We start from the raw sequence: 109,292 nt of genomic DNA, 5'->3' as shown, positions 1-109,292 counted from the left end.
CTATGTCCCATTTCTTCCCCAAGATAAGAACGATCATCGGTCAGTTGCCCACAAAGGCAATATTTTTGTGTCGCCTCTCGCAGAGAATTGCGCATGCGCTATTCGTATTATTTTATGTATGTGTGTGTGTGTATGTTGTGAACACAACAACATAACGTGAGACATCACGACATGCCTCCGCCGGCTGCCCTTATTCCACGTGAGTAACAATAGGCAGCGGCCGGCGGCCGTTGCTTTCAGGCGGTCACCGCTGATAAGGAGAGACGTTATTTCAAATTCTTACATTTTTTTTTCGCTTTCAAAAATTATTGTTCATATACATTTTTTCCAATATTTTCGATTGAAAATATTTAATGTAAACCAAAATATCTCATCATAATAACAATATTAAGTACATAGTTTCCTCAATTTTCAAGGGAGGCACGCCTCCCTTGCCTCCCCGGGAAAACCGCCCCTGGTAGAAACTAGAAACTTTTTCTTTATGTCTCATTTTCAAGCAAGGTTTCAGGTCCTAATGTCTGAATATTACACTGAAGATAGATCTAGGGTTGGGCTATAACATATGCAGCTTTCTAATTATATTTGATTAAGGAAAAAACAAAAAAAAAGGGGAAAATTACACTTTGACGGTTACCATAGTACATTTCTAGGTTGCTGCATGAGAGTGAATCTACTGTCAACAGGTATGCGAAAAATAGTTTTATTATGTGGTTATTTACGATATATGTGGAACAACAGCAAACAATTATAATGGACAGACAATCCACCCTGATAATTAAAATACAGTTTTAAGAACATTACTGACAATGATTTTATCACTTTTAGTTAAAAAAAATCCTATAGACCTGTGACCTCTCTTATTCCAACAAGCTCCGTCCCCACTATGCTATCTTGAGCCCATTGTAATGGTTTTTTTTTTGTTTCATTTTTATTATAATAAAAAATAAGTAAATAGTTATTTTTTTTATTATTTGTAGGCAATAATCTGATAATTTTTTTTTTTTTTTAATGTATCAAGTAAAGTTATTGGAAGCAACACAGCAGGAATCCTGTATAGTATACACAATTAATAAATTGTAAGTTTAATGACAATAAACCTCAACTTTTTTTCTATATATTATATGAATACTATATACCTGGAGATACTAAGTTGTACGCTAATAGATTCGAAGTAGTTGTAATAAACATTTTGTTGAATGTCTAAATTTCTAGAGAAAAACATTTAATTTCACGGTTTTTATGAAATTTAATTGTTTAGATAATACAGCAACTACATAAATGATTAACGAATCGTATTTCTGCAATACCAGTATTTGACAATAACTATCGAGTATTAGCACACCAAATAACCAAATCAACTGTCAATTAGTATCTTAAGGAAGTCTTCCACTTTCAACAAATTGTTTATAAACTTAGACTGGGCAAATATTACACGTTTCCAAGTCTATGTCATTGCTAAAATAGTAAAAAATGAAAAATTGACTTCTTCCAACTTCTACATAAATATATTATTATAGCAAATAAAATATTTAGTGCAAACAGACCACTCACTGTAAATTATAGTTTTGAGAGTTAAATTCAAGAGTTAGTGTAATTACACTTAACAAAAACAAAAAAAACTAAGTTAAAAAAATGTATTTATTAAAAGCCTAAGACTTTTTTTTAGTTGTACAGTTTAAATAATCAATACGCAAAAAAAAAAAGTTTTTTTTAAAAAAAACTTCTTTGTCATTTAGACATTTAAAAAAAAATTCATTAACTGTTTAATAATTACGAACAAATAAAAATTTATAGCTACTTATACATAAATGATAAAAACTTAGGCAGTCTTTAAATTTTTTATTAGTGAAACAATATTTTTTAAATACTATGCAAAAGAAATTTCTGGGAACTCCATTAGAGGCAATGAAAGCAACGGCACTTCAATTTCAGGTTTTCCTGAAATAAATAAAATAATATTACTTTTAAGAACTAATAAATACATTACAACACGTCATGCAATTATTAGTTTATAATAATAGTTACCAAAATATTCAAATGTATTTTTAATTTTATCCTTCATGATTTTGTTATAATCTTCTAAAAACCAATCATCTTTATCATCATTAATGGTATTAGTATTGAAATAATCGCTTAACATGGCAATGTTACATGTCATACTTGAAGGCAAAGTATCTAAAAAAAACTCACTATAATAATTATTATAACCAATTGGTTTGTAACAATTTCTTAGTTTACATAAGTTATAACCCACCAAATCTATATTATATATTTTAGTGTACCACCAAGTAAAATAATAGTATCATGTTTAAAAGATAATTTGTAATGAATGCAATTTGATAGTGTTCTAATACTAAAAAGAAGTCTTGTCAGAGGAAGGAAGAAAAATACAACAAAGTGAATACATTGACATTTATCAATTCCATACAACATCAATCCTTTCCTTTCTTTTTTATTATATTAATTTAGTGTGTCTAATTTGGCACTTTGAAGATGGACTCTGCAATGAGTCCTAAACGTCAGCAAAAAACTGAAGATATGGATACAACTGAAAATTATCCACATAATATATCACTCCATGAAATTAGAATTTTAAACATAACTCAATAAAACATAAATTGATAGATATAATTTAATGGCATTATAGTTTTTATTTTCCAGTGTCCAATAAATAAGCAAATATTGAAAAGCACAATCGCTTATTAATTAGGTATACTTTAGCAATAAAATATTATAATATACCTTCACTCTGATGTGACATGCAACCAAAATGTGTTAATTCTTCATTTTGTTCATGTGTGAGAACTTGTAATGTAGAACTACATTGTACTTCCGGCACAAACTTTTGCATAGGTACAGTTTTCTGTATTTTTAATCCTTTGCCATTAGACTTTTTGCTTGATTGTACTGTATTGGTCAAAACTTTAAGAGCAGTATTTTTACGATTTTTAAGCTGATTATCCTCTATATAAACAAAAATTAAGTGTATTACAGCATAATTATGATGTGTATTATTTTTCAGTTTTACTCACTTATGTTTTTAATTGGATTTTCATTATTTATCGCTGTCTGTTTATGTACACGAAATGTGTTCGAAGACATTATTTAAACTTTGCTCTATTTGAAATTTAATTTAATAATTATACAACCATTAGATTAATAGAATAATATAAATCTTACTAGCCAAACACAAGTAAGTATTGCGATAAAAATAGTGTTTTATTTGGGAATCCGGATTCCGGACTATATTGCAGTGTAATATTCTGGCTGTTGGTTATATTATAGTATTGGCAACTGCCAACTGCTGACTATAGTCATTAGTCAGTTAAAGAGTACTTTAAACTTTTGTAGTTAATGCGATGCACTTCTGAGTTCTCACATTTACTTTTATTTTTAACGGTCGTTGAAATTATCAGTAAGAAATATGAATTACCAAATCGAATAGATATAATAGTAATATTATGTTCATGATCTCATTCTAGATTGTTAGTACAGTGTTGACAACTGAAATAACAAAGTAAACGTCTGGTATGTTAGCAACTTGTTTTATCCCGTAAGAAATACATGGCCGCCGGCAGCCATTTTGTAGTTTTTGCATCTTGTCAACATACCTTTTTTTTTGTCAGATTATTGTCAGTTTAGCTTATCATTTTTTATCGTCACAAATCAAAATGATAAGGTGAGTCTCAACAAACAAACTTAACTCAGAATTCAGAAATCAGAATGTAGTAAAATATGGAATATTTTGTATTGAATTTGTAACTAGATATCATGATAATTTATTTAATACATAAATAAACAGAATTATTGAACAGTTAATTAAGGACACTGAATACCTAGAAAATAATACAACTTAAAAAATGGACAACAAAATTAAATTTGAGGTAATTTTTACAAAAACCACTGACAATTTCCTTGTTTAATTTTTCACACTAAGTAATGATTATAAACACATTTAATTTATGTAATATATGATTATTTCTAAGAGAAATATATTTTCTGATGTTATAATAATTATGTAAAATTATTAGTTATTACATTTTCAAATAATAATGTAAATTTAAAATTGTATTATTTCAATATCAACTTGATTTTTTTTAACATGGTATTTCAACAGTATTAAAATTTATTCATTGAATTTGTATTTATTATAGATGATTATGTATTCAGTTTTATAAATATATTGAAAATTGAAATTTTTATTTTGTACAAAATTTTAGTTTAAATGCCTAGTTATTTTATTGTTAAAAATAATGTAACACCATTTATCATAGATTCTTAAATTCATAGATGTTTTCATTTTCATAAAAGGTACCTGGCGGTTTAGACTCAATTATGCCAAATATTAAAATTGATCTACTGAGTTACATCAATTGTATTGAAAATATACCATTATATAAAAGCGAATCGACTCTCCCAACAAGAGATATTAATATAAAATCTTTATACGCAAAGAGTAACGTAGATGTTATACCATTTGAATTAATTGTAAGTTTTCCATACTTATTTTTCGTATTCTTAAGAAAATATGTTTTACAAAAGTTTATTAATTATAGCCTGAAAGAGATCCCAAGACTGGTAAAATCTTGCATTTTGAAGAAATTATTAGTGATCCAAATGATAATGCTGATATAGATGCTATGCCCTGTGAAAAACTAAATAAAAATCAAAGTTCAGATGAATATTGTGGTGAAATAAATTTAGAATATGATTCTGGTATTATAGAAATTATATAATTACAATATTAGTTATTATTCCATATAATTTTTTAATATTTACTTTACCAATTTAATTGTTTAGATAATTTACCAGTTGCTCCTAGTATGTCTAAAAAGTTAGATGTGAAAAAAGGTAAAGAAAATATTACTATTAGTACAAGTGCGAGTGATACAGTATTAGACGACGATTGGATAGAAGATTTTGAAGGTGTTTGGGATGATGAAATACCAGAAGTAACTGTAGAACCAGAAATCGCTGATCCTATTCCAAAAGATGAAATTAATCATATTAAAGTAACGAAAGTTCAAATAATTCTATTATATCCAAAATTATTTATAACAACCATAATGGAATAGATATTAAAGTATGTATTTTAAATTAATTCTAAGAATGAAAATTTTGTATTGAAAATATCTGGAACATCTGAAAGGTCTTTGGTCAAATCTCAGTGGGTGGAGGAATTGGATATTTCTAAGCCTATTGATAATTTTGATGAACTTTTACCCGATCCCGCATATAAGTGGGAATTTGAACTAGATACGTTTCAAAAACAGGTAAATACCTAATGTAGTTCTTATCATTAAGAACAAGATGAACTACAGTTAATTAAACATTAAAAATGATTATATTGCATTTGTATTTAGGCAGTATTAAAACTGGAAGAAAAGAGTAGTGTTTTCGTTGCAGCTCATACGTCTGCTGGTAAAACTGTTATAGCTGAATATGCTATTGCACTTGCAAAAAAACAGCAATTAAGGTAAAAATAAAAAAAGTTAAATTAAAGTAAATTTTTTAATTATATTTTAACAACTTCAGATGTATTTACACATCTCCAATAAAAGCATTGTCCAATCAAAAATTTCGAGATTTTAAAAAAAAGTTCGGAGACGTTGGGCTAATAACTGGTGATTTTCAAGTTAAACCAGAAGCTCAATGTTTGATTGTGACGACAGAAATTTTATGCTCAATGTTGTATAGTGATTCAGATAAAATTAAAGAAACTGAATTTGTAGTTCTCGACGAAGTCCACTATGTTAATGATAGGGATGTAAGTATTCATTTACTTGATCATATTTAATAATTAATAATAAATATTGCTAAAGTATTTTGTCCTTACAGAGAGGACACATATGGGAACAAATTTTAATAATGCTTCCTAAACGTGTGAAGCTGGTAATGTTGAGTGCTACCGTGACAAATGTTATTGATTTTGCCGATTGGATTGGCCGAACTCGAGCTTCTAAAATTTATGTCGTGTTTACTTTATACAGACCAGTTCCTCTAGAACATTATCTCTATGTCGGTTCAAATACTAGTATGGATTTTCAAGAAAACATGCATTTAATACGGAAAGCTGATAGTGGTTTTCTTATGCACGGGTGAGTATAATTAATGATTATGCGATAGATGTATTTCAAATTTAATTTGTTCAATTTTGATGTTGGACAGTTATCGGAGAGCTTCAGAACAGTTTAAAAAAAATCATGAAGTAAAAAAATACCATGATTCAAAAAATTTCAAAGATCAAAAGCCCAAGTGGATAAACTTTTTAAAATTTCTTGATAAAAATAGTATGTTTCCGGCAGTAGTATTTATATTGTCCAGAAAAAAATGTGACCTGATGGCAGAATCGCTTAAAAATTCTGTCAATTTTCTTTTGACCAGTAAAGAATCACAAGCCAATGAATATTTTTTTAATAAAGCTATTCAAAAATTAAAACCTGAAGATCGAGCGTTACCTCAGGTATTTAATTTTAATAATCATTAATTAATGCATTGACAGCCTAAAAAAGCTGCCTAAAAAATAGGTTATCTATCACTAAGCTTTAGTCCGCCGGCTGCAGCAACACATTATTTTTAGAAGGCCGTACAGCCGCTGGTGGCCATATGTCCCATTTTAATATGAAATAATTATGATTGCTCTGTTGTAATATTTTATACAATTGTATCATGACGTTGATGAAAAAACAAGTATTCAAACCGTACATCATTTACATTAGTTTGATGTCGATTGTTAATTTTAGCTATTTAAACTTAAGTAAATATTTTTTTTTAACAACCAAATAAAAATTATGTTTTTATTATTTAAAAAAAATCTCAACAGATAAGTCAACATACTAGCGGCCATTTTTTGCATATTGTGATGACTCATATAATATGACTCCAAGAGGCTGCCAGCAGCTGTATGATTATTATTTTACGTTCTTAATGTCCGGATAATAACAAATATTTAGGTTTGGAACAGTATTTTTAGACCTATTTGTTCAGAAGATAACACTTAGTATGTTTCATGAAAATCAACAATATTTTATCGGCAGTAGTATAATAATAAACAACTGTACGACGGTCAATGTGTTAACAAAGATTTATATTTTATCAATTTATATTTTACTTGGTAGAAAATGGCTTGAAATCCAAAAGATATTTTTTTGGAGTTTTGTCTACTATTAAAGAGTAAAGTGTAGGTAATTTTGTGTTAAAATATAAAACGAAGCTAACATTTTTATAGTTTTATACATATGGTAAAAAAAAAATCCATTTTGATATTTAATAACTACTACAATTTTTAGCTATTTTTTACAATTACATGTCTCTTGAGATGCGTTTTTTAAGCAATTTTAACGTAAAAGTACATCAAAACATGATTATAATTTTTTTTATGATGTTAAAGTTAATTATTATTTTTCCATAGTTATAATAAAATTTTTTTTTTTTTTGTAGGTTGTTCTGATGAAAGAGTTACTGTGTCAAGGAATAGCAGTTCACCACAGCGGTATACTACCCATTCTAAAAGAAATAGTCGAAATGCAATTTCAACAAAGTTTAGTCAAAGTAAATAAATGACAATAGTTTTTATTTCTTGTTTTGCAGTATTTTAGGGTGTTTTACTACGTGTTATGTCATTAGCTGACATTTAGAACACTGCAATATGTTAAAATATAAGCTAATTATAAAATATGTAGACTTGAGTTGAAACATTGTAGAATATTTAATGTTTGTGAAACCTTTGTGAAGTCTAAGATATCTAGTGGTTAAGCTACATATTATTTTGTATGTACAGTGTTTGTTTGCCACCGAAACATTTGCCATTGGCATCAACATGCCAGCAAGAACAGTTGTCTTTGAGTCTATTACTAAATTTGACGGTATAGAAAAACGTAATCTGGCTCCTGCTGAATATACTCAAATGGCTGGACGGGCTGGTCGTCGTGGTCATGATAAAAGTGGCACAGTAATAATAATGGCAACTGAACAAGTAATTAATGACAGAGAACTGACCAACATGATGTTGGGTTAGTAAAAATTTTAAATTATAAAAATATTAGTCAAATACTGAACGCTATATGTGTAACGCTATTATGTTGTAATTTTTAAACAGGAAAATCAGCAAAACTAGAATCTCAATTTAAAGTTAGCTATTCCATTATATTGAATATGTTCAAGAAGAAAAATTGTGAAACACTAGAAGCAATTCTCGGTAGTAGCTTTATTGAAGCTGCTAGAGCAAAAAAAAAAGATGAATACACAGAAGAATTAAATTATTTGAAAATATTAGATGAAAAAGATCAATGGCAACCAACGGGACAACAAGAATTGATTATTAAAGAGTTTTATCTTGCTGCCAAAGAATATTTAGACTGCAGGAAAGAATATTGGGTAGGTCTTAGGTCTAACAGTCAAATGTTAGTATATTCTCATTAATCATTAAAAAAAGACGCTTTATTAGTCTAAAAAATAATAATAATTACTCACAAAGAATCCTCATTACTGCATTAATAAAATATGTAAACTTTTATTTTTAAAGAACATTAAATTAATTTGACTAAAGTAATAGATTTTGTCTGTGTTAATAACATTTGTCCTAGACTGAAAGTAAACATAGTAATGTATTGGGTTTTTATTTTATTGAGTATTGTTCTAGGATAACCTGTATGCTTCAGCTGACAAAAAGTTCAGTGAGGTCGGAAGGTTTGTCATCATAACACATCAACACCACATTGGACAATTAGCTATTATATTATCGAGTAATGTCAAAAAAGTTCCGAGAGAGTTTCGGTAAAAAGAGTAAATTATTTTATTAAAAAACGAGAAGTTAATAGTTTTTTAAAAAATGTTTTTAGTGTATTGGTATTAGAAAATAAAGAAACCAAAAACGAAGAGTCAGATAAACCAGATTCTTGGTACAAATTTATGTACTTGTCTCGAAAAAGAAGATTATGTGAATCACCTGATGTAATACACAACGACCATACTATACTGACTATACCATCAACTTCTATTATGGAAATTACAAAATTTTCGGAAAATTTTGATAGTAGTCTTATCATAAAAAATTGGGAAATGAGGCAGAATGAACGTTTCAAGTAAATTGTTTAGTTTTTTGTCATTAAATCAAATTAAAACATATTGACGACCATTATAAAAAATGATATGTTTTAATCACTTTGCAATAAAATGTATATTAAGTTTGCTACGAAAACAAGCATATTTTAATGCTTATTACGAAAATCGGTATACATACTTAATCTATCGTCACCGTAGGCAATGTTTGTGGGAATTATGAGTGTGCTAAACACATCTAGTTTTGAAATTAGCACCTCGCAACATGTAATGTACTCCATATCATAAGACGTATAAGGGGACGTAAGAGTAATATTTTCTGTGTCTTAACAACCCCACTTGTTTTATCGATTTTGCTTCTCTGAATGCCACAAGACACACGTTTATCAATTAATATTTCCAACGTAACAGACGAAAATATATTATTGTATATGTAATGGATGTCAATATATATTATATTACATAAGTACATCATTTCTTTTTACTTCTTGTTAAAAATTAAAAATTACCAAATAAGACATACATTAACATGTATAAAAAATATTTTGTGTAAATTAATATAAATAGGATTTATGATTTTATGTTCACAAAAAAATTGTAATAAACCATTGTTTAGAGATGCAGCCATTTCAAGTCCCTGTCAACGAGCTGTCAAAATGTTATCAGAAAACATTATATACTTAAATCGGTCCGAGTACAATAGTTCTGTGCTAAGTATAGGAGATTTAGGAATTGATTCATTTGAGTTGCATAATGCAAAACTACGTATGCATGCTTTAGAAAATCAATTATATAATATCGATTTGTCGGACATAATTGGGTTTGAAGAAATTGTAAGTACTTTCATTAATTAATATGATTTATAGTATTATTTTAATTAAAATAAAAATGTTTTAGAAAAATATTTTTTTATAGAAGTATATTTCTATGTAAAGCTCATCTTTATGTACACAAATTTACTTTACAAATTATGCTCCTTACAACTTGACATCATTTACATTTAATAGATATTAATATTCAATTAATTTGTTTTATTACTATTATTATTTAAATAACCTTATTCAATGTATAATAATAATAATAATAATAAAATATTAAGCTATGTAACTTTTTAATCCAAAAAAATAACATCAAAGCTAATATGTTTTATATATCTTTAACGATCATGAAGAACTTATTACAATGTTTCAGTTCCAAAGATTGTATAAATATCAAACACGGAAAGAAAAAATTGCAGAGTTAGAACATCAAACGTCAAATAAAGCATTACAACTCTATAATGAATATATCAACAAAGTAGAAGTACTTAAAAACCTTAAGTATTTGGATCCTCGTAATGAAATTAGTTAGCAATTTATTTTATTTATAATATTTATTTTAACACAGTTTCTTATATAAAGTGTACTTTAATAACGTTGATTATAACTTTAGCTACTCAAAAAGGAAGTGTAGCCAGTACTATGGGATCACATGAACTCTTAATTACCGAACTTCTTTTAAGTAATATGTTTGAAGAAATGAAGCCAGAAGAAATCGCTGCAGTTCTCTCGTGTCTAGTTTGTGAATCAAAATCAGATTTTGATGTTGAATCTATTAAAGAAGAAAACTTAATAAAAGTAAAAACATTTTAAAAAAATAATAATTATACCATTATATTTACTGTTGCTATTATTTTAAATGATTATTTGTGTTTTCATAAATTAAACATAGGGTATGAACATAATAAAAGAAAAACACAATGAAATTCAGTCAGTCGAGTCTATATATTTAAGCAATTTTGAACGTATTGACCTCAACTTTAATCTGGTCAAAGTGTTACATTTATGGGCCCAAGAAAAGGTATGCATATTAATCTACATTATATACCTGCTCATCTCCATTGATAACAATAATTACTTTTTTTTAGATCTTTGAATTGTAGAATAACTAATTTAATCAAATTATGATTTTCTATTGTTACTTGTCAACACTAAAATATGCATATTAAATAAAAAGTATCCAAACTGAATTTTATCGTAAATATTATTTGTTTTTAGCCTTTCTCTGAAATAATGGATATAACGGATATTCAAGAAGGAATTATAGTTCGCTGCATTGTTCAACTAAATGAAATATTAACAGTCATCAAAAATGCCGCAAAAACAATTGGAACGAATAAAATTAGCGAAAAAATGCAACTTGTGCTAGATAAAATTAAAAGAGATATTGTATTCACTCCCTCATTATACATGGAATAATCTTAATTGAATTCACATATTTTATATATATTTGATGACAATACTTTATATGATGTTATTATTTTATATAATATGAAGACTAACATTTTCATTGTTTTAATGAAAATCGCAAATTTATTAAGATATAATACCTAAAATTGTTACTTATTTTGTACGGTATATCAGAACATTGGTATCTATAATACCACAAATTTATCTTGATACATTTAACGTTGTTTTACATTTCCATATAGGGCATAACAAAATATGTTAATGAATCTATGGCTTCCAATTTTTTTTTACGCCTTTGCCCTTTAGATTCAACTTCCAAGCTTTCGCCGGAAACATGATTATTAATTAGTTATCCATACGTTGGTTATAGTCGAACAACCTTGATATTGGCAGTGCAAGCTGTAGTTGGTGACACTGCTTAGTACTACGTACCTGGCAGCTGCAGTTTCGCTTCTTGATAGTCGATAGATAACACAATTTTTCATAGCACTATTCGGTATTCTACTAATTTCTCTTCAGTGTGCCCTATCATTATACATATTATATATCAACGTTGTGCGCATTTAGATTTCAGTGTAGTTGGTTTCGTCTAACTGTGACGTTTTATTTGAGTTGTGACGAGACATCCATAATAACCCAAAGTTAAAGTTATGAGACTCACCGTAAACCATCTTTTGAAATTCTTCATTGATGATAGCAACTATAAAGTAAGTGAATTACATTGAAACGTTTAGCCAAAGTTCTATTTTGGCCTTCTTCCATCATGATAATCAAGGTCAATACAAAATAATAACAATGCTTGTATTTTATTCAAGCTTTGTATCTTAAAAGTTGTTGATTTTAATGTTTTTTTTTTCCAGTCTAACTGTGTCATAGCTAAAGCTTATTCATAACCAGAAACGATTAAGTTCCAAAGAACAATAATTGTTACTATTTAATATATATTGTGTATCTAGTCAGATAATTCTTACTATCATAATGAGTTCTACAGATCGTTCAATTTCATCAGGATTTCCTATTCCACAATGGATGAAATCAAGAACAAATGACAGGTGTGTTATAATTGATATACCTAAATAAAAACCCAATTAATTCAACTAAAAATGTACCATCTGTTGTTTATATGCTTTGGTTTATAGATACGACATGGATCAGTCAACATTTTCACCACAGACTTCAGATGACAGTTTCTTTTTAGTACGTTATTTAAAAACAGACACGGTTAATGAAAAACATGCAGACTCTCTAATCAGCAAAAGCAAATCGGCTAATGAAAATTTATCAGAAAAAAGTGCTAAACATTTCAGTAATATGCCTCCAGCTTTAATAGTAACTGAATCTGCTGAATACAAAGGACATCCTTTAGCTTGCCAACGTTTCATCACAAATGCATGTGCTGGTAAGCTAATTAACATTATTAAGTTAACAAATAATAACTATTATTCTATACAATAATAGAAAATATATTATTTGATATTTCTTAAATTAGCGAGTCAATTAACAATTTAAAAATCATTTACAAATAAACGTATACCTGTTACTTATAAGATTTAAGGGTCAAAATTTGACATAAATTGTTCTATGACAGTGTTTATTGTTATGTTAATTTGTTTAAAATAATCTGGCGCTGACTGGCCAAGAAACAGTTGCATTCTTTAACTTAAATGTATTTACTCCCTGTTTTTAATAAGAAAAAGTACTAACTGTTATTGATTAATTTCCTAGAAATTTAGTGTCTCATTTTAAATTGTATAATTTTACTATACAAATTTGAAGAACATAATCAATTTTTATTTTTCTTGTTTGTGTACGCTTGCTAAACTAAAATATTACCTTTATATCATGTAGCATACCACACTTAAAGATAATTATGGTTATTATGTATAGTTGGGTAATTATGATATTAGTTTGCATTTTGCACGTATCGATTTGTTTTTAATTATTTTTAGTAAATATTTTCTGTATAAGGAAAAAGACCAATAAAACGTTTTCAATCGCTAACATCTCAGTAATTTTTTCACACAAACTGTGTGGTGATAGATGTATATAAGTTTATTATTTTCAATTAATATTTTTAGAAGATTATATGTGAAAGAGCTTTGTAAAATGTGATTTATTTTATACTAACTCGTTTTATTTATTTTCTAATTAAATTAATTAGTTTATCAGAAATCAGACTGTTAGTTTTGTTGCATTTTAATAAGGAATCAACTGCAAAAACCAGAAGTTATATATTTAGTATCATTTTTGTAAAGAAACATGACATCCCCCATGTCCGCTTGATATTTATATTGTAGTACATTAGTTTTTTAATAGTTAAAAATCTAGATGTGAGATCCTATTTTGCACAAGTGTATCAAAATACTCTTGTAACTGCTATTGATCAGAAATTTTTTGCGGAAAGAATTTATTAAAAAATTAGAAGAAATTATAATAGTAAATCGAATAAACATCATAAATGCTGTTTTTATGATTTTCGTAACTTTGTTAATAAACTGTCAATTAGTTACAACAACTAAGTAGGCGTTGAGGGTTTTTTTAACCCTCCGTTAGTTGTGTGAAATTTTGTGACGTCAGTTTTGCGCGGGACACAATATTGTACCCCAGCATTTTTTATTCTAAATCATTAAATTTATTTTTAAAAATTATTTTTTTATTTTAAAATGTATGCCTTAAAACACCAGTCAATTTATATTAAATAAAATCTATTATATTGTACAATGAAATCATAATTTTTAAAAACTGTAGCTACTATGTATATAGTGAAAACATTTTAAAACCGAACAAAATAACTCTTCAGTTATATAATTAATTATAAAAAAAAAAAATTTCATTAAACCTTATCTAATTTAACATGGGAGCAAAAAGTTACACAGATAGTCGCACGGGGTACATGTGTCTGGCGACTGGCACTATTGACAATTGTAACAGAATATAAAAAACACCTAATTCACTGTTTTTTCTAACACAACTTAAAAGATTAGACTTGGGTTAAGTTTTAAATTAGCTTCGAATATTCTACCGACAATACAATACAGTTAAATTGTAATTAGTAGAAGATAAGAATCTTAATTAGTTATTACCTATTAAAATGTTCAATAGCAAGATTATTTATAAATAGGGTGACGTTCTCTCGAAGGTAAAACGCATGCCAGAATTTTAATTAAAAACTGAATATTGTATGATTTCTGGGATTTCCCATACTAAATGCTATTTTTATATTGGTTATTCCCCTACGGCTTACCGAGCTATTACTATAATATAGTTTCACGAATAATATGCATGTCTATGAGCTCGGCTATCGTTCGAGTTCGGTCATTACCAAGGTCAGTTTTATTTATATTAATATATAAACTCGCCCACAAATTGTCTATTTCGTTTCCTTCCTTTTTGATCACGACTTACTCTCGCGAATTGCCCAATTAAAGTGGTTTAAACCCTATTCGCTGATGATGTCTATATAATATAATATATCTTACAATACACTTTTAAAAATTACCTATCACAATGTATTCATTCATTGTCGTCATATTAGAAGTCTCACTGTGTATTATATAATACGGTCTGTGGTCTAGTGTATGAAAACGAATTTCATGTTCGGCTGAGTATTTAAATAGCTCCGTTTTACTACGTCTATATTAATTGAAACAATGACGTATCTCGGGACGTCCTCCCATAGTACTATATTGTTGTAAAAAAAAAAAAAAAATTAAGAAAAGTAGTAATAGGACGACTGATGCGTTTTGCTGAATAACCATAGTATAAAATAATAATAATAATTGTCAAACAAGGCCATACATGTGTTGTTAGTCATAAAATGTATGCCAAAACATATATATCACCTCAGATACTCGTGTGGATACCTATAGTACCTACGTAATATATTTAGGACAGAGTTCTATGACGTAGGTGTACTCGGGTGTTCCATGTCTATGCGCGACTGAATTTAGCTTATTGTACTTTGGGTATATTCTGTATAATATTAAACAATTAACGCTCGATGGTAATATAGTACACTACTACTAGTAATAATATATTTTTTATGTAAAACATTTATGGTATTAATCCACATTGTAAATGTCTATGATTCGTAAAAATTGATTACCAAAATTAATAGATTATTTCTAACAATGCAATATTTTTAAAACGCGTTTAATGTCAGTGGCCAGAAAGCGTTATGAAAAATGTAAGCATAGCTAGTAATATTATGTAGTATGTATCTTCTATAAAAATTTACTTGGGGTATTGGGTATCCGCTGTTGAAGGGGGCAATTAACTATGTATAAAATACAGTTATTGAGTTAGGAATACGTATAAAACAATGTGGAGTATAACAATACAACAATTCATACCGGTTTAGAAATACCGAAAATGTTGACCAATGATTTACGCCACTGAACAAATTATTATTGTATTATAATTTATAATAGAGAAACTAGTTTAGCGTATTAGTTTCAGTATGAGATTAAAAAGTTGGAACTCGAATTGACTATACTTACTAGTTATGCTGATTGAGGTTTTAAGGATATTATTATAGTATAATATCAGAAATGGTATACTTAGTACATATTAATATACTTTATCCAGTAATTCATCTGTCAACTTGTAAACAATTTTTTTTTTCACTTTTAAAATCATCTACACAGTTTTAGTTATTGTTAATAGTCATTGTTTATTTGTTTAACGTATAATTTATTTTCATTACAGATGAGGTCGCTGCCGTAAGTTTGGGCAGCAAGGTAGGTGATCCACCAAAATCATTAGGCGTAGATGATGGTTTTAAAAGCGGTGCAGCTGAATGTGGTAAATCCATTGTAGCTATGGCACACCAAATGGTATCTGGTCGACGGATGTACAAAGGACGTGCCTCAGGCCCTCAAAATATACTTGTCTCGGGACCGCCACCATCTTCTTTAGCAAAACGACGCAACAGCAAATCCCTTCCAGCAAGTCCAATGTGTACCCCTCCAGGATCACCACATTCTCCTCGCAAAAACCCATATTTCACTGCACCATTTCAAGAAGAGTCTGGAGACAAACATGGGTCTTCATGGATACTATCAAATTTATTTTCACACAGGGCCGAATCACAAGAAGAATTGATAGAAAAAGATTACAAACGTCTACCTAAGCCATCGTCTTCAAGTAATTTGTGTGTGAAACCTAAACCAACTGAACTTAGGGAAATGAACTTTTGGTCTCCTACATCGATGTAAAAATTAAGGTTTAATTTAAATTCACTTTTATAATTGTTCTGCGCTCTGAAAATATTTTTTTTTTAATTTTAAATGGATTCCCTATTTTCTTAAAAATCTCCACAATCCTGTACCTGTAATTATATTTTTATTTATATTGTTATTTTTAAGATAATTTTATAAAGTAAATACAGTTAAGTATTTGTAATTGATGGCAAAACTTTTTTTTTATTTATCGTGTACAAATCACATAATTGATTTACTTTAGAGTTTTTGCCTAAAAACAACCATTAATAATACTGTAATGTTACATTCTTATTATAATAATATGCAAGATATTAAAACTGCATCATAATAAGTATACAGTGTTTTTTTGGACTTACTGTATCTATAAATAGAAACTATTTTTTTAAAAATCATGACGCCCTATAATATAGATTAAGTTATTATATTATATAATTGTACATTTTAATAAATAGTGTGTGAAAAATGTACACTATTTAATATAAACAAACAAATGTAAGTGTTTTATGTAACACACATTTGTTTATACTTTATTTTAATATATATACATACTTCATGAAAATGTTGAAGATTTTTCATCTCTATCGACGTAGACTAAATAAATTGATTAAATTATGTTTCATGTGTAAAAATAAACCTATAAGATAACTCACTCTTAAGAGGTTAAAATCACCACAATTATATCGGCAATTAAACCAATTAACAACAAATTTTAAATTATTGTGTAACATTAATAGGAATATTATTCAAGAAGTTGTTTACGCTTACAGTCGTCACCCTGGCCATGACTCTAGAATTAATTATTAATTACCTACATGTACTCTAAAATCTAGATACAAGTTGTCATATATTTTACTTATACCTAATCAGCTCGGCTCTGCGATATAATTTTTATGAGATTATATTATAAATGTTTGTTTTATTCAACAAAACAAACATTTTCTGATTAAAAACATTGATTAGCGATAAATATTAGTATAGTACATGCATGTAGGTACAGTTATTTTTTTTTCTTCTATTTTTACACTTTATAATGGTAAATATAATTTATTATATATAAAGTCGTCCTACAAATTTTTTCTTAAACATTAAACACTGTGTGCTTGTTTTAAGCTAATATGCCAAAAAACGAGACTACAGTATAAACAAAACAAATACAGGTCTTCAGAATTTCACAATTCAATATTATATTGTCTATATAATAAAATAATTATTTTAGTTTTAAAAGTTTCATTTACAACAGCATTATTGTATTATAATATATAAAATAAAATATTTTTGAGGATAACTTGTAAAAATAAAATTAAAGTAAACTATACAATATACACACATAGGTATGCAAATTACATATTACAACAATAATCCCTGGCCGATGGCAAATTTTGAATAAATACTTTTTGATTTATTAGAACTTGAAGCTACAGCTTAATTGGCAAAAAAAAATTGAATATTATTACAATTTTTTTTTTCAATATTAATAAAATGTTTAAACAACATTTTGTAAACGGTATAGGCATTACGATTCAGCCAAAATAATGATTATAAAATATTATGTTTATAATATTAAACAATTTTTGAAAATGGTTTTTGCCAACAGACGAGTAGGGAAGGGCGATTGACTGCAACTGACATTTTTTATTTAGCTGTAATAAAGACTGGTACATTTTTAACAATAAAAGATACGTTTAATTATTAACCATAATTTAATCAACAAACCCGCAATAACCTTACACAATAAAATGTAGCTTGCTTTTTTATTTTTAGTCTACACGATTGTCATTATTCTGATGAGCTTATGTACCGAGTATGTATAGTGCGCCTGTGTTTGCATAATAACCGTATCAGTTGGGTAATAGGGCAATTACCTCTTAAATAAAGACTGAAGTATGAACTGATCGTTACCAATATTTTAACAGAAAACGATTTATGAGAAATCTGCTTCTACCCTTTTCTAATAATAACTGTTATTTGTAATGTATAATAATTTATATAAATATTCAAACTTATTTTGAACATAATGCTAAAACATTTAACGAAATCGATGATTGTCTTTTAAAGAAAACATATATTTACTATTTTATTGCTTGACTGAAGTATGTAGCTGTATGACGCACGACACATACCTACTCGAGTTTTTCATAATTACAACTAATTTATTTGTAAAAGATAATCTCAAGCAAATTTCATAATATTATTGTTATTATTTATAATACCTATGCTTATTTAAAGTATAATTTTGCCTACAAATGATCACTGCTATAAGGTGGTATTCGTGGAAATAAAAATAATATTTATAGAAAGAGGTACACAGTACACTAAATAATTACTGACGCTATACATGATAACATCAACTATTATATCATCATAATATAATTATTTTTATTAATCGTTCATGCATCCAAATTATGATAATTGATCAAACATAAATAGTTGAGTACGCAACTTATGATGATCCATAAAAAATACCACGTGGTCAATAAATGTAATCGATGCTAAATACCCAACATGTAATAATATTTATATCATTCAACTGGTTTTTTTGTTTTTATAGGTAAGGTAACCTTACTATGGGTGTTTAATATGTACTCTAGTTAACGATCACGTGAACTTATATTAATACAGTATCTACTATAATATTATATAAACATTTTTGAATAGTACTGTAAGACACAGTAGGTAACCTCACCAATAAATAATTTTTAACAGCTTAATTTTATCATACCTTTTGAAAGGTTTTATAATAATATTCGTTGAGTGGTGTATATTATAATATATTACATATTATTTACAATTTTAGAATACCTAGTTGTAGTAGTTAAAAAAATATTAACCCTCTTAAAATAACAATCATGTTTTCAAATTATTTACTTAGTGGGTGCTAATTAGGTAATTAGTTAACTGCTAGTTGCTACTGTAACACTTATTTCAAGTGTTTTGTATTGAGTTGTAGAACCAAATAAAAACAGAAAACACACATATATATTATACGCGAGTATATATTATGGAAAACTTTACCTCGTTACAGTCCGACTTTGAAATTGGGTTAGAGAGTTCATACTTCAAATTTGAGATATATAGATAGAAAGAGACAGTTTAATTTTGGTAAATTATCATTAGGTATTATATAATAAATTATAAATATTGTTTTACATACTTTTTTTTGTAAATTTCAACAATAAAAACCGATTTGAGTGAAACTTAAATAAAAAAGTTACAGTCTACTTAAAGCCTAACGGCTAAAATTATAAAACATTGAACATACTTAAGCCTCCTGACTCCTGAATAGTGATTCTTAAATACTAAATTTGAAAAGAATTCAACAACGTACTTAAATATAATGTTAATAAGTTATTAGGTACCTTGGTATCCCTAGTAAATCCCTCACAAATCTGCATTTAAATTTTAAAAAATTAACTAGGTATTGTAAAATCAATACCTTTTCAGTTTCTCTTTCAAGTTTTACCTAATATGTATTAAATTAAAAAAAAAACACAGTGTATAATAATAATACAAATAGTATCTGCTTCCAAGTTCCATTACCTCAATCTACAGCTGTGCGTAAGCAATTGTCTTTAGTAGGTAAGGACTTACTAGATTGTTTGGAGCTATGTTACTTAATGTATTATTTATACAAATAATAAACTATCAAATAAAAATGTGTGAAATAAATTAAATATCGACTTAAATATAATTATTTGTTGTGTTAATGTATTATGAGTACTTACAAATTTAGCTTAAATGTGAAATTTTTATGACAAATTGCCTATACAATGCGCCGTTAAGATAAAAATTGCTAGCGTAAAGGCCCCTAAGGGCATTGAAAGCGATTGGTTTTTTGACGTTTTAGACCTAAAAGCCTGACAAAATTACTTCTACTTAGGATGGTTTATTTCAGTTCTGTAAAAATATTTGAGTTTATTGGCCTTTTTACTAGGTAATACTGAGAGTAGATTTTTGATATTTCAATTAAAATTGTGTTTAAATCCTATTTGAATTTCTCAAATTTGTAGACCTTCTCATTATTGGGTTTTTAAGTAAACGAAACAGTTATTCAAAATTCGAATTCCTCAATATCGTGGGATAAAAGTCGATGAGTTTAAATATTTACAAAACTAAAATGCGATTATTCTAAAAAGGCGTAATTTTGTGAGGCTTTTAGGTCTAAATTGTTTTCTTGTAGGAATAAAGTGTCTCGTAGACTCATAGACCAATTAATACCGATTTACTTTCATCCTATTCGTCAAGGGACAGTTTTTTCTTTGGGATAGCGTTTTAATTTTTTCGATATCTATACTTAATATTTTATATAAACAAAAAAACGTCATATCCTTTCGAGTTTTTAATTATAAATACTCAAACATACTCCTCTACCAATAAGAAATAGCTTACAAGGAAACCGCTTTAAGGGGCCTCTATACTAGCAATTTTGACTGAAATTTAACGTTAAGCGAACATTCGTAAATATATATTTACTAATACAGGAAAGAGATAACTCTTTTAATATTTCATATATTTTTTTAACTTAATAACTATTTTCTGTTTGTGTACAAAAACATGTGTCTACTTCGAACAATACGGTTTTAAAAATATTCCGATTTAAGTTTTGAAAACAAATTTAGATTCTTCATACCATTTACAAGGTATCGATCATAGGAAAATTTTAAAATGATTTCTAGTTAATTAATATCTATGTGCAAAATTGCAAATTTTAAAGATTTTCAATGATTTTTACACTAACATTAAAATTAAAAAAATGTACTTTGATCGACACATTAAGCAAGTGATGAAACATCTATAATATTGTATATAATCTATACAATATTATGTAAATTGTCGGATCACGCGATTTAGAATACGGTTAAAATTAGAATAAGTTGTTTTCGATAAAAAAAAATAAGCAGGTGTAGCCACATCATACATGTATAACGACCCATATGCATTTGATTTGATATGTTTAAATATGTTATAAGTAGATTTTTAAGAGCCCAGTAACTATAGATCATTACTTATATTGTATGATTTAGGTGGTTGTAAAAATATGTCGGCAATCAAGGATGTGGTTAATCGAAAAGAAAAATAAATTAAAGTATATTGTTAGGATACACTTCCAAAAACAACTAACAACAATAGGCTGTAACATATGAATACCTTTAAATTAGCTTCGGTGTTTTTTATTCAAATCAACCGCATGATGTGTGTTCTTTGATCCTTTTTCTAGGTAATAATCTCACCCAATCGTTGCATCATTATTCATAAATATGCTATTGTTAACTAACCGGTTTACAGTTATGTTTGAACGCAAAGTCTATATAATGACGTAGTACACAAGCAGCAAGCTATAATAAATTGAACTTTAATCTTAAACATTAACGTTCACAGGACTGTCGATTTGGATTTCGACACACTGTAAATTGTGCAACGCTTACCTATTTTAAGGGTTTGCACAAAAGAAGAGACTTTTTTTTGGGGTATTACATACTCATCAACTGCGCAAAAATAAATATTATTCGCCCAAATGTATTAAGTAGGAATACTAATTAAAAAAAAAAAAAAATTCTACAGCGCATATTTAGTAAACAAAGTAGTGTATGTTTGCTGTTATTACAGAAGCTGATTGATTATTAATAAGATATTTATTGGGCTAAAAAAAACTGAGATCAGATATTTAAAGCAATAATTACTGAAGCATTAAGTTTTTAAACGTATTCACATAAACTATTATAGATCTCCGGATGTTCTACAGCCAACAATAATATGTTAATTATTTTATAGAATACTATTTTTTATAAATTATTCATGAACTTACATCGCATCGCTTAGGTAAATAATTATTCATCAAACGGTGTTATTATAGTCTATGACATCAGATGTCTACAAAGATATCAAAACAACAATATAATTAACATTATTATTCATTTGCTACATAGAAAGAAGTACCTAAAAAGGAGGTTAAAGATAAACTTAACAGACTTGGGATTGGAATCAAAGTGTCTGGTATACTGATTCAATGATCCGCTTTGCAGACGACATTGTACTATTAGCAGAAACAGAACACGACCTTCAGAATATCAAATGCTATATGCGTATAATAAACTCTAGTAAAACAACATTTTTATTTTGTGCTTGAGAACCCACAAACAATACAAATATTTATTTAGGAAAACAACTTATAGCCCAAGTTTCCAGTTTCAAATACTTGGGTAGTTAATTAAAAGCAGACGGAAGAAGTACTCAGGAAATTAAACAAACAATCGGGCAAGCCAAGAAAGACTTTTGTAGTGTCACTGCTTTATATGGCTGAGAGAGATGGGTTATTAATAAAACCTAAAAAAAAGATCCTTTGAAGCTTTGCAAATGTGGTGTTTGAGAAAAATTTGTTAGTCCCAAGCGATTCCTTCTTGGCTAGGTTGTAATGTATTAGCTATTTAAATAAATGTTAAGAAAGACAGGGATGTTTCTTAAACTTGAAAGTTCAGGGTCAGGTCGTTAGTCCGTTACTGGGGAGCTCACGTCTGAGCGTCAAAACGGCCAAGTGTGCCCACATAACTGCTGCCCTAAGCCACTTGGCAATATAAAATGGATACTTTCAAGACCAGCATATTGTTTAACACCAACTTTAATCAATATAAATATATTTTCCATCAAATACGAAAATGTCAAAAAAAAAATATTGGCAAGTTTTCATAATATTTTTTACTCACATACTAAAATTATAACAAAAAAAAAACAAGTACATCATCTCACATAAAATACATGCCATAAAAATAAACTTAACAGATTACAATTAAAAACTTGTTGCAAAATGAAAATCACATTATATTTTTTACAGAGAGAAATACTTAAATTAAAATACAGTTTTAAAACTAATACCTACATAACATTAAAAATAGATTTAATAAATATTCACTTCAATCATATAAACTGTGACATAATTTAAATATCCATAATTTATGTTATAATACGTAAGAATATAATAATATATTATTGTAAAATCTAAAAAAAATAGTCAGAAAAAACAATTTATTTCGCAGAGTCCGATTTATCACATCCATACTGAACACAAAAATTACACAAACTTTTACATCTACTCGCTTAATAGTTCTTTAAATTGTTATTATGAACTTTATTTTTCTTATTTTAATGAGCATTTTTTTTTTTTAATCTGTAATTTTTAAATCATATACATCAAGTTGAATTGTTTGAATCATATTCGTATTTGAAAAATTGTTTTGTAAAACTAAATAGCAGTTCTAAATAAATAATACATGAACGGTTTACATAATATTTTTGTAATATACATTTTCCAAACTGTTATTATAAAATATATAAACAAACTTTTAAACATTTTTAAGTAGAAATTACACATTATAATAAGTAAAGCGCTCATCACCGAAAAAATTAGAACTGCTCAAAGCACAAAAGAGAAATAGATATTTATTTAGAGATTTATGTTAATTCTAGCACTTATCTTATATTTATCTATTGTAGAATTGTATGATAATGAGCAATTGTGTTTTATCACATTTTTCTGAGTAGGTAACTATATATTTTAAACAGAATCTAGTAACTTCAACCTTCATTAAAAATATGTACTTAAAAATTATGCAAAAATTATTATTCGTAAAATATAAATAATAATAAAAAAATAAACAATTATAACATATTAGCTGAAGATTTAACCGTTTACCAAAAAAACATGGAACAAACACGGTGATTTTTAAAAATAATGATAACATAGGTATAATATAATAAATTGATCATTGCATATTTTATAAATTTAATTTTTATAACAAAACAAAATTCTTTTTTAAAAAGTTTGTCAATTAAGTTTTAACAGAGCATTATAATTATTTAAGGCAATTTATTTTTATAAAAGAGATGAGAAATAATTTTAATCTACTCACGAAATAATTTCAAGATAACAATAATTAAATTATCATGATTATCAATATATTTTTACAATTTAGTTTCTTAATTAACGAGAATCAACACGTATTTTTTATTTTATTTATGTCGATAGTGGTTAAACTTTTTCAAAAATAAATGTAATGCTAATGTTATTTTCGTATATAAATGGCAAATATTAAAAATGGCAAATGGTAATTCCAAATAAATTACATGTAATTAATAAAAATAATTTATTCCTCACTAATGTCAAACACATTTGAAGCATAAAAAAATATATAATTTTCTTTTAATAATTCAAGTAAAAAAATCACAGTTAAAAATAATGAAAGTTTATTATTTTTCTCAATAGTTACTATTAGACTTAAAAATCAATATATTTTTTTAAATACTAAATTAATAAAACAGCCGTGTTAAAATGCAAAATTAAGTATGATATTAAAAATTTAATTAATATACTTAAATGTGTTTTGAGTTTATAGTTTGTCAAGCATAAAATAAGCGTAGTTTTAATATATATATATATAACCAAAAAAATATACTTCATATTGATAACTTAGCAATAATATTATACTCTCAAATGTATATAATTTACGTCATTTTACTTTAATAAAAGCTATTAGTAAAATTATGAGCTTAGCTTTTATGTGTATAAATATATATATTTAGTAAAATTCTATCCAAGATTAATTAGATTTATATATAAACGTAATTATAATTATTATAATAATAAAATGCATTCAATGGTCATTTGAATGATAAAATACTTTTGTAAAATGACTTTCTAAAATAATAATGTACATACACCACAAAGTATATAGCTTAAGTTTCAACCTACTAATAATAAAAAAAAAACATAAAAACCGGAACATAATAACAAGGTATTAGTAACTTAAATAAGAAAATATAAATGAACATATTCGTAACAAAACCAGATTCTATTTCAACTGATAACCGGAGAATCAATTAAACAATAATTATTTGCTTATATTTTTACAAAATATATAATATTAAATAATAATAATTAACATTATAACAATCAAATATTATAAAAAAATATATCGAAACATATGTGGAAACACATAATTGATATTATTGAGTAAGATATAGGGAATTTAGACAAAAGAAATAATAATAATGGCGTATTAATGACTCAACCGATAGTCAGATGCGATATACATTATATATTACTTACAAAAAGACTAGGTTAGGGGTACTTGACCTTTGGCGACTAAATCTCATCCAGGCCACCTCTGCGTGCACCTGATTTAGTTTTTTCGAGGACTTTGTTTACAAACTCAGTTGACTGCCCAGCAACTTTAAGTCCTGAAAAAAGTATTTAAATGTGATTGTGGAAGTCCAGCAAAACACACTATTTTCTTAAATGTAAATTAGCGACTTTTTTACAAGATTCAAAGTTCGGTTTCCTAGTTTAAGCAAAAAGCTTTTCTCGGTATGTTGGAAATAACCCCAAAAACTACAAATTGTATACTTAATTTGTTATTTATTTAGCTAAAAAAATAATTAAAAGCAAATGACGTTCTCAACTTCAGAACTCTATTAGCTATATAATTATGGTCATAAATGTGCTTGAAAAAATATAAATATCTGTTAAAAAGAAATGAAAATTTCTTACCAGCATAATTTCAATACAGTAAGAAAATCATTCATCTTATACTGAGTTAATTCAAAAGGAACCAAAAAAAAAATATAAAAAAATTGGAATACTTTTTATTAAAGTTACTCAGAAGTCTATTTAACGGAATGCGTTCAATGGGTTAAGAAAAATAAAATATTGATTAAATAGGGGTTTTTTTTATTATGTAAATAAGATATTGAGATAAATAATTGTGGGCTTAATTGGTATTTTATTGTATTATTAAATAAAAGAAAAAATTTGTTTCAAACAGTAGATGGTTAGTTGTTTGAGTAGTAAATATACTATTATAATAGTTAATAACTTACTGGTGGCATTTTTTGTAATTTTTTCACTAGCTTTAGTTAATTCTTGGTTTTCCTTTGGATAAGAATCACTTGTTGTTCTCGCTACTATCAACTGTTTGACTTGTGCTATAGCATTTATCAAACGCCCTAAAATATACATATTATTAAGTAATGCACATTTTATTTAGATACCTATAACGTGCCTGGTAATAATAATAATACTTTAACTAAAATAAAATAACTCACTGTGTTCGGTTTCTAAACCATAAAGTTTAATTTTGTTCGCTTCATGTTGGGCTTTTTTCTTTAAGCGGCAAGCTCTAAAAAAAAAAACATTGATTAAATACAATTTTTACTATCTATAAATGAATATTTATGAAATAAGTATTTTTAGCATTTAACTCTTTTACATAAGTGTAGTTGCTCCAATACTAAATATCTTAGTTTTGAAGAGGAAAGTTTAAGGGGATGTCACATGTCTAAAATAGTTATTAACATTAGCAACATTTTATAAAAAAAAATGCAATATTTTTTCTACTTGAACCCAATATACAAACATTTTGATGTTATGAAACAAAAAATATTTTACTCGTATTAATTAATAAATAATAAATAAGTTACCGAATAATTCTTCAAGTTTTAACTACTACGTAATAACTATTAATTTATCAATAAAAATAAATAGCATTTTGTTTTAAAATTTAAAGCCTAAAATCATAAATATTTAAAAAAACTCGCATGAAATAAAAATGTGGAAAACGAAACAAACAGAATTTGCACGCTAAAATCATCTAACTATAATTATATAAACTATACTATAACTATTGTTATAAATAACTATAACTATAATTGACAATTTAAACATATCTAAATAGTTTCTTAGACAAAAAGAAAATTTTAATGTGTTCGTAGTTCATATCGTATGGATTAAAAAATAACTGCACACATACATGCCATGTTCTAAAATAATTGTAGTAATTTGAAAATAATTATACATTTATTATTTGTTTAACATATTATTTTAAACACACATACCTGGATGCTAATTTGTTCTTTTCTTTACGAGTGTTTGGCCGAACGTTAAATGGCAACTCACTAACAGGCGTCATTTCATTTATACTCCTATTCAATTTATCCAATTCTCTACCTATGGACTGTAACTTTTTAGGATTTGGTGTTAAATCATTGCCATCACCTTTTCGGGCTTTTCCACTGAAAATTAAAAATATAAAACAATAAGGGCAATATTACTTTAAAATATTACTTTTAATAGGGCAATATTATTTTTAATAAATAAAAAAAATACCTATGTTTGATGCCTTGTATTGAGCAACTTGGACTAAATACAGGATCTGTCACTTCATTTAAACAATGAGGGTCTTCTAACTTGCTCTTTAAAACTAACCGTTGACCTTTTGGCCCTTTTGACTGGACATTGTACTGCCAAAAATATCTATCTTTGTGGGAAGATGATTTGGCAGATGTTCCACCACAGTCACTTTCACCGCCGGAATCTAATTAATGACATCAATAATCATATAGTAAAAAAATTTGATCATCACAAACTATTTTGTTTTTACCACCATCGGATGAGAAATCTTCTTCCTGTTCAGTGTCATCATCAGAGTCGTCTATGGCTTCATCTAGAAAAGAGTCATAAGCTTCTGGGCTCAAAACGCCTCCTAAAAAAAAAAAAGGAAATTTAGCTATAACGACAATTTTTTTTTATAATAAAGATTAAACCTGTAGAAAGTGAAGACGTCGATCCTGCTTCAACTAATGATCCAGTGGATAATAAATGTTGTCTAGGCTCTCTGCGCTGCCATATTTGCTCAAGACCGAGATGTGTAGGGGCTGAAGAAGATAGACTTGTTCTTGACCGGTTAGGTAAAAGATACCCCGACGATCCTGGAACACTTGTTCCAAAGGTGGGAGGAGACAAACAAGTTTGTGGTTTTGTTTCTTTTTTTAATAACTCTTGTAGTGTTATCGATGTTGTGGGTCCTGGAGAAAGTGATGAACGTGAACTGCAACTATTAGGTGAAAGTTGGAAGCCAGATTTTGAAGAGCTTGGTCGATTGATAGGACTGGTATTCACTACGTGATCGACTATATAAGAGTTCATTAGTGGAACGGTATCTGAGATTTCTGATTTAACCGAATCTGGTGGTAGCAGTAAATCGTCGAAATTGAGATCTTCTAATAACGATTCACCACCGTTGGCATTTAACTCGGCTAATGTCGGTCCTTGTAATAAATCAGATTGGTCTACCTGCATAAGTAAATCAGTAACTGTTAAATTTCCGTATTCAAAAAACATTTTGCATCAACAAAAATGTACACCAAAAAAAAGTAGAAGAAAAATCATATGTTCAATACAATAATATCTCAGGTCAACTAACTAGTGAATAAAAAAAATGTTAAAACAAAACAATTTGATTAAAGTTAATTGTAGAATAATAACTGACAAAGAAGTGTTAGGGTCATTTTAACCAAGTGATAAACCATCCCAATATAAAATGTGTAACCTAGTGATAAAATTAATACTTGTCCCATTTATCAATATATAGATGCCAAATTATATTGTAGAAGAAGTCAACTAGGTTATAAAAACACCTACATATGGGTTTCGTTCTTTCAAAAATTTAAGATATTTTGGTTTTGGTTAACTGAAATATATATATATATATTGGTAAGGTTTTATTAAGAAAGAAGAGTTTAGGTTATAGTGGTATAGGTTTTTGGAGTTTATATGGGTGAAGTTCCATTTGGGTTTAAAGCCCTGATTGTAACAATGATATTTTATTTCAAATGGATTAAGTGTATTTATTTTGTTTTAAAAAATTCTTAGTTAATTAACAAAAGTTAAGCAGTTTAAGTTAATATGCTTACTTGAAAAATATCTTCATCCATTTTTATAAACGACATGTCATCAGATTTTCCAATCCATCCAGTATCATTGGCTGTGAAAAAATGTTGATCCGCATTACCGACTACCATAGGATCTTGAATAAGAGCGTTAGACGTATCAAATAATTCAAATCCATAATCTTGTAATGTACTTAGATCACCATTTTTTCTTATTGGTATTGGTACTCCTAACGATGAGCTTTCAGTTGGATAATCAGCTTTTAATACTCGTTTAGTTTCCATAGTACCAAATAAATTTGTATAATCTTTATTATTCATTTTTACACTGTAATTTCTTTTTTTACACAGACAAGATAACTACTCTTTATAAGTTAATGTGTAATAAGAGTAAATGTGTAATTTCTGAATAAAACTCAATTTTTAACATCAATCTGAAAAATAAATGTTTTTAAAAATGATATTATTAAAATCTAAAATTTGTCATGATAAGAATTTTGTAATTATATATAATATGTTTTCAATTAATTAATTTTTTTTTTAATAACCTTTATTAATAAAAAATATTTGGTTCAACAATTAGACAGTAAAAAAATGTATTAATACAAATAAAAAAATGTTTGAAGTTTTTCTAGTTAAATTTTTTATAATGATATACATTTTGACCAGAACTTAACTTAAAAATGTATACAGAGTGATCAACTTAAAGGAAACCATTCATTTTATAAAAAAAAAGCAATATCACCTTTTTCTTGTTTAAATTTCAATATTATACAATTTTTGTACACTGGCCTAACTGGTTCTATTTTAACTGTAAAAAATAATCCGATAGTTTCAACTAGAATGGTAACCAGTAATAAATTACATATTACTTTTAATAATAAGCTGCGAGGGAATTACGGTTGAGTAGATAATGCACATAGATAAAAAAAAATTCCACACTGTATATTTTCTCTTGCCAAATTGCATAATCTATAATAACTTTTTATCGACCAGCCAACTTTTTCAGTAGATTTGTTTTAAGTTAATAAAACACATACATATTTATTTAGAGAACATTATAAACCTGGTTTTATTCTGTGAAAACATGACTACACAGAATGTTTTACTTGTTCTGTGATGGTTTTAGAGCAAAAACACCAGTTACTAAATTTAAAGAAAATGACATTTTGGAGGTAATGTCATATTTTTAAAAAAACTCTTTATTGCACATTATTATACTGACATATTTTATTAAAAATAAAATATTGTATTATTATCAGGTCAATAAAATTATACGTTATGTGTTATGTGTAACAACATTACAATTACATCAATAAATATAATTATCTATCTATAAAAATTAAAATTTCATAAAAAAGCATAGTATGATATATTATTTTTTATACATTTTAAGTAGTTTTATGATTTAAAATTAGAAGAATTATAAATAAATTATTTCTTATAAATAACTTATTTAATGATATCAATAAGAGTTTTTGCAAATTAGAATGAAGATAAACATAATTAAACGTGATTCGATATGATAATTAATATTTTAAAAATTGTTTATGAAGTCAGAAATGTGCATTTTATTTAAAATATTTGATTAGCAAATGAAATACTTGAAAGTGAGCGTTGATTTATTCAGCAATACAACAACATAGCTCAGTTTTGCATACCTTTATGTGGACAACAAAGAATAATATATTTTCGAACACTTTGTTGTTAAAACTTATCAGCTGTTTATAAATTTAATCAAAATAATAACACAATATTACTATGATATGATATAATAATATACTAATAAAATGTCAACTGAGAATTTATATATATTTCAAATAATAATATTATTATCCAAAATCTAATTAATTATTGAATATTACGATCAAATTTAGCAAACAAAGTATGTACAAGCGCGTACAGATTGATCCAATAAAAATCCCTACCAATATTTTTTCGTTAGACTACGGTAAATGAAAAAAATTTGCATAACTCGCATGGTTCAGTGCAACAAGTTTTGTTTGAATATTTTATCGGATCAACTCGTATCGTGGTCATTATACACATCGATATAACTGTAAACGAGTCGAAAGGCTATCTTAACATAAATAGGCTCATTGAATACAAAGCAATTTTATTTTTATGGCCCAAGGGTTATCAAGGACACATGATAACGATAAGGGGCCACGAGGATGGTAAATGATTATGAACGCTTTTGTTTATTTACCTTTCGCTAATAAGACGATTCCTTCAAACCTAGCGGTATCACGCGAATTGCAAAAAAAAACAATTATGGCACGAGCAGATCTTCTGGCTGTAGGCAAAGTCGAATAACATAACGATGGGTCGATGACAAAGAAACACGCGCGGCCATGACTTTCAATAACGAGCAGGTGGCCCCCGCGGAATCCGTAATCGATTTCGATGTTAATTTTTTTTTTTGTTGTTTAGTCGAAACTTAACGTTAACAACACACTTAAATTACATATTATAAACACAGACAAATAACATCGGGTATACCCACTTGTTGGTCCAATTCGAATGAAAACAATACGACGCGACGACAATTTAAAGTTAACCCGTACTAAAAAGTTTGTGCGAAAACCAACTGGCCAGTGTTTACATCACACTACACTAGCGCGCCACATTGGCCGTGAGTCGAAAGCAAAAATAATAACAAGCACTTAAAAACTATTTATAATAATAAACATATTGGTTTTTTTAGGCAAATGAAATCAAAGGTCACATGACGAAAACACGATCGATGGTACCTTGTTTACATTCAGTGGCCAATCAAAAGCGTTGAAATTCCACTCCGCGGGGTAGCTTTTCAATTTGCATTTGCACGAAGAATAAATTAAAACTAACAACTAAATGATTATAATTTTTTACGTTTAATAAAAAAAAAATTTGTGTTCGTCAGCATTTATTTATAAGCTGAATAAACATTTTTATTTTGTATACGATCCGATTGAATTAGCCAACAGTGCATACCGGTGTACAATAATATGTTTTATATCTCTTTACCATAGACATCTACACATAGTATAGGTTACAGTCTATACACCGTTCGCTGAGAATATAGGTAAGCGCAGAAATCAAAACGCATTACTCCTGTATGCGTGCCCGCACATGACAGTAAAGCGTTTTCGTTTCTGCGCACTTATCCTATGCTCTCGGCGAATTGAGTACATTATTATGCTTATTGCTCTTAACCTAACAAAAGTCCCTCGTTTTATTGAATGTTAGGTATATATTGATACCTGCTACTTCGTTCGAAAAGTACTACGATTATACCTACTTCTTCTAATAATTTTTAATTTTAAATTAAGTTTTTATTTCCAAACGCACCGTTTATATAAAACTTATAATAAATCAATCAATTAGAAAGCTTACAGTAGTAGTAGATTGACTACATTTATCCAAAATTTTTAATTAAAATTTAGTTTAAAAAAATGGAAGGTGATAAAGGTTACGTTAAACAAATAGATCCTATTAAAGTAAGTCTAATAATAAGAAAAATTATTCTGTGATTTTTATTATAAAATCTGCTGATCCTTCTGCAGAATCCATAAAATATTTGCAACTTGAATAAGAAGCAAATGGTATTTATCTTATTTTTACTTGTAACTGACATCAAATATAGTATGATCAGTAGCATCTCATTTATATAATTGTTATTGTTATAACAACGTCCTCAAATAATTTTTTGGTATTGCAGGAAAAACCTAATGAACTCTTTGATTGGGACCCTTGTATTGGACTACCCTATAATTTTATTAGAAACTTGTCAAAATATTCATAGGTAGGTAGGATTCTTTAACGGTGCAAGACATGTAATATACCTATTCTACCTGTGTGTATAAGTATAGGCTATCTTAACTCAAATTTTCATGATTGATATTAGCTAATACTTAAGACTTTGTTTTAGCCACCCTATCAGCATTACTGTTGGTAGACCATATTTTAATGTTTTAAAAATTTGTTAAACTAACATACATTATTTTCTTCAACATTGCTGTTTTGAAGGGTATAGTATGTGAATTTTCTTTAAAAAGTGGTAAAGCATCATAGGGAATAATGAGGAAATGTCTACCCACTTAGAAAACAGAAAAATAATTTGTTTTTATTTAATAAAAATAAATATTTTTGTAAAAACTTCAAGTACAATTTGTTTAAATTGTTTCCCTGACAACTATTTGTTTCATTACTATTGTAAGGGGAGTTACATTACATTTAAAAAGTGTATTTTTCAGGCTTAAACAACTTGTTTTTGGATTTGTTATGAACATAGTTTTTTCATACAATATTTCTTTTCATTAATTTGTATGACATATAAGTTAATTTAAGACATCCTTTTTTTCAGGGTAAATGTTTATTTGCAACTAAACACTTTGAGCCAGATGAATTGATTTTTGAAGAAACTCCATTTGTATCTTGTCAATTTTCTTGGAACCGTCTTTACGGTTATCGAGCATGCGACCATTGTTTAAGGTATTTTCAGTACAATCAGATTATTAATAAAACTAAATATTAATCATTTTATTATTTTATTTAGTCCTCTAGAAACTGTTAAGGAAAATATAGGCAGATTAACAAATTATGAAATTACAGAAGTTCCTTATGAGGAGTTTTGTCCCACAAAGGATAATGTGAAAAGTCATGTTCAGTGTGAATTTTGTAAAGTTAGTATTATCGGCATGATTTTCTTAATGCAGCATTAATTATACGTATAAAATTATTTAACATATATATACAAATTTGGACCCTTTTTACTAAATTTAATTTTTATTTGCTGTCAAAAATTAAGTTTATGAATAAAAAACTGTAAAATATTTTGAAAACTAATAATGTGATACAAATTATAATAAAACAATTTTCTTTAAGGTATATTATTGCAGTCATAAATGTTTAGAAAGTGCCTACAATCAATATCATCAGCTTCTTTGCAGGCCTGATAAAAGTGATCCATTGCATCAGTTGGAAGAATTATGGAGGTAAATCTAGATTTATGCTTTTATACAAGTGTTATTACTATCACACAACGGTATAACAATTTCCTAAAACTGAGCATATTTTATTTAGGACTATGCACTATCCCCCAGAAAGTCACAACATTATGCTGTTATGCCGTTTATTGGCTACAATAGAGTTATCGCCATCGCCTCAGCAAGCCAACGAAATAATTTCTAATGTATGTATTATCTTACAAAACTATTTTAAAAACAATACCTACGATAAAATATTTAGTTTTGTCATCGAACAGAAAATGAAAATGAGAGACTAGTGCATAAAATGTTGGGAGAGAAGTTTGCAGAACAAATTGAACAGCTACGTTATGGTGTTTTGAAATCTTTGTCAGTTAGAGAAACCAGTCATGTAAGACTTGAACATATTTAATTTATTAACCCATGCATACATATTAAATTGAAAAATGTATTGACTTAGTGGTTAACGCCTAATGGTTTTAAATCATTATTGGCTTTGATTGGTACAAACGGCCAAGGAGTTGGAACGAGTGCATTTCAGCGTTGGTCAAATGTTTGCAAGAAATCGCTTTCTCCTGAGCAGTTGGAAAACTTTGAACATTTTGAGGATAATGCATACAATGTGATGGAACAAGGTATTATACAGAATGTATTTTTTACTATGAAGGGTGACAAAGCAAAAGAGATTTAGTGCTTAGTACAAAATGATAATAAAATAAAAATTATTAAAAATGGACTTGTCTTCTTTTTGCAGTTAACGATTCATATTTTGTTGCTTCTCTTATTTTTTAATGATCTGTATATTAACATGCATGTAAAAAGTTGAAAATCATTAAATATTGGTAATAACAAATAATGTTAAAATAAACAAACTGCATAATAATAATGTAACACAAAAATTTGTATTAAAAAATAAGAATTAAAAATGTTAAAAAATTGTCTTGTTACCTTGTAATCAAAATAAGTTAAATAGAAGTCAACGACCCTGGTCGTTAAGCTGTAATTAAAAAACCATAAAAACTCTTTAAACTATGTCACCATCAATGTTAACTTTAATGTTACCTAACCATTAATTACTATATATATTACATATTGTTACAAAATAACGCTTGTGTTTTGTTGCATACAGCGGTGGGTATAGATTTTTTGGATAATGAAGGTTCAGCATTATTTCAAGAGCACAGCTCAATCAACCATAGTTGTTATCCTAATGCCGCAAGTGTTTTTAATGGAAATCATATTTTGCGGTTAGTTGCCGTACGCTCAATTGAACCAGGAGATGAAATTAATACTAGTTATATTGCTCCTTGCGAACTGGATCATAGTAGACACACCAGACAAAAATATTTACAGTAAGTTATTACATTTATATAATATAACTGATATACTTGTAGTAATAAATTTCACTATTTTTCCAAAGAGAAAATTATGTATTTACATGTCGATGTATGAAATGTGAAGAACAAGCAAACGACCCTGATGAAACTAGTGACGAAGATAAAGAAATGGATGAAGGTGAAGACTATGGCGTTTAAATATAAATAGTATATTGTTATTATTTTTGAAAATAAAAAAAAGTAACAAGAACTGAATAATAGTTATTTTCGATGTTTTATATTACTGAAGTAACTGATTTTTCTAAAACAATTAAGTTGTTACTATGCTCTGCCAATTCAGTTAATGATACCCGTCCGCGTTTTTTGATGAACGAAGCTACTGCATCAAGTTCATATTGTGATATAAATATGAATTTTCCACGATCATCGATTACCCCTAAAAAACATTAAAATCAGTGTCATTATTTTAGATCGTACAATAAGTAATTGGTAAATAAATATTTAAAATAAATTCAGTCTTTAACTCTAAAGAAACGTGTACATGTTTTTTTCCCTTGGTTATTTCCTAATGAAAACTATTGATATTTTAGACTAGTATATCAATGAATCAGAGCTGTATAACATCCAACTCTAAACTATTTCATCATTCAATACACTCTTCCTGTTTGCTGCTATTAGCACCACTCAAAACTCTTATTTGGTTAAACTCTATACACTAAATAAAATTTGTCGAATTGTACAATGGCCCCATATGCTAATAAACTTATAAAAAAAGATACCGTGCAACAAGTGCAATCGATTTTTTTTTGTTAAGTAACGCTCAACGTTATTGTGGTCATTGTCAGATTCTAGCAAAGTTGGTTTAAAGTGTATTATTGATTTTCCGAGAAACAATATATTTTATTTAGATTATTCATTAAATGTAATCAATATAAAATTTCATCCATTTTTTTAATTTACCTGTTAACGAACCGTTGTCTAGTAAATTTTGTATTCTATCAATAGCAACTTGTGTTTTTAATTTAAACTCCATAGCTAACTCATCAAGTATAATAACTTTATTTTCCTAAAAACAATTTAAAAAAAAAATACCTTTAGCAATGAATATGACTAAGTACAAAATAAAAATGTATTTTACTTTGATATAGTTAATAAACTGAGATAATGTAGCTCCTTCGTCATCCAAGGTTTCCTCAAATCCTTCTTCTTCTATGCTAAAAGTTTCTTTTAATTTCAAATACTCCTCATGTTCTCGTTTAGCTTTTTCTTCGGCTAATCTTTTTTCAACAGCTAACCGTTCTTGTTCCTGTCGTCGTTCATGATCCTCACGAGCTTTTCTTTCTGCTTCTTCAGCTTCTTGTTGTTTTTTACGATCTTCACGATCTTTTAACTCTGCCTAAACATATGTAAATTGATTATTATCATTTTGGTACATCTAACGCTGTCAGATTAATCAACCACAAAAAAAATAAAATACCAACAATTTTGTTTCAGACTTATTTTAGAAGATAAGATGCATTTTTATACTTAAAATATAACATATTTTTTAATTATATAAATTATTTAAATCCTAATTGATTACTTCTCGCTTAATTTTTTTCTCTGCTTTAGCTTCTAGTTTTGCACGTTTTTTTGTCCCTAATTTTGGATCAATAACTGTGGTATCTACTGGGGTTTCATCGTCATCATCTTCTACTATAGCATTATCATTCCTAGGTTCTATAAAATGAAATTAGAAATAAATAAATTATAATCACATAAACATAAAAATTACAGTCAGGGTTAGACTGGCCAGGACCACAAAAAACCGAAAATGTAGCAGGGGCTTCAGCCATGTTTGGGTCCCGGAAGAACATCTGTTTCCTTATTTCAAAACAATTTACTTTAAGTCTATGAAAGCCAATGTTATAATTGATAACACTTGGAAAACAAGAATGATCATAATGAGCATTAAAAACCACAATAAAATCTATAGAAATACTTTTAACAACAAATTAAATTTGGCTCATTTAAATATAATAAAGTCAAGATTTATTTATATAATAATATTTGAAAAAAGGGCAAAATGCAAAATATTTTTAATTAAAAAAAAAAAAATTCTATATTGATAACAATTCCACAAAAATTCGACATTACCTAAAATATTACGAGCGTTACGCCGAATTGCATTTCGATTTTGTCCACGAATTCCAGTCCTTGGTCTATTCACAGTTTCAACTTCAATATTTTTATCTAGTTCACCTAGTAAAAAACAATTTGGGTAATGTCCGAGTCAAAAAAATATATTTTATTATTTTAGCTATAAAAAACAAAAAAATAAATAAAAAGGTACTAAACAAGTTAACTGATTTTTATGTAAGCAGTAATTAATATTTAATACATACTTTTGAAAAATTTGTATCGAAATACAAAACCAAATAGTCCTACAATGACAGATGCAGAAAAAATAGCTAATAATACAGTAAGGTCCATACTAAAAAAAATTTAATTTAATTTATATAACGTGGATATTTTTAGTATTTTTTATAAGTGTGTATATTTTTAATTTTTACGAGTAATTGCAATTATAAATAAATATGAAACATTTGAAATAAAAATAAGTATATTTAATTAATAATTACCTACAGGTTACATTTTTTTTATTTCTCAAATCATATCAATAATCATTATCATAGCCACGATCATAAAAGATAATAGAAATTTTGGGTTGCAACCTTAGACCTTATACCATAGATTAAATTAAGCATAAAACATTAATAATATAATACTAATATTAAAATAAATAAAATATTAATAGTAAATATAATATTAAATATTAAATGAATATAATTAAATAATACATAATCTCATGACCACGGTTGTCTACTAGACAACCGTGCTCCTGACTAAATAGATAGGTATGATGTCAACTGTCGTGATCGGTGATACGCAGTATCAGCCATCTTGGTGGGAAATTAGAACCTTATCATGCAAGAATAATATATTATGTTTATAACAATCACATATATATATATATATATAATATTGATATAATAATATATACAGATGTATATTATATGCATTAATAACACACATAAATTCCACCAGAATGTCGGACCGTCGGCTTCAATTCTTATCGCCAGTTAGCAATCTAGTTTATTATATATATCTGTGATCACCACAGAACACAGGTATATATAATAAACTAGATTGCTAACTAGCGATAAGAATTGAAGCCGACGGTCCGCCATTCTGGTGGGATTTATGTGTGTTATCAATGCATATAAAATACATCTGTATATATTATTATATCAATATTATATATATATATATATGTGATTGTTATAAACATAATATATTATTCTTGCATGATAAGGTTCTAATTTCCACCGAAATGTCGGAAAGTGGCTGCTTCAATCTTCTCTTTTGGTGGCATGTACAGTTAGCAATCTAGTTTATTATATATATCTATGCCACAGAATCATAGACCTATAAAGATATGGACCGCGCCTCCCACACACCCCGCCTTTACTGCCGCGTTATTAACAACGTTAGAAAGAGATAGATGGTTGTTAGGTTGACCATGGAATAAAAATTGAAAAGACATTACAATTTCATTCAAATTTTATCAATGAACATTCTGTTTTACTTTTTATAAAACGTGTAAGTATGTTTTGAAAAATAGTTTTTCTTTACAAACTCAATAGACAATTTATTGAATCACAGATCTGCATCTAAGTTTAAACAAATTCACTAGGTTTTGTAAAATCACTACTTATTTGTTTCTTTTTCAAGTTACGACCAATATATAATAAATATAAAAAAAAATCACAAAGTTTAATAATAATACAAAAAATAATAATGGATAATAATAGTAATAATAAAATCGCAAAGTTTAATAACTATACAAAAAATAATGATAAATAATAATAGGTAATAATAATAAAAATATATAAAAAAAGGAACAATACATTTTACTGATTTTTGAAGTGAATAGTTTTTGTTAAGTGGGACCTAATTCGATTTTTCGGCTGACTTTCACTTAACGTATAATAATGGACCCGGACTCTAAAATAACTTTGAAATATTAGATGGATGAGTTGTAGTAGATGGTTATTTATTGGGTCTTGATTAAAAATATGTGTATTTAGGGATACGAAAATGTTGTTAAAATTAATTTGGGAGGTGGCTTTTATAATTAAAAAATTTATTTAATTATTTGGTATTGGCCAAAGTTTATTTTTGTACATTTTAAAAAAATTTTCACCAACTTTACATAAATATATAAGGTCCACTGATGGATATATTAATCCACCACGGGTTTTTATACTTATTAGTGATTCTGTTTCACTTTGACCTCTAACTAAAGTTGCAGTGCATTTATTACATATAATCTTTTTGCGTAGCTTTCGAGCAATGTAGCCAGCTATATATTCAACAACATCGTTATTTTTTTTCATGTAAAAATAAAACATCCACGAAGAGTACGAAAATTTCCCTTAAGGAGAAGTCACAATTAATTCTAGCGTTCAACTACAGGGTCCGGCAAAAAAACCTCCCTTATTTAGAAATGACACTGTGTGAGTTGTGGTGGTGGTACAACGGTGGAAGGGGTATCGATCGATAGCTGTATACATGCCAATTTCTTCTGACCTAATCTAAACCAATTGCTAGGAATCATGATGAGGGAGAAGTCTGGTTCCAACAAGACGGTGCCACAGGTTACACTTCGCGGCGCTCCCTAGCAAGGAGACATCACCTAACCGCCAAGGTCACTTGATTTATCCCCTTGTGGTTTTTTTCTTTGGGGACTTAAGAAGGCAATCAAACAGGCAGTGGCTGCCATTACACCGGAAATGACACGAAGAGCTATGGCCATTCTCGAAAGTTAAAAGTAAACGGCGCAAAGTGTAACCTGTGGCACCGTCTTGTTGGAACCAGACTTCTCCCTTATCATGGTTCCTAGCAAACTGGTTTAGGTAAGGTCAGAAGAAAATGGCATGTATACAGCTATCGATCGATACCCCCTCCACCGTTGTACCACCACCACAACTCACACAGTGTCATTTCTAAATAAGGGAGGTTTTTTTACCGGACCCTGTACATATGCTGAGCTCAATTTGAGCACGCATTGTCAACACTGTTATTTAAATTCTCATTCGTGTAATTTTCTGGAGTCATTAAATTCATAAAAACTAACATATCATACGTAAAATTACAATCAAGTTCTCGTTCAGTTCTTAATAGAATCTTTCTTACTTCATACAATACACCAAATTCCGTTATATCTATTTTGGGACTGGCAAAACTTCCTCTGTTGAGCGCTTGAATATAATTAAATTTTCTTCAGGTAAGTCCATTTCATTGTCTGTGGGTAATGCACTCGGTAAGCCAACGATTGGCAATATCATGACCATCCAAATAGAATTATTATAGTACGCCATTTTCAAACATATAAATCGTACTAATATTAGTTTATATTTTTTGGTTCTATTTTATGTAAAAGATATAGATTCGGTACAATAATTTTCAACTGTCGTTTCATTTTGTAAACACAACATTTGTCAGGTTATATTAGCCTATGTCTTACACTAAAACACATGGTTTGATTTTTTTTTTTAACTAATAGTTTTTTCAACTGTCAACTTTTGCTTTGCTATATCTTCGCGAAAAACGGCCGGAGCAAGTCGAAATTTCTATATAATATTGATAAAGCATGCATACATGACTTCTAACCCAAATTTTGACAACCCCGCTTCCTCCCGGGGTTGGGGTTGTAAGTTAAGATGCAATTTTAGGATTTAGACATCAAAAAAGTATAAAGTCGAACAAAGCCAACATCTAGTCGTCGGCGGCCAAAAAAAAATTCCAGTCTAAAAATGTGAATAATACATAATTAAATACGTTTTGAACCACTGAATTTATTTAATTTGGGACAGTTCATGCCTAATTAAGCTATCTGTAAAATATTGACTTATTATGAACTTACTAGCTAGAAATTTAAAATATATTTATTATAGCCTAATATATTGTCAAAAAATAAATTATTTTATCACCCTCTCTCTGGTATCAGTTTTTATAGTATTATAATAAATTTGAAATAGTGACCTCAAAATTCATACAATTTGGCCTATTTTCAAGCCTCTTATAGTTAACTATTTACTAAAGGTAAATTTAAATCATGAACTTTGTATTAAATCACAACTTATAACTCCAACATAAGCAAAACTAACTGAAAATGGAATTTTATTTTTATATAAACCATTAAATATCAACAACAAACAGTTATATATGAATAATAATTTCATCAAATAAGTATAAAAAAATAACAAAACTTGATCTTAAAAGTTGTACATTGATTTCTATTTGAACAAAACAAAAAAACTTATAACAAATTTTAGTAAAATAACTCTATTTCTAGGAATACATTATACAAGTATAACATGAATAATAATTATATTTATACCTTAAAGTCACATTTTAGAATAACAAAAAAAATATAATAAACAAACTTTGGTAAACCGTTGGAAGCTAACTTGCTTTGGTAATATGACTCGTTTGGGAAAACAAAATATAATAAAAACAACTTTAATTATTTAACTTTAAATATTTCCATAAGATCATTAAGCGATAATTTTGATGATGCTGCTTTGTTAGTTCCATGGAATAAATTTTCAGCAATTTCTAATTTTTTATTTTGAAGCGCTTGAATTGATGTTTCTATAGTGTCAGTACATATAAACTTATACACGTAAACAGGCTTTGTCTGACCTACTCTATAGATGCGGTCACAAGCTTGTGCCTCTAGCTGAGGATTCCAATGGATATCTACCAAAAACATGTGATTGGCAGAGACTAGATTGAGCCCAACGCCACCAGCAGTTAACGACAACAACAATATCTACATTGTGAAAAAATATAAATTTTGTTTTACAAACAATTTTTTTCAAAAGAAAAATGTAGTGCACTACCAATTGAAAAAATAAATTACCTTTGGTCCACCATTGGGATCGTTAAACCTATTCATTACTTTACTTCTAGCCATTATAGGAACGGCTCCAGTGTATAAATCCATTTCTACGTTATACAGCAACAACCGATTACGTACGAGATGTAACATACTTGGCCATTGAGAAACAATAATTGCTTTGTCATCAGTGCCCAATACTTTTTCCTTGACCAATTCACAAACGGCCTTAATCTAAAATAAACAAAATGTACCCTAGCCATTAGTTATTTCACAAGTACATTTCTCAAGATGAAATAATATTGTTTGAGATATATTAATTATTATATATTATGTAACAAGATGATCCGACAAAATTGCATGTAGCTTGTGTAAATCCAGTCAGGGTCATGTATAATATTAATAAACTGACTGAATATCATAATGAAAATATATAAGCAACTTCTATTTTTTATAAAAATGTTGAAACTGAAAAAAAACCTGAATATACTAATGGGTTGTAATATTAGTTCTTATAAAAAAATAAATTTTTAACAATCGAATATTGTCATTATCAAAATACATCTTTCTTGAAGCACACACTAATTATACATCATACAACAATAAGTTTACTAGGAGTAATAAAATGACTGAGGAAATAAATAAATTTAATGTTATTAATTTTTAATTTAATAATAATATTAGAGTTTAAATAGATTTGTTTTTATAAGTTAGTATTAAATAAAAACCCCAAATTACCATTCAGCAATTTCAGAATTACGCAACTGTCATAACAAATAACCGTATTATGGTACTTAACATATTATACTTATTAAGTAATCATGCTTTTCAAAACAAAAGTTGACATACCTTTGAACTAATCCAAGTTTCTTCAAAAATCTTACTTCCACTACATAATTTGTTGTCATCTTGCTCTTCGGATAAACTAAATTCATTTAAATCCTTAACATTTGAGTCAGTATCTGGACATTCACTCTTTATCAAATCATTTGATTCTACTTTCTAGATAAATATTAACCAACACATTAATTAATTTAACTTATCTGGAAAAAAGCTAAAATTATTTTAAAAAAATGCAAAATTCATATTTTCTTACACCTCTTGCAAACATAAAATAATTTGTATAAAAAGTAAAGAAAGGCTTGCTGAAAATGGATAAAATTGTTCACAAAATTAATATCTTCATTTTTTTGCATCGTAACACTGCATTGTATGTAACATATACATACTTATTTTTTAGTTGTTAACTTAATGGAAATTATAAAAATTTGTAATAATTGTATCATACTCCTTTTATTAAACATGGATGGCAACACATTTGTCGAAGACGTAGTAGCAAAACTATTATATGGAATGTCTGAACGGCTTCAATATTTTTAAGCTGTTGAAACAGTTTTTGGAGTTCTGGATAACCTTTAAATACATTACCCTTGCCCTGTTTCTGTTCTAAAACTACACAAAATAATTGGATTGAATTTTTGAACATTTCTATACTATTTACTATTTACCATCTAAATATTTTATGTTGTTATGAAGTTTAAAATCATAATCATAGACTGCATTTTCTTTTTGTGCCTTTTCAATAAGGTATTTTTCAAATAAATTACTAAAAGATAATCAGTGCTATTTTAATCAAAATTACACTATTTAAATTTTAGTAATTTAAATAACACACCTAGAAAATAATAATAATTGCTCATAGGCTTCCTTTTCTTCTTTACACAATTTTACTGGAACTACTTGAAAAGTTTTAGTAGGTAGATTAAATGATGTCAACTGTGAGAGTTCTTGTTTTGTTCTCCGTAACATTACTACGTTAGCTATTAACGCTAACCTTTCGCTTCCTATTCTATCATTGTTCCCAACCCAACGTTTCCAAATCTAAAATATTAATATTATATTTAATTTACAATTAAAAACGTGCATGTTCTAAAATATTGAATCTTGAGTGTCCGGACTCAATAATAGTGCTGTTGATATTATTTAAAGAGCAGATAGTTGCTCGTTTGGGAATAATAATGTGTGGTTTTCCCTCGACTTCTGCATAATGAGTAATATTGAGATATAATTGTCGTGTCTATTCAACCCCCAAACCTGGAGGGCCAGATCTTCCAGACCAATAATGTCGGAGAGGTGACTTCTATAGCATAATTTTCAGATTGCTGGCTGGGCACGTCATTTTACCTACGCCATAGATTAGGGTTTGCTAAGCCTGTAACATTAAGTGGCTCTTGGGTACATCCTTGGGGAATATATATTTCTAGGACATATTAAAACCTTCTAAAATTAAGTTAGAAATTCATAAAAAATAACTGACCATACTATAACTATATCCTGTTAAATCCAAACTATGTTATATCCAAAAAGTAAACTTAGCCTATTGATATTGATTTATGACTTACTGACCCCAGTGCCCATACTAGGGGATTTCCTCCTCGTGTTATACTTTGTAAAAATAAGTTTTAAAAAAATGCTTATTGAACAGATTGTATACTCAATAAAATATACTCAAGTAAAGTATACTCAATAAAATATTAAAAATAAAAAAACTTACTCCCCAGTCATCAAACGGTTTACACCCTATGAATTTTAATAGTGTATAAAAGTCAGCTTCCTTGTTATGAATCGGCGTACCGGTTATTGCCCAACGGAAAATACTTGACAAATTACAAATGGCGATTGAGGTACAACTCTTATTATTTCTTATAATGTGCGCCTCATCTAATATTATTCTTAGCCATTTTATTTTAAACAAAGGACTCTAAAATAAAAACAGATTGACATAAAAATATTATCCACAAAAAAAATAAAAATTATAACTAATTAAATTATATCACTAATTAAACTCACAGTAGTACTAAGTTTTTGGTCCCACATGACTGTTTGATAGGATGTTATTATGATGTTTTTTGCCAACAAATCCTCAACTGAATGCTTCCTCTTAGAGCCATAATATAGGCCAACGGTTATTAATTGAGATTCTAATTTAGAAAGAATCTCAACCTCCCATTGTTGTATCAAGCTGGCTGGGCAAACAATTAATGTGCCTCCAGTTGGTGCTAAAAAAATAGATATAAAAACGTTCATATAATATATATATATATATATGTATACACATTAAACATGCAAATAGTTAAAAAATACAAAAAAAAAAAAAAAAATAGCATAATGAATTTTTTTTATAAATTTTAAAATCAAGTGGTTACATTAAAAAATGTAATGTAATTGTTTGTTAAATAATTTTTTATCCAATTTGTTTAGCAATAAAAAAATAATTTATCGTACTCTATATTGTTTCAAATTATTTGTTATTAATTATTAAATTAAACAAATTTTTTACACTTTTTTGTTCATTATTTATTATTTTTTTAATGTCCAAAAGTGTATTTCATCGCTGTTTAATAATACTCTATTTTTTCTTTTACGGTCTTAAAAGAAAGTTTTGTAGTATTTTTTTTTTTCAACTTCTGTTATTACCTGAGTTTTTATTTATATGAAACATACTTTATTAGACTATTGCTTAACATCATAAATGCTACATCATTCAATACTATGAATACCTATTAATACCTTAATTTTTACTTATACATAATAGCTTACATCTCGCATTGGCATTTTTTTCATTCAGCATAATATTATCTTTCCCGGTTTCAGAAGCTTTTAATATCAATGAAATCATTGTTAGAGTTTTACCCAAACCCATGTCGTCAGCTATAAAGATACATTATAATATATAATAACAATAATATTAAAACTAATACTATATAACTACCTAGAATTCCACCGTGGGGTATTTGACTTTCCCTCCACATAAGCCACGCTATGGCATGTTTTTGGTGGAGCATAAGTGGTACATTTAACCCTAGCGGATCATCTAAATACACATTAGGAGATGGACGAGTTTCCAAAGATTTGTGCAAGATCTCCAACACGTCTAATGTCAGAGTCTGCTGTGTTCGATACGTTTCATATGCTGACATAATAATAAATTCATAATTAATTAAATATAAGATGTAATATATCATAAGCATTAATGAGTATACCTTTATCGCCCATTGCACCAACATTGATGTTAGAAGCAGCTTTCTTGAGAAGAGCTTTTTTAACATTTAAAGATTGTGCCAAAACTGGTATAAATGGAGACTTGAAATCACTTATAGCACACTTTTCATCAGGTACATCTGTAGTATAAATAATTTTAAGCAATTAATAAATTACTTACGTTTTTTATTAATTACAACTTTTGTACATTACAAAAAAAAAATACCTTTATTATCATTTTCGTAAATTGTGTACATATTATTTTTACTCAAATTTACTATATTGAGTTTGCTACTTGCATCCGATAAAACATTTTTATCACTTGCCAATTCTTTTGAAGTTTTTAAGGACGATTCAAAAGTTGTAGATCGAAATGCATTAAATCTATTTTTATTCATGTTTTTTTCAAACTGCTCATAATTTTCATCTTCATTATCAGTGGCCATCTGTAAATGACAAAATTAATATAGTATTAAAATTAAAACTAATCGATTCTAAGGCTATTTTTTTTTTTTTAACCAAATATAAGGTATTACCTCATTTCTGTGGTTCGTAGAATAGCCAACAGTTGAATGGAATGATGAAGAATTATTTGCTAATAACGATTGATTCATAGAATCATATAAAGTGTTATTGCTGCTAGAACTAGAATTATAATTAAATTATTAACTATTTATTAATAACTATAAATAATAAGGGGTATGCAGGTTTTTGACGTTTAAGCAGTCCAAAATTTTGAATTGTATTTGAGTATTCGATTATGCTCAAAAACTATAAAACTCGTAAAAAGTTATTTATTAGAGATCTGCACGGACTGGGCTTGGATAGGTAGGCATTCGACCTATCGTCGAGCTGGATTCAGCACAATCAATACCTTCATCAGACTGTGTTTTAAATTAATAACTAGTAAATATGAGTGCTACTAGTAAATTTTGTATAGCATTGCAGAAATGAGTGATACCAGTAGTACAAAGTTAGACGCTCTATACTACCATACCATATGCATCAATAAACACATTTTTCATAGTTTAGTATGTCGTTAGAAAATAACTAATTATTTATCGAACATTGTTATATTATATTATAACAAAAAATTGTACGTAAAAAATGTTCTTACAACTTTGTTTATTAAACCTTATAATAACTTAAGTAATAAGACAATTTTTTTTTTTTTTTTAATGAGATTGAAATTTAATTTGACGTTTACACCAAATAATCTTTTAAGTATAAATTGTCAATAGTTGAATATAATTAAAATTGTACATTTTTTTTTTTTTACTCACCTATTATTAATTGAATCAGGCGCAATACAATTATCGAGAAATGATAATACCCTATGATTATTATCTTCATCTGATACTTCGCCAACACTACTCAATTCACAATTAAACAAAGACTTATTATAACCATTGTCATAATCGTTTACAAAACGGCTGGAACTATCTTAAATATATTCTAGTATTAACTTAGTGCCAGTGAAAAAACAAAGATAACTAATTAAACAAGAAATATACCTTAAAATGTTTTTATTAGGTCTTTGTGGACTAGAACTGCAAAATCCACTATTAACTGAGTTTTTGTCACCTTTAGCTACAATGCTCTCATTGGATATATTTTTCATGACAGCTTCTGTTTCAACTTCATATTTTACTAAATCATTAAGCGAGGGTTTGAACAACAGTTCATCATCGTCTGATGAAAATGACATATCTTCAAAAGACTTGTAAAAAGATTCATAATCCTTTTTCTCCTAATTTTTTTAAAATACAATTTTAATTAAATAATTATTTTAAAAATTATTCAAACAATTAAATACTTACAACAACAGGTTCATTCACCAGTGTGCTACATAATCATTTAAACACAAAAATAATTCATTAAACCATTAATACTATTAATATAGTAGAAATTAAATGAAATAAATAATTAACTTACCTATCATCCAAGTTATTTAAAAAACTATTAGCTCTAGAATACTTTGGTACTAAAATAGCTATGTTTTCATGAAATTCTATTAGAGTGGGTTGGCCGATACTGTCATTACTTTTATTTAATTTGTCTTCTGTTAAGTCATCAATTTCTTCCATTTTATCTATGGGGTCAGACTCAAATACACTACATGAACTTTCGGGACTAAACAAAATCATCCAAAATTGGTTATTAAAACAAAATAATTCACATGAATGTTGTATACGTACATTTTAGATCCAAAATAAAAATTATTAGGAGCAATATTAGTTATATTGTCATTGTTTAGAAGAGTAAGGCTATTTCTCTCAGAATTATTTGCAATATTTTTTTCAGATCTAAAAATTCAATTAAATATTACACTCCTTAAAGTTTATTACATCAATATTTTAATGAAATCGTAGTATATACCCATTAGACGACAGTCTGGTCTCGTTTTGAGAAAAGGTATTATTTTTATCAATAGCTATTAAATTTGAAGTGTTTCCAAATGCAAGATCATCATAAATATCACAAACCACTATTGACTTGGATAGATCAAACTCTTTATTATCAGATTTACCTCTGAAAATAAATACATAAGATACATATTGGATAATTACAAAACAAAAATATAATTACACGTCAATATCATTTCTTGAAAGATTTGTTAAATCATCAACTGCAGTATTATTCTCATTTCTGTTACTGTAAACAAACGTCTTTATAAATTTAAGCGTTCTCTATAATTTAACAAATATGAATAATAAATTCTTAAAAGAAAAAACTTACATAGGAGTCCCGAAATAAAAACATGTTGGTAACAAAAGTTCATTTAATTGCTCTTTTTTATATGGGCTATTAGTTGATTGTTCAGGTGCGTTTGATGATATAAAAAGACACCTTTATTTAAGTAAATTATAATCAATAGAAATTTATTAAAACATCTTATTAAAGTAACATTAAAAAAAAAAAAACTGCTAGTGAACAATTAATATTATTTTACTTTTTATATTCTGTTTGATTGGACAAAATACAGTGTTGTGCATTAATTTCCTCTTCAGATTCTTTATCAATATTATACACATCTGTTCTAAACTTTATTGGGCTGAAATCAACACTGTCCTCGATATTTTCTTGAACTCTAAATGAAAATATGATATTTAGTTTTATAACACAATTATTTTTTGAAATTCATTTTACAAATTAGCTTCTTCATATTCAACGTCTATATCATTGTCACAATCATCATCGTTGTACAAATCTCCTCGAAATTTTATAGGCGATAGTATATCAAAACTATCATTCATAGATTTAAATCCTTGATTACTGCAATACATTTCAAATTATATTACATACACAATGTGCAGTCCAGTTCATAAATGCAAACATAGAAAAACAATAAATATTATGAGGTAGCCTCCTTACTGTATAGTAGAAGAATGTTCTATCTGTGTTGAAGAATGTTTTTTTAAATTGTTTTCAGCGTCGACTTCCATAAAAAAATCAGGATATACACAGATTTGACCATCCATTTTTGTAGTGTCAGCTTGTTCGTCACATTTTTTACTGAAAAATTAACCTTTTAAAGAGGACGCTACCCACTCATAATTTATCCGCAAACAAATTTTTTTTCAGGGGACAAGAATGTGAGGGCAGTATTTACAGTAACCGTATACAATTTTTACAATATCCAGCACAAAATACTTTTATACAATTTTATCTATACCCAAAATTATTTTTAAAACTAGTTATCTTTTTTATTTTAAAACTCTCACTCCCATCTAGCACCATTTTGTTATCCCATCTACATTTTGACTGTACATAGGCCTCATAATTTCCGTGTATTTAAAGCAGATATTACAGATATTAACTTACGGGTCTATCCAGTTAACAATATTATTTGGTGATGTATGAACACTAAACTTATTGTCATCCTTCATTTGATAATTGTCATTTCTATCATCAGATTTTATGATATTTGATTTATTAATATCTACATAACTTATTGTGCTCCTATTAAGAAGAAAACAAATAAATTTTACTATTAACATAAATATGATAAATGAAACTGAATTATGTAATTACATGTCAACAATGTGGCTGAAATTAAAATATTCAGTATCTTTTTCAATAATGACAATTATTTCATTTAAAATTTCTGAAATTTCACAAATAATTTTGTCAGTACCTTCAGCAAAATAGTTTTCGTTATTACTAAAAAAAAAAAATATATGAATATCATTATAATAACCAAACCATTTTTTACAAATTATTTGTAGCTTTTTTTTTTTGACAGTTTGCATGCTACATGAACAGTTTACTTAAATATTCCAGAAAATTTTGAAACTTTTTTTATGGTACAACTTATCATTACCATTTATGCTAATAAAAATTAAGTTCTTGATCACTATAATAAAATGGGCCCTGGAATTCATACTTACTATTCATTTGCATTAATGTATGTGAAGAGATAGATACATAATGTGAATTATCGAAAGATTGAATAGAATAAAATCATTATTACAATTTACCTGTTAACAAAATCAATACTTTCTTCAATTAATGAAAATCCAGAATTCTGATTTTCAAAACCAGAATCATCAGCCAAACGACAATGTTCACATTCAAAAACGCTGTTTTTCAAATCATTTTTGCTGAAACATTAAATCGTTATATTGGCATATCATACAAGAAGACTACCAATTGTTTAGATGCATGAAAACCCTTTTTTTTTATAGTTAGTAATTACCGCGTAGATGTAATTAATACTTTAGAACAACTAAAACTATTAAACCCAATGGATAATCTAATTTACCTTTGAACTGTAGACTGGCTATGTTTACAATAAGCAAATCTTTTCTTTACATGACAACTGCCCAAATCATCGTTTGAAGTCTGATTCAAAGGCCCCTGAAAAATTGTTATAAATAAGCAAATGCAACTAATGTAAGTTATTAAATAAAAAATTGTGTGTTTTCAAGTAATTACTCACTTCATGCTCTTCGTAAGAATCTGAAAATTTTCTTTTCATATTCGTTTCTTTGTGATTTGTATTAACAATCTGAAATAAATACATACTTATAAAAATTTGTACTTATAGGTTAACTTTTTTTTATCTATTTGTAGTATCTTACATTTCTGTCGTATCGATCATTTGATGAAGAACCGAAGTAAAATTCAATGTTCTCCATTATGTTACATAACAATATTTATAAATATAACATAAACAATTTTAAATCCTCCACTATATATTTAGAAAATATTCTTGACAACTTTGAATTAAAAGTTCGCTGAAATAAATTAGAATTTAGAAACAACATATGATTGGAATAGTTGATTAATAAGGTAATAAGATCTTTTATGTAGTACAGTAAGTTCAAATAATTAGAAAAAAAAATAATTTTGCTAGGTTTTAGCATAAATACCATACAAATATATTAAATTAATCAAATCTTTAAACCAAGACAAATTATATAAGAAATAAAAAAGGAAAGCGCATAAAAATAAATTTCATAAAAGAACAAAAACAGGATAGATATGTCAATTTATTGTGGTTTAAATTTATATCCAAATGTGATAGGAAAAAACTGAAAGACAAACAGATAGTCAAGTGAAAATAAAAAAAAGATCACATGGTAATATTGAAACACATATTTGCCCTTATAGAAATACAATGATCCATTTAAAGTTAAAATAAAAAGTTTTACTTGACTTTTTTTATATTTTTACTCAAGTTCTACACCTAAGCATAATATTTTAATATTTAATGGGAAAATTAAGAATTCAAACAGATTTATAATGCCTTTTTTTAAACATATTTCATCAAATTATGCACAACAAATATTAAGCTTTTTTGTATTTTTTTTTTATTTTTTATATAAAAAATATGCTTTTAACAAATTTAAATAGTAATTTCTAATAGTAAGCCAGGAGAACAAGAAGAGCAAACCAGTTATTACTCATGTTACATGTATAATAGATTTGCCTAACGAAAAGTTTTTTTTTTAAAATATACTACAATTTTAAATACACTCGAAAATCATCATAAGCAATCAGTACCATAAAACAAAAAAAATCCAAGTAACCAACACAAAACACTAATAAGTTATTAAATCTAATATTTTTTTGAATTTAAAATGTCCTTTTGTTTATTTTTTCAATTATAAAATAAAAACATTTATAAATAAAAGGGAAAACTGTAATACTTACACAGAAACGTAACCAAAATACAAAAGACGTGTCGGCGAAAACTGACTAATGTCAAGACTCAACTCTCAGTTTAAAGTATCATCAATCAATCGACACACGATGCGAATAAAGTAATACTTGACAAAATGAGCGGGAAAGTTTATTTTATTCTTTATACTGATAACAGTGTATGCACAATGAACCATACCGTTCAAGGTGGATTTATAAATCCACCTTGATACCGTTATAGTTTCGCGAATGAACCATTTATTTATAAACTCATGCGACCCGCAAACCGCACTCGACCACTAAAAAAAAAAATTGATAAAGATAATAAAATATGTCCATACAAGCTGGAACTATATTTAAGAATAGATCCAACAGTCAACCCAAAATTATTATTTTTTACAGATTTATTAGTTAATAAATTAAATAATTTGGACTTAATTAGACAATTAAAAAAAAGGATGAAGAACATGTAAATTATATGTGTGTTTATCTAGGTTTTAAATAGGAGGAAGTAAATTTGTTTAATTTTTGCCTAAATCCTTATAATGATACCTTTCGGGTACAGTTTCTGAACTATAGATTTGCTAAATGAAGAAATCAGTTCAACGGTTAGGTGGAAAATGTAAAAAAAATAACAATAGGTAAAAATTAATAAAAACTAATTATTGTAAAAGATATAGGCGGTGAACACCTACTTACTTACTACACAGTACACAAGTGACAATCGACAAGTCAAATATCATTATTTGAATAACATATGTAAGTCAAACTCAATGATAGTAGTCTAAGAAATTTGCAAAGTTATGTGTAATCAAGAGGGGGCAATTGCACCCCCCGTTCACAAAAAAAAGTATCAAATATTCCATTTGTATAATTAATTAATTGTGACTAAAATTTTGTTCATGCAAGTTATCGAGAGAGGGTCGTTATTGTATTTACCATGAACATTTATTATTTTTCTTTTGAAAATTGTCCATTTTTATTTTATTGAAATAGTGATCACGGCATCCGAGTCGCCACATTTTATCTACAACCGTTTATTTATGGGGTTTGACACAGTACACATACAAAGATATATGATATTACCTGCTATATTCTACGATTTTGCGATAATACCAGTCACCAAGTCGATCTATTTTTAAATTAATACGGCGTACTACAATGGCTTTACCGCTCCTCGCTGCTTGCCGCATTAGTTTTGTTTTGACAGTAGTTTAATTTATTTTATAAAACAAATAATATAAAGTTATTACATTATGGTTTAACTTTATTTGACAAGAATTAAAAAAAAAAAAAATATTGTAGACCAAGTTATCGCTATATTTGTTGGACCCCGTCTCACAAGTCGTGTTTGCGGTGACCAACATAAAATAAAACTGAATCATCTAAAATCAATCAAACCTAAAAAAATCATTAGTTAAATAGTTAATCTAGGCCTGATCAAAGCTTTTTTTTTTTTGAAAAATAAACAAAATGGTGACCTCTGATTATTTACTCGCCGATTTTCAAGGAAAAATGCACTATTATATTGTTTATAAAAAATATAATTTTTAATAAAAAAAAAACCTTCGATCAGGCACTAGTTTTTATGCTTTTAATAATCTGTGAAGTGGTTTTTGAATTATAGTTATCACCGACTTTGAAAAAATAGTTTCGAGAAAAACTCATTTTAAAAGTTTTATACTCGATTTATGTATAAAAAAATAAATTATTTAATTACTTATATCAAGTTATCTATTCCTTTGATTAACTTGAAATTTTCAGATATTGTTTTCAAGACATCATACTTTAAGAAAATACAAATTCAAAAAATCGAATATTTAAAAATCCTGACTACTCCTAACCCCTAAGTTTTTCATTCAAAATTAAAAATAGGTGTCTTCTAAAACAATAAGACACATCACATTCACCAGTGGCTGATTTATGTACACAACTAATTTTCATGTCGACTAATAATAAGACAATTCCTATGCCTAGCTATTCTTTTTAATTTATTTTATTCATATATATATTGCCCCCTCTGTTTAGGACCTTTGTATCCGCCCTTGTGTGTAATTTAAAATAACGGATATCTTGTGTGTTATTTAATTGGAACATTAAAAATACTTTGCGACTGGCCCAAATTAATCGGGAACTTTTTTCCTTTAACCAGACACTTTTTTTCGCCGAGATGTACTTAATACATATTTTTTGGACCCTTCTACCCATAATGTCATGACGAAAATTGTACGTACATAAAATATATATATATACCTATATATATTGATACTACTATACTAGTAGATGCTCTGAGGTCAAAATTGGAAAAAATCACCATTAAATAATAAATGTTATGTTAATTTTTACTACATTTTGAAATTTTAACTTATTTTTTATGACTATCCTTTTTTGGTAATTAATTTGTTTTCATTTATTATATACCTACCTAATATATATTATATATATATATATATCACTTTCTTTTATATTGTATTTCGATTTGTTCTATATATATCTTATCGTGTATACCTGTGTCTTATTTTTTTATTTATGAGGAACTATTTTGTTAAAAATGAATTGTTAAAATTGTTATTGATTATTGTGATTGATTGTTATTCGTTAAAATTTTTTTTGCTAGCTATTTATTAGTTTAATAAAAACTAAGTTTCTGTCTTTACTCAACTAATGTTTACAAGTTTTTTTAAATTGTATTTTTATCTATTAATTATATACATGTTTTTTATCGATATTATAACTATTTCAGTGTTTTTTTATACAAAGTTGCACAAACACAAGTTCCGAGTAAATACTTAAATTCTTAAAATAGACGTTTCTAAGATCTACCTAATTATTATTATGAAATATATCAACGAACAGATAACAGACAACTTTATTTAAAACAACAAAAAAAGTTGTAGCGTACCATGTTAGAAGTCGAATAACATGTACAGTTATTGAGAGTTTTCCTTTATTTCCCCGCCCCTAAATGTTTCGTCCCCACTATGCCTTGACACGCTGACCTGTTTTTTTTTGGTTTTTCCTAAGGCTTACCCACCCCCCTCCCCAAATTTATCGTAGTCTATTCAAATAAGAAATCCCCAAAATTTAAAATCCTTAGCTCAAATCTCGAATACTTACATGAATTTTTATTTTTTTATTTGATTAAAACAAGGAACATTTTAATACCTAATTAACTTAAATAATTCTAATTTGAAAACTAATCAACATTTTTACAATATAAAAAAAAAGATTAAAACTGAAATATGATACTTCAATACTTGAAAATCCTTCTTATGCTATTTTGTAATAACATTTTTTTTGGCAAATTATGGAATATCGAATACCTAACGTGCTAAAAATAATTTGTATCCCGAAATATCAATAAAATGCACAAAGGTCACAGAGTCATTCGGCTCATATATTAAAAAATTTCTCTTATTTTTTAGACTTTTATTTCATTCCCTTGGTCCTCTGTTTGCACAACAAAATATGTAAACACTCAGCTGTGGCCGCCGGGCGCCGGTACGGCGTCGCCTCCGTGGGCCGGGCCGAGTGACAGTATACAGTTGATGTGCAAACGCCAAACAGGGATTAAGGGAATGAAATAAAAATCTGAGAAAATTAGAGAATTATATTTTAATATTTAGAGCCGAATGTCGGCCATCCAACGCCATACCAAATTTAAGGACTACCCTAATATATATATATATATATATATATATTAATTATTATGTATCTAGCTTGAATTGAGACAAAAATATATTGTATTAATCCTGAAATAAGTTCAATAGTTTTAGTATATGAAGCCTAAGTATACATTTTAAGCGGCCTTTATTATTAAAGTAGAAAGATTTGTGTGAATTATTGGACATTTTACAGATGACTTTATTTTTGTTTAGTTAAACAATTAATATTACATTACGCTTAGATTACAACCAAGTTACATTGTTAATAATATTGTTCATAAATATTGTATCATTTATAACGTAATAATATGATATTACTAATATTCTATATTATTCTACAGTAAAGTAGAATCAAAAACGAAACTCTTGTGGCGGGAACTCGGAAAGTCATGGCACTTTTAAGTATGTACGCTTTCCTCCATTGATATACTTTTTCATCCAAGAAGCAGCGTTCTTCCCCCACTCCTATCCGTTTTTATTCTCCCAACTCTCTAGCGCGTTTCGAACACGAGTACAAGCGGCATCATGATTACTGTCTTTCTCTCTACGTTTCAACTCGGCTCTTGCCTGGATGGTTGATATTATTTTCCAAGTAATTAATTTTTAGTTTTTAGGGACTACGCCATGGTAAGTTTATACTCGTTAATTATAATGTAGTATATGGTTACAAGGAGTAATTTTAAGTATTATTTGTTTGATTAATGTTAATTTTAAGCAACCAAAAACGTTAAGTTTGCTGGTCATGTTGCCACTTGCCATGTGGATTTTGTGTTTTATAACTTTCATAATTTGGTGCGAGATTCATGATTAGTGTTCGTGTTGTGTTTAGAATCGCTTCTTTCGTTTATAGAACTAATTTATAATCAACCTATGATGCTAAGTTATTACAAATTTTTAATACTAAAATATAATTTTCAATTCTAACCTCACTTTTTGTAACATGTATTTTCTACTAATTCTCTCTAGCATTAAATAAACTAGTTAACCATTATTAATCTTGGTATTTGTGACTAAATTAGTATTTATAATAATAAAGTTTTAATTTCTTTTAAGAAGTTCCACCAAATATTATACACCTATATTTTTCATGGAAATTATATTATTAGTATTATAATTTTGGATTCCGTTGCAAAAATTGTTTGTATTTGAAGTATGATGTACATTTAGGCTCTATCTACAGCTCGGCCGTTAGTTTCTGTATACAATGAGAAAAATGAGGAAACTGGAGAAACTGTTGCTCTCTCTTCAGTGTTTAGGGCACCAATCCGCCCAGACGTTGTCACTTTCGTTCACAACGAAGTTTCGAAAAACAGCAGACAACCTTATGCTGTGAGCAAATTAGCTGGTAAAAAAAATGTTTTTAATATTAATTTTTAAGGCTATTTTTGTATAATATATTATATTAAATAAGGTCATCAAACCAGTGCTGAATCATGGGGTACTGGACGTGCTGTTGCTCGTATACCTCGTGTCCGAGGTGGTGGTACCCATCGCAGTGGTCAAGGTGCGTTCGGTAACATGTGTCGAGGTGGACGTATGTTTGCACCAACTCGTGTATGGCGTCGTTGGCACAGGAAAGTTAATGTTACACAGAAACGGTATGCAACAGTATCGGCTATTGCTGCTTCAGGTGTGCCTGCCCTCGTGATGTCTAAAGGTAATTGAGTATTTTTAAAAAAAGGGAATTTCAATTTTTTATTATAATTCTATACTATTAAGTTACAATTTTATTGTATCAATTACGATTGAAGTATAACAGAATAATAGCTTTGCACCAAAAATGTCCACATATGAAATTAGAATAATGAGTTATGTATGTTTTGTTAATGTGTGCTAGATTAATTAATTTTTTAGCGTACTCTAGAAATAATGAAATATTTCTGGTGGTTCCAATTAAATTAGACAATTTGAAAAAAGATTTGTCAACAATACTTCAAATATTAAAAACTTAGCAAATTTTAAAGACCTGTAAACATTATGTACTTGTTGGAAATGATGATAAATGTTACCTTGAAAATGATGAGTAACTTAAAAAATATGCTTTGTTTTAATTTCTGATCCCACTAATAGAAGTTTTGAAAAAAAAAAAAAAATTGAGCAGTTTATTGCAAGTGCAAATTTTAGATAACGGTCATTTTGAGACATCTGATTGTATTGGGAAAGTGTCACAAATTTTAGTTGTATATCCTGCCCAAGCAGGGTTGCCAACTATCAAATTAAAAATAACCGGCTTTAAATTAATTTTATATATTAAATATAAAATATTTTTAACTTACATTGGTTATAACATTTAGAAATAACAAAATTATTATCATACAAATAAAATGTATACCTAATCATTATTATTTTGTCATTATCAAATATTATTTATGAATAATGGACATGTACGTCTGGAATCAGCTGCTGTCAGTCGGCAGCTCGGCACTGGGCAGTCGTGCAGTGCTACCCTATGACAACCATATGACAACAAAAAAGGTTATTGCATTAACAACTTGGTAGTAAAGTATAATGATAAATCATTGACAACATACATTTATTTATGAAAAATAAAATAACTGGCCTTTTTATATGGCCGGTTTGATGCAAAACTGGCAGCCGACCTAGGTATTAAAAAACCGGTTAGGCTGGCCAAAAACCGGTCGGTTGGCAACCCTGTGCCCAAGGCATGTAGACTTTAACTTAACATTCATTTTTGAAGTTCAGCCAGTTCAGTTTATTTTATTGCATTTTGTACAAAACGTTTCCTCAATAAAATATACTGCAAATTTGGTTTGACATATTTTACTTAGCTAATTTAAATAGATTTATGACGAAAATCTAACCTGGTAGTTTGAAAGAAAAATAAAAATTATATTATGTTGTAAAATGATGATTATGTATAGAGCATTGGGTTATGACACCTGTGATTACTTTTAACGTTGACAAAATCTGAGTGCACACCAAATATAGAAAAGCTTTTTAACAGAGATCAAAATGCTGATCTTAATTTTGTACTAATGTTTAAGAAATTGAGAAATGCTTTTAGCTTGACATTCATATCTACAATTTAAAAGGGACTGGTTATAGAGGTGTAACTGTATTTGAAAATGATGACATTAATGCAGAGCATTGGGTTATGATTTCTGTGATTACTTTTCACGTTGACACTGTCTGATTGAAATAACTAACTAAAAAAAAAATCCTATGCACATTAGTTAACTCGTCTGCATTAAATGCATTTGAGGAAACTATTTGATCGTTTAGTGCAAATATTATATCAGTACTTTCAGGCGTTGCCTCACTGAACTTCTATTTCAGCGGTGGCGGCAAAAGTGACTAACAGTTATTTTAAATTTACCCGTGTTTGGTCCTTGTATGTAGGTGAATTAATGAAAATGACCTAATTTTACACAATACAAAGATACATGTATATGTAGATTACAATGCAGGGATTAAAAATGTTTGCGGAAATATACAAGAATAAAACAAAAACTATTTTCCCTTTGAAAATTCTATAACTTTTTCAATATTTGTTGTATTGTCATATACTTGAGTAATGCAAATTACTATTTTATACAATTTTGTACTTTTCATTAATAGGCCATTTGGTTCAGGAGGTCCCTGAATTCCCCTTGGTTGTATCTGACAAAATTCAAGAATACACCAAGACGAAGCAAGCTACAATTTTTTTGCACCGTATCAAGGCTTGGAAAGATATTCAAAAGGTTTTATAACATATAATAAGTTAAATAATTATTATATGTTAAATTTTAGCAATTTATTTTCATTAGGTAATCAAATCTCGTCGTTTACGTGCCGGCAAAGGCAAGATGCGTAATCGCCGTCATGTTCAACGTAAAGGCCCATTAATAGTCTACAGTAAAGATCAAGTAAGTCACTTGGGAAGCTAAAATTTTATCTATTGAAAATTAAGTTAGTACTCATTACTATTGGCATAGATCAAACATAATAAAATAAATTTGAGCTTTGTAAGAACAAATTGTAAATTAAATATGTAAAATGATGTGCATTTTATTGTTATACGTATTTTTGGATTTTGTAGGATTCCTACATTTCTGAAGCTTTTTCAAAAATTTCTATAACTTTTATAAGAGATGTTGATTGTCCTCGTATGATCTTTGAAACTCATGTAAAATCCTGATTTAAGAACATATTTATGTTATCGATTGTTGCTTAATTATTGTATGATTTGATCTATGCTTTTGGTAATTATTTTTGATAATATGACACAAAGATCAACTTTGTTATAAAATAGATTTTACTTTTATAACAAAATTTTTGTGCCACATTGATGTGGTTTGATCTTTCCTAATCGGCTTGTGCTCGTATTGGGGACAAACTTTCCATACAAATGTGAACTAAGTATTAATTCAGCACATATTAATGTCCAACAATTGCCTTGTATTATTGTCAAAATGTTACCGTACGTGTGCAAAATAAAAAAAACTTCAAGGCGTACTCTTGGAATAGCTACTACTTCACTTGGGTTCCATTGAAGTCTAACATTTATTTATTTTATGCAAATATCTCATTGCTTCAAATATGTTGTTATTCATTAGTGGTCTTCTGTGAAATAATTTCTTACTTCAGTCGTTGCTTGAATTTTGTACTATTATTATCAACAGCGTTCTACAAAATAATAACATAATATAAAGAATTTTATATTGATCAACTTTTTTTTTATCTTTATTTTTAATAGTTTCAATATTTTATAAAAGATCCATATAATTAATTTAGGCACAATTTCACACTTTAAATATTTCATTATGAAATTTACGAGTGGTCTTTTTGTGCAAAATAAAATAGTATTTCACAGTCGCTGCTATAGTCATTATACATAGACAGCATCCTCCAAAATAATGACAATATAAAATTTTTAATATCATAAAATTTATCCATCTTTAATTCAATGACTTTGCATTGCATTACAAAGCTTGATTAAGATGGTTATAATTAAGCACAATTTCACACTAAAAATGTTTTATTGTAATGTTTACGAGTGGTCTTATTGTGCAAAATAAAATAGTATTTCACAGTCGCTGCTATAGTCATTATACATTGACAGCATCCTCCAAAATAATGACAATATAAAATTTTTAATATCATAAAATTTGTCCATCTTTAATTTAATGATTTTGCATTGCATTACAAAGCTTGATTAAGATGGTTATAATTAAGCACAATTTCACACTAAAAATGTTTTATTGTAATGTTTACGAGTGGTCTTATTGTGCAAAATAAAATAGTATTTCACAGTCGCTGCTATAGTCATTATACATTGACAGCATCCTCCAAAATAATGACAACTATATCTTCTAGCCCCATTTATTTGCTATAATTTCAGCTATGATATAAATTATAATCTATGTTTCAATATGCACATAATAATGTCCAACTTATTCCTACACGATTGGTTCTAATGTTACCTTACGTGTGCTAAATTAAGTTTAATCTCAAGGCGTACTCAAAAAAACTAACATTGTTTTATTTGGGTTCCATTGAGGTCGTCCATTTATTATTAAGCCCCATTTATTTGCTATAACTTCAGCCACAATATAAATTATGATTTATGTTTCAATATGCACATAATAATGTCCAACATATACCTACACAATTGGTTCTAATGTTACCTTACGTGTGCTACATTAAGTTTAATCTCAAGGCGTACTCATAAAACTAACATTGTTTTATTTGGGTTCCATTGAGGTCGACCATTTATTAACCCATTTGAGACGAGACTTTAACATAAAGGAAAAATCTTTCGTTACATATTCTTGTTAAAATTGTGATATCTATAATCGGTAGTCATAGCACAATTACAGGTCACGCTAAATCAGTTTTTTTGATTTTGAACGTTAAATATTGTGCTTAAATTATAGGAATCTCCCCGTATGCATATGGTAAATACTTAGCCATTGTTGCTTCCCTTAAGAATCCAATATTGTTTTAATAATAACATAGTTTAAAATAGTTTTTATTTTTGCTTCACGTTTAATAAATTCTCAACTAACATTTTTTTTTTTTTTGCTAGGGACTTAGGAAAGCTTTCCGGAACATTCCTGGTGTAGATTTGATCAACATCAGGAAATTAAATTTGTTACAATTGGCTCCTGGTGGTCATGTTGGACGTTTCATCATCTGGACTCAATCTGCTTTCCAAAAGTTGGATGATTTGTACGGAACATGGGATAAAAAAGCAACTTTGAAAAGCGGTTACAATCTTCCATTCCCCAAAATGTCGAACACAGATTTAACTAGGATTTTCAAATCTGATGAACTCAAGAAATACTTACCACCGAAGAGGTAAGAAAATGTTCTTTGTACTAATTTAGGAAATTTTGAGGTTAAATAAATTTGTGTTCCTTATTGGGAGATAGTATTAGTATGGTCACTTGAAAATTAAGACAAAGAAATATTTTTAGATTTTTTTTTTTTTTTAGAACTGATTTGTAATTTCGTATAAGGTATAATCAGTCAACTGACTTGCACTAACAACTAGACTCAACTATATATATTTTTTTTTATTCTGTAACATCACGTAATTCCCTGAGTAGCTCTTTTGTCATGTAATGACCTACATAAGTACTCTTCTAAAATTTTGCCAAATCATTCTTTTATTCACCAACTAGGCTTTTTTTTTTTATAAAATATGAAAAAAATTATTGCATAACTGAAAATTGGATGTGATGAGAAAATTCTTGGTCCGTGTTACTGATGTCGAATGATCGTACTTAACTATATTTTCTGATCCAAATTAGAGTTACTTTGAAAGGTTTTTTAAATTCATTAGATGTGATGATTAAGTTTGGTCCGTGTTGTTGATATGATATGATAATAAAAATGCTATTTACACACAACTGATCTAATGAATAATATATTCCTTATATGTTTTATAAAAAAAACTATTTAGTTTTATTGCACATAAATATTTTCAAGTTATATATAAGTTGTTGTATATTATGTGTGCATTGATTTGATTTTTTATAGCAATTGCAAAAACATGATGAGATAAATACTTGGTCCGTGTTATTGATGTTGAATGATAACAATTTTTAAACTTAGTTTAACTCTGATGAAATATTATTTTTTTTACTCTAAATTCATTGTTAAAAATATTTTCAATTTTAAGTATACATAAGTGTTCTATTTTTAAGTAGTTGAAAGTTGATTGTTGTTAAAGAATCTCGATGTACATATCAAAACATTATTTAAATGGGAAAAGTTTTTACACTATTTATAGTGGTTGAGTAGTTTGGTAGACATAATACTACTCAAGTGGGAGTAACCGCAAGTTGTGTGACAAATGTGTATAATAATATTGATAAATTTAAAATGTTTCTTACAGTCTTAAACAAGTGATTACAAATATATTTTCTTAGACTAATGGTCAATAATTAAAAATGGAATTGTTGTTTTGTGTGAAAACTTAGGAAAGCTACAATATCTGATAAACTTAAACCCAATTTCAGTTCTAGAGTTGTTTTTATCTTTTAGTGTATTCAACACAATTTTAATTTGTGTTTCTTGTTTATGATAATGCAGTTTTACTATTATTAAAATGGAGATGATGAAAATATATTTTTGTTGAAGTTCTTTGATTTTAAAAAATATGCTTTGTTTTAATTTCTGATCCATTTTGATTATAACCAATTATTATTATTTTTTTTTTTCATTTAATGTTTTAAGTTAGTCATACTTTGTTTTATACTGCTATAATCATTAATATTTGACTGAATGATTATTGGTTTTATAAAATTTAACGCATTATTTAATACATTTTTTTTTTAGAACTGGTTCTCTACGTCGTACACGCAAGTTGAATCCGTTGAAACATGTGCGAACTATGTTGAGATTGAATCCTTACATTTGCGTCCAGAAACGTGTGGCTAGTAAGGAAAACAAACTGAGGCAATTAGCTCGTGAAACTTACTTGGCAAAGAAAGAAGGCGTAAGTAAATATAATAATCATAAATTTGAAAGCAACCGTTATTTAATAGTAGTTTGGTTTATGATTTTAGAAACCAACAACTGAAAAGGGTGAAAAAGTATTAAAACGTTTCATCAATGAAAAGAAATTGTTGAAGGCAGCCAAGATCAAGGCAAAGAAGGTGATTGCTGTCAAAGGCTTGCGAGACATTCATGAAAAGAAACTAGAAGCATACAGGAAGCGACTTGCTGCACGTGGAGGTGCTCCACCGACGAAGAGGTCAAAGAAAAATTTGCCCAAACCAAAACCTAAGACAAAAGATGCATCTAAGCAAAAACCCAAGGCAGGAAAGGCAAAGGCTGCAACAGAAAAGCCAAAGGCTGCTGCTAAAGCTAAACCTTCAGCGCCTAAAACGAGTACTAAATGAAAGGACTAATAAAACAATATTATATACTTGATTTGTTTTTATTCCTCCTTTGTTGTCATAATTTATCTTCACTTTAGTGGTGAATTCAATCATCGTAATTAAATGAAAAACTTGTTACAAATCAGAAATTTGGATAAAGTTTTGTCTACATCATCAAAGACTAGATCTCACGAGGGTAGAAATTAACATTGATATTCTTTTGGCAGGCTGCGTAAAAGGGCTCGCATTGATATTTGTATATATATTAAACATTATAATAAAGGTCAATGAAAATCTTGACAACGAACTGATGTTAATTAATAAGGATCGTCATATTCCAAAAATAATTTTTCGTTGTGACAATGTATCTTTTGTGGTCACTTGTATAAAACCATTATATAACCTGGTGTTACTTGAACAGCGAGGCTCAACATCGTTAAAACAATCAACTCTTATTCAAAATAAGTTCGATCTGTTTTAAAGAAAATATACATCTTTTAATTTTTGTAAACATGGGTACCAAAATACCATATTCAACATTAAAAAAAAAAGTTTCACGTTAGTAAAAGTTAAAGATGGACTATTAAATACTTAAATGAAAAAAAAATAGATAAATATATGTACTATTCTGGTCTCATCCATTACCTAATACTTTTTTATGTGCAATTTTAATACTACTGTTCATTTCGATAGTAAAATATTAAGGTTCGGTGGTGTTAACCATTATTGACGCTCTAGGAAAATAATGTTTGGCACTTTAATTTAACATTGATTTGAAATTTTATATATAACAGTGACGTTGTATCCAAGGTGATTTTAAGGTACCTATACCTAATTTTTTTGTGTTAAAAAAACGGTACGTTGACTGCCAACGTACAACATTTCGGCTCGGATAAACAAAGACATGAAGTTAGAGTGGGAGTTCTCATTAAAGTTGGTAGTTTGCATAAGGAGCGTCGCTTCAAAGGCGTATTGTATAGGCAATTTTTTTAACTAAACAGTAGGCTAAAATTTGTAATAACACAACAAAGGCTTTTATTTAGATTTAATTTAACTTTTACCATTTTTGAAAGAAATGTTTTACTTTCAACAGGAATCAGTAGTATGTATATATATATTTATATTTTAAACCATCCATTAATACTATTAATAGTGTTTTTAATGAAAAATAATTTCTTTATTAAAAGTAAGCACGAAAGAAAAATTATTCTAGTATTATCATACATTATGTATGATACAAAATACAGTATATATATTATGTAGAACAAAATACATACAGTGCGTTGCCAAGGTAACAAAATCATATACAAATCTACAGGAATGAAGATAATATTATGTAAGTTGTAAACAATTAGATGCCGTTCATCTATATGTTGATTTGTAATAATGGAAGACTATAAAATTTTAGATAGGATAGGAGAAGGAACTCACGGACAAGTTGTTCAAGCTCTACAGCGATCTTCTGGTAAAATGGTAGCGTTGAAATGCGTTCGTTCGGTAGAAAGAACGCCAAAACATGTACTGCGTGAAATCGAATCGTTAAAAGCGTTGCACTCTGATTATGTCTGTAATTTTAGGAGTATAATTCGTACACAGGCAACTTGACTATAATATAATAAAACTTCCCATTTTAGATTATCAAAATATTGGAACATTTTTGTCATAGCTTCAGTTTCTACTTGGTCTTGGAGTATATGGTGTCGGGATTGTCGGAAATGTTGCACGACGAAACCATCAATTTGAACGATTCTCATCTGAAATCGTATGCTCGTATGCTCATTCGTGGCATACAGCATATACATTCATTGAACATTATGCATAGGGTATGTATCTAGTCGAGTCTGAATTCCTACACCTAATAGTAGTATTAAAAAAAAAAATTGTATGCAATATTGTGAGAAAAAAAAAATGTTAAACCGTTATTTCTAGGATCTTAAACCGGCTAATTTGCTAATAAGCTCTAAAGGTGTACTGAAAATAGCGGATTTTAGTTTAAGCCGTTTACTATGGACCGATGTCGACAATGATTCAGTAGATTGTTGTTATACAAGGCAAGTGGCAACAAGGCGGTATCGTGCTCCAGAACTTCTGTTTGGATCCATTTATTACAACCGGTCTATTGACATGTGGTCCGTTGGTTGCATATTAGCTGAAATGTATACAAGAACTTCGTTATTTCTAGTCGGTTTGGTTTTCTCTCTTGGGTTCAATAACACGTATTAACAAGGAAAAAAACATTTTAGGGCGACTCCGATATGGAGCAAATTGCTATTGTAGTACATTACTTGGGTACACCTACAGACAAGAATTGGCCAAAAAGAAAAGAAATGCCAGATTATAACAAACTTCAATTTATCGATTGCAATTCAATTCCAATGGACAGTCTATTGCCCGATGTCGATAAACAATTGGTTGATTTGGTAGCAAAATTAATTTTGTACGATGCAGATAAAAGACTAAACGCAGAAGAGGTAATCAGTTCACATGTTGCGTTATGATATCGAGTAATTGGAGTATCTAAAATGTATACAAATTAAAAATATGTATTTATTTTATAGGCATTGTTGCATTCTTACTTTTTCAATGAACCGTTACCTTGTCTTGAACATAGAATGCCTATACCACCTCAAAATCATAGACAAAAGATAATACCCAAACAAACACGAGTGATCGACAATATAGAACAAAACTTCAGTGACTTGTATAAAATAATTCAAGAGTCATTTTAACATCTTATATAACATAAAATGTATATTAAATTGAATTAACTTATAAATTGTAAAGGGAAGTATTTTGTTTGATTTTAGAAAGAATATAACTTATAATAGACAATAGTTATAATTTGTATTTATGAACACTTTACTTTCACACATTTAGTTTTATTATAAAATGTTTGTATATAATACGATTTGATAAGTTTATACTAGAATAACACTGTTCGCATAAAATTAGCATTATAAATATATTAGAAAAATAAATGTAGATTTGTTTTTTTAAATAAAAAATGTCTACTGATTATTTAAAAGAAATTAATCACAGATAAAAACAAAAAATTATAATAATAAAGAAAGATACTTCACTCTTAAAAGACATGCTTTGTATTATTATTGTATAGTTAATTCAAACCGTTAACCAAAAAGTGTTAATTATAATAAGATTTTCCATTTTAGTTTTTTTTATGAAAGTGCTTAAAATAAGACATAAGTTTTGGTTAATAAACTATAATATAAATAAATAAAAAAATAAATAAATTAGAATATGTAAAATGCAGCCTTTTCACTTAGATTGGAGTAACATTCCAGATTTTTGTATTGCAATCTTGTCCAACGGACACAATAGTTTCTTCATCCAACCACAACACACGTGTGATTTGACTTTGCGGGTGAGCATCTGAATAATAATAATAAAAAATAGAATTTATACATATTTTTTTTTTTTTAGGAATAGCCTCATTAAATTGTCCATTAAATTGGGTTTTGTCGAATAACTTTACTCCAGGAGATAAAATGTTAGTAATTGACAGAAAAAAAAACCACAACATTTTTTTGTCATACCACAATCCCATTCTGTACCATTGACCTGGCCCAATTTAACAGACAGTCTGTCTTGTAAGTAACATTTGAACAAACTTTTAATTATTGTATGCTTGTTTGGCGAAGTGACACTCCAAACAATAATAGTAGTGTCCAAACTGCCACTGGCCACCTGTTTAGAATTTGGAGACCAAGCGACACAATTTACACGTGCGTTGTGAAAACCCCAATCTTGCTTATGAGCCATCTAAAACAGAACATTCGAGATTATAAACAAATAAGTCATTTTAAATACTTACAAGTTAAAATGTTCTTACCGACTATCCATACAATAAAGTAAGCATTTTAAATAAAATAAATATTAATTATTAATGTGTGATTTGATTTTGTCAGCAAACGATTAATAAAATACGATAATTATTAATTAAGACATATATTTGTGACATTTAAAAAAAAACGAACAACCAAATATTTAATAAATATATTTCATAATTAACACAGAAGTAATATTGTAAGGGGAAGATAAAGACAAACTATGTTAATAAACGAGTTACTTACAGTGAATTCTGGCACTTTGTATAGTATAACTTTACGATTTGAATCGCTTGCTGCTAAGTACTCTCCATTGGGAGAGAATGCACAATCAGTAATCGCACCTAAATGGTCACATTCACTTGCATGTTCCAACAAACTTCCGTTAAATTTGTACACATGTACCTATGAGGTATCGCAACATTATAATATATATATATGTATGTTATTCTGAATACTAATTAATTTTTAAACACTTACTTTGTTGTCCAAAGCACCTCCAACCGCAACATAAGAGGCATCGGAGTTAATAGCTACGGCTGACGGTTCATAATCCACCGGCAGAGTAAATATTTTTTTTTCATTCTTTAAAACAATTATCTAAAAAAAACAAATAATAATTAAACAATTTAAAACAATGTGATAGGTAAATAACTGTTAACATACATCTTTTACTGTTACTGTAACAAGAACACTATTGTTGAAGTCCATTGCTTTGGGTTGGGAATTCAATTTAACTTGAAGATCAGTGTACGTATTAGTTTTGGTATCCACTTGTCTAAGGCTGTCGTCGATGCCACAAGTATATAAGTAATCACTATCCAATTTCATGCCATTGATTTGATTCCCATGACCCGAACCTTGTATTCTATCATTTTCGCCTAGTTTTAAATTTTTCTTTGAATAAAAAATTGTTGTTTACAATCAAAATATTTTTAAATATCCTATCTACCTGTTTTTGCGTTCCAATTAGTAATGTTACCATCGTGCGAACCAGTGTAAATTGTGCTATGATCGGGACTTAAAGCCAATACTGTAATAGGCTTGTTGTGCCCCTGTTAAATATGATTATCTTTTTAATATAACATTTTTCTAAACAATATTTTTAAATCTTCAACTACTAACGTCCTACTGTGAAATGTTCACTTTGATTATACTATTAAGCGTTCAGATAATTACTTCTGGTCATAACTCAAATTTCACACTTAAATTGATATAAAAAACTAATATAATATATGATTTGTTCCGGTGAGAATAACTCGGGTTAAAAATATTTTTTTGTAAACTCTTTTTTTTTTTTTTTTTTTTAATGAGTAAATGATAGTACAGCTTGGAAAAGCGTACATTATTTTAAACTTTTACTTTGTATTATTTATTTTATCCGATTGCCAAATTAATAAAATTGTATTAAATCATGAATATAGTTTTTATTATAAAATATTATTATTTACCTTTATAACTCTGATTGGTTTATCTGGGTTGTTGATATCGAGATATGTAATAAAACCACTTAAAGAAACAGTTAGTAAATAGTTTCCTTGCCACAAACAAGACACCTATATAATAGTTTTAATTTAGTAAATATATATATATATATATACATACATATATATAAACAATGCAAAACGTCAACCTGTTGATCTTCCACTTGATTTCCTATTACAAATTCGCTAACAACAGATTTGGTTTCGACGTCCCACAATTTACAAGTTTTATCGCCAGATGAAGTTAACAATCTAGTACTATCTGCATTCCAGGCAACCTATAAACAAAGTATCAAATTAGTAAAACATTTAGAAAAACCTCCTCAAAGGAGGAGGAAAGATAGCTCTCGATTGAGCTATTAAACTAAAAATAAATAATTACTTACTCCATATACACCTCCTTTATGTGCTGGGCTACCCAACTCCGATACTAAATCTGCACTTGCACCATCATATAAAAATACCTTTCCATCAAATCCTCCGGAAGCAAATAAATTACCATTGGGTGAAAAACGGACAGCTTGAACAAATCTTGAATGTTCCTAGATAATTAAGTATACATAAGTTTTATATAATTTAGTATTATTAAGGGGAAGCCTGGTTAACAAAGCTTATAAACAGGTATACTTTATGCATTTTTTCCATACTAAAATGTAATCTGTATTTTTTGAAATTTTAACACAAGTTTTAAGTCTACACTAAGAATATTGACAAAAAACGTTTTTTATAAATAATTATTTTTGTCAATGTTGTAGGTATATTAGATATGTATTGTAGGTATATTATTTGTCAACAATTTTTAGTACTGTGATTAATTGATGAACAAAAATTGTTTCCAACATTTTTAAAAAATTTGACATAGTATATAAGACATTGACAAGGAAAAATTTTTTTTTTAATTTATTAACTAATTGGAGTCTACATTTTCTTTCATGTGAATAAAAGTTCTTGAAATTTAATATATTTAGTTTTTTTAAAAGTTCTATCCAATTGACTATTTTTTTTATAGATGCACAATATCACATTTTATACATTTAAAATATGAACTTACTTAAAACATTTTTAAATCTACTTTATTCTAATTAAAATATACAATATTTGTAGTAAAAAAAAAAAATTTACTTGTTTAGTCATTTTGAACTTGAAGGGTGGTCCTTCAAACACGCCAACCGTGTTATCCTCGCTACCTGTTACAATTCTAAACGGACGAGTAGGCCGGAAATCACACGAGTTTATCGGTTTTGACTGGCCTGATATTTCTCCTACAGATGTACCGGTCTCCGACATAAAGACGTGTCCAAATCTAAACACATAATAATGATGAATAATTAATAAATGGAAGAATTTAACTTAGTTTACCTTTCACGGCCTTCACCAACTGCTACCATCCTTTGATTGTCTGGTGACCAAGAAATATCTTTAATCGGTCCGCCGAATGGATGGAACTCATTTTTTAAAATGTGTTCCTTGTTCACGGTATCCCAAATCCTAATTTTCCCTGACTGATCTAATAATAATTAGTATATTTTTAGGTTTTATTTAAAACAATAATAATAATAAAATTAAAATATTTCGTAAATATTATTTAATATTTTTCATACCACCAGATGCAATATAGAAACCACTTGGAGAATATTTGGCAACATTCACAACACAAGAATGTTCAGTGTAAATATCAGATATAGCAGGATTCTGCAAGTCAAATAAACAAACAATTGTTTGATTTTTTTAATCAAAGAAAACTATAATATTACACAATATACTTTACCTCAATATCACGTATGATGACACTATTACCATTAGTGTACAAAAAGTTTTTTCCTTTGGGGTCACCGCCGAGTACAATGGGTTGACCTCGTGCCGTTCTCGGTAAGGTGGCATAAATATATTCTGAAATTAGAAAAAAAATTATTAACATTAATTTTATTGATTCCGCGTCGTAAAAAAGCTCTACGAAGGAAAATAATCCAATATTTACTATTAGAGTAAGCAGACATGGTTTTTGATTCAATAGTTAGCCTAAAGTAAATAAGAAAGTATAATATTTTTAATTAAAATATATTTATATGTAAAAATATATTATAACAAGAATACTATTTTGGTATTTTAACTATATAAAGAACGCGTAAAAAGTAGAAACTCAGGATTTTTTTTTATAAAAAACAAACGAGAAACTTGATACGTGCACGGTGCAACATCTAAATGCTGATAAGCACAATGTGATAACTACAACTCAGGATTGCCATATATGGACGATCAAACCCAAGATTTATTGTTGATATGCATATTTTTAATAACATTTCAAAAATGTATTATACCTAACCATTCGTCGGTAAGGCGTAATAATTATTACTACATAGTGGTAATTTTCCATGCGATTAAAAAAAAAACCCGATAAAAGGAAGTAAAATGTGTATAGTTTTATTATCCTATTTTATATTATCCTTTTAAATGTTCGTTTTATTGGATTAAATTATCCACAACATTACTTTTTTTTAAATCATTACTACCGATATGTTTATACTTCAAATTCCACGTCATCTTTTAAACTTTATCACCGAGGAATACTTCATTAAATTTACTCAAATCACTTATATTTCCACATTAATTTTTATCTTTTCATTCCAAAATCTACTAGGTATACCTAGGCTCTTTTATTCAAGTCAATAAAACACATTTCAATAACACACAATTGATTTTATTACATTTATTAAATACGTCAAAACTAACAAATAAAAAAAAAAATACAATAATTACTATTAACATTTTTTTAACACTTATGTTTTAAACGTTTAACATAATTATTAAAACGAAAATTGAATTACTTACTTACTTTTGAAGTTATAAGTAAAAATTATTTTTTTTTTTTAAACTGTTATTATGACAAAAATTAAATTAGGTATTCTGTACAATTACAAAAGATAGTTCGAACATTTGAGAAAACTAAGAATCGCTAACAGAGCACTGTGGAATGGAATTCTGTCTAGAACAAGTTTGTCGTGTAAATTATAAATCTGCTCAAATGAACACAACAATTTAAGTATAGCATGCGCATCGGAATTAATGATATTTTTTGACAATCTTCTGATAAATATATTCTTTCTGCATTCCGTTACTGTATACGTCGTTAACCAGAGGAAGTCAATAATTTTCTGTCGTAACCACATGATCACATCCCAATCAATATAGGAATTATTTAAAATTTTACGACTGTCGATTGTCCAACTTTTTAAAATAAATTCCTTTTATCCACCATACCCACGTGGGTGTTCATCGTATTGAACCACGTCATCCCTTGCCAATTCTGTTCTTTCCATAGAAAGTTTACCTGAGCAAGCTCGGCTTCGCTTAAATTGTTTCTTATGAGTGTTACGACTAACGCAATTAAAATATTAACCATGAAGTGATAATCCATGATAAATCGTTTGTAACTTTACCTACACTTAAAAATGTTTATGAGTAAACGTCTTGTTAAATATGTAGGTGTAAGCTAAATATTAGTAAAAAAACCTCTGTGGTTTATGTCTATAAGAATTATTATAACTATTGTAATTATAATTAAAATATATATATGCTTAAAACTGATTTTTTACTATTTAAGTGGATACTACTAGAATTGATTGTCGGTCTATACTCTATATTAATAACTGTTGTTACTTAGTAGTGTATAGTGATTAATAATACTACTTATTTCTTACTTGTTTTTACGTTTGAAAGCAGTCTTCGGTTTTGCTCGGATCTGGATAATGACCATATTATACTATAGATTTGTTTAAAACATTTTGGCCGAGGGTTCGATAAAAAAATAGCTAATAATTACAGCAGCAGCATAAGACGTGTCGACCGACTACTCTTAGCCGCCGGCCGATTGTGCTTTTTTGGAACGTTGCCAGAAGCTTAACTGATCGACTTGATTTTCAATGATTTGCATTATTGACACTATTGATTATTAGCTGTTGCTGCCATTGGGACTTGGTAAACAAAAAGACTCGAGTCTTGCCAGAAAGAGGATTCGATACCGACCGTGTTTAAGGAGTTTCGTATAGGCAATAATTTTTTTTTCGTACGAAAGTGTAGATTGTTGTGTTAGCAGTAGGGTCTCCAGGAGCTATGCAATTATTGACCACTAACTGAATGCCATTTTTTAGTCAAATTCTTTGTTAAACCGCTTAGTGTAAACTCAAGAATAATTAAAATATAATTTTTAACAAAAACATACCATATAGTTGTTATGTAATATTAAAAAAATATCGTATCGTACTTTATCGTTAGATAATGATTAATAAATAAATTCTGTGGTGTTCGGGCAAAAGGGGATAAGTGTAAAATCGCAACTTTTGGAATCACTGAAACTAAATCACTTCAGTTACATTTAATCCCATTTTTCACGTGTGAATACTAATATAAAAATATCATCCTATGACTTATCCCGTTATGCCCAAACGTAATGAATATTTTAATGGGATTAAATGTAACTGAAGTGATTTAGTTTCAGTGATTCCAAAAGTTGCGATTTTACACTTATCCCCCTTTGCCCGAACACCACAGAATTGTAATAGACTATACTTAAAAAAACTGTTTAATTAAAAATAAATATTTAGAAACTCATCCATATTTTTCTATATTCTATTTTGGTAACGTGGTAATGTTATAAAACATTGCCCGATTTAACTTCATTCCGTTCAAAATTACTACTCGAATATACAAAAACTGGGCCATTCAAGCATATTGGTATTGACAATGCCCTTATTAAGTGAAGGGGGAGGGAGTATCCTAGGTTTGATCACAAGGCACTCGACACAATAATAACTATTTTTATTATTTTCAAAAAGTATAAAAATGATTTCTATTAAAGTCAATAGCCGCCATTCTTTGGGATTTACTCAACATAAAAAAATTGTGACCACAGATTTTATTGGAGTAGCTGTTCCTTTCCATAGTCAAATTAATGTTGGCCATAACCTTATACAGATTATAGGCATTTCAGTTAATCGACGTCTACTGAATTGTTATAAGCAATAGTAACCGCCAAGTGGACTTCCACGTCTAGCAATTTTTCATGTTAAATGACAAATTTCTACCAATCTAAGCAATATTATGTCACACCGAATTTTGAAATCATTTTTTTCAAATTATATTATTATTATTATAACAATATTATTGAATCAAATTATACATCCAGATTATTGTTTTTTTTTATACTGACACCACTTAGTAAGGTGACAGCAGAACAATTCATTCACACTATTTATAAATAACTATTAGGAGAAAAAAAAAACTTTAAACATCATTTTACATCCATTTATATTATATTACATATATATATATATATATATATAGGAATTCTTACAACTCGCTTAGCAGTAAATCTACACGATAATACAAAAATTATTATTATTATTATAAAACCTAATGGAAGCACTTGATAAGAATATAGTGTGCTAAAATTATAATTATAAGTACAATAAATATTGTGACCAGGTTAAATGTTAAAAAATGATTTAAATTGCGATCTCCTTAAAGCCTATTCAACATTTTGTAATGGAAAAAATATAAAATAAAAACAATACAATTAAGGATACAAAAATAAAATCAAGCCAGTAACCAAATACTTGTAAAACATAACTAGGTATTGAGATTTGAAATGAAACGTTTACACAGTAATTATTTCAGTTTTTCAGTGTTTAAACAAATTAATTGTTAGTGAAAATAGTAACTTTAAAAAAGACTAGCCATGATGCAATACTTATAGTCCTTTATTCGAATACACGACAGCCGGTGGGTTCTTGCAATTGTTTACTATGTCACAGTAAGCAGCATTTTCATACTTTTCCAATGTACTTAATTTTATGGGGCTAGAATAATTTTAAGAAAATATATACACACACACACGTATATTTAGTTAATAAGTTACTTTAAATCAGTGAAAAAACATACCAGAACTGAGGAAAAAGTGCACAGGCAGTAGGAACCATTCCAACGAGACTAAACGAATTCAAATACAAATTGATGTACCACATATTTTACATTAAATATTTGCTTGATCTAAGTAAAAATTATTATACTAACAAACATCCAACGGCGAGTGTCTGGAAAGGAGCGTGTATCCATGTACTCCGCTTAAACCATGCACTTTTGGATTCGAGTTTTTCCATGATTACAGGAAGCAACACTAAATAGTAAACAATAGTTTTCATTAAAAGGTGCGACTTTTTAACAATGCTAGTATTATCAATTTACCCATTCCTGGGGCACACATAACAATCCTAGATAAAATCACTTGCGAAATCCCTTTGGCGGCAGCCAACTAGAACGTTTTTAGGAATAATATTTATTCACGGTAAATGGACTCATACGTTTTGAAAAAAAAACTACATACTTTGGAACAACCGACTCTGTTTTTATCAGCATCGAAAACATCTACTCCTGTAAGCAACTCGTTTTGACGCATTAATGGTATGTTGACAAAATTTGCTGCTGCCACTGCGGCGAATGGAACGTATCTCTAAAGTAGTTACATACATTTTACAGTGTAATGTAACCTTCTTTAATTTTTAATATCTCTAAATAAATACTAGCCATTGAGCTACAAAATATATAAAAATTATATAAAAAAAAAAACTTCTCTATTAGTATATTGGTCACATATAAAATAAACTTTGCACCCAATATATGAAACTGGGTGAATTTTTCAATTGATTATTAAAATTATTTTATTGATTAAGATTTTAAGTGCCTACCTGAAAAAATGGTGTGGTATTTCGTGTTAAATATTGTTTGAATTGAATAGAAGTAATGCAAGCGGCTACTGTAGCCGAAACATAAGCTACTCCCATTTGATTTTGACTAAGAGGAGAGTTAGCGTTGCGATTAGTGTAATTTACCAACGCATTGAATGACTGATTAATCCATTGCCAAAAAACTATAGCCGGCACAGTTCTGAGAAAATATTTGAAGACAAATCACACTGATCATTGAGTAAAAATAGTGTATTTATCTTAAAAAGCATAAATAGGTAATAAAATCTTACTTGTAGAAAGACAACATTGCTCCGGTAATTGCCATTCCGCCAGGCACTTGAAAACCCATACGACCAAATACATTTTGTTTTTGGGCAGTATCTGGATGAAATGAACTCTCGTAAATACGTTTAGCTGCTAATAGTTGTTCATCAGTGGTACCGGTTGGAACAGTTCCACTTCTATTTAGATGTATTAACAAATTAAAGCATAAGTTACATATTCATTTAAAACAAGTGTATATTGTTGTTTACAAGTATGAGAAGCGCAAAGCTTTGGCTTCTTCTAGTTCTTTATCTGTTTTCAAGCATAACATAGGGTTAGTAATCCAAAAATAGTAATTCCATCGGCCAGAAAATGTGTTTTGGTCCCACGGACATTTTTCAAAGTCAAATTTGTTTAATTCCATAATTGTTCACTCCTTTATAACAGCTGAAAATAATCATCAAGTAAATAAATGCTACTTACGAACGGATAAAAAAAAATGCGTAACACTGACAATCTTTTCCTCTATACTCCGTTCACCGAGAGAATATGGTTGCACAGAAATTAAAATGCATTACTGTACTATGCGCCTATAAAGGCAAGAGTAATGCATTATTGTATCTGCGCAACCATATTCTCTTGGTGAACAGAGTATAAGAGAACCTATTTGATGGATGATAAAAGCTGATGATTGGCTATAATACTAAACTTCACAAAACCAAAAACACTATCTCAGCTTGTCCTGTGAGAAAATGTATTGAACAAAAAATAAAGATAAATTAACATACATGTATTAACCTTGTAATTATCTTGACAAAAATTATGTTTTACAAACTGAACATTTATTTTATTTATATAAAATTATTTTCAATTGAACTACAATTAAAGATTTAATTAGAAGACAAATAAATTATGTTAGCATAATAAATAAGAATTGAAATGTTACCTTATCACAATTATTATTAAATACAATTTCAGTAACAATATGTTATCAAAAAAAAATTACTTAGTAAATAATTTACAAGTTTAATTGTTTTAATTATTCTTTAAAATGTGTCTTTTGTAATAAGAAAAATTATTTAACTCAATACACTGATACTACATAAAATCTACAATAATGTAATTTGTATCATGTTTTATTTAATTTTAAAATTACATCACTTAACTAAATTTAAATCAAGTTATATTATATACTATCACTCAATGACTCAAAGTTAAACAAATTGTATTTTAATGAGAAAATTATTTTAACACATTTTCGAAAAACAATAAGAAATCAAAGGTTTGAACAGATTTTTTTTAAATTTATGAACAACTGTTTGTTCTTTTATCTATGATCATATATTTTTTTTAATTATTTTGAAAATTCCAAAAATCAAATAATTTTTTTATCTCTAAATAAAAATGTTTGTCTATTAAGTATTAATACTGGTTAAAATATGATTGACAGTGACCCCGTTGTCCTTTTCGTAAATATAAACCAATATGAAAACTGGCAATACATCAACACAAAGTATTGTAAGGATAACTATTTACCTGTCGGTTATAGCAACGAGTCAAAACAACAACAATTAATTTCAACGCTGGTTTTGATAATCAAGTAATATTGTACTGTAAACTTCAGAGTGTAGGCTATAATACTGTGTAGGCTATAATAATTTCTGATAACAATTTAAACGACTAGGTCAGAATGAAAACCGTGGTCTAGGATGAATGATCGAAAAAAATTATGATGGTACAGAAAAAATAATTTTATTGATATTACATTACGGTAGACAGAATATAATTTTGAAAAACAATAATAATTAATATTAGTCGTAAATACATAATATGCAGGCGGTTCACCGTAAGAAGCGTCTCTACGATAATATAAATTATATTTGATAATATTTTGTTTATCCAACAAAAATATGTTGAAGAAATTCATGGCATAAAATAATTAGCGGGATTGAATTATCGATCGACGACGTTTTCGTAATTATTATTTAACGGGGAGAAAATGGAAGAGTAAATGTCTTTAATTCTCATTATACATTAATTAGATTAAAAACAATTATAATTTATAATGTTGTATTTACTCTACCAGTATACGTTTTGAATTAATAAACCTAGATCATTGATTGATAACGTTGTACAGTGTTATTATAAGAAAAGATGCATTTTTGAGTTAAAATGCCGCTATAGAAATTATTCCGTTTCTTTTTAATGCTTACAAAGCACAGCTTAAACAATTGCTAGATAACCGATAACGGTCAATTTAAAATCATTTTAAATTTTAGAAAAATTAAAGTAATGATTTTTAGTGAATTACTTTTGAAAAAGATTATTAAAACAATATACTATAAAATACTAAATTTTTTAATTCAATTACGGATAATTAATAAAATAATGATTATTAAAGTCATCTGCGTGAATAAAAAATATTGTCTGTTGTCAATTTATTAAGCTGGCTACATTTTTTGTTTTATGATAAATTATTATGTTGTATAATGAACATTGTACCCAACAGTTCAGTGCTCAAAAATGTAATCCTCCCACAGTGAGTTCACGTAACGGTTATATGTTGAGTTTATTTATATAAATTTATGTATTTGTACTTTAAATATTAAATTATATATTTAGAATGTTTTAGTTAACAATTTCAAATTTTACGAGTGGCTTATAATTTTTTTTTGTTTAATGTTAAAAACTAGTGTTGGAACATTTATTTGTAATTTTTTAATATTTATCCAATACTTTAATTAACATTGATTAAATATAATGTTTTGAATGCATTTATGTAATCAATGATATTAACCATTTATAATATTCATTATTTATTAAGATTAATTTTATCATATCAATTAAAATTAAATTATTTTAACCGAGCAAATTTTACGAAAATTAAAAATTTTGAATTTAAACCGTTTTTATAGAACAAACAAATAAACTAATAGCCATGACTAAAATATACTTTTATTTAAATCATGCTAATAACTATTTAATTTTTACATGGGTTCTTAAGGTAAGAGATAAAATCATGCCCGGACTCTTGAAATTGATCGAGAAATGAATAGTGCTGGTAGGCGTAGGGAAGTTCTCATTTTTCGTTTATTTCGGCTTAACTGTTCACTCAACAAATGCGGAAATTGGAGACGACATTGTTGTCCGTAGTCCGTGTATGACATTTAATAAATGAATAGTGCTGTGGCGACGGACCATGTATGTTTAATAAAAATTAAAAAAAGGAAATATCAGCGTTCTGGCATAACTGCCTATTTCTCAATATGTCCACAATTATTATATATTATTTTTAATCGTGAACTGTATTTTGATATACTCTACGATTCCCTTCTGTTTATTCCGCCGCACAGATATATATAATAAACTAGATTGCTAACTGCCGATAAGAATTAAAGCCGACGGTCCGCCATTCTGGTGGGATTTATGTGTGTTATCAATGCATATAATATATATTATATCTGTATATATATTATTATATCAATATTATATATATATGTGATTGTTATAAGCATATATTATTCTCGCGTGTAAGGTTCTAATTCCCACCCAGATGGCGGAAAGTGGCTGCTACAATATTCTCTATTGGTGGCACGTACAGTTAGCAATCTAGTTTATTATATATCTATGTTCCGCCGTTACTGGAAGAATTTTGTGTTTCTTTTCCATGACAATTGTTATCAAAGTATAAAGTTATTCCCAAATCTATTCTGTGATGCGATCTTTGTTCTGATGACTATTTGAATATCAGTTTTAACCGAAAAACGGATTCAGCACAGAGTTTTGGAAAAAATCCATACATTAATTGTTTGAATCTAGGATCGTAACCCGTTTGTGAAAGTGACTTATTTGTCAACAACTGATCAGCGTTTAGGTATTTATTTAATTTTTGTTATCAACAATTACCTTATTTTTGTTATTATTTTGTATTGCTTTAGTTTAATAATTACGGTCGTTACTCGTTAGTCCAAATTACTATGCAAAAATAACAATAATAAAATTACATTTATAAAATAATTCAATTCAATAGTATGAAGTAATAACATAATCTTAGGAAACAAAAATATATTGACATACAAATAGTACATGATAGTTAATGGTCAAAGAAGACAAAACAGTTACATAAATAAATTTGCATTATAAGTAAGGTGACACTGGTTTTACTGGTCTATTGCATAGTATTTATAGAGAACATGCTAAATTACTTTTACTTTTAAGAAATAAAATAAAAGATCTTTGTTTTTCATATGTGATGATTTATTTTGGAACAAATCCACAATACCACCCCATGCACGAAGCTGTAACTTTAAAACTAGGCGCTTCTGCAAACATTTTTTTTGCACCATCGTTTCTTCTGCAATGAAAAAGAATTTGAAATTCGGGCTTAGGGTGGTAAAGTTGATTTAAGCCTTTATTTATAAGGAAATGAGGCTAAGTAGGAAGGATTATTAGAGATCTATTCTGGAATACATTTCAGATATGAAGTCTTCACGGTCAGCTTCATCACAAAATTCCAGAAGAAATGCAAGAAAAATAGTTTCTGATTCGTCAGAAACAGAAAACAGTGATAATGAAATTGAAAATAAATCATTTAACAATATGGATAGTGCTAAAGCAGAAAGATTATTCTCTCGCCGCAGACATATCAAGCCTTTGGAAAGAACTTTATTTAATGTGTCTGCTACATCTGGTACAGACACTTCACTACAAGGGTATGTTATGAATTTGTATTTCAACCAATAGTTAATATCATATGAAAATTACAATAACACCACAAATTAGATAAAACCTAGTTTTTAATTTTTAATTTTGTTTAATCTGAGATAACACCATGTTTATTTTGACAAACCATCGGAAAGGTTGTGCTCTCCACAGACAATGTGTGTATGCCTGGAATAATTTAATTTTATATTAAACGGTCTCTCATATTGATTTCCAATTCCCTCACAAAATAATAACTAATCTTCTAAAACGCTAGCCTGATTACTGATACTGCTTTTTAAGTGGTCACTGACTTAATGGAGATCAGAGGTGTAACTTTTGAAATGCATGTACACACACAGTGTCCAGGAAGCTTTAACTTTTGCGATGTCTGGAAAAAATGCCAATTTCTAAGAATTATTTATTACTGAATAGAAATACTATGCAAACTGAAGACGAGGTATCCATTCATGAAAACTCAAAAAGTACAATAGCTACTAATGTATGTTATAATTTGTTTTAAACTATCTTATTTTATTATAAATTGTATAGTCTAAATAATGTTTAATGTATATTAATTAGATGTCTAATGATATTTCTTCAAATGAAAGCGAAGTTGAATGTAATGACAATAGTTATGAAGTAGATGAGGAATCAATAGACGACAAATCAAAAAGTACCATTTCTAATGTATGTTATACATTTTATTTTAATATAAATCTTATAGTACAATAGAAATAATTTGTAATGTATATTAATTAGATTTCTAATGATATATCTTCGAATGATGATGAAACAAAAGTAATGAGTGACAATAGTTATAAAGTAGATGAAAAAGATATAACTAATAATATAGCATTGGAAAATACAGTTGCTAATGAATCCATTCTCATGACTCCAAAATGGCGTTCAAATAAAAAGCAATTATTTTTAGACTCGAGTGATGATGAAGAAGAAGAAAAAACAAGTTCTGTCGACGAGGTAATATTTTTGTAAATTTATTGTGGTTGATTTAAATGAATAATGTACTACTGTTCAATTTATATTTTAGAAAAGCCGTACAATTTTAGTGTCTGAATCAGATGATGATATTATAAATTCATCGAACGAAATCATAAAAACACCAGTCAGTAGGCGATCTGAAAGAGAAGGGCAATTAAGCGATTTGTCTTTAGTCGAACCATCTATTTCTGATTTTGACATATCTAAAAATAAATCTACTATATCATCATCAATTAAAAATAGTCCATTTTTAGATGATCTGGAAGGTACTGTTAATAATTTGACAGTCTACAATCCAATATCTAATAGTACTATATTAGAACATCCACAGTCAAAAACTGAAAAGCATAAAATTCCAGTTGATCAAAATATTCAGGTTATCACTTTGGATGATGATAGTCCAATTAAATCCACATTAGATACATTACTTCAAAAAAATCAAATACCCACTTATGATTTAACAAATGAACCTGTTAATGAAAACCAGTCTGTGTCACTTTTTGCAAATTCCCAAGATACATCTAAGAAACTGACTAGTGAACGTTTTCAATCTTTACAAGTGGAAAAAAGAAGATTAGAAGAAATTATGCATAGATTTACAAAAAACATTGATAATATGAAGGTAAATCAAACTTATTTTATTTGTTCCTTTTTTAAACTTGTATATATTTTTAATTTTTGTTATTTAGAACACAATGGAAATTACAAACATAAAACTATTACCAGATGGTGGTCTTAAATTAAAAACTGCCATTATCAAAGAAGAAAATAAATTGAAAGATACAAAAGAACAATTTGAAAATGTACTTAAACAACTAAAATTGTTTAATGGTATATATTATTTATTTAAACATATTTATTACATACTATTTCATATTTATATTTTAATTTTAGATTCTCCAATAACAAAGTATGTCAAACAATCGCCAGTAAAAGCAGCTGAACCTACCAATCAACCAAATATAAAAGCAGCCCTAACCAAAAAAGCTGCTGCCAATATAGACATTGGTGCTATGGGTGACAAAGGTATTTAATTGTTTGTAGTATGAAACAAACCTGAGCATTTTTTTATTTAAATAAAAAATAATAATATAAAAACAATGAGTTACTTAAGATACATTTTGATTTACTATTTCAAGTAATATGTTACCTTAAATCCTTTTTTCAATAAATATTTATTTGTATTTGTTATTTTAACTTTCATTTTAATATTTTTTTTTAATCATTGTTTTCATTTTTATTTATATAAAAAATTATTTATGAACAATTTATTAAGTATTTAAATTTTGTTTTTGTATTTAAATTCTTTCAAATAAAATTACAATTTTGTTTAATACTTGATTTTTTATTGAAATACATTTTTATTTTTAATTATTATTTTTAAAATGCCCAGGTTTCTAATGGAATTAAAAAAAAATTATTTTTATGTGATAATATTTTTTATAGCTCTGAGCACTTATAGAGCACAACAAGCTATGACTTTAGATGTACTACATAGCTTACACAAATCTTTAAAATCGTGTCCAAGTACTGACATGTTAGCTGATGATCCTACAGGATTGAAAGTAACACTCATGCCGCATCAGAAGCATGCAATAGCTTGGCTATTATGGAGGGAAAACCAAAAACCACATGGTGGAATCTTAGGTAAGTTCAATACAGAGTCATTTAGGCTGGTGGTAAGTAGGTAAATGCCTACGGGGCCATTCTCATTCTAGTAGATGGTAAATTTTAGTAAATTATTGTATATTTGTGTCTGATGAGTCAGTCTATCACAAGCCAAATAGCTAGTTCATTTTTAATTTTGTGGGCCGCCTTTAAATTTGCACACTCGGCCAGTCGTCTGTCCAGTCCCCCCCTGGTTCAAAGCAATTATACTGTTATGAATAATAAAAAAATGTACATTATATTTTCTTGCAGCGGACGATATGGGTCTGGGTAAAACATTGACTATGATTTCGCTGATATTAAAAGCAAATGAAACTAATAAGCATAAAGATTCCGCTTCAGATTCAGATTCTGATATAGACAACCTGACTGATAATCCAAGAAATAGTAATTCTTATTATTTAACAATTTTTTTTTTTTATATAAGAAGTAGTATTTTACCCAAGTATGTATGTGTGTTTATACTTTAGCTATCAAAGGCGGAACACTTGTTGTTTGTCCATCATCGTTGATAAAACAATGGCAAAATGAAGTTAAAACTAAACTGCGCCCCAGAATGTTAGAAGTTCTAGAATATTATGGTCAAAATAGAAGAGATACTAATGCAAGAAAGGTGGCTAGAGTTGATATTGTAATTACAACTTATCATACTGTGATGTGGGATCAGAAAAATCATCCAAATACAGTAAATATAATATGTATTTTTGCTTAGCTATTTTTAGTCACTATATTTTAAGTTTCTCTATTTACAGTTAACTTTCAATATTTGAAATAACTCTTTTAGGATTTATCTTATGCATTATATCTAATAGTAATGTTTTAATAATAATAATATTTTTTCTAAATAGTCATTTAATAAGTAAGTTATTCAAATATTTATAGAGTCCGCTTTTTCAAGTCAAGTGGAATCGAATTATCTTGGATGAAGGCCATACAATTCGTAATTATAAAAGTCAAACATCCATAGCTGTTTGTGCATTACATAGTATAAACCGTTGGGTTTTATCAGGTACACCAATTCATAACAAAGAAGCTGATTTTTACGCCTTATTGCACTTTATAAAGTGTCGTCCATTCGATGATTGGGCTGTAAGTACAATTTGTATACATTAAATTAATGATATAATAATAGTTATACTATATCTCATCCTTTTTTCATGTTTGTTATGGGTCTAGGCCAAAATAGCAAAAAAAATAATAACCGACTTTAAAATATTTAAAAAAAATAGCAACAAATATTTTAGTGAATAATAAAACCCCTGATTGAAAATTTAGTGTGTAATTTAGTGGCTCACCTTTAGCTGAGAAGTGCCTATCCGTTCCCATATTTAATTATAATTTTAATTTATTATAATATAATTAACATAGAAATACTTAACCTTAACAATTCAGACCATTTATGCTGTACTCTCATAGATGCTATATTACCTAGGGTCGATCATAAAAAAGTAAAACTAAACAGTTATCTGCAGATAAGGTGAGCCACATGAAAATAGATAACGATAAACTCGTATCTTTGAAAGAAACTAAAATCCCTGTGAAGCTCATAACACTTACGATCTACTTAAAGGGTTTTTTTTGTATAATGTTTTTATATTTATAAAACTATCTTATTTAATTATTTTCATAACTTAAATCAACTTTTGTAACTCTAATGGCTAATTGTATAATTGGGCGCTAACCAGCCTTCAAACTATTATTTTTTATGTCATAAGTACTCGAAAGAATAAGCTGGAGTGCAGTGCTGGCGTATAAAATATATTAGAAATAACGGGTCAATTTTACACTTTTTTAATTGAGGTATTTACATTTGAGCAGTTGATTCTTAAACTAATAAGTATTAAAAACGTTCAAGTTGCCATTTTAGTTTCAATTAAATGTATTGATTTAAAAATACTAGATTATTTTGAGTATAATTGGTTTGAAAGACGGGCATTAAAGAGGAAAAGGCGATAGCACTTTTAGTCATACTTTGTGCACGTGTAACTTAATCATTTATTTATATTAGATACATTTTTTGCTATTTTTAGTATTGCTTATTTTTCACTAATATTACAAAGCTACTCATATACCGTTATTTTTCATTTTTTTTTTTTTGCATATCCCATTCTGACAAACTTTTTTTTTCTTCAAAAAGTGTCTGAATCAAATAACATTTGTATGTTTTTAGGTGTGGAAACGGTGGGTAGGAAATAATGACCTAGCTGGTAAAAACCGTCTCCAACTATTAGTTCAATCTTTAATGTTGAGGCGAACAAAGGCTGAACTTAGTGAAGGTACGTCGTTCAAATTACCGGATAAGAAATTTCACACAGTTCAGGTTGAACTTTTCAAAGAAGAAAAACAAGCCTATGAAAAAGTATTGGAATTTTCAAGGTAAGCAGTGTTAATAACTAAAATGTCGCCATAAGGTGTCTAGCATATAGTAAAAAAAATGTTAATCGGACCACATTCTAAGTAATTACATTTTTTATTTTGGTCAAAAATGTTAAAAAAAATTACCTTCTTACCTAGAGCATTGCAATAGTCAATAAAGTATATGATTGATTGTGTTAAAATTATTAGTTGTACGGTAATTTTATGCTAAACCATAGTAATTACATTTTTATTTTTCCAGCACACTTTTTGCAACATATTTATATGAAAAAGCTGAAAAGGAAAAAGCAGTTGACAGAGGTTTTCCTGTTAAAAATAAGACTAAATATGTTCATCGTATGTACTATTTATATCAATTTTCTATATGAATGTGCATATATTTTATTAATTAACACCTATTTTTATATTTTTAGAACAAGATTTACAAGATGATGTGTTTAAAGACCATCCCGAATTAGATCAATTATTTAAGAAATTAAAAGACAATAAAGATATCCAAGCGCACCATATTTTAGTATTGTTATTGAGGTTAAGACAGTTGTGTTGTCATCCATGTTTAATGAAAAATGTATGTATTTTTAAGTTTAAATGTAAAATAAGTGTTATCATATCACTAAATAGGCAAAAATATCCAGAGTAGTGTATATTATAATCTCTGCTTATTTTTAAAATTGAATTGTGTCAGAAAAATGTATTAAACAGCTGTTCTGGCCAGTCGGGGTTTAAAATTAAAATACAGCCAATTTTAAAATTACAAGATAACATATACTGAATGTTACGCCAAACAGGTCGGAACGTGAAAAGAATCTTTGAGGGCATAATTATTTTAATGTTTTTAAGTTTATGATATGTTCTAGTTTTATTATATTTTTAATTTTTCTTCTACTACAAAATTAGGCAAAATTTAATTAAAAAACAAATAACGGCTAAAACAAATCGAAAAACATAGTAACTAAAATAAAAAGATAATAATTTATTTGAGTACATGTTTTTATTGAATAATGCCTAACTTTGTACTGAACACTACTTTTCTTTTTCAATTTAAAAATGGTTCATATTATAATTGTTTTTTAAGATGTTAGAAAGTGACAACCTTAAGGCGGATGGAATACAAAATACTAATGACTTAGAGTTAATAGATCAAATGAGCCGAATGTCTATAGGCATACCTAGTCAAAGCCACACTCCATTAACCGAAAGTAATCCCATTTTCAATGAAACGTGGGTTAGTTCTAAGGTATGTATAATATTTATATTATTATTAAAAAAAGAAATATCTCATATCTATAATCATTGATTAGGTAATTCATAAAATAACAAATGAATATAATCATTGAATACTATAGTATGTGTTAATGACATAACATTAACACATATTTATTATATAATAAATGATTATTATTTAAACAAAAATGTTTAATTGTTTTTATAGACAAATAATATTGTCTTAGTTTTTCCACCAACTTATTTTCTTATCAAATCTGTTTAAAACTAACAATGATAGGTCCCATTTGGTAAATTATGGGTTTGGATAATTATTATAGAAATTATTTAACTTGACAAAATAAAAATACCCTTGTCTGATTTTTTGTCCAATATTTCTTATTTTTGGACACATGTAACTTTTTAATAAAAAATGGTTTATTCAAATCTGAAATCCGCTGACTGAAATTTCTTTATAAAGTGTACCTTTTATTAAATGATTGATAGAATAAATCAGTATTAATTGGTCAGTGATTATGCATCATATAGTTGTTGATTTAATAATATTTTTTATATTTACAAATATTTTCTGTTTCGTCTAGATCAAAAGTGTATGCGATTTGGTAAATGAAAAAGTTTTAAGTACCAATGACAAAGCAATTATAGTTTCTCAGTGGCCAAGTATGTTGCTGCTTATAGGTAATGAATTAGCCAAGTATAGAGTGAAGACAAAGCTGTTTTCTGGTTCAGTTCCAGTTTTACAACGAAATAAAATTGTTGAAGAATTCAACAACGATCAAAACGGTACCAAGGTAAATCATATATAAAAAATTAACCCATTTAATACAAATTTATTTATTGCTGTAAGACATTAATCATGATTATAATTTTTAATAGTTAAAATAAGAAAGGTATAAATGGATTATTATTCGATACTTAAATATTATCTATGACGAAATATAACTTATGTATTTTTTCATTCTAAGATAACAAAGAACTAACGGTTCCGTTATTTTAATTAGTAGAAAATTTATATAGATTGAATTTAATGATAAACAAAGACGAATGGGTAAGATGACAGTATGTTACCAGTACTATTATTCGGTCAAGCAGCTCTATTTTCTGAGTGGGAAACTGTATTGAAAAGAATCCACCACTTCAATGCTAATGTTTTTTAATTTAGAAGTATATGTTGTAGCCCAATTTGTATATTCAGTGTTTTCTCATGACTATTGTTTATTTGTTTTATTGTATTTTAGATCTTGTTGCTGTCATTAACAGCTGGGGGTGTGGGTCTTAATTTGGTCGCAGCTAATCACATGTTTTTGGTTGATGTTCATTGGAACCCTCAATTAGAGGCTCAAGCGTGTGATAGAATTTACAGAGTTGGCCAAACCAAAGCAGTTAATGTCTACAAATTTATTTGTTCAAACACAATAGAAACTTCAATCCAACGAATTCAGTCGAATAAACTGGAAATTGCTAGTAATCTTTTTGGTGGTTGTAGTACTGAAGCTACCAAGGTTACGTTAGATGACCTAAAGGAAATATTTAATATGAAATGATTTAATTAATGAATACAATTTTTTAAGGTATTTCATGTCTTCATAATGTTATGTATATTCGTTTTAGTTCTTAATATAAGTTTTCAAAGCTCAGTTGTATAAAATAATGTTTACATGTAAAGGTTTTATTAAACCAGTGATTATGTGTTGTATGACTATTAATATTTTAATGATTTATCTGTTTAATTATTTTATGTTTTGTTGAAAAATTAATAAAAATAAAACTATTTTGAGTTATAAAAATAAACTCATGTTTAATGTTTATTTGTAGATCAGCTATAAAAAAATATAATTATACTTATATTACATATAAATAAATATATTTATTTATTCGTATGAAAATAAATATATAATAGATATAAATAAAGCTAATACAAGAAATCTCTATTTTTGTAATTTCTAATTAGGTAAAAAAAAATATTGTTCTGGGACCATTGCAGCCTGAGTACTGTTAGAAGTCTTGAAAAAGCATGTTTTCATTGTGCGTCGCGAGTGCATTTACAAAGCGGTATCTTAATATTTAAGAACTTTTTGTATATTATTCTTTTTTAGAAATGATTCTCGACTCATTTAATTGATAAAAAGACACATAGTTAGAACATATAGGTTCGGATCTTTAAGAACTATTAACCGAGATTGATGATCATTTAAAAAAAAAAATGGCAAATATTCTTTAGCTATTTATTTTGATTTGAGCGTACAAATTTATAAATTGTTTTCAAATACTGTAATTTTTTTGTTTTTGAAGAAAAACAAAATAAGTCGTGGGACTACAGATAACATAGTAATAACCGGTTTATACTCGGTGTTTGTATTAACAAAATGCGATTTGTTATGCGTTCTGCAGAAAGAAAGCCTTTATTGGTGTTAAATTTTACTGCTTTTAAACACAAGTAGGTTTCATGTGTTTTTATTTCAAGACTCAAGTGTTAAATGTTAGAACTTACTGATAAAAATTAACACAGGGATGACACTAATCACACAAAAACGCGGCTTTTTAAGGCTAAACCTCTAAAATTGTATATCTGTAAATTATTATTGTTTGTTGTGTATAAATGTAACATATAATAACTGGTCCGTTACAAAATGGCCGTCACTTTTTTGCTTACATTGAAAGTGACCCTTCTACTTTCATCTATTCTGTAGAACTTATCTTAAGCCAGTTCTACACTGTCACGCAAAACGTTAGCGAAAATATTCGCTGAAATTTTCTGTGCTCTATAAGAAACATCAAACCCCAAGAAATGTTCGTGGGAACGTTCACATCCACGTGCCCAAAAACCCATGTAATTTACACCTCGCTAGCTCATTCAATGTAAAAAAAAAATTACAAGCCTTTTGCGTAATTTATCAATTAAATTATGTTGGCTACACTACCTCGTTTAACATTTCTAAAGGTTAAAATTGATTTATCAATGCTTGGTAATGTTATCAAAACTTGAAAAATCAGATGTACCTATGATACTACCAGATCAAGCCCAAGGTAAGGTCAGCTACTGATTTTCTAGTTTCAATAATTCAACTCCTCTTTCTAAATTCTTACAGTAAGGTTTAAGGTAATTGCTTTGTTTCACTTTTGTTATTTTATAATTTTTTTTTTTTTAATTCTAGTTACGCCATGTATCGAAATTTTCAACTTAACGGGAGTTTCTCCAATGTGCTCAAGGGGTGTACCGAAGTTGTATCTGCATCGTCAACCAAGACACCGCAAGCCGTTAAGTCATCATCAGTCAAACAAATTACACCATCTGAACCTATTCATTTAAATAATTATACTATGCAAAGTAGTTTGTTATCAAAGAAGATCCTGACATCAGTTGTTGCTACTCAGATTCGGTTGGCTCATACTGATATTAAGTATCCTGATTATTCAGCATATCGCCGTGATTCAGTAAAAAGTCCAACGGCGTCTAATCGAGATACCTATGAAAGTCGTAACGCTTTTACTTACATGGTTCTTGGAACCGCTGTTACTGGTACAGTATTTTGTGCCAAAGCTGTAGTTCATAAATTTGTCTTGTCGATGGCACCAGCTGCTGATGTTTTAGCTTTAGCGTCAATAGAGGTTAATCTCAATGAAATACCCGAAGGCAAGAATGCAACAATTAAATGGAGAGGAAAACCGTTATTTGTGAGACATCGTACAGCAGCAGAAATTCAAACTGAACAGAACACAAATGTGGCAGAGTTAAGAGATCCAGAGGATGATTCAGTAAGAGTGCAAAGACCCGACTGGCTTGTCATTGTGGGTGTGTGCACGCATCTTGGATGTGTACCTATTGCTAATGCTGGGGATTGGGGTGGATACTACTGTCCGTGCCATGGATCACATTATGATGCTGCAGGCAGAATTCGTAAGGGCCCTGCACCAACAAACATGGAAGTCCCACCTTACAAATTCATAGATGATAATACACTTGTCGTTGGTTAGTAAAGCGTTGCAGAAGTATTGTGTCCTTTAGATTGCACATATGTTATTAAATACTTGTCAAAATAAACCCTGTATCCTGCTGCTGTAAGTTAATTATTATAAAAATGTATTGTTAATTTATTACTCGGTTTGATTTTTAAATTAAACATTTCATGTAACCTATACCAATTCTCGGAATTACTTCAAACACAAATACAGCTTTGTTTTATTAAACATGATTAAGAAAATAAAAATAATTCATTTGTCTATTATTTTTGTGGTTTAAAGATAAAACAAAGGAATTAGTAGTATTGAAATCAAATGGCTACTTTAGTGTTAAGGACTTGGTTTATACTAAAATCAATTGAAGGAGTATTGTAATTGTTTTTTTTATGTCAAAAACTCAAGGTAATTATTATTAAAATATCCATAAAAAATAAACCATACCATGGATTTCCTCAATAAATTAGTTAGTAGAAAATAAAGTTTTTTTTATAATTATTAGTATACCAGATAATATTATATAAATTTCAGCTGTACATATTGTAGGGATCGTTATTAATATAGGTAGTAGGAAAAAAATAATATGTAGATATTCTAACTTGCACGCTGGTGTTGAATATTTTACTTTATTATTATATAATACATCTATGCAGTTTTTTTCAAAATCTAGGTGTTCACTATTACTGCACAGTGTTATAGTGGCAATCATTTGTAGTACTCATAGTTTTATTCATATATTAAAATTAATATAATTAAATCAAGGTAATAAACTTGACATGGAAGTGTAGACTGTAAGTTATAATTTTTCAGGGTAGAGCAGTGGCCGGCTGGGTCGGAGGACAAGAAAGTGATAGCCTGCAAAGCCTCTAAGGTTTTGGACTACTTGAGCTCATTAGATTCATTATTTTATACAAACTAACCGAGAAAAGATGAACTTATTATAATTATTGAGCAAAATCTGTTCTCTAATTATTCGACGGCTCTATATTTTACCCCAGTCCATCCCTAGGGAAATAGGATATTAATGTCAATTATTAAAAATTTTAATTCTTCAATTTTGGTATTTCAAATAAATTTTACGGAAGTAATTTGCTGACGTTAGTCGATTTACCCGTCAATGACAATTACGTTTTACAACTATTATTGTTTGTTTTTATACTTTGTGTTTCAACATTTCTTATATAATGTTAATTCAATGCTAACCTAATTATTTGTCTAAATGGTTAACTTATTGACATTCTGAATAGAATAAATGCTAGTTTTTTTTTTAATTAAAGAAAAAATGACCCAATGGTTACCGGTAATCGAACATAAAAATTATAGGGTACTAATAATAGTATTAATATTACTTTATAATAATAGATAACGTAAATTGTCTATTTCTAATTTCATTACCAACAATTACAGTTATATTTGTAACAGACAAATAAACTTGGGCATTTAACTATTTAGCTGTGTATAGCAAGCATAACACACACATACATGTTACCTACGAAAATTTAAGAGAAAAATAGTTTTGAAGGACAAAAATTAATAGTGTGGCGTTAGTCGTTTCGTAACCCGAAGGCAGAAAATGGAATTTATAAATATTTCAACTTACAATATATTTTTATGGATGATGATTATCAGTTTGTTTTATAATCCCTCAAAAATTAAGAAAAATTTTAAATAATTACAGGTAGTAGGATATTATTGACAAATAATGTATAACCAAAACCTTGTTTTTAAGAAAGGGTCACTTGTACCTAAAAAATTCACTTTACTAGGTGTCAGTTATAAAGTTTAACATCTTCTCTACAGGAGCTAAAATACCGATTGTATAGTTTGTGTTTTTGCGTTTAGTAATGAGAGTTGAGACTAAAATGTTTTATATTTTTATCCATGGTTGAAATATACAGATGATATTCGTCTCGAATTGTTATCTTCAGAAATAAAATGGCAGCGTAAGGAGATATCAATTTTACTATAATGTACTTTACTATTCCTATATATTTGACTGTGTAATTATATCACAGACTAGACTAGACTGAATCTATTCTGTGCTTATATACTTGACTTTGATTCCCTAGCCTTTACTGCTGACATATTTGTATTTATCATAGAATATTTGATGAAGAAGTATATGTGCAATAACCTTGTATATTTCAATCATGGTTTTACCGTTAAATCTAACAAATTTTCTGATAACTTAATAATCCAAACTAGAAAGTGACTTGTACCAGTAATTTCTTTTTTAAGCTACGCCATAACTCGAAAAAAATAGGTTACTTTAAAAGTTTTGTACCTAAATATACTTAATAATAATTTATTCAATCATTAATTTAATCATTTATCCGTAAATTAGTTGTCATATTTAAAATGGTTCCTAAAATCAATTTATGTCAAGTATCACCTCTTTTGCCACTTAATTCCATTTCCTTTAAGCAGGATTAATTTTCTTTTAATACTCTTAAAGTCAAAGGACAAACACGTCGTATATAGTTTATTTTATTTTCATTAATTTTAATTTTATCATAAGTTCAGGTATTATACACAATATTTGATTTATAAAATCTTAATCTAAGAGCACTTAGCCACGTAAGGAAAGTACATTTGAGGAGGAGCGGACTGCCACAATGAGACCGGCCTGTGAAAATGTTTGATATGTAAATAAGTAAATCCCTTGTATAAATTGTTAAGAATTAATTTGTATAAATTCGAACTTAAAGAACGCATTGTGGAGTTCTATTGGAATTAAAATGAGTCGTATTAATAGTACACATTTAACATCTTGGAAAATTACATTGGATCTATGTTATACTGTTTATCGGTGGCAGAAGACGAACGTATAATATTCAACGTTAGCATTCTCTAAAATAACCATTAAAATATTATTACCAATAAAATAAAAAATACAGATGGGGTACGGGTTACGATCGGGTGACGGGACACAAGCCGCGATAACAATATTGTTATTTGTTATTCTACCTATAAAAATTACAAGGAAATACGAGAGAAATGACTCTAGTGTCTAGATAATATAGGATAAACGTAAATGCGTGTGTCAAATAATATTGTATTTTTGATGACTAATAAACATCAATAATATTATGTAGATTTTAGATTTTAAACAACAAGTAAACATTTGAAATGAACCAATCAGCAAGATTTATGTTGAACAGTATAATATCGTTAGTATTTACTTATGAATAATGGACGCTAGGGTGGACCAAAAAAAATTGTTTTTTTTATTCTTCTCTTGACATTATTTCTCTTTATACAAAAAACAAGTTTTGAATATATATATATATATATTTATAATATATAATAGGCAATAGCTGACCGCTGTGCAATCATATTACCAAAAAAGTATTTTAGAGTACTATTATGGGTATATATATATATATATATATATATATATATATATATATCAATGTTTTCGTAAATTTTACATTCTAAGCCTAAATTAGTTGGATAGTAGTTTTTTTTGTAAAAAAAAAAAAAATACTGGTTTATTCCTCTTTTTCTAGTGATGATTTTATATACAAGTAACATCTGTTTAAAATTTATACCTTAAAAAATTAAAAACTAAAAAAATATTGGAAAACTGATGCTCGCAATCTCTAAAAATAATTTTAAAAATCTGAAAAAAATAGGGAAATATTATTTTACCCCAAGGAACATAATGTCAAGAGAAGAACAAAAAAAAACAATAAAAAATTGTTTTTGGTCATTACTAAACTAGGACCGATACAACTGATTTGATGATGAAGTGGCCCGATTACAGACCCGGTATACCTATAAAAATGACAAGTATATTATCTGCAATAATAGTATTTGAATATTTGGTGTTTAATGGCAATGCCATAAAAACAATTTATAAAATGATTTCAAATTATTTAAACGTTATTACAAAATATTATGTTGTGTAATACAAAATACTACTTCACGTAACTACATTTCATTATTGGTTAATAATGGAATGGTATAAGGATTGCTTGAACGGGAATTTGTCATGTTTTTCTAGAGGCAATACTGTTTTTAAGTTTTAACAATTAACAATAAAAATTCGCGTTTTAATGTATAAAAAAATGCTGTTATCTTGTGGATATAGTCAATTGTCGTCTACAACCATTTAATATAGTAAAACTTACTCGATACTATGGTTTTTTTTTCGTTCTATATTATGTGAATGTCAAGTAACCCACCACTCTACGGTCTATACCATATTATGTTGTAATATTATATACCAATTGGTGTTCCTGTTAAACCAATTAAATTCAATTGTAACTGAATACTGATAAGATAGCGGCAAGGCAACGTTACAGCATTTATTATATACAGTAATAATATTATACTCCCGGTTAATAGTTCCATGTTTATATAGTTTAAACATTTCCACAGAAGAGTTTGTAGTGTACACATCGATAAAAATTGAAAATGGCAAGTAGCTTTCGGCTTTACTAGTATTTGACAATAGTTGTTTTATTAAAATATGCAAATGTTGTATGGCTCCTCTACATTGTTATGCATTATCATAATTTAATTAATTAATTTTTTAAGTGAGCGTTTTAAATAAGTCGTTTAATCCTTGAAGCTGCATTCGAATCGGCAATGGAAATATTTTAGCTAACTTATACTTGCAATAGTATACTGGTATGTACTTCAATATTTTATATTATAAATAGTATGATTAATTAATTTCTATTATACTCGATAGATTACGAAAAAAATGTTAATTGTATTAATGTGTATGGGCTTATTTATTGTAGCTATCATACGCTCTCATTACATTTAACTATCTCTGACAATTTATTGTAATAAGTTTTAGTGGTGGCTAATAAGTGGCAGTTCAAAAAATGACCCTCACATCCTTTAAACTAAAGAAAAATAAATACGAATTTAAAATGCATTTTTAATATTATGTTTTAAATAGGCGTCTGTTATAGTAAGTTAAATATTTGTCTGTAATCCAAAAGAAACACGATGAGCATACTTTACGCTTTGGATGTTTAATAAAACAATATGACCCAACCTAATAACCCCCTGTTGGGCTTTTCTAGGAAAATGATTTGACAATGCCACTGTAAATGACTAGATGTTATTAGGAAATAATATCAATTTGTATGAAATCATACATTATTTATATAAAAAAATTTGAAATAAGACCTTTACTTTTTAAATAATATAATATTATAGTTATTACAAATTTTATACTGTAATTTTTTTAAATTTAATAATAGCTCAAGCTAAGAAACTTTCAATTGAAATCTTAATTATACCTCAATCTTAATATAAGTAGCTTTTGATGTTCAAGTTAAGAATATTATTTTTAAGGGTAGTTTTAGATATACTACGGCCACCGGAAGAACGCTACTGGGCTAGTACTTGATTGGGAAAAACCAAGTAGAGGAATCGAAATCATATTTTTAATTTGCGCTCAAAACATAAAATTATTGACAAATAATTACAGACAATAGGGTCCTTACCCACATTCAAAATTATATTATGTATTATTTTTTCCATTCTGATTCGTACACCCAGATAATTTGATTATCCATATTTTTCCCATCTTCATTATTCATACAGTGAACCATAGAACTACTATGAATAAACAGAACAACCAGGGGATGCGTGACTGCCCTTAATTTTGATCTCCTTCTTTTAATATTGTACCATAGATATTTCACTTAAGTAATAGTAATGTCAGGTCGTTGGATGTTTAACGTCCTGTGATTGGTCCATTATATTTTAATTAATCCTTTTATATAATGAAATTTTGTTTATAGTGCAACCCGGGATAAGACTTATTTTAAGTTTTAGTTCTGTTCATACAAAAACAATTTCTAATATATACTATTAATTTTTTTCAGATTTTATCAACAAGCTATCCATAAAGTAAAACATGTATAAAAAATGAATCAAAATGAAAAGTGGTATGCAAATATTATATTATTATTAAAAACATTTTTGATTTTATTATATCTAAATGGTTCATGGAAAATAATTTTTTTTTTTAACGTCAATGATTATAATCTTGTTGAAATTACTGAGATAATTGTTTTATTTAAAATGATGTAATTTCTATCTAAGTGCAAACTTAATATCTATAATATAGCAATTAATATTTGTTTTAGAAAAATAGGTGTACTTAATACTAACCAACAAAATTGTTGTATATAGTAAAGAAATGACAAGTATTTTGAAAGATACATTTCTAAAGTGAAATCATGAATGTTTGCTTTGTTTTATATTTTATTAATCTATAATGGTTTGCATTACATAAATGATTTTTTTTTAATTTTCATCAAATCGGTGCATAAAAATCTAATTAGAAAACAGACACCTTATATTATGTTGAACAACAGTAAATTTAAAGCTTGTGTTTCTTTATTATCTTTATTCAATTGTATTTGACACCTGCAGTTTTTTTAATGAAATATGAGCAATATATTTTTTTTCAATTTGACATAATATATGCACTTATTGTTAATTGTTTATTTATTGTGAAATATGAATGGCTATGCAATTTTATTCATTTTGTTTCAAATAAAACAGCTGATAAATCAATTCGTTTATAAATTCAGATATGTCGTATGTCCGATTAAACCGTCAGGATATAAGTCAACAAGTGAAACGGATTTATCCTTCCAGAATCAGAGGTAGTAAATCAATAGTTGTTATTTTTAAAAAAAATAATAAACTATTGCAATTAAAAAATAATTTAAATTATATATTGTTTCATAAAAATAATCAAAACCGAAGGAATAACTTAACACATAATATTATTTTAATGAATAAGCATTTTACAAATTTAATAGTTTTGGTAACATTTATATGTTATGCACTATATAACTATAAACAATGGCTTACTATTTTTTTGTGGCAACAAAATATAATTACAACTACAATGTTGAACCCTTATATGCAAAATCATGAGAAAATACCATAGGTAGTGACGTGCTTAGCATGCACTTACGGTTAAACAAGATAATGATTAATTTGTTAATTAATTATTAAGGGTTAGCACCCTTCCCTCCCTACTGTCTTGTTACTAACCAATAGGACAATGATTGTTAATGATTTTTTTCTTTACTGGTTGATAGTTGTTGAAATTATAAAAATATTTTTTGAAGTTTAATTTACTAAAAATACTAATGATTCTTTATTTTACTGATGGTGTATTGATTTACAGTTTGTTAAGTTTAAGATTCATTAAATTGACTAAAATATTGAAATTCAAAGTGTAATAATTTCTATTCAAATTTAATAGAAACTCTATGTATTATTTTCTGTAAAAGAGTTGTAGAAACAGTAGGTATTTCAATTTTCATTGCTTTAGTTTACATTAACTATCTTAAGATAAAAATGATCACTTTTTGAATGTATGCATATTGCATAAGTTAAATAATTAAATTTTTATAGTGTTTTTACAATTACTTACAATCGCGTAATTTGAACAACAGTTTTTGCCAAACCAATATGTTTTTTATACTCCATAATCTAATAAGTTTTATGTACACTTTGTATACTAGTTTTTGTACTCTTCAATTTAAAAATAATCAATTTGGACGTGTATTTTTTTCAGATATTTTACATTTTAGTAGACCTGGGGTAAACAAAAACTCTCTTTTAACTTTTTTGATTGGTGTCATATTTGGTTTATTTTTTGCCTACACTGCAATATCTGTCACTGAATGTCATTTTAAAGATATTGCTATATTTCCATCGAAATATTCTTACGGGTTTAGTGATCATGCGAAAAAGCACAAAGATGCTCATTCTCATGACCATAATGACGATGAAAATATGATTGGTGATGATGTTGAAGTAAAACCTCATGGAGAAAACGAAACATTACACTTCCGTAAGTCAAATTTAAAAATAATTTAAGTTGGCCAAAAAAATAGTATAAAATATGAAAAGTAAATTTTTATCTTTAATTGGTTGCTCAGGTTTTCTTTGTTAATTGGATTAAACATTTTCTTTTACAAACATTTGTATTTATTTTATTATTTTATGTATCGGAAAATATTTTTGAATGAAAATGTATATAAATATTCTAATTATTTTATAATTAAATAAATCATAAATATTAGATATGCCTCTTTTTTTTTATAACAAACACATTAAATTCTCTTGAAAGGCCACCCCCTCAAACTTCTTCATAATACGATTTTGATTTACTATTCAAGTTTAGCCATACATGTTAAAACAAAAGAATATGACTGCCTATGATTTATGATCCAATTGAATTGTATTTTTATGTAAATATATTTGGTCCAGAAGTAAATATTGTAAAATACAAACAAATAAGTAATTGTTAAAAAAAATTCTTTTTAGATGAAGACACTGTGGCTCAAGAACTTAAAAAAAGAGTTCGAGTACTTTGTTGGGTAATGACAAATCCCAGTAATCACATGAAAAAAGCGAGGCATGTCAAAGCTACATGGGGAAAACGATGTAATACATTATTGTTTATGAGTACTGCTAAAGGTTATACAATTTTCTTTTGTTATAATTTAAAATTGTGTTTTTTTTTATTAAAAATTTTTTTTTTTTTTATTATTGTAGAAGAGAGTTTACCAACTATTGTTTTGCCTGTAAAAGAAGGACGAAATCATTTATGGGGGAAAACTAAAGAAGCTTTCAAGTACATTTATAACAACTACGATGATTATGATTTTGTTCTTAAAGCAGATGACGATACGTAAGTTATATTATTATAACCCATGTTTTAACATTTTTAACAATGATTTTTTACTTTATGTTTTATAATCTTAAGATCAAGGGTAAATACATATTGTTTTGTTATTACATCCTTGAAGGGTACACGAAAAAAAACAGATGTCATTTTTTTAAAAATTACTATTTTATTGTTATAAAATTAGTATTTGATACGAAACGAATATGTTCTTTATTTTTAAACACAATTAACAACAAAAACTGAACATTTTTTAAAAGTTTCGCTTTTTACATTTTAAAACATTTTTTTAAGTATTATTTAAACATGTTTTTCTTAGATTTAATAAAAATTACTTTCTTGGTTTTTTTCCTGTTCCATTTGGTTTGAGCTGATTGTTGGTTCATTAATGTTATTATAATGATATTTTAAGTATACTTTGTTTGTTTTTAGGTATGTTATAGTTGAAAACTTAAGATATTTACTTATGTCATATGATCCAAACTCGCCTATCTATTTAGGGTGTAGGTTTAAGCCTTACGTGAAACAGGGCTATATGAGTGGTGGTGCAGGTAATATAAATATGTTATTCTCAACCCAATTATTTGTTTTTAGCTTTAATATTTTTAGTGTGTCATTATTATTATTATTGTTGTGTGTGTGGTTTTGAGAAGGACAAATGACCATATGGATAAGGTGGCAGTGTGTTAGCGCTTCCTGTCATGCTATAACTTGGGGAAAAACGATCTGACCGAGTCAAAATTTGTATAAAAAATGTATTAGGCATGTCCTTATTCATAAATTGCCTCAAATCGAAATTTTGTCTAACCCCCCACTTTTTCTCGGGTTAGGTTATATTAAGGGTTGGAATTTTTTTTAAAAAAAATTTTCTTATAAAAAAACCTAGTAAAATTATAATTGTAAATTTTGAAGGCTATTTTGAGCTTAAAAACTTGAAATTTAGTATATGACCTATCTTTAAATACTTCAAAAATACACAAAAGCAACTGAAAGGTATGTTATTTAGTAAAAAAAAAACAAACTGTAACTTAAGGAAAAATCAGGAATACTAGATATTAATAAAAACTTGTGAAAACACAACATTTTTATAGCCTATATTTTCTTTAAAGTAATTATTATAAACATTTTTAACGTTAAAATAAAAAATTTTTTAGGTTATTTATTAAGTAAATATGCAGTAAGAAAGTTTGTGGAAGAAGCAATACCTAATGAGCGGTGTCGTCAAGATACTGGTGGTGCTGAAGACGTTGAAATTGGTAGATAAACTATTTGAATATCAGGGTCAATGGAAACTCATTTGTCTTTTTTTCAGGAATATGTCTACAATTAGTAGGTGTAAAAGCTGGTGACACTAGAGATAGTTTGGGCCGTGGCCGATTCTTTCCGTTTGTACCGGAACACCACCTCATACCTGGACATACTACACCAGATTTTTGGTACTGGCAGTATTTATACTACCCTGGTGTAGAGGTAAAATAGATTTATTGTAAATTTAAATACTATTTATTATATTATATTATATATTCTATAATATTTGTTGTTAATGTCAAGGGCATGGACTGCTGTTCGGACACTGCGATTTCATTCCATTATGTTTCTCCCAATAGCATGTACGTACTGGAGTATTTGATTTACCACTTGCGACCATACGGAGTGTCACAGAACTTAGATATCGCCGTCTCTAAAACGATTAACGCCGACGAACATAATAAATATATCAAGACTGATCAACTGACGAATAAAACATTAAATGATTTAACATAAACGTGTGTTTTACATATCATCAGGGGAAGGCTATTTATTTGGAATTCTACTTTTTACTATTAAAAATACTACTATGGTATACAAATAGAGACTATCCATTTTGTGCCATTTATCTGCTAATTTTAGCAAACCATACCTACTTACATAACTTTACCATTTAATATTTTATTTCAAAAATTCTAGTCAATTTGCTCATTGGAGCTCTGAACAAACGTTACTAGAGCTTAAATTTAATAATATTATTTGTCGATAAAATTATAATTATGTATAATTAATAATATTTTCTTGGTGTTCATAAAAAAAAAAAAAAATAAATAATAAGATCAAATTCCTTCAAATATGTTAATAATATAATAATTATTACATTGATTAACTATTATTATTGATTATTTAAGATCTTCTAAATCTTGTCAGTTTAACCAAAGATATTGTAGTAAAATAAAATGTATAATTTAATATATTTTTCCATGTCATTAATTAGTGTTTATCGTGATTATTTATATTTATATTATCTATACTTTTTTTCAACATTTATATACATTCAAACTGTGTTAAATAAAGTTATCCTCATTTAGTTGATAGATATTTAACTATTGAGAAACTACTGTGATTTGTTATACAGCTAATCCATTACAAAATTGGTTCTACTCTTAGTACTATTATAAATGTGATTAAAATATTCCAAATATTGAAAGATGCTTCGGGTATTTATTTATTTTTTATTTATAGTGTTGCCTAAAAATAATTGTATCAATTTTTTTAAAATATATAATTAAACTTCTTGTATTTTTAAATTACTAAAGTATTTATTATAAATTTAATATGTTTTAGTTATGGACCAACTGAGATTAATAGGACTTGTAAATTTTAAATCACTTACATTTTACATGTTTATTTAAACATTTTCAAAATATAAAAATATAATGTAATCTTTTAATTATTTTAAATTGTTGTTTGTTGTAATTTTTGATCTAGTAAAATATTTCTTAGTACAAGATAATAGTTAACTTTTATTATTATTATTATTATTATTATTATTATAAGTACAAGTTTTATTCAAAAAAGTTATTGAATGAATCCATCATTGATCATGGGTAAAATGTTTGTTTATAAAATTATTAAAATGTAAAACACTCTTGATGGTTTTGCGTGAATAAAAACGCTTAGAAAAAGAGGTAGAAATTCATAAAAAAAAAACGGAAAATTACCTTATTTTTACACATTTACACTATTTTGAATACTGTGTACATATTCCCCTGTTTTTTCAACTTTTTGTGTCATTAATTAAGTATTTATCGTGATTTTTTTATATTGATATTATCTATACTATTACTTTAATTTACATTTTCTTTGTTTTTGTTAAATTTAGGAAATAGATATTTACAATTTTTCGTACTTAAAACTTGAAATTACTTCATTTGAATGGCTTTTTTTTCAGCCTTCGGAAACAAATCGATTAGTTTTAGAATGGATAACTCAATGAAAATCATATTTTAAATTTGTAGTTTTAAGGATAAAATGTTAAATCGGTGTGTAGTAACTGCAAATACTTTGAAGTTAGAACTTATATATTCTACAACTATTCTAATAGATACGGCTTTTCAAGGAAAAATATATAGGTATGACAGCAACTTTCACAACATGGCGGCCAATGTTCTCCCGTTAGAAATATGCGGCATCTATTTTGTGGTTATCACAAGCAGCTGTTGCTGTCATTCGTGTGACCCATTAACTATTTACCTCCACGGTCCCATCATGTTCGTTTATTGTACCACGGTTATAACTTTTAGATAATATCGATGACCGTGTTCATCCACATATTGTGTCATAATGATATTATTACGCTGCCATTTTACTTTTGAAGATAATAATTCAAGACGATGTCCAATAACCTATATATTTCTACCATGGTAGAGACTAGTGAGTAGTGAGATCCGAGGTTGAATCTTATATTATTTACCTATGCTGTCGGTCGTTATATTTACAGACGCATTACACGCTATATAATTGTTTTAATTTTCTTTTATTGCATCGAGTTGGATACCATTTAAGAATGTTGAAGACGGTCGTCGTTTTGAATGGAATGTGCGCCATGACGTAGTTCCAACTTCCAGCGAGCCGTCATGACTGCGCTGACAGCGGGACCTGGTGACGTCACCAAGTCTACTACTCATGCGCATTTGAGTTCCCAGTTGGGTATTATATACGTATATGTGTATGCATATTATACGACAATAGCCGTGCTCGTACTACCCGCCCGCCACTAGTAGTATAAGGTAATAAAGTAGTACAAGTAATAAATTATGGAAATTTTTGGTTACTGCTAGTCTCTGGAGGATAAAATACAAATATTTGTTCGTTCCATGATCTCATATTTGACAGTGTAATCTCGTCGTGTTGCCATATTTTGGCAAAATTTCTAAATGTTAATATACATGCAGTCAGCTATATCATAGTCTGGTGATGAGATGAGAATATTGAAATACTCTGTTAGTACTCGACGGCGAATTTGGCTCCAAATGTTCAAACGGGTTTTGTGCGTGCTGATCCGAATTTTCGCCTGTTAATGGTTTGATCATGACGTTTTACCTTGCCCTTCCTTGACAAACAAAAACTGTTAAAATCGTTTGGATATTGTTGGGACGTTCTTATTATGTACAATATTATGGCTGCGTGTGATCCGGGAACTGAACCATACGAAAGCTGGGAAGCTCTGGACGATCCTTCTGTAAGTATTATTCATAAGTAAAACCAATTGCCCAAACTTTGGGTTCTATTGTAAAGTATTCTCCTAATTATTCTTATAGTCTTGTCTCGCAACATTGTAATGTGAAGTAAAACTATTGTGATAACATTATATCTTGTGTAAACCCAATAATTGTTGCAAGATATTATGCTTGAGGCTGATTAGCTGATATTAGATTTTCGTAGTCTACTTTTGTATTGTATTTATTTACATTTACGTTTGGTTTTAGGTTCTGAGTACACAAATTAAAAAAATGCAGTTGGCTTCGGCATCGAAAAACGAGAAGTAACTTCCAATTATAATATAATATTATTTACTCTATGGATAGAAATCATTTTCGTTTAATTTTCATTCTAGCAATAGTAATGTTGTGATATCATTACCACCTGGATTGCAATTGTCCTACAACCACCATCAACAAATGACAATACCTCAACAGCCAACTGTAAAAATTTTAAAACGACCACCAAAAGTAGATGTTGCCAATGAATCAGCTGATAAGCCTAAATTGCTTGTGAAGTCTTTAGAGCAAGTATGAATCGTTATAATTTTACTAATAAGAATTGATATGAATTTACTTTACTAGGAATTTTTTTTTTGTGGTTTGAAAATAAAATTGCTAAAGAACATTGTGCTCCAGTATTATGTCTTAATTTAAGGAGGAGGAGTGGTTGAGTGGGTAAGGCGGCAGTGTGTTAGCGCTCACTGTTGCTGGTTCGACACTCGGTTACGGGCGCTTTGTTTGCTGGGCGAGCAATCGTCCAGTGAAAAGGAGCAGCTATCCCCCTATATCCGGCAATGGACTGACGATCCGTCCCGGATAGCGAATTCGTAAAATAACCATCTCATGATGGCAGCGTTGGGCCTTCTTGACTCGTTAAGCTACATAATGATGATGATTATGTCTTAATTTACTCCTTGCCCTGTATGACTTTTTTTTTTGTTCAATTAAAAAAAATGGATTTGTATTTTGCTTAAAACAATATTATTATTTGCCTGTAATCTTAAATGAAAATTAACAACACCGCTCCGATGTGGTGGTGGGGAACCTTGTAGACATCTCGCGCATAATATACTCACATACTTATGTGTTGATAATTCTTAAAGTTTAAGAAGTTTTTGAACTAGTGAAGTCTGCGGATTTCTGACTTAGAATAATAAAAATAAACTATAATTTAGTAAAAAAAAAAAACAAAAAAATTATGCTTAGTAAAGTAAATTTGTTTCTAAGAATTTCATAATAAAAATACGATAATGTGTAATTATTTTCTTTTAGAGAAAACAGGAATACGCGGAAGCAAGATTACGAATAATGGGAGAAGAGTTAGGTGATGAAAATGTCGACGATGAAGGGTAAATTATATTTTTGTGTTACAATAAAAACGTAATAACACATGATTTACAATTAAAGTTTTTAAGACATGTTTTTATAAGAACCCAAAGTTTTAATATAACAATATAAATTGGTAAATTAAAATCATAAGATAAGGTGATTTACACTCATCTTTCCTAAATAAAGTAGATGATTAGTTAAATAGGCTGTATGAATGTAGTTCAATTAAAATAACAAAACTATTGCACTGGTAAAAATTAACTACATGAAAACGAGCTATTACAGTGGAAATAAGTTATAACACATTTGTTTGTTGTAAGCAATGTTTTATTAGAAGTTATTTTGCTTTGTTACAAAGTCGCTCGCTAGGACTATATTTTGTTTTTGATTACCACTAACTTTTTAATGAGTAATTTTCATTGTATACTAAATACATTTTATACAACAAAATTGATATTATGATACATCCATATGTAATAAAATATTTTTTTGTTAAATAAAAAAACTGATACATGCCAAAAGTAAATTTATTCTATAGAGTAATAACTAAAATAACTTATCTAACACTTGTAAACATTAACAATAATTACTAATATTTACATATCAAAATGGTAATCTTATCATTCATTATTTTAATTTTTATTACAAGCCTACTTTCGATAATTTGATAAACAAAATGTTATACAAATTAAAATTATTAAGAACATTTATACAGCATGTATTAATTCAATTTTGAACTGTCCTCTATTTTATGAAAACACCTCGCTACTGATTATTTTATATTAATATAACTGTGGACACAGAATCAACTTATCGATTTAATTTTTATTATTTCAGGGCTAGTTCTTCTGGTAGCACAAAGTTTGAAGTACTTCGTCAACCATTAGTCCGCACGCTAGTCGAAGACAATGTGATTCGGCAACCGCGTGGGCCTGACAACACCAAAGGTTTTAACCATCGTAGCTAACCCTATTGATTTACAAACTAAATATATTAACTTTTTGAATCGCCGGTTTTCAAATAAAATAAATAAATAATCTATATTATACTTTAAAAACAAAATCATTTAGTTGTAAATATTAAGGCTTATAATAATTAATTATTAATAATACCTCTTGATACTGAATAATTTTTGGGAATGGATGAGATGAGATTTAGGTCTCCATTGGTGGGCGCCTGAAGTGCTGTGTTAATGACAAAATCTAGTCAGATGGAACCGCTCCAGTACTAATAAATTCTTCCGTTTATGTTTTAAGTATCAGAGTTTTTTTTAATCGCTGTATATTGTATTGTAAATAAGATAAATGTGTGTCTGATTTCTCACATTATATTTTGTTAAATGGTTTAATTTTAGCATTTTTAATAACGAATACATATATATATATAGTGTCCATAACTTGTTATGGTGTTCTTTCTTTTAAAATTGATTAGTGAAATTTAACGAATAATGTGTCAACAAAATATTATTTTAAAACTTAATTAGGAAAAATAAACAAACGATTTTGATTTGTATATTTTTGTAATTGATTTGTTTTTTTATTCTTCAAACATTGTTATTTTTGTTCAAGTTTAACAAAAAAGTTAATTAAAATTATTGTAATTTTAGCCTGATGTAAAATAATTTTTTTTTTTTTAATTTACTGTTGTAAATTGATGCGGTGAAGGAGTTAAAACATTAGACAAACATAGGTTATCCGTTATACGTTGATGTATTTTTTTTATTATACATACTACAAGAAAATGAATATATAATTATTTCAACAATATTATCAAAATATTTTTTTAATTATTTGGTCTAATATGTTTAGACCAATATGCCAACTCAGATGCATATTAAAACAAATGTTTTTAATGCAATTTTCCTTACTACGTAGATTGTAAAACATGATAAATATAATATTAATTCTTTTTAATTGAATGTTTAATATACATTGGTTTTATTAACTCGAGTTAGTCAGTACTATAACTATGATTGAAGCGCTAATTTTACTTTTATATGTCTAGGATATATGAATATTTTTATTATATATTTAACTCTATAACTGTTTTTGGACTATGTAAACACATGTCGTCTTGGAGGCGGCGGTGTTAATCCAACTGGACACCAGGACTTGGCACAAAGTTGATTTGGTACACCTTGAGGATTACACATGCACAAATTGCAAAATCCCACAAACACTAATTCTCCTGGTTCACACGGACCTAAAATATGCATCAATTTTTTCTAAATGATTTTAAAAAATATTTGCAGCATTATTTAATCATTGTTTAAACTCTACTTTTTAATAAATGTATATTTTGGGTGTTGTTAATTTTTAATTTGTTTAAAGCACTTACTTTATGGATAAATAGATAAGGTTTTAAACAAATTCTTTTTTTTTTAAATCAACAAGTGTTATCGGGTGGTATTGTTATATTTTGTTTAAGCAAACAAAAAAGCATATATAGGTGTGTCCGTCGGTGTTTGGACATAACAAAATCTAACAAATCTAATCTGTAGTTTTCGATAGACAACCCGTTAATTAAGAAAACAAGACGTTTAACTTAAACTAACAAGTGTGCACTTTATAGAGCATGAACTTCTTGGTCCTGATAATAAGTTACAATACGTCTTGGTTAAGTGTACTGAATAAGTAAAATTCCTCTCTTCCTTCACCTCCCATCTTTCGGTTGACGGTGGAAATCGGTTTGTACTCTTAATTGGAATTATATTACAATGTAATATGTATAAGCCAATTATTTAAAAAAATACATTTAAATTTGTTCACCTATCAGAATAGGTATTCTATAATAGTAACGGCTCATCACGTACCTTCAGGTTTGATGTTTCTCAGTCCGTGTG

General features: G+C 27.9%; 15 protein-coding genes and 1 non-coding gene across 32 annotated transcripts; 10 read left to right on the top strand and 6 right to left on the bottom strand.

The window, feature by feature from the left end:
• Nucleotides 1-1,681: 1,681 nt before the first annotated feature.
• On the bottom strand, nt 1,682-3,446 carry LOC126833251 (uncharacterized). 2 transcript variants are annotated; one of them, XM_050564467.1, is made up of 5 exons: nt 3,181-3,445; nt 3,033-3,117; nt 2,743-2,964; nt 2,026-2,175; nt 1,682-1,938 (listed from the first exon to the last, which is right to left on the bottom strand). In XM_050564467.1, the coding sequence occupies exons 2-5, from the start codon at nt 3,100-3,102 to the stop codon at nt 1,868-1,870; spliced, it is 513 nt and encodes a 170-aa protein (XP_050420424.1). In that variant the 5' UTR covers nt 3,103-3,117; nt 3,181-3,445; the 3' UTR covers nt 1,682-1,867. The 2 variants fall into 2 exon arrangements, with proteins under 2 accessions (XP_050420424.1, XP_050420422.1); XM_050564465.1 differs by having other exon boundaries at nt 3,033-3,446.
• Nucleotides 3,447-3,665: 219 nt separating this feature from the next.
• LOC126833249 (helicase SKI2W) lies at nt 3,666-11,375 on the top strand. Its single transcript, XM_050564463.1, has 19 exons — nt 3,666-3,884; nt 4,312-4,488; nt 4,557-4,716; nt 4,801-5,012; nt 5,109-5,273; nt 5,364-5,476; nt 5,536-5,767; nt 5,839-6,098; nt 6,169-6,463; nt 7,441-7,551; nt 7,781-8,012; nt 8,099-8,376; nt 8,642-8,775; nt 8,841-9,083; nt 9,677-9,893; nt 10,252-10,405; nt 10,492-10,676; nt 10,771-10,899; nt 11,097-11,375. The coding sequence occupies exons 1-19, from the start codon at nt 3,861-3,863 to the stop codon at nt 11,295-11,297; spliced, it is 3,522 nt and encodes a 1,173-aa protein (XP_050420420.1). The 5' UTR covers nt 3,666-3,860; the 3' UTR covers nt 11,298-11,375.
• A 393-nt stretch (nt 11,376-11,768) lies between these two features.
• On the top strand, nt 11,769-16,691 carry LOC126833250 (uncharacterized). Its single transcript, XM_050564464.1, has 4 exons — nt 11,769-11,995; nt 12,149-12,340; nt 12,428-12,687; nt 15,996-16,691. Exons 2-4 carry the CDS (start codon nt 12,267-12,269, stop codon nt 16,502-16,504), a joined length of 843 nt encoding a protein of 280 aa, XP_050420421.1. The 5' UTR covers nt 11,769-11,995; nt 12,149-12,266; the 3' UTR covers nt 16,505-16,691.
• Nucleotides 16,692-25,090: 8,399 nt separating this feature from the next.
• Nucleotides 25,091-31,941, bottom strand: LOC126833226 (protein CREBRF homolog). Its single transcript, XM_050564424.1, is given in 10 exon segments — nt 25,091-25,682; nt 25,685-25,738; nt 26,378-26,503; nt 26,603-26,676; nt 27,392-27,568; nt 27,663-27,870; nt 27,937-28,038; nt 28,100-28,628; nt 29,249-29,658; nt 31,434-31,941. Coding segments are annotated over 9 exon segments (1,599 nt in total). The 5' UTR covers nt 29,546-29,658; nt 31,434-31,941; the 3' UTR covers nt 25,091-25,650.
• A 498-nt stretch (nt 31,942-32,439) lies between these two features.
• Nucleotides 32,440-35,781, top strand: LOC126833227 (histone-lysine N-trimethyltransferase SMYD5). The gene is made up of 9 exons (XM_050564425.1): nt 32,440-32,706; nt 33,573-33,700; nt 33,765-33,891; nt 34,094-34,203; nt 34,292-34,400; nt 34,457-34,585; nt 34,655-34,829; nt 35,324-35,546; nt 35,615-35,781. The coding sequence occupies exons 1-9, from the start codon at nt 32,662-32,664 to the stop codon at nt 35,727-35,729; spliced, it is 1,161 nt and encodes a 386-aa protein (XP_050420382.1). The 5' UTR covers nt 32,440-32,661; the 3' UTR covers nt 35,730-35,781.
• On the bottom strand, nt 35,725-38,357 carry LOC126833229 (DDRGK domain-containing protein 1). 2 transcript variants are annotated; one of them, XM_050564426.1, is made up of 7 exons: nt 38,153-38,357; nt 37,916-38,004; nt 37,668-37,772; nt 37,114-37,250; nt 36,670-36,927; nt 36,492-36,597; nt 35,725-35,967 (listed from the first exon to the last, which is right to left on the bottom strand). In XM_050564426.1, exons 2-7 carry the CDS (start codon nt 38,001-38,003, stop codon nt 35,807-35,809), a joined length of 855 nt encoding a protein of 284 aa, XP_050420383.1. In that variant the 5' UTR covers nt 38,004; nt 38,153-38,357; the 3' UTR covers nt 35,725-35,806. The 2 variants fall into 2 exon arrangements, with proteins under 2 accessions (XP_050420383.1, XP_050420384.1); XM_050564427.1 differs by having other exon boundaries at nt 38,157-38,357.
• A 3,493-nt stretch (nt 38,358-41,850) lies between these two features.
• Nucleotides 41,851-52,818, bottom strand: LOC126833731 (uncharacterized). The gene is made up of 31 exons (XM_050565236.1): nt 52,678-52,818; nt 51,603-51,758; nt 51,461-51,529; nt 51,284-51,378; nt 51,000-51,122; nt 50,554-50,682; nt 50,344-50,481; nt 49,894-50,034; nt 49,669-49,794; nt 49,472-49,609; nt 49,258-49,368; nt 49,108-49,173; nt 48,898-49,050; nt 48,717-48,824; nt 48,454-48,651; nt 48,339-48,363; nt 48,033-48,268; nt 47,802-47,957; nt 47,055-47,163; nt 46,745-46,964; nt 46,521-46,658; nt 46,250-46,450; nt 46,078-46,188; nt 45,328-45,536; nt 45,032-45,238; nt 44,153-44,358; nt 43,986-44,083; nt 43,766-43,929; nt 43,327-43,479; nt 42,502-42,711; nt 41,851-42,411 (listed from the first exon to the last, which is right to left on the bottom strand). The coding sequence occupies exons 2-31, from the start codon at nt 51,657-51,659 to the stop codon at nt 42,103-42,105; spliced, it is 4,404 nt and encodes a 1,467-aa protein (XP_050421193.1). The 5' UTR covers nt 51,660-51,758; nt 52,678-52,818; the 3' UTR covers nt 41,851-42,102.
• Nucleotides 52,819-56,815: 3,997 nt separating this feature from the next.
• On the top strand, nt 56,816-64,710 carry LOC126833332 (60S ribosomal protein L4). Its single transcript, XM_050564598.1, has 8 exons — nt 56,816-56,957; nt 57,498-57,675; nt 57,742-57,987; nt 59,910-60,034; nt 60,101-60,199; nt 62,362-62,633; nt 64,119-64,278; nt 64,349-64,710. Exons 1-8 carry the CDS (start codon nt 56,955-56,957, stop codon nt 64,682-64,684), a joined length of 1,419 nt encoding a protein of 472 aa, XP_050420555.1. The 5' UTR covers nt 56,816-56,954; the 3' UTR covers nt 64,685-64,710.
• LOC126834020 (small nucleolar RNA SNORD18) lies at nt 63,009-63,082 on the top strand. The gene has a single exon (XR_007685028.1). It is a non-coding gene; the product is annotated as a small nucleolar RNA SNORD18 (small nucleolar RNA).
• A 744-nt stretch (nt 64,711-65,454) lies between the features above and the next one.
• On the top strand, nt 65,455-67,487 carry LOC126833517 (cyclin-dependent kinase 20). 3 transcript variants are annotated; one of them, XM_050564909.1, is made up of 7 exons: nt 65,455-65,765; nt 65,851-65,999; nt 66,072-66,226; nt 66,298-66,486; nt 66,593-66,844; nt 66,907-67,134; nt 67,222-67,487. In XM_050564909.1, the coding sequence occupies exons 2-7, from the start codon at nt 65,984-65,986 to the stop codon at nt 67,390-67,392; spliced, it is 1,011 nt and encodes a 336-aa protein (XP_050420866.1). In that variant the 5' UTR covers nt 65,455-65,765; nt 65,851-65,983; the 3' UTR covers nt 67,393-67,487. The 3 variants fall into 3 exon arrangements, with proteins under 3 accessions (XP_050420866.1, XP_050420867.1, XP_050420865.1); XM_050564910.1 differs by having other exon boundaries at nt 65,455-65,849; nt 65,927-65,999; XM_050564908.1 differs by having other exon boundaries at nt 65,851-66,226.
• A 72-nt stretch (nt 67,488-67,559) lies between these two features.
• On the bottom strand, nt 67,560-73,835 carry LOC126833516 (actin-interacting protein 1). The gene is made up of 15 exons (XM_050564907.1): nt 73,691-73,835; nt 71,971-72,011; nt 71,761-71,882; nt 71,594-71,684; nt 71,352-71,499; nt 71,115-71,295; nt 70,379-70,534; nt 70,142-70,270; nt 69,960-70,064; nt 69,461-69,563; nt 69,175-69,389; nt 68,989-69,108; nt 68,755-68,913; nt 68,293-68,443; nt 67,560-68,053 (listed from the first exon to the last, which is right to left on the bottom strand). Exons 1-15 carry the CDS (start codon nt 73,744-73,746, stop codon nt 67,944-67,946), a joined length of 1,887 nt encoding a protein of 628 aa, XP_050420864.1. The 5' UTR covers nt 73,747-73,835; the 3' UTR covers nt 67,560-67,943.
• A 1,561-nt stretch (nt 73,836-75,396) lies between these two features.
• Nucleotides 75,397-78,849, bottom strand: LOC126833356 (sideroflexin-2). 8 transcript variants are annotated; one of them, XM_050564639.1, is made up of 9 exons: nt 77,706-77,723; nt 77,266-77,432; nt 77,023-77,193; nt 76,733-76,931; nt 76,372-76,497; nt 76,233-76,299; nt 76,062-76,164; nt 75,930-75,977; nt 75,397-75,847 (listed from the first exon to the last, which is right to left on the bottom strand). In XM_050564639.1, the coding sequence occupies exons 2-9, from the start codon at nt 77,418-77,420 to the stop codon at nt 75,739-75,741; spliced, it is 978 nt and encodes a 325-aa protein (XP_050420596.1). In that variant the 5' UTR covers nt 77,421-77,432; nt 77,706-77,723; the 3' UTR covers nt 75,397-75,738. The 8 variants fall into 8 exon arrangements, with proteins under 8 accessions (XP_050420596.1, XP_050420597.1, XP_050420591.1 ...); XM_050564640.1 differs by lacking the exon at nt 77,706-77,723 and adding an exon at nt 77,511-77,650; XM_050564634.1 differs by lacking the exon at nt 77,706-77,723 and adding an exon at nt 78,533-78,849 and having other exon boundaries at nt 75,398-75,847.
• A 1,775-nt stretch (nt 78,850-80,624) lies between these two features.
• On the top strand, nt 80,625-89,675 carry LOC126833708 (transcription termination factor 2-like). Of its 3 annotated transcripts, none has more exons than XM_050565201.1 (18): nt 80,625-80,870; nt 81,474-81,708; nt 82,133-82,199; nt 82,280-82,387; nt 82,460-82,678; nt 82,749-83,321; nt 83,389-83,530; nt 83,594-83,725; nt 84,146-84,346; nt 84,620-84,754; nt 84,838-85,052; nt 85,250-85,456; nt 86,538-86,743; nt 86,985-87,079; nt 87,157-87,311; nt 87,819-87,980; nt 88,549-88,758; nt 89,206-89,675. In XM_050565201.1, the coding sequence occupies exons 2-18, from the start codon at nt 81,476-81,478 to the stop codon at nt 89,509-89,511; spliced, it is 3,366 nt and encodes a 1,121-aa protein (XP_050421158.1). In that variant the 5' UTR covers nt 80,625-80,870; nt 81,474-81,475; the 3' UTR covers nt 89,512-89,675. The 3 variants fall into 3 exon arrangements, with proteins under 3 accessions (XP_050421158.1, XP_050421159.1, XP_050421160.1); XM_050565202.1 differs by lacking the exon at nt 80,625-80,870 and adding an exon at nt 81,003-81,139; XM_050565203.1 differs by lacking the exon at nt 80,625-80,870 and adding an exon at nt 81,290-81,385.
• A 1,196-nt stretch (nt 89,676-90,871) lies between these two features.
• LOC126833740 (cytochrome b-c1 complex subunit Rieske, mitochondrial) lies at nt 90,872-92,104 on the top strand. 2 transcript variants are annotated; one of them, XM_050565247.1, is made up of 2 exons: nt 90,872-90,994; nt 91,123-92,104. In XM_050565247.1, exon 2 carries the CDS (start codon nt 91,130-91,132, stop codon nt 91,940-91,942), a length of 813 nt encoding a protein of 270 aa, XP_050421204.1. In that variant the 5' UTR covers nt 90,872-90,994; nt 91,123-91,129; the 3' UTR covers nt 91,943-92,104. The 2 variants fall into 2 exon arrangements, with proteins under 2 accessions (XP_050421204.1, XP_050421203.1); XM_050565246.1 differs by having other exon boundaries at nt 90,939-91,055.
• A 4,005-nt stretch (nt 92,105-96,109) lies between these two features.
• Nucleotides 96,110-102,704, top strand: LOC126833663 (glycoprotein-N-acetylgalactosamine 3-beta-galactosyltransferase 1-like). 3 transcript variants are annotated; one of them, XM_050565113.1, is made up of 10 exons: nt 96,110-96,559; nt 97,777-97,839; nt 98,462-98,565; nt 99,492-99,770; nt 100,247-100,399; nt 100,478-100,613; nt 101,040-101,158; nt 101,762-101,863; nt 101,920-102,077; nt 102,159-102,704. In XM_050565113.1, the coding sequence occupies exons 3-10, from the start codon at nt 98,493-98,495 to the stop codon at nt 102,369-102,371; spliced, it is 1,233 nt and encodes a 410-aa protein (XP_050421070.1). In that variant the 5' UTR covers nt 96,110-96,559; nt 97,777-97,839; nt 98,462-98,492; the 3' UTR covers nt 102,372-102,704. The 3 variants fall into 3 exon arrangements, with proteins under 3 accessions (XP_050421070.1, XP_050421068.1, XP_050421071.1); XM_050565111.1 differs by having other exon boundaries at nt 96,112-96,559; nt 98,491-98,565; nt 102,159-102,702; XM_050565114.1 differs by lacking the exon at nt 98,462-98,565 and having other exon boundaries at nt 96,114-96,559; nt 102,159-102,702.
• A 1,590-nt stretch (nt 102,705-104,294) lies between these two features.
• On the top strand, nt 104,295-108,177 carry LOC126833749 (SUZ domain-containing protein 1). Its single transcript, XM_050565257.1, has 5 exons — nt 104,295-105,099; nt 105,347-105,402; nt 105,475-105,649; nt 106,394-106,470; nt 107,288-108,177. The coding sequence occupies exons 1-5, from the start codon at nt 105,025-105,027 to the stop codon at nt 107,415-107,417; spliced, it is 513 nt and encodes a 170-aa protein (XP_050421214.1). The 5' UTR covers nt 104,295-105,024; the 3' UTR covers nt 107,418-108,177.
• Nucleotides 108,178-109,292: the final 1,115 nt, after the last annotated feature.

The sequence above is a fragment of the Adelges cooleyi genome, unplaced genomic scaffold (genome assembly GCF_023614345.1).
Source record: "Adelges cooleyi isolate 19-005CV unplaced genomic scaffold, UGA_ACOO_1.1 ACOO_flye_CR_arks_rails_tigmint_CR_PRNA_2, whole genome shotgun sequence".
Classification (NCBI taxonomy): domain Eukaryota; kingdom Metazoa; phylum Arthropoda; class Insecta; order Hemiptera; family Adelgidae; genus Adelges; species Adelges cooleyi.
Note: the sequence above shows the minus strand (reverse complement) of the source record. Positions and strands in the feature narration are given on the sequence as shown.

Coding starts and splice junctions, on each gene's coding strand:
- LOC126833251 (XM_050564465.1), bottom strand. CDS start 3,102: ATGTCTTCGAACACATTTCGTGTACATAAACAGACAGCGATAAATAAT. Junction 2,176..2,742: donor CATGTCACATCAGAGTGAAG/GTATATTATAAT, acceptor AGTTTTTTTTAG/ATACTTTGCCTTCAAGTATG. Junction 1,939..2,025: donor AAATACATTTGAATATTTTG/GTAACTATTATT, acceptor TATTTATTTCAG/GAAAACCTGAAATTGAAGTG.
- LOC126833249 (XM_050564463.1), top strand. CDS start 3,861: ATGGACAACAAAATTAAATTTGAG. Junction 5,274..5,363: donor TAGATACGTTTCAAAAACAG/GTAAATACCTAA, acceptor ATTTGTATTTAG/GCAGTATTAAAACTGGAAGA. Junction 7,552..7,780: donor TTCAACAAAGTTTAGTCAAA/GTAAATAAATGA, acceptor TTGTATGTACAG/TGTTTGTTTGCCACCGAAAC.
- LOC126833250 (XM_050564464.1), top strand. CDS start 12,267: ATGAGTTCTACAGATCGTTCAATTTCATCAGGATTTCCTATTCCACAA. Junction 12,341..12,427: donor AAATCAAGAACAAATGACAG/GTGTGTTATAAT, acceptor TTTGGTTTATAG/ATACGACATGGATCAGTCAA. Junction 12,688..15,995: donor CATCACAAATGCATGTGCTG/GTAAGCTAATTA, acceptor TTTTCATTACAG/ATGAGGTCGCTGCCGTAAGT.
- LOC126833227 (XM_050564425.1), top strand. CDS start 32,662: ATGGAAGGTGATAAAGGTTACGTTAAACAAATAGATCCTATTAAA. Junction 32,707..33,572: donor AACAAATAGATCCTATTAAA/GTAAGTCTAATA, acceptor CCTTTTTTTCAG/GGTAAATGTTTATTTGCAAC. Junction 34,204..34,291: donor CAGTTGGAAGAATTATGGAG/GTAAATCTAGAT, acceptor TATTTTATTTAG/GACTATGCACTATCCCCCAG.
- LOC126833229 (XM_050564426.1), bottom strand. CDS start 38,003: ATGGACCTTACTGTATTATTAGCTATTTTTTCTGCATCTGTCATTGTA. Junction 37,251..37,667: donor TAACGCTCGTAATATTTTAG/GTAATGTCGAAT, acceptor TTCATTTTATAG/AACCTAGGAATGATAATGCT. Junction 36,598..36,669: donor AGTTTATTAACTATATCAAA/GTAAAATACATT, acceptor AATTGTTTTTAG/GAAAATAAAGTTATTATACT.
- LOC126833731 (XM_050565236.1), bottom strand. CDS start 51,659: ATGGAGAACATTGAATTTTACTTCGGTTCTTCATCAAATGATCGATAC. Junction 51,530..51,602: donor ATGATCGATACGACAGAAAT/GTAAGATACTAC, acceptor TATTTATTTCAG/ATTGTTAATACAAATCACAA. Junction 48,269..48,338: donor TGGTGAATGAACCTGTTGTT/GTAAGTATTTAA, acceptor TAAAAAAATTAG/GAGAAAAAGGATTATGAATC.
- LOC126833332 (XM_050564598.1), top strand. Junction 57,676..57,741: donor TGCTGTGAGCAAATTAGCTG/GTAAAAAAAATG, acceptor ATATTAAATAAG/GTCATCAAACCAGTGCTGAA. Junction 62,634..64,118: donor AAATACTTACCACCGAAGAG/GTAAGAAAATGT, acceptor TTTTTTTTTTAG/AACTGGTTCTCTACGTCGTA.
- LOC126833517 (XM_050564908.1), top strand. CDS start 66,050: ATGGAAGACTATAAAATTTTAGATAGGATAGGAGAAGGAACTCACGGA. Junction 66,845..66,906: donor CAAGAACTTCGTTATTTCTA/GTCGGTTTGGTT, acceptor AAAACATTTTAG/GGCGACTCCGATATGGAGCA. Junction 67,135..67,221: donor AAAGACTAAACGCAGAAGAG/GTAATCAGTTCA, acceptor TTTATTTTATAG/GCATTGTTGCATTCTTACTT.
- LOC126833516 (XM_050564907.1), bottom strand. CDS start 73,746: ATGGTCATTATCCAGATCCGAGCAAAACCGAAGACTGCTTTCAAACGT. Junction 71,500..71,593: donor TTTCTATATTGCATCTGGTG/GTATGAAAAATA, acceptor AATTATTATTAG/ATCAGTCAGGGAAAATTAGG. Junction 71,296..71,351: donor GTTGGTGAAGGCCGTGAAAG/GTAAACTAAGTT, acceptor TTATGTGTTTAG/ATTTGGACACGTCTTTATGT.
- LOC126833356 (XM_050564634.1), bottom strand. CDS start 77,420: ATGGAATTAAACAAATTTGACTTTGAAAAATGTCCGTGGGACCAAAAC. Junction 76,932..77,022: donor GCAATGTTGTCTTTCTACAA/GTAAGATTTTAT, acceptor ATATTTTCTCAG/AACTGTGCCGGCTATAGTTT. Junction 76,165..76,232: donor TATGTGTGCCCCAGGAATGG/GTAAATTGATAA, acceptor TTTACTATTTAG/TGTTGCTTCCTGTAATCATG.
- LOC126833708 (XM_050565201.1), top strand. CDS start 81,476: ATGAAGTCTTCACGGTCAGCTTCATCACAAAATTCCAGAAGAAATGCA. Junction 83,322..83,388: donor AAAACATTGATAATATGAAG/GTAAATCAAACT, acceptor TTTGTTATTTAG/AACACAATGGAAATTACAAA. Junction 85,053..85,249: donor AGAAAAATCATCCAAATACA/GTAAATATAATA, acceptor AAATATTTATAG/AGTCCGCTTTTTCAAGTCAA.
- LOC126833740 (XM_050565247.1), top strand. CDS start 91,130: ATGTATCGAAATTTTCAACTTAACGGGAGTTTCTCCAATGTGCTCAAG.
- LOC126833663 (XM_050565111.1), top strand. Junction 100,614..101,039: donor CTTAAAGCAGATGACGATAC/GTAAGTTATATT, acceptor GTTTGTTTTTAG/GTATGTTATAGTTGAAAACT. Junction 101,159..101,761: donor CTATATGAGTGGTGGTGCAG/GTAATATAAATA, acceptor AAAATTTTTTAG/GTTATTTATTAAGTAAATAT.
- LOC126833749 (XM_050565257.1), top strand. CDS start 105,025: ATGTACAATATTATGGCTGCGTGTGATCCGGGAACTGAACCATACGAA. Junction 105,100..105,346: donor AAGCTCTGGACGATCCTTCT/GTAAGTATTATT, acceptor GTTTGGTTTTAG/GTTCTGAGTACACAAATTAA. Junction 105,403..105,474: donor TCGGCATCGAAAAACGAGAA/GTAACTTCCAAT, acceptor TTTTCATTCTAG/CAATAGTAATGTTGTGATAT.